We start from the raw sequence: 118,148 nt of genomic DNA on the forward strand, positions 1-118,148 counted from the left end.
AAGATTTACTGATCTCAGCAATTGCATGAAATCACTGTTAAAATAGGTCACCCCTACACTGATTTCCCACATATTTTAGAAATGCTAGGAGCAATACTGTCTGCAATCTCTCATTTTGGCTTTCAACTTCATATATCTCATGTTAGTTCTTTTATCTCTGCATCATTCCAGACATCATAACCTTCTTGTCTTCAGGTATCCTGCTTACATATGCCTACATTTCAGCACTTCATTTTGTGATGAAAACATCCATACCCACATAGACAAAGGTTTATGGAACTGAATGGAATTTTCAGCTGTAATTTAAATACTTTGCTCTGATGTAGAAAATAATTTTTGCTTGCTCATATGCCTAAAATAGAAACCATAGCAATCCATTTAGCTGAAAAAAATGCCTTCAAAAAGATTTTTGTAATGACATGGAAATATGGTCTTCAGAAATGGAATTGAATTGGTTCTTTGAAAAACAACTTTAGAACACAATATCCTTACATATTTATTGAACAAAGCATAAAGACCAAGAGTATATAGATATGTTTTGAAAAAAATGCAGTATTACATCATAGAATATGTTTAGAATCCAAAGGAGATGATAAAGACAGAACCTGGGTGATTTACTTAAAAAAAGAAAACATTACAATATGCAAGGCAAGAAAATAGAAATACTTTATTTGCCTAGTAAGTTGCAAATTGATAGATTTTGGTTTTGTTTGAGTTTTATTTAGTCAGCCATGGGCTTGAACTCATAGCCTGAATGCAGTCCCTGAGCTTTTACTGTTCAAGGCTAGTGCTCTACCAATTTAAGCCATAGCTCCACTTCCAGCTTATTGGTGGTTAATTGGGCATAAATGTCTCAAAGATTTTCCTCCCCAGGCTGGCTTTAAACCATGATCCTCAGATCTCAGCCTCTGAGATGTTAGGATTACAGGAATGAGCCACCAGTGCCTGGATTTTTGTTTGAGTTTTTTTAAAGAGTGAATATGGTTTTGGAGTAGAATGAATGAGGAAACATAAGACTAATATACAGAGATATGAATATAATTTTTGAAAAATGCCTGTATACAAATATATCTTAAAAAACAAGTATCTAAAAATGTACATATCATCCAATTTGGAAGAAATAGTTGTATTGTCAAAGTTTTCAGAATTCAAAAACTTTATAGACCATAATAATTACAATTTGCCTTGTGAAGGTTAAAAGATTTTTGTGACTTTAAGTATCACTATCACACAATACTATGGAACTTGTGAAATTTATGTAATCACTTAATCTCAATAAAAATTATAAAAAATAAAAATAAGTGTCTTAGAATATTAATTTTAAAGTATCAATTTGTTCATATAGTCCATATATGTCTCAAGCCTATAAGCTTTAAATACCTGTGGCTATTTTGCTTTATTCCTTAGGCTCAGTTGTGATTCGTTAGTTTAAGGTATTGAATTTTCATTCGGAAACTTCATCTAAAGAAATAAGCACTAAAAAAAGGAGAAATATAAAAGATGAGTATTTTCATAGATGTGTTTAAAATGTTAGCAATGTATAGATACAGAAGGAAGAGCTAAAACCCTTGAAAACAGTTACTTTGTGTTGAGAAGAATGTTCATAAAAGCATTAGAATATTAAATTATTTTATCTATTACTATTTTAAATACCAAATTTAAGCCAACTATGAGATACTAAAAGCAGGTTAGATGCTCTGAATGCTTGGGAGGCGCTTCTTGACTGGTTACCTTGAATCTGGGTAATTGGATAGAAGTGGGGTTGAAAATCGATTTTTTTTATTTGGGTCTTTCTTCTGGGGTTATTTTCCACAGGGGGAGCAATCCTCTGAAAGAAGTTATTAGTGTCTATAGTTGTTCAACCAAAAAGTAAGTAGAAATGTTTTTTGGACTTATAAGATTATCTCCAAAATTAAATAAACTCAGCCTCTAAGAAGGACTGGTGGGAGGAGGTAGAGGAAGGAGCTGTCACTTCCATTACCCATTTTAACTATGGCATATATTATTGGGAACACTTGAAAAAGCAAAACCTTTTTTGACTAAAATCCATTCTGAATCCCTTCCAAAGATGCAAATAACTAGTTCCACAGAAACAGGGCCATTTTCAGAACTGCTTCTCCCACATTACAGACACTAGTCCTTTTCATATCACTAAATGATCTGTAGGTACTGAATGCATCATTGAATCTTGGTCTGTACATCTACTAGACAGAATTACCCTTTGGGTTACTCTCCAACCATAGCAGCTCTCTCTGTTGGTTTCCAGTTGGTTTAGCCAATAGGTGGCCTTTACAGGAGATTGAACAATGGGAAGACTAACGTCCAGATCTCTCATCTACCATCTCTCACTCTATCTGGGTTGCACTTTTGCAGTGACTGTTTCTCATCACCTAGTTCACAATCTTTTCCCTACAGTCACAATTCTTGCCAAATTCCACTAGCTACTCTGTCTTCTTATTCCTTTAGAGCTAGGGGAGATGATAGCTTCCTGCTCTTATTAGTTCTGCCTTTCACCATTCAGGATGCTTTAACAAAGCATCATAGATACCAAAGGTCATAAACAACAGAGAATTTCCCTCATAGTTTTGGAGGCCCTAAGTCCAAGATCCACATGGTCAGGTAAAGGTGAGGGCCTCTTCTGGCATCATGATAAGAGGTAAGGGTCTCTTATAAAAACACCAATACTATTCTTTTATTAATTATGTTTTTATTATCCTTAACTAGTTATACAAGGGGCTTACTGTTCCTGATATTATTCTTGAGGCCTCTACTTTTATAATCACTTCCCAAAGTCCCCACCTCTTACCTTGAGGCTAGGATTTTAATATTGATGATGGGGGATGGGGAGGCAATCATCTGATCCATGTTGTCCTTCTTTGCCTCATCACCTTCTCTTAACCCACATCTCTGTAAGGGAATCAAAAGGAGTATTATTTTAATTTCCTTTGGCTCTTCTTGATTCCTGTTCTATTTCCTTCTCAAACCTTGACAGATGTAACATGTACCTAATGTTCTTGATCAAACTAATTCAATTAATCTTTACATACAAGGCACTGTGCAAGGTAATGTGGAATTATGAAGATTCAGTCTGAGACTTTAGTTGATCCATTCAGGAAGAAAAAAAATGAAAGAAATGCAAACAGTTACATATTCAAGACACAAATAAATTTTATTTATCATTCAGAAAGGTAAAATATTAAAATAGAAAGAATGATACAAGAGAAAAGGCACGTTTCAATTTTGTTCTTTTCCTTATACTATAACTGAAGTAGTTCTTTAAGAAAGAGTGACTGAGTGTGTAAATGTCTTCTTTTCCATTTGCCAAAACAGGGTCAAAATAATTACCTTAACAAACTTATTATTCAACACACAGTAAAGGTCTAGATCCTTTGGTATTAACAAACATATAAACTTTATATTGTAAAAAGCGGGCCAAACCTAGAGAAGGGAAGAAAATAAGTTTTCCTAATTCTGTTTCATTTTGTCTAATCTCCTTAGCTTTGCAACATAGCATTTTGTTTTTAGAGGAATGAAATTTGTACACCATGATTTTAAATTTTCTGTAACAGGCAGTATGGCACCAGTTAAGATCATATAGCCTTTGGATTCAGACCAACTGCTTGATGTCTAGCCTTGGTATTTTTGGGTCTCAGTCATTTAATCTTCAAAATGAGGACAATAGAATAGTGGATATTAGATAAATTGATATTAGCAAAGAGACCTTATATAAAATACTTGTGCTATAGGTATTTAACTGCTGTTTTATTTGGGTAGTTTATAAAGCCATAATAAAAATCCTTTCTCTGAATTAGTTTGACCTGGCACAAAAATTAACTTCCTTTGATGTGATGGATTCTATGTGGTCAGTAAAACGTCTTGAATTTCTGCCAAACCTCTCTGTCTTAATTTATGTGTCCCAAGATGGATCCTAATTGGATATAGCACAATGAAACATAGCAAAATTTAACCTTAACCAAAGAACACTTCAAATAATATTACAGCTGGTCCATCAAGAGCAACAAGAATGCTTCAGGGAAGAGGTTAGAGGAGTGGTTGTGAAGGTGAGCATGGGCCAGGGAAACATCTGCAGGCCTTGGAGGAGGCTGAAAGGAAAAGGACATGTCTATCCTCTTAGGGAGCCATTTTCAGTTACCAGATTGTACTCGTCCTTTGTTTATTCCCAGGGTACACTTTCTAAAAGCACTTAATCATCCCAAGGCCAGCACTAATAGGCAATGATGTCGTCTATTCTAGAAGAAAGAAAAAGAAAGAAAGAAAGAAAGAAAGAAAGAAAGAAAGAAAGAAAGAAAGAAAGAAAGAAAGAAAGAAAGAAAGAATCAAATAAAGGTTATATAACCATGCTACAAATTCAAATGCTTTATGTTCCATTTTGCCAGAATTTCATTAGAGACTGTGAGGTCACAATAGTGTGTGTGTGTGTGTGTGTGTGTGTGTGTGTGTGTGTGTGTGTGTGTGTGTGTGTGTGTGTGTATGTGTATGTCTGCTTTGAGTTGCCTTTCTTCCAGTTAATTTAGGAGGAAATAGAATTTGTCTCCTGCCTATGCCTAGCCCATTTCATTTCACAGTTGCTTTTCTCCTTTTAGCATCCTCAGGGACCATTATCCACTTTACAATAGCTGCTTCCAGAACACTTTGCCTACCTCCCCCTGGAAGGGATGTTGCTCCCCCTCTGGGTAGCTGCAAAGAGGTGAATGTGGGTGGGAATTTTTGCTGCTTTGACTCAATTGCTCCTGTACTCACTCCATGAAATTGTTCTGGCAAATGCAAGTTATGCCAAAGATGTTGAGCCAGTATTCACCTGTAATTCTAGCATTAGGACATTAAGGCAGAAGGATCAAAAGTTCAAGGCAATTCTGGGCTACATAGAAAGACCCTTCTTTAAACAAAGCAAAGCTAAACAAAATCAACCAAACAAACAAGAGTCTCTTATCTATAGGAGTAAAATGCAAAGGTCTACATCTTCGTTCTGGAGATTGCTTGGCAACATAGTAGAAAGAGAAAACCTTTTTTGTAAACAAACATGAAAAACCTGTGTGTGTAATTTTAAAATAAAAGAATCACAGAAGTCTGATTTAACCATATATGCGTAAAGATACCAAGAATTTGTCCAGACGAGCAGAATGGGGAAGCCTTTGAAGGCTTTCCTCCTAGGGCTCAAGGGGTATTAGCTCACTTTAATGAGCAAAATAGGAAGGCTACCCTTGATAGTGTCAACTTGTAGAATGCATGACAAATTTATTCATACCTTTCCATTTGATATAAAAATCTGTTCTTTTTTATTGTGAAAATACTATACAGAGGGGTTACAATTACATGGGCAAGATAATGAGTACATTTCTTATCAAGCATTGTTGCCTCCTCCTTTGTTTCCCCTTCCCATCCCTTCCCATCACCCCAACACTCCCTCCCCCCCGCCCCCCGCCAACTTGGGCCAAATATCCTATAATCAATCAGAAGACTTAAGAAAGTAGATAGATATAAAAACTCACCAACTTTTCCTGAAAACACAAGATTCCAACTACCAGAATTTACATAATAAGAAAAAAATCTCTGCTTTATCCGTTAAAAACAAATAAAATAACATGTAAACAAAAAAACCCAAGCATGTTTCTAGTACAAACCCCACTGTTCTCCCTTTGTCTAGTAGAGGCTCTCATTCTCTTTTATAGAACAGGTACTTCTCTACTCAGGAACTGTCTTCTGACACAATTATTAACTACCCTTCATATGTATGTATGTATGTATGTATGTATGTATGTATGTATGTATGTATGTGTATATGTATGTATATATATGTACTTATACATATATACACACATACACAGTACACATGTATATCCCTTTTGGTGGTTGTCTTTAACTTCTTATCCACACTCCCTTGATTCTTAAATTCATCAATACCTGTGACTTAATGCAACAGGAATCCATTGAACACATTCTCTTGTCTTTGTAGTACTCCCCGTTTTAATTCCTGTGGATAAAAATGATATCTAGAAGTTTAATTTTATTGTAATTTTTTATTTTTCTTTATGTCTGACCTTCAAAGAAACCCAAAAAGAAGCAAGAGCAGAACTTATAAAAGCCAAGCACAGTGGCTTGCTTGTTAGCAATCCCTAGCTTAGAAAAACAGATCAGGTATAATGGTGCATGTCTGTAATCTAAACTACTCAAGCGGTAGTAGTAAGATGATTCAAGCTGACACTGGTCCATCCTGGGCAAAAAGTGCAAGATTCAAAAATGACGAAAGTGCGTATGTCAATGTCTGGGATGTGTCTACTAGTGGGAAGGAAAGGGCCAGAAGAGAGGGTGAAAGAGGATAAATATAGGCAAAATAATTAATATATAGTGTGTGTGAAAATACAACAATGTAGCTTGTTGAGTCTGGTTTGAGAGGGGGAAGGGAGTGGAGGAAGTATCTACAGTAGATGAGTCTCATGGAGGAACATTGTATACGATTATAGACATGTCAAAAGGGAACCCCTTTGTATACTGGCAAACAACTAATTGATGCCAATAAAAGGCAGTGGTGGAAGTGTCAAAGCACCTGTCTAGCAAGTGCAATGTCCTGAGCTTAAACCTCAGCACTACGAAAGAAAAAAGAAAACATACACGTTTCTTCAGCTTCTTCTCCCATTGCCCATTCACTATGTGAACTACTGCACCTCCCCCCCCTCCCCGCAAGTCATAAAGCATAGGCTTCAACTTTTCCAGTGATGCTCATACTGGTACTTTGTTCCTGGAATCTATGCCTCCCTCTCACTTTGCAATAGCTTCAGTTTGCTTCTAGGCATAGCCTTCTGCAACCCAGGCTAATCTGTCATCTTGGCAGAAAGCAGCCAATATTTTTATTGGTCTTGATCTATAGCATTACCATAAGGACCAACATTATTAGAGCCATTTGTATAATCATTAGAATGTATCATAGTGTCCACTATCTTGTATGCTCATTAGCAATATGTATAATTATTTATTTCTAATTTAATAGAGAAAAAAGTGCATGTCACTGGTTGATTTGCATTTATTTGTTCGCTAATGAGGTTGAAATGTTTTCCCATGTTTATTGAGTAAATGCCTCTCTTCTCATGAGAATTGACTATTCATTGTATTTGCTCATTAGCTATTTTAGGCTTAGACGTATTCTCATTTTATTCAGCCTTTCATAATTTATTTTGATTTATGGTTTATTCATTTACTTTGATTGACATTGAAGTTTTTTTGCAAAGTGCATTATAAAAGGTCTTCATAGCATGATAACAGTGATAATAAAAGAGCCAGGGCGTACAGGGAGCTATACAGGGAGCTGCCTCCAATGCTTCTGTATGAAATAAAGTCTGACTCCTTCGTTTTTTACATGCAGATGTTATTATTCATGTGCATTCAAATCTGTTAGTATGTTATTATTTTGCCTATTGTCTTTTAAATGTATTATCTCAAAAATATTTTTTACAATCTTCAAGCTGTTATATTCCATTTTATTTTGATTGTTTAACTTTGTTAGTCAATTTTTTAATCCATCTGAAATGGATTTGGGAGCTGTGGGAACATGCAAAAATTACAAATTGACTTTCAAAACAGCCTTTCTTTTTCCTCCTTTATCCAAAAAAAATAATTATGAGAGTAGATGACCTAAGACCATGAATCCAACTATTTCAAGGAAGATAAATACTCTCTTGTCAAAAAAAAAAAAGATTGTTCAGCCTAAAGAGAATAATGACAGGAGGAAAAATCATATTGAGAGATTGTTTTGTTTTTGTTTTGCTCTTCTAATAGAGCCAGATTGTTGGGGGAAGAGGAGCAAAAGGAAATGGAAAGGGTTCCAGTATTTTAACTCTTTATCCTACTGCAAAATTGCCTCTGAATATAAGAGCTAGCTTGAATTGCTACCACTAGTGCAGCCTAGTCTGAACCACAAAGAGTTTTGGGATGAACTGAACCATGATTGTTATACTATGCTGAGTTGATGTTCCTTTTATTTCCTGAAAAAAAGTCATTACCTATGATTCACTTCATTTTCTTATTTTCTCTTTGAGTCAAATGTTAATGAATATTTCCTTATTATTTGCAGATCACTCTTTGCTCCATTCACCTTCCCGTGACCTGTCAATTATCCCAGATGTTTAACTCTGTCTTCTAAGCAGTCATTGTAAAACAAGGAAATAAAATCACATGGTTGCACTTTGCTAATTGTCTGGAAAAAATGATATGCAGATGGCAAAAAAAAAAAAAGTTTTTAGTACCCCTCCTGTGTGCTTTCTCCCTGTGGAAATAAGTTTCTTTGTTGCATTTATACAGTTTTTGCCATCGCCCTGGTGGAAGGTATTTATCAAACTGCTTCAGACTTCACACCTGGATAATTCAGTTGCACAAGCTCTCTTGCATGTAAGTTGTGAAATAACCTAAAATGAAGTCCATTTCCTTCTTTCTGCTTTAATGTTTCATTTGCAATAATGTGTTGCTCCTATCTGAGAATTAAATTACTCAGAATTTATGAGTATAAATGTTTGAGGATTATGGTTGAATTTCCTAATTGCAAAGGAGAAGATAGAAAAGGAACAAGAGGAAATAGTTAAAGCCTATCCACACAAATGGGCAACAGAAACCGCTAATATTTAATGTGATACTATCTGATATTTTCTTTAAATGTATTTTTTGTTTTGGTTTGTTTTCTTCTCTCTTTTCCTCTTTGCTCTCTCTCTTCCTTTCTCTCTTTTCTTTCTCTTTTCCTATTTCTCTTTCTCTTCCTTCCTTCCTTCCTTCCTTTCCTTCCTTCTTTCTTCCCTCCTTTCTCTTTCTTGTAGTACTATGATTGAACTCAGGACCTTGCACTTATTAGGCAGTTACTGGAGCACTTACTAAGCATTCCTCTAGTTCTTTTTTTGCACTATTTAGATAGAGTCTTGCTCCCTGCTGGGTATACTCTTAAAGTACAATCTTCCTATTTTTGTCACTTCCCACCATATCTGGGATGACAGGTGCATACTACCATACCCAGATTTATCTATTGGGATGGAGACTTGTGAATTTTTCTGCTTGGGCTGTCCTGGAATGCATCCTCCCAATTTCAGCTTCCCACCAGCCTGTATGACAGGTGCATGCTACTGCACCGAGTGGTGGCTGAGAAGGAGTCTTAAGAACCTTTCTGCCTGGCTGGATTCAATCTGTGATCCTCTCAATTTCAGCCTCTCAAGTAGTAAGGATTATAGGTATGAACCATATATGCCTGGTTTTGTTTCCATCTTCAATGTCTAACATGTAAGTAGTCCTTGCGAGTGAATGAATAAAATACAGCCATTCAAGTTGCGTAGGTACTCCAAAATTAAAGAACTGCTCAGAATGATTCCATTGTATTACCTAATTTTAGGAAAATAGCTTAAATCATTAAACAAATAGATACATGCCTCATTTAAAAATGCTATTTTACAACTTACAAAACTTAGTGGGGGATGCAATTGAGAAGAGCTCTGTAGTGCTCTGATTCATTTGGTCTTGCTGGTGAATATTCTTGTTAGTTACTACTCAGTATTAGTATATTTTCTTAAGTAGGTTTTATTTATTGATATGCCTATGAAATGCTAGGTTTCCAAGGTGATGCTCTTTTATGAGATTGCTATCTTACTCTTCACCCACTTCACTTTTTCCAACGGTGTAGATTCAATATGGGTGTCAAGCAAGTGATATAGGGAAAGGAGAAGAGGAAAGGCTAGGCCAGTTAGAAGGAGATTTGCATTAGTTATATAAATACATGATGTAATATGAAATATTTGTCTGGCTGTAGGGTGCTGAGAGAAATATTTTAAAAGAAAATGAACAAACACCAAAACAATAAGGAAGAACTTAACTTTACCCAAGACTATCTTCGTTTAATGTTCAACCAACATTTACTAAGCACCTGCTGGGTTCAAGCAATAGGTTTTATGGCAGCTGTGCAGCTTAAAAAGACACAGCCTTTTAAAATCTTCAACTAGTTTATACTGTAAAAGACACAAGATGAAGGAATGATGGTGGTGGCAGAATGTAGAATGAAATGAAGAGCTGGATGCATTCATTCATTCTCTATTATCTTGCCTCCTGTTTTCCCTTAAACTATTCTCTGCAGGTTCTTACTCCCACACTCCTCCAAAACTGGTTACCTTTGACTTATTTCTAATTCTCATGGTCAGTTCTCAGTGTTTATCTAACCCTAGTATAACATCTCACATTCTATCATTCTCCCTAAAATAGTCTCGTTCTCTAGCTTTGACAGCAGCACATGGGCTTGGTTTTCATTCTCTCTTTACTGGCTCATCTTTCCTCTTAGATTTCTTCCTGTGGGAGTGTTCCAGGACTTAATTGTTGATTATCTCACCTCCCACACTCACTTCTTGATGACCTCTTGTAGGCTTGTCACTAAAAAACCCCTTTTTGTTGATGACTTCCAAAGTCATATCTCCAACCTAGACTCTTTCCTGAGCTTAGATTCTTAACAACACTGCTTAAATATCTAATAAACATCTAAGATACATGTTCAAACCCAAATTCCTCATCTTCCTTCTGAAACCCTGCTTAACCCACAATTGCCCTTTCTCAGTTTACAGCAGCATTGCCCTTCCATTTTCTCAAGCCCCAAACTTTGGGCTCATGTGTGGTTCTTCTTTCTCTCATATCCTATAACTAATTTATTACAGGATCTTACAGGATTTGCTCTCCTTACTGGTTTCTATTTATTTATTTTTATTCATGACTTGTCTTTCCACTACTATTCTGATCCAAACAAGCTGAAGGATCAGGTTGGTTTAAGAACCTTTTTTTTTTTTTTGCATGTCCTGGGGCTTGAACTCAAGGCCTGGACTCTGTCCCTGAGCCTCTCTGTGCTCAAGACTAGTGCTGTACCACCTGAGCCACAGCATCATTTCCGGCTTTTTCTATTTATGTGATCCTATGGAATCAAACCCAGGGCTTTATGCATGCTAAGCAGACACTCTACCCCTGAGCAAGATTCCCAGCCCTAAAGGACCTTTCAACTGGTCTCCCTGCTTATGTTTTTACCCCTCCCTTGTACTCTATTATAAACCTACTAGAGTAATTTCTTAAGAACCTAAGTCAGAACAAGTCATTATTTTGTTCAAAACCCTCAAGTGATTTTCTTTTAAACTCAACATAAAAACTTAAGTCCTTACAACACTTACAAACTCTAGCCCAGACTATGTGTTCTCTGCTACTGGGCTCTACCTAGCTCACTCTGCTCTATGCACACAGCCTTTTCTTATCTCCCACCCTCGATACTGAGCATGTTCTTATCTCAGGGTCTTTACTCTGCCCATTCTCCCACCAAGAATACTCTTTCCACCAGATGACTGCATCACTGACTTCTTCAAGTCTCTGCTCAGATGCCACCATCACAACGGAACCCCATCTTGACAACCTGTTTCAATGCTGTGAATTGCTTACCCCATGCCCTATTTCATTTTTTGTTTTCCTTAGCGCTTACCGTTTCTAACCCACTGCATAGTTTACTTATATTTATTACCTGTGCGTCCCCTGTAGCATTTGCACTCCATAAGGACTGGATTGCTGTCTCTTTTCTACATGAATGTACCCCGGACACCAGAACATTGCCTGGCACACTGTAGGAGCTTAATAAAATATGTTGAATTGCCACTGAAGTCATTCAATACTTGGTAAACATATTATCATGAACTAGATAACAGTCTGCAAGCTACAGGCTAGATATTCAGAAGGGAATACATTAGACTTGTCCTCACATTCAAGAAGAGCAGCAGGAATCAGACGTGGAGCACACAACTGCAGTGTGATAGATCCTGGAACTCAGGAAGAGCCTGTTATTGGGAAATGCGTATCGAGATATGCACTGAAGCTATGGAATTAGAGACAGCGTTCAAGCTATGGAATTAGAGACAACGTTCTCAAGGAAGAGATTGAAATTCCAACATGAACAAAATGTGAGTAGGAGTGGGAAGGGCAAGTAGAAAGTTCAAGACCGAGGGAACAGATAGGAAAGCTTCATACCAGTGAAGCACGTATCAAAGGGAATAATTAAATTTGTGACTGGAAGAGGAAGGAAGATGGCAGGGATGGGCACACATGTGAGAGCAAATGGAATTAACTAGGTAAGGTGGTAGGTCTTGATAAGAGGGTGGCAATGGGCGTGTGCAGGCAGAGTGCCCAGCTTAAGCATAAAATTAATCAGCAGGAAAATGTGCTGCTTAGATGATTCAGTTTGCCTGGAGCGTGAGGACGAGTTCCTAACGGAGAACTGAGAAGAGGAAAGGTACATGGAGCTGAAAGGAAGTTAGAAAGTCAAGACAATTTTTCATGCAGAATTATAACATAATTAAAACTGCACTTTGGAAAGGTATCATTTCAGTGCAGGATGGCGTCCCCTGGCCTTGTTTCCATAACAGATGAAAGAAAGTAATCACCATTAAAATTCACAGGAGCCAAAATAAGCTCAAAGAATTCAATTCATCTATGTACTGTGAGAAATAAAACTGGCTTGGTAATTCCTAGGCTCATAGGACAGAATTCTCCCTTTTGAATCCTGCAGAGAGAACCCATCCTGGTAAGTTTGGCACAGTTTGGCTCCATGAACCCTTCCCTTGAGTTTTGCACCTTCAGAAGATGTGCAGAGCAAAGGTTTCCCACAGCCTTGACAAAGTCTGCTTTATAACTCAGGTGGTCTGACTGCTTTTCCTCATGAAGGGCTATGTGGCTTTCTTTAATGTGTGAGTCTGCCTTTCTTTTTTTTCTTAAGGTGAGATGGGTGTCTCTATAAGGAAGTAGATGAACTGTAGGGAAGCAAGCTTGGGAATGGCGAGACACCAGCTAGGAAGAATGCAGAATTCTACACTAGACTGTAATTAGGATGGTAACAGTGGGTTTGGAAAAGACAGAGAAGGAGCAGGGAAAGAAATGGTCAATGACTGGTATCTCATATAATAATTTCTCTTCAGATAAAAGTTAAAACTTTTACAGAGAGATAATGAACTCATTGGGAAGGGGAGAATGACAGCATCATGAGTTAGAAAATTGTACAAACTGACTTCTATGACACTGACTTACTGACAATCCAACATCAGGTTTTAAATTATCCTTTATGCATTCTTTTCTAATATAAGTTTGAATTTATTACCTTTTATTCTGTCACTGATTATATGCAATCTAACAAGTAGATTATTAGGCTACTGGTCAGCAAAAAAGGATGAGCTATCAATAGTGAGTTTCAAATGCTCCGGTAAACACCTGGGTGATGTGTAGATCACATAGGCACATACAGACATGCTACAGTCAAGATTATTTATGATCTGGTGGCATTAAATAAATTTGAGGCCTTGACTGTCCTTTGCATACGCTAGTAACGAGTTAAAAACAAATAAATAAAATAAATTGTTTAAGTAATGACTAAAATAGCTCACTGTTCTATGTCTCTTTTTCAGATAACGTGTATTTGGTATATAATGCTATTCCTAGAGATAAAGGCAACATGTTGCTTTCCAAAATCCCTTTTGGGCACTTTCCACTTTCCTTGGTGGGCAGTTGTATGGCATCATGACACCTATCTAAATAGCCACCCTACTGGTTTCCTAACAGAACACAAATTGCTTCATCTCAAAAGCTTCCTCTTATTTACTATATAGATTTAATGACAACTATCAAGATTACAAAATGGACTAAATTGAAGGTTTTCAGAAGTGAAATATCCAAAATGTTGGAAAACTGAACATTTGCCAAGAGTAAAGCACAATAGCTTGAAAGCAGGGTTTTTTTTTTTAAATTAAGGTATTCAAATGTGTTTACCACAATCACACAGCCTTCCCTAGAGAAATTTCTTGAAACCCAGTATTATCTAATGCAAATACCTGTTAGAACTGGGTTTCATTCAGTCTCACTGGAATCTGAGAGCAGAATACTGAAAGTCCTAGGTACTCTGGGATGTTTTTACTATCCCTATTCTCTGCATATGCATCAGTTAACTGTTTGTTTTTTCTGTTATTGGTTCAGGGGTTTAAACTCAGGGCCCATGCACTGTCCTGAGCTTTTTTGCTGAAGGCTAGTGCTCTACCACTTCTTTAACAGCTCCACTTCTAGCTTTTGGGTGGTTAATTGGAGATAACAGGCTCATGGACATTCTTGTCCCTTCTTGCTTCAAACCACAATCCTCAGCTTCCTGAGTGGCTACAATGACATGAGACACCAGCACTGGGCCTTCAGTTATCTTCTGCAACAGCCTTAAGGACCTCTCCATAATCATAGATGCTTATGAAAAATGTATCAGGTTACTGAGATAGCACTAATTGTTCAGATGTCTGTCCCGAAAATTTCTACATGTAGCAAAGTCTTAGTCTCCACTCTGGTGATGCTTGAAAGATAGGTCTAATGTTGGGTTTTCAGGTCACCAAAGGGCTTCCTACTAAAGGGATAGTGAGACTCTAGCCCCTTCCTCTTCCTCTCTTTGGCTTCCCAGCCATAATATGACCAGTTTTGCTTCACCACACAATTCTGCCATGCTGTGATGCTTCACCTCAGACACAGAAGTCATGGGACTGATCATAGACTGAAACCTCCAAAATGGCGAGCCAAAATAAACCTTTCTTCAGTTATTCGCTATAGTATTCAAAAACTGATTAGCACAAATGGTAACCCATTTTTTCTTACAGTGAATTATGACTAGAGTATGAAGTTGAGGTCACACTGGAATAAATAGCATGATCCATTCATTATTCCCTTTTTTCTAAAAGTTAACATAGCAGGTTTTGGCAGAATTTTTTTTCAGGGCTGTTTAACCATTAAGTCCCACCTTTAAAACTATTACCATAATCATGGTATGTTGCATTTAAATATTAAGATTGAGAATTGAAAGGTGGTTTCTAAGCAAAGTGTTAAAGATGAGTCCTGATTTCTTCACACTATTCATAATAAAATATGAGAAACCACTAAACCAAGGAAGCAGTTGTTAAGCAAGAAGGCATCAGAATTTGAAGACTTAGAAAACTCTCAGCCTTTCCACAATTTAAAAAAACGAAAGTGTTTTAGAAGAGCGTGAAGAGTGGTAGGTAGATGCTTGCTAAAGAGATTTACAGGCATGACTCAGAGATTAAGTCAACTACCTCAGAAATGCTTCCAGCATGGACTGAAGAGGACTGAAATGGGACAAAACAAAGGAAGGCTGTTACACCTGCAGGATTCTTTTTTTTTCTTTTTTTTTTAATTTAATTTTATTTTATTTGTGAACATACTGTACAGAGGGGTTACAATTACATGGGCAGGATAATGCGTACATTTCTTACCAAGCATTGCAGCCTCCTCCTTTGTTTACCCTTCACATCCCTTCCCAGCCTCCCCTCCCCCCCAATCCCAATCCTTCTCCTTCCCCGCCCTTCCCCCCCCCCCCCCCCCCCCCGCACCGACGTTGTAAAGCTCGTTTTGGACATGACAACTTGTACTTCTCATTGTTGCAACAGGTCCACCTGTATCCTTAAACAACTGGTTTTTCCCCATCTCCTCCACAAGTTATACTGACATCAAATATAGTGAAAGCAGGGGTTATACTGTAGGGGAGGGACATACAAAGCAACAAAGAGATAATCTTATAAATGCGTTAGAAACACATGCATGAAAGAAAAAAACATTAAAATACACATCTAAGGGTTCATTTTCCTGACATCACATTATCTGACCTTTTCCGCTTGACTCATACATACACTAGATATTACAAATAAGGGAAACCATGGGACCTATGTTTCTTTGGGCCTGGCTTACTTCACTTAATATAATTTTTTCCAAGTTTTTCCATTTCCTGACAAATGGGGCAATGTCATTCTTTCTGATGGAGGCATAGAATTCCATTGTGTATATATACCACATTTTCTTGATCCATTCATCTACTGAGGGGCATTGGGTTGGTTCCATATCTTAGCTATGGTAAATAATGCTGCAATAAACATAGTTGTGCTGGTAGCTTTAGTGTGGTCTTGTTTGTAAACATTTGGGTAAATGCCCAAAAGTGGGATTGCTGGGTCATAAGGGAGTTCTATGTGAAGTCTTTTGAGGAACCTCCATACTGCTTTCCAAAGTGGTTGAACAAGTTTACATTCCCACCAACAATGAAGTAAGGTTCCTTTCTGTACACATCCCCTCCAGCATCTGTTGTTGTTAGAGTTCTTGATTTTTGCCGTTCTAACTGGAGTGAGGTGATATCTCAATGTTGTTTTGATTTGCATTTCTTTTATGGCTAGGGATGTTGAACATTTCTTCATGTGTCTATTGGCCATCCTTCTTTCTTCTTCAGAGAAGTTTCTCTTTAAGTCTTTCGCCCACTTATTTATTGGGCAGTTGTTTCTTTGAAGATTTGTTGTTGGGGGGTTTTAGATATGAGACCCTTGTCCGTTGTATGGCTAGTAAAGATCTTCTCCCAATCCGTGAGCTTTCTATTGATCTTGCTAGCTATGTCATTTGCCCTGCAGAAGCTCTGCAACTTTATGCAATCCCATTTGTCCAACCTTTCTTTGATTTGTTGTGTTTCCGGGTCTCTATTCAGAAAATTTCGGCCTGAGCCAAGGAGACCTAGGGTTTCTCCTATTCCATCCTGTAATGTTTTCAGAGTGTCTGCTTTGAGTTCAAGGTCTTGATCCATTTGGAGTTGATTCTGGTGCAGGGTGATATATAAGGATCTAGCTTAAGTTTTCTACATGTAGTTAACCAATTTTGCCAGCACCATTTACTGAAGAGGTTGTCTTTCTTCCATTCTATTGTTTTAGCTCCCTTATCGAAGATTAGATGGCTATAGGTCTGTAGGTTCATTTCTGGGTTTACCTGCAGGATTCTTTAAGGTGAGCCAACAAGAGGTCTACTTGTGAGTATGTGCTATTCTTTAAGAATTACCACGGAAGTAGCTTACAGACCAGCCAGACCAACACTACCACCGTGAGCCTGGGGGCACAGGCTGTGGAGTTCTAGTCTGCTCTCCTGGTTTCAGTGGGCAGGACTGCCACCCAGAGTTCAGGAGTTTGTGCTGCCATAGTCTTAAGGTTTCTGAACCAAAAGAACCCGATGATGAAAATTCTAGTCTAGGGCAGGAGATGATCAAACAATCCAAACAGGAGCAAATTCTCCCTTCTTTTATCTTTTTGTTCTACTCTGGCCACAATGAATTGAATGGTGCCTGACCATATTGGGGCGGACTTTCTGCTTTACCCAGTCTCTAAATGCAAATGTTAATCTCATAATAAACACCCTCGCAGATGTATCAGAAATAATTTTTAACAAATATATGGTTACCTTGTAATTAAGTTGAGACATAAAAAATCTCATCCAGGTTGGAGATCCATCTCAGTAACAGAATATATATTCACATAGCACTATGAAGCCTTGGGCTTGATTCAACCATTAGCATCACACGCAGAATAAATTCTGTCCATTTCTGCTTGAGGCTTGGCATCAGTGAGAAACACATCCCAAATGTTTCACTTATTCTCTCAGGATCCAGTTTTCCCCCAGTTTCTCACCTTGTTCCCATCTTCCCTGCTGACTGCTTGCTCTGCAGCTCCAGGGACAAAATACTGCACTTGTCCTGAACTATTTAACCATCTCGCACAATTGCATAAGTTCATATCCCATTCACAAATTGGCATCTAGTGGTTTGGCTTTCTATTCAAACCCTGACTGATAGAGTGATTATTCTTAGGTACAGGAATGAGTAATTTATAGTCAACCTGGAGTATATTGGGAATTGCAAGAATGATTAGAGGTCATTACGTTTGGGGATTGAAAATTCATATTATTCATTCTGCCAAAGCAACTCTTTTACCTGAAGAGACACTGTCCTATTGGAGAGGACACACCTCAGAATTTTTCTCAATATGATGCTTTAGGTAGGTGGCTCAGTAGTAGAGCGCTTGCCTTGCATGCCTGAGGCCTTGGGTTCGATTTCCCAGCACCACATAAGCAAAAAAAAAAAGCTGGAAGTGGCGCTGTGGCTCAAGTGGTAGAGTACTAGCCTTGAGCTGAAGAGTTGAGGGACAGCGCCCAGGCACATACCTTCTGCAGGCTCTACCAGAAAATATCTTCTTTGTTTTTGCCAGTTTTAGTGGCTGTAGGTAGAGTATAATGTCTAAAATAAAGGCTCAATGTTATATGCTGCCTTGATATCAATTGGATGTGAAGTCAAAGAGCCTTTAATGGTCTGCCCGTAAGCTTCCCTCCTCCATTCTGCCCCTGCAGATAAGAGTTATAGACAGAATGCCATCCTTATGAATGAGGCAAATCACTACCTATTTGTCTTTGAGCTGCATGTTTCAGCTCTCTGCCCCCCTCTCAGAGTTATGCAAATAAGCTAATTGTATCCCCTGCAGAAACCACGGTGTACTCTGTTCTCCGTATGCCACTGCACAGCCTGCTCTTCACAACCTGTGGTCTTCATTTTGTTAACAAGTGCGGTCCTCATTCAGCCCTGCTAACCATGTGATCTCTTCTTCCTTAGGCTCTGGGAGTACATGACTAATCAGTTGCTCTTGAGCTCATCTGTCTATTGCTGGATGTCTCATGCTTGCCCCTGCCCTTCTAACTCTAGAGGAGGAATCCTCCCTTCTCCAAGGGAGTGAATGAGAAGCAATTAAAACACAATGCTCTTGACCTTTTCTGCTTGTCCTAGACATATACTAGTTATTGCAGATAAGGGAAACCATGGGACATATGTTTCTTTGGGCCTGGCTTACTTCACTTAATATGATTTTTTCTAAGTCTTTCCATTTCCTAACAAATGGGGCAGTGTCATTCTTTCTGATGGAAGCCTAGAATTCCATTATATATATATATGTATATGTAAATATATGTATATATGTAAATATATGTATATATGTATACATATATACATATGTGTATATATATACATATATGTATATATATATATATATATATATATATACACCACATTTTCTTGATCCATTTACTGAGGAGCATCTGGGTTGTTCCATATCTTAGCTATGGTGAATAATGCTGCAATAAACATAGTTGTGCTGGTAGCTTTAGTATGGTCTTGTTTGTGATCATTTGGGTAAATGCTCTAAAGTGGGACTGCTGGGTCATAGGGGAGCTCTATGTGGAGTCTTTTGAGGAACCTCCATACTACCTTCCAAAGTGGTTGAACAAGTTTACACTCCCACCAACAATGCAGTAGGGTTCCTTTCTGGCCACATCCCCTCCAGCATCTGTTGTTATTAGAGTTCTTGATTATAGCCATTCTAACTGGGGTGAGGTGGTATCTCAATGTTGTTTTGATTTGCACTTCTTTTATGGCTAGGGAGGTTGAGCATTTATTTCTTCATGTGTCTATTGGCCATTCTTATTTCCTCTTCAGAGAAGTCTCTCTTTAAGTCTTTAGCCCACTTATTAATCAAGTGGTTGTGTCTTTGATGGTGCTAAGCAAAATGAACCCCAAGATAGGTACACAAGAGGTTTTATTTTTCTTGCTGTTGTTTTTAATGTACTTATGTGATTTTTTTTGTTTCTTTTGTATATTCTTCCCCGGTGGTATAACCCCTGCTTTCACTGTATTTGATTCTTGTACCCTGCATTTGTATATGCATTTTTCTGAGGGGAAGGGAAATAACAAAATGCTGAAATAAGGATACAGGTTGACCCATTGTAACAATGAGATGTACAAGATACTATGTTGAAAACAAACTTTACAACTGGGGGAAGGCAGAGGGGAGGGAGGCATAGAGGAGGTGGGGAGGGAAGGGATGGTAGGGGACAAACAAAGGAGGGGATAACAATGCTCAATAGGAAGTGTACTCACTACCTTACTCATGTACAGTATCTGTACAGTATCTTTACAATAAAAATATTTTAAAACCACGATGCTTTGATTGATACCATGGTCATATTCTCTTCTCAATCTTTCTCTTTCCTGTCTCAAGTCTCTCTCTGCCTTTCTTGTGTAAAAGCACTGGATAGTTGGTTTAGGATCTCCCTGGAAAGTACAAGATAATCTTCTTATCTCAAGAACCTTGACTTAATTACATCTTATAAGATGATTTTTCAAAATACAGTGATTCTGTTTGGGTTCATACTTTCTCAGGAATTAAGAATTTGGGTGTCAGGCCGGGCGCCCGTGGCTTGCGCCTGTAATCCTAACTACTCAGGAGGCTGAGATCTGAGGATCACCGTTCAAAGCCAGCCTGGGCAAGGAAAGTCTGTGAGACTCTTATCTCCAATAAACCACTAGAAAACTGGAAGTGGCACTGTGGCTCAAGTGGTAGAGTGCTCGCCTTGAGCTGAAGAGCTGAGGGATAGCACCCAGGCCCAGAGTTCAAGCCCCACCACCGACCAAAAAAAAAAAAAAAAAAAAAAGAATTTGGGTACCACCATTCAACTCTAAACAAGGATCAAAGTAAAAAGTTACAACGTTCTTTCTTTTTATACTATGCTCTAGGTATTTAAAAAAATTCAATGAGAAATAAAAATGGATTTTTTGTAAAGCTATCTAAAGCTGAAATTAAAATTTGAGGATCTTCAAAGGGAAATTTAATTATGCAAGTCCATCATGAAAAAAGTTTCATCTAATATGTTGACTGTTTTTATTTTTTATTTATTATTATTTTTGGGGGGGGTCCAGTGGTGGGGCCTGAACTCTGGGCTTTGCTGACATTGAATTTAGCCTCCAAAACTATTCTGAAAGAATAACTTTCATTTAAACTAAGACACTTAGTTTTTAATTCATGTTACAGTTATTACAGGAAATGAATGCAACTATCTACCATTTTCTCCAAACCAAAAGAACAATCAGTACATTTATTTGGGAAACATGATTTTGTTTGCATCAAGGAAGTATGCTTAAGGTATTGTAGAATTAGATAAAGCCATAATTTCTTAAAGAGCAATGATAAGAAAATGTAGAAATTTCCCTATGCTTATTCTTAAAAGTATAAGATTATTTCTATTTTATTAACTATAATTAGTTTTTAACACCAAAATTCCTTAATGTGTAAAATATGCATTAAGGGCATTTCATGTGAAATCAAATGTTTTCTCTTTTTTGCTGTATATTCGTATTATTTTACTAAACTTTTACCTTTTGTCATTCTTGTTCCTCTGCTTTTCCTAATTAATCTTCCCAAGATTTTGTTAGTTCTCTATTATTGATGTTTTAATTTTCTTGGTAGAAAGAGACAAAAGACATTTCTAGAACTCATTTTGATCATATATTAACAATCGATTTTTATACTATATTTGTCAGCTTGAAAATGTAAGGTATATTAAATAGGTAGGTTTCATTAGGTAGCCGATGAGGAGAACACCATGAGAAATTTATTTACGGAACTGCTGCCCCCACCATGCATTGTGGAGAGGCATGGCTGGAAAAGGAAAATGGGGGAAGGAAGCAATCCACTCCTGGGCCAGGACTTATCTAGGCCAGGGACAGAAGAGGTGTGGCCAGGTGGGGGAAAGATGTGGCCACACTGGATTTGGATGTGACCTCAGAGTCTAAGACCCTCCTAAGGTCAGATGGAAGACTTGTGACCAGAGGTGGCCCAGGTTGTGACCTAGCAGGAGGGGAAGGTGACTGCTTCCAGGTCTGCCAGTTTCCTAGGTAACAGATACTAGGCGGAGACTTAGCCAAGAGGGAGGGAGGTGTCCTTGTGCAGACCTTACAGAAAATTTCATTATACATCAAAATTCCATAACTTATTATGTGCATACATGCATAATTTCTTCTTAAAATGTATTTTCTATAGTTATTAAAGTTTCAGTTTATTAAATTGGGAATTAAAATTGTACATGTGCCACCAAGAACACTCTTGTAGGAGTTTGTTTTTTGTGTTTTTGTTACTGTTAGATTTTATTTTGTTTTGCTTTGATTCTAAATTTCTTTGAGAATTATTTTTTAAAGTTATTCCATAGAAAATAGACCTTAAAGAGAAGATTATTTTAATTACCTCATAGGTCATATTTTTTTCTTATGCATTTTTTCTATCAATTACAAAAGAAGCTCTATTTTCAATGTTTAAAATATTCATATTATTTTTTATTGCTCACACAGATTCATTACTCTATTGTAACTTTTTGACTATTTTCTATTTGAAATGAAAAAAGGAAATTTAAGTTATGTAATTATTTAAATATTAAAATACAATTATTTTATGCACACATACAGACCCTCGTAGGTAGGATATTGTTTACTAGTTTTTCACAGTTTTTCAATAAATGCAGGAATCATTTTAACAGCTTTATTGACAAATAATGTGCATGCCAAGTAATTTACTGATTTAAAAAGGGTATTTCAAGGTGAGTGCAAAGTTTTATACCTGTAATCCTAGCCCACTGAGGAGACTGAGATTAGGAAGATCACCGTTAAAAACCAGCCCAAGAAATTAGTTCTCAAGATCCCATCTCAACAGAAAAAGCTGAGAAGGGCAGCTCATACCTACCATCTCAGCTATGTCAGGAAAACATAAATAGGATGATCACAACCCAGGTTGGTCCAGGTTGGCCGAAGCAAGAAGCAAGATCCAGTCTCGAAAATAACTGAAGCAGAAAAGACTAGAGGTATGGCTCAATTGGTCTAGCCTCTGTCCAGCTGTCAGGGAGACATTTGTCCCTAGATCACATGATATTCATTAGACAGACATTTGAGAGCTTGGCAAAGCCCGAGGCTCATACAGGGGTTAGTGGCAAACATGTAGACAAAACACAGGTAACCGTGACCTGGAGAAGTGGCAAAAGTGACAATGCGCACATTGAATCTAAATCTATAGTCTCTTCACACACATACACACATATACACACGTGTGCACACACATGCGCACACACACACAGACAGACAGGAAGGCATGAGCAAATTAGGATTTTTTTTCTAGAAAAACCGAATCCCTACAACAAAGGTTTCTGGAACCATATGACATCAACCATTTATTTTCCCGGTAAAATCTGACAAGTACGCATAACTCACAGAGCCTTGACATTTTACTATTAACAAAATTTGAATGTAACCATACTGTTAAGAAAAGTCTAATATGAAAGAGAGTGACAAAAATACACCCAGAGAGCTTAGGAGAAAATGGAAGAGGTTATAAGCAATCAGAAGCAACAGAACTTCAAAATGAATAACAGGCACAAGAAAGCATGGGTACATTAAATTACTTGCATTGGTCGAGGACAATTACAACCATTATGAATTATAATCATGCATTGTTACTTTTATAAGTAAAAGAGAGTAAGAGGATATAACCATATTGAAAGGAAAGGAAAGTGAAGGAATATTGGAAAAGCTAAATTGTCTACATCATAATAAAACCCATATAACATCTAAAATTGATAAATCAATATTTCACAAATAGAAGTACAGACATGTGCAGTATAATAACATTTTAATCAATGATAGATACAGCTGTAGAACCATAAAATTATGAGGAAGATGAAAAGTCTTTTCACCTAGCAATGTGGTAGCTTTTGTATTGTCACAGCACAATGCATTTCTCACATGCTCTGGTGTTGTTGGCACAAACCAAACCTACTATGCTGCCATTTGTACACAATCACAGCAATACCATTATGTACAGTGCTTGACAATGACTATCAATGGGTATGCTATTGATTTACATATTGACTATACTAAACTCTACCTTTTATCATTATTTTAGAATATACAACTAGTTATTAAAGACAAACATGTATTGTAAAACAGTATGCTGAATTGGACTGGTAAGTGTCTTATACATACTGTGTTTATTGTGTCTCTCGATTGCATCACTTTCTCTCATACTTGGTATAATTTCATGTAGTTTCTGCTCGCCATAGTCCCTAAGCACACAAACTCAACTGCTGATATTGCCAGTCAGGTATATAGGGGCCAGGCACGGATTGTGTCAAGGGATCAACCTGGAAACAAAATTAAAAGATAAGACTACAAAGGTGGAAGATTAGTTGCGGACATCACCCCTTAATCAGACATATCTCATCCCACCCTAACTACAGACTTGAAAAACAAGAAGAAATTGATGAGAACTATTAAAGATCTGCTTTGTTGGAGGAGTAGGACTAATGGGAATCTGTTAGATATGGAAAAATGTAATCACCTGAATTAAAGACCAGACGCTGAAGCATTTTAGTCTCAGTACCATTACTAGCATGTCCCAAACCTTGAAACCAAAGGCTGAGCTTGACTGTGGTACTGAATGCAAGCTTTGGGTGGTAAAAGCAGTTCAAGAACCATTACTGATTACACAATATGAAAGTCAGAAATTAGTCTGCAGGTGCTGACATGAAGGCAGCTGAAGAATTTTTGGAAACTCTTCATTAGAGATGAAACCCTACTATTCTGGAAATAGATGCCTGAATGGCATGAAAAGACCAATTCTATTTTTAGTTGTGCCGTTTTTGTTTTTTTTTTTTGAGGAATGTTTATACTTCCTTACCTTATGATCCAGCAATACTACTTTTGACCATGTATCCTAAAGATTGCAAGTCAGGATACAATGAAGTCACCTATACATTCATGTTCATCGCTGCATTCATCGCAACAGAAACAACCCAGAGGCCTTATAAACAATGAATGGATCAAGAATATGGGTGGGTTGTTTACGTATACTGTATGCATACACAATATATATAATACCTGTACACATATACTATACACAAACAATTGGATTTTATTCACCCATCAGGAAGAATAATATTATACAAAATTTTCAGACAAATGGATGAACTTGGATAAAAGTTATTTTGAGTGAAGTAAGTCAGGTTTGGAAAGAAAAAGGGTACATATTTTCTGTCATTATGTAGAAGTTAGATATAAAATATAAACATATACAAGAACATACACAGGGCCATGTGTATATGTGTGTGTGTGTGATCAAACTGACTATAATATGCAAACTGAGTATAGTATGGTATGTGCAGAGTTGAATTTGCATGGTGTAGCCTCTTTGAATAATTAAAAAACAATTCCACAAAATGTATAGCATGAAACTGAACCATATCTTGTCTGAAGGGAGTCTGAATAGGAGTTAAGGGCAGGGGCCAGACAAATGGACAGTAAAATTATTAGTGAATATAGTCACAATACTCAATGTACATAAGCGAAAATGCAACTAGGAAACTTGACGGGACAGCTAGGATTGGGATAGATTTGGGTGGAAAATAATGGAAAAAGTGACACTGACAAAGATGCACTATTAGAAGCCAGGCACTGGTGGCTCACACCTGTAATCCTAGCTACTCAGGAGGCTGAGATCTGAGGATTGCAGTTCGAATCCAGCCTTGAAACTCTTATCTCCACTAAGTTACCAAGAAAAAAAGCTAGAAATGGAGCTGTGGTTCAAGTGGTGGAGTGCTAGCTTTGAGCACAAAAGCTTAGGGACAATGCCAAGTCCCAGAGTTCTAGCCCCAGAACCAGCAAAAAAAAAAAGATTCATCGTTATGCATTAATTAGTATATTGAATTGAAACTCCTTTGTACAATTATTTGAACAAACTAAAAAATTTTTTAAAGAGTCCAAATCAACACCATGTTTCAAGGATTTTAATGACAGAATAAGAATCTTTCATGGGGACTGTGTTTCAGACTACAAATTGAAAGCATACAAATTGAGATCTAGCACAGTGAAAACCTAGGGCTTAAAGTATGAACAAGCACACACTGCAGTGGATGGGGGAGCAATACAGGTCATAGATTGTTCTCCCTTTTCAAGAAGAATATACCTTTCAAGATTTTGCTTATTGTTGATAAAGTCCCCCAAACATATTTTCCTTTCAGTAATGATCTTCATCACAATTTTGAAATGCTGTTTCTCAGTCCAAATACCACTTCTTTGAGGCTAATATTGAATCAAGAGCTTTTAAAGCCTCTTACTTTAGGAGTACCACTTCTCATGCTATTTGCTGCAAGTGAGAAGACATTGAAAAGGCTTGGGTGTCATCCTGGAAGAATTGTATCTACGACTGCATTCAAGACTTTACTTGGGATTAGGGTTGATGGTCACTAAGGAGTGTATGAATGGCATCTGGGAGAAGAGGAATCTCAGGAGAATCATACATGACTTCAAAGAATTTTCCAAGTTGTAAAATCAACAAGGCCATGTAAAATCAACATGTCAAATGACTTTAACCAGGGTGTAGAGGTGCGTGGAGGAGCTCCTCACTGAGGTAGTTCCATAGGAACTGACTGAAAAGATGCTGGAATTTCAACAGGAATGCACAGCTGCAGGAGAAGTAAGAAGAAGAAAAAAAGAAGCTGCCAGAAAAGAAAAACAATTCCCAAGAAAATTCATAGTGAAGCGTTTAGCAGATGCTTTCGTGGACCTCAACCAATTCCTTAAAACATTTGAAAACATGGCCCCTCACCTGGAAAGGATTTTACTACTAGCTAAGAAGGTGTGTGGTGCACTGTCTTCTTCCACACAACTCTATGATGAAGAAGAGAAGCAACGAAACAAACCACATGGACATATTTGTGAAGAACATCTTCTGGCAGATCCTTCAGGGGGAATGAAGAAGAAGGCATTCCTTCCACAGAAACATGGGCAGCTCTGCATTGCCTGTTACAAACGCGTAAGGGGACAAGATTACGATCCCAACCCAGTGTAGGCCTAGACTAATGTATGTGGTCATGTTTTTATTCTCAACAAACTAAAAGTTGAAACAACAATGTAATAAAAAAAACACAGAAAATGAGTCTGATTCTACAGAAGGAACAGGAGGGGAATGTGGGGGCAGTAATTTCTCGAGAAATTTCTGTTTCTACTATAAGAAGGTATAGTAGAAGCTATATAGAAATTATGTAGTATACTCTATGGTTTCTATTTACTATAGTATATAGTGATATATACTATATATAAAAATGTGTAGTCTAATACAAAGTATATCTCTATATATAGTTTCTATAGTAAAAAATGTATATAGTATAGTCTAGAAAAAAGCACATCAAGAGTAGCAATAAGAAACATTTTCTTCATTGCCAAGAGGAAAATTGATGGAAAAGGGAAAAAAATGAAAGATATCATGCAGGAGTCTTGATATCTGCACAAACTGTTGCCACCTTTGAAATAGTAGTAATGTAAAAATTAATTAGACAAAAGGGATCAGAATGGGGAAAAAGTGATAGATCAACCCTCATAGTATCAACATTGCTTAGCCTTTCTATTAGGGATGCTATTCCAACAATTTTAACTTAATTTTGATTAAGAGGTTGTAAGAATGAATCTAATGGTTCACATTTTTGCTTTACTTAGAATCTGTTACAGAGTCTACTGTTTAGTGGGATACTCTTAAGTGGTGTTGTATCTGCATAGTAGAGGTTATTAAGAGTATTTTCAGCTTGCTGTTTCTACTTTATCTAAGAAGGGTATCACTTTATGTGCAACTCTTAAAAGAAGTAGTTTGGAGTCGTGCTGAATTTAAATAAACATTGCTTATATTCAATTCTTATGCCAAGTAACTGTTTTATTTTAATCCTGCTTTAGAGAAGATAAAATTGTTCTACATCTCTTCTAATGTAGGACTGCAGTGAATAACAACTTTTTTCTTTTTTATTGTCAAGGTATACAGGGGTTAAAGTTATATAAGTAAGGTAATAATTTCTTGTCAAACTTGTTACCTCTTCCCTCAGTTTTCTCCTACTTTTCCTCCCTCACCCACCCATCCCCAAGTTGTATAAATCATTTCCAACGTATTGTCCTGTGTATATCGCAGTTGCATTGGTTCCCCCCACCCTTGTCCTGTCTCACATTCTGTTGTTCCCCATCCCTTCCCTAATTCAAATAAACATATATACAATACCAGCGTAACAAAATTAAATACAGTGACAACAGGGGCTATACCACAGGGGGAAGAACATATAAAAGAAACAAAAAATCTCACAGTACAATAAAAACAACAACAACAAAGAAAAACCTCTTGTGTCCATGTCTTGGAGTTCATTTCATTTAGCATCATCTTCTATGATCATATGTACATAGTTATTGAGCTATTCTGCTCCCCTGCTAAGATTATCCTATATGTATACTAATTATTGCAAATAAGGGAAACCATGGGATCTATGTTTCTTTGGGCCTGGCTTACTTCACTTAGTATGATTTTTCCCCCAAGTCTTTCCATTTCCTTACACATGGGTGATGTCATTCTTTCTGATGGAAGCATAGAACTCCTATCTATCTATCTATCTATCTATCTATCTATCTATCTATCTATCTATCTGTCTGTCTGTCTGTCTGTCTATCTATCTATCTATATCACATTTTCTTGATCCATTTATCTACTGAGGGGCATCTGGGTTGGTTCCATATCTTAGCTCTGGTGAATAATGCTGCAATAAGCATAGTTGTGCTGGTAGCTTTAGTACGGCCTTATTTGTGATCATTTGGGTAAATGCCCAGAAGTAGGATTGCTGGGTCATAGGGGAGCTCTATGTGTAGTCTTTTGAGGAACCTCCATACTGCTTTCCAGAGTGGTATATTCAATTTTTAAAAAAAAAGAAATATTTTCTCGGTCTTGTGCCTGGATGGTCTCCATGCTGTAGGGAAAGTTCAGATGCTAGCTTCTTTAGGTTCTGAGGAGTAGGTCATCTTACTGATCCATGTCATCCCACATCTTTTTTCCCTGCCTCCACTTCTCCTTCTTCTTTCCTCCTCCCTTTCTCCTCTTCTACCATATTTCTTCTGCTGCAACTTTGAGCTGTACTCATCTTAACATGAGCAGAAAGGTTTCTTTTTTTAAGGTATACCTCCTTAAATAAATAGGTAAATGAAATGGTCAAAATTTCTCTCTTGAAGCAAACAAAAATAATTTAAGCACATGAAGACCAAAAACACTTTTTTTACTTGCATGATAACTTGTGTTGATTTGAGTCTGAGTGCCAATGATTCCTAATGCTAAAAGAAAATTCCACATGCATGATTAAGGGAAGAAAAATGATCAAGAATATTTTCTTGCTGGCTGTGGTTAAGGAATACAGAGTTTAAGTATTCTACTGGTCAGAGACTAAATTTCCTGTTCTTATAAGCTTGGTTGCCATATGTTTGGACTTCATCAATGGATGTAGTATATTTTGCAGCTGATGACCTGTGAGGAGGATAAAAGTTTCAGATCTCTCTTCTTGACTTGATTTTTTTATTGTGAAAATACTGTGCAGAGGGGTTACAACTACATGGGCAAGATAATGAGTACATTTCTTACCAAGCATTGTAGCCTGCTCCCTTGTTTCCCCTTCCCATCCCTTGCACCCCCCCACCCAACCCTCCTCCCCCCCCCCACCAAAGTTGTAAAGTTCATTTTCGACATAACGACTTGTAAGATATATTCAAATGTTTTTTTCCTTTCTCTTCTTGACTTCTAAAACCTCTTTTGGGTATTAATGTTAATTAGTTAATGTCTTAATCCTTGTTCTACCTTGCAGAGAACAGACTTTCCCAACAGTTTTAAATGTCAGTTTTAAATTACACACTGCAATTCTTGAGAAACATCTCTCACTATTTTAATAGAGATATTTTATACTTTTTGAATAACAAACATGCTTTTCTTTTTTTTTCTTTTTTCTTTTTTTCTTTTTTGGCAAGTTGTGAGACTTGAATTCTGGGATCTGTCCTTGCTAAAGTCTAGTGCTCTATCACTTTGAGCCACAGCTCCACTTCCAGTTTTCTGGTGGTTAACTGGAAATAAGAGTCTCACATATTTTACTGACCAGACTGGCTTTGAACTGCGATCCTCAGATCTCAGCCTCCTGAGTAGCTAACAGTATGTGAGCCACAAGTGTCCAGCATGTTTTTGTTTGCATTTGACAAAATGAAATAGCCATTATATTAGGATGAGAGCAATTAGTAAAGAAATGGTAATATGAATTTAAAACATATCTTCTAATATTTAAAATAACTAATATTTTATAGTTTTTGCATGTATTTTAGCCTCTCTTTCTCCCTCTATCTCTCTTTCTCTCTGTCCCTCCCTTTTCCTCTCACCCTCCCACTTTCCTACCTGAGTTTTACAGAATCAGTCAAATTCTCTTCTTTCCTTCCCTCCTTACCCTGGTCCACAGTTTGGGTGTAGTCTCGTTACTCATTGTACTTAGTGCTTCCTGTACTGAGTGTGTACTTGCTTATACCAACAAGTCAGCTTGTAGTTGGTTGAGCAACTAGGTCTTTGCTGCGCTCTTTGTAGGCCCCATGCGCCTGGTAGATAGCTATAGAAAAAACTATGACAACTCCACTATCAAGGAGGTGGCTGTTGCTAAGCAACAGAAAAGCAGGCAGGATGCCTTGTTCTTGGGTCTTGGCAGTGTGCTAGGAATAAAGGCCTGCCAATCACTTCTTGTCCTCAGGAGACCATTTAATATGCAGGTGCAGGGTGAGCTTTGAATGCAGAGATCCAGGAAGTCCTAGCTTCAACTCTCCCCCAATACCTTGTCTGATAATGGGAGCCCTCTGCCTCAGTAACCATCTTGCCTTTCCATCCCTTCTTCTTTCCTTCTGACATACTTTTTTTTCCTAAACTTTGGCTTCTCAATGGTATCACTTGGTGTCCCTGCCTTACTCTTGAGATGTTCTTAGACTCTAGTCTTAACCTTAGCCTTGGACAGATAGTTCAGTATTGGCAGCTGTACCTTCCAGTTGTTGCCTTCTCTAGTTTCACCACCACTGTGTCCCCATATGTTTGGAGTGTCCTATATATTCCCTGGCCTGTGGTGGACAATGACCATTTCTTGGATCTTTCCTAAGTTCTAGTCCAGGGTTTTCCTTGGCTGACTTGAAGAGATCAATACTAGGACTTTGTCATCTCTTCTCCTTCCACCTGCCACCCTTTCCTCACATACACCACAGAATCCAGAATCCATAACTCTGATACATCCTGAGGAATGATGGAACTGTCTATTTTTTCCCGGATGTGATGTCTTTATCTAGATCCTTTGTTCAAATCATGCAGGCCTCGCTATTTCTTGTAACATATCCTAGAGCATAGGCCACATTATATGTGAATTATCAGAAGATTCTTTAATTTACAAAGGGATTTTATTCCTTCGAAAAAGTTCATTCCCTGATAGCCGTTGACTCTATAGGGACCTATTTTTCAGCATTCACACTGAAATTGTAGTTGGGTTCTTGTGTCCCCTACACAAAGCCCATCCCATCCAGACTCACAGACAGTACTTTATCTTAACTGGCTCTGTAAGACGATGGGATTTGAGTAGTCAATAGAAAACCCAGGTTCAAGACTGCGCTTCAGTGTTTGAAAAGAGAATTTCCTTCATTTCTAACAGGGACCAGTGGAATTAGGGGGCGCTGTTAATATGCAAAGAGTTAACTATAACTTAAAAGTACACTGATCTCTGTTTTTGCCACCTGGAGGGGATGATTGAAGTGTCCAGCTGGTTGGAAGTTAGAGCAGATGCCTACACTGTCAATGTGCTCAGTAGAAAAAGATTTAATTCATTAAATGAAATTTAAACTGACCTTTAAAAATGCTAAAGAAATAGTGAAGTAATATGATCTATGTTTGTCATAGGAAACTTGCTGTATCATATCTGGAACAGGAAAAATTTGAGACAATACCAAGATGATAAGGGAGAATCAAGAATGGAAAAACCTGCAGGAATTTCTGGCAAGAATTCTCTCTGGGGGACTTGTTCCTTATTCCTCACCTATATACATAAGCATACCATTACACCGTGAGGCTACTGGGGTAACTCAGTAAGTGTACCTGAACAACAAAAGGATCTTTCCTTCCTAGGTTATTTAATTGGAGGGTTGCAAGAATTGAAGCAGCCTTCTTATGCCTGAAAACAAAATGTAAAAACCTAAAACTGTATATCAGCATGTTACACCATTTGGCCATAGAACAGATAAAATTGACTTGAGACATTGACTCATTTGTTCATTGATTAGTTCAATGAAGGAGAAGAGAAAAGCAGAAAGGAATTAGCACTTCCAAGTGCATACTATTATGTGCCCAGCAGTATAGTGCCAAGAGGTTCCTCAGGAAAACAGACTACGTATGGTTCAAGACTGGATTATGTAGGCAGCAGGGTTGTGATGATAAATTTGGCATAATATGGAGTCAGAAACTAAAGGGCTAATTTGGCACTTGGGATTTCCCAAGAAAGTCCAGTCTTACCAATATAGTAGATTTTTCTTCCCTTACCAAATGCTGTGAAAGCATCAGAATAGAACTAGTAACTTGTTTTTTATATGCATATGAAAATTAGTCATCTTGATTTAGTATGAATCACAATGTGAATGGAAAACTGAAGGCAGCATTGAGAAGAGAATATTCTAAGGCAGAAAACTCAACAGTTTGTAAGATGAGCCAAGCTCTTCACATAATATTAAGTGCAACTGGGTGTTTAGTTGGTTAAACACTCATGGTTAAACTCCCTGGGTTTAATTGATGTGTTCTATCTTAGAAAATTGTTATTTTTTGTTATCATCAAAGAAACAGTATCACCCACATTATTCAAAATATCACATTATGCCGACAAGACCACAGAACAATAATATAATCAGGAATGAGCACTGTTCTATCTAACAAAAAAATAAAGCCAAACTGTAATTAACAAATGATGACTCAAGTGGACTATGATTTTTCTATGCTTGTGTGATTTGAGGGTACTACAAATGCAATCATTTTTACTTCTCTAAATTGATAGCTCTGTGCTTCCTAGAATTGTTCTCTAAATAAAAGTCCACAGCACTCGACTAAAGTGGCAAGATAACCCAAGAGAATCATTAAATCTGTTTTAGTGAGGCTTTTCCAGAGACAACAGAATATAGAATATAGATTACAGATGGATAGAGAGAGATAGAGATGATAAAGATAAAGAGAGAGATGAGAGATTAGCTAATATGATTATGGAATCTGTTGCCATCTAAAAGCTGAGGGCTCAGAGAAGCTGTTGGTGTATATATAGCCCATTCCACAGACCTGAGAAACAGAGAACTGATGGCATAAGTCTGAAAGTCTTAGAACCAGGAATGTTAATGTTCCAGAGGAGGAGAAGATGTCAAAGCTTTAAGCAGAAAACAAGTTCAATTTTCCTTCATTTCCATTGTTCTGTTTGGGTCTTCAGTAGATGATAAGTGATGTTCACCCATACTGATGAATATAATCTTCTTTACTCAGCCTATATGTTTAATGCTAATCTTTTATGGAAATACATTACAGAAACACCCATAAATACTGATTTACCAGTTACCCAGATATTTCTTTTGGGGGGGGGGTCTAGTCGTGGGCCTGAACTCTGGGCCTGGGCGCTATCCCTCAGCAATTCAGTTCAAGGCTAGCTTGAGCCACAGCGCCACTTCTGGCTTTTTTCTTTTTGCTTATGTGGTGCTGAAGAATCGAACCCAGGGTCTCATGCATGCAAGGCAAGTGCTCTACAACTGAGCCACCTTCCCAGCCCTTACCCAGATATTTCTTATGCTAGTGAAATAAACTGAATCACCACATATGTTTTATGTTTCTAGTATCAAAGCAAAAGTATGATATACATTATCCCCAATTTTTTTGTCATCTCAACTCATTTTCTAATGATACAATACAAAATAGGGAGGTTGAACTTTACCTTGCCCAAGGAAGGTGTGTAGACAATTTTGTTCAATAAAAATAGGCTAAAAGTAGAATTGTCTAGGCAAAAAATGACCATTTTATCAATACAGCACATGACCTCCATCCCCTCAGATCCTTCAGGTTGTCTGGGAAGCATTTCTTCCGGTCTCTTCCTGAAATAAACTCCACATTCTTAATTCTGGTTGCAAGCTCAAGTGCAGTTACTAACTTGGCATGCTCCATAGAGGTCCATCGCTGAAGGCTAAGTGAGGCCATTGTATTGTTATATTAGCAATGACAGCAATAGCTGTAGAGGTGTCATAGGTTTGTGCAGATTGCTCTGATAACCCCAATGTAAGCAGAGCACCAATTTGAAAGCCAATACCAATTTGCAGTCTTGGGGGCTCTACTACTTCAGAAGCAGTAGAGATCTCTAGGCTAATGTTGGCTCAGAGGATACATTTGTTTGCAAACTGTAGCTGCCTCCTGAATTCACCTATAAATAAATGTAGGCAACTGGATGGGTGGAAAGTAAAGTGCTGAAATAGGTAGAACTGAAGCATAAAAACACTTTTAATTACTATTTATACAACCCTATTTTATTCTTAGACTGGTGTAACACAGGAAAGCACAGGCTGAGTAATTTTCAAGCTTGAAAACACATTTAGTCACTATCAAGATAAGGAAGAAAAAATAGAAGTTTCCATTGCTCCTGAGCATTCATATATTGCCCATGAGCAAAACAGCTACTTTCTCTTCATATGTATGTGTGTAGAATTTTTGGAAGAATTCTCTAGAAAAAAATACAAAATTCTATGGTTTAATTACAAGATTTAGAAAATTTGACCATATATTCCTATATTTACCTATCTGATATGCATATATTTTTATTTAGAAAAATGAAATGGTTAAGCAGGTAATATATTGCCTAAGTTAAGCTAGGTTTTTGACACTATTATTATAACTAATGTGCATTTATTTTTATAATATTCAGATGAAGAAAAGAATCTTTTAATTGGTTTTTTAAAATATAGTCAATCTGAGCTGAGCACCAGTGAATCACACCTGTAATCCTAGCCATTCAGGAGGCTGGTTGGAAACTAGCCCAGGTAGGAAAGTCCCTGAGACTCCTATCTCCGATTAACCACCAAAAAGCTGGAAGTGGAGCTGTGGCTCAAGAGAAAAGAGCACTAGTCTTGAGCAAAGTAGCTCAGTACCCAGGCCCTTCCTCCCCTACTCCCCTCTCTTTCTCTCTCTCACACACAATTTGATGTGTAACACCAATTTACGTGGTAGGACATTCATTCTTGCTCAAGCATTAGAAGACCATTACCTCACCCTCTGACAGTACAAATGTCCTGGAGAGATAATGTAACTGAAAACAATTTACTAGTACCAAAACTATCTGGCAGGAATATTCTGCCACAGAATATTCCTGTGTATTTTTGTAGAAAATTAAAAACAATAATAATGCTGATTTAAAGTCATTCTGCTTAAAAAAAATATCACCACTGCTAGCAATTTTCGACAGCCAGTGATAAAATATTCTGCAGCTTAGTCATAGACAAGATCATTTGCTAAGTATGTTCATATCTTGGATAAAATTTGACACTCCTTTCTTCACCCAATTATGAATTCTAAAAATGGCTGCACTTTCATTTACTTTTTAAAATTATCTTTACCTAGTGTAAAAAGAGGTTTCAATTCAGCAGTCAGGTTTTGTATTCGGAGTATCTTGATCAGTGTCAGCCTTTTCATCCTTCTCTCCTATCTCTCTCAACCCCACCCAACCCCTCTATTTACCATGGCTGCACTTTTATCATGAAGCTTCTTCAGGAAAAAGTCTACTTTTGCATCAAGGACAAGGAACAAATGTTGAGAGTCTCTTGGTGACTACCAGCAAGTTCATCCTTTCAGAGGAGTAAAACTGTAAAGACTATTTTTTATTTTAAATAATAATAAGATAGATAATATACAATATATCATTTTAGAGACAAATTATACATGACAACTAAATACCATGCATAATTTAAAAGTATGAAGATGAATATCACCTTTCAAATCATTGGAGGAGCTCAGGAACAGAAAAGGGGTTATGGCATAGCAGTGGATTTTAGACAACATGGCAACTGGATGACATCAAATGGCCTTTCCTCCCATGGACACACTTTATTTTTTTCCAAGAATAATTTTTAACCCATTGACTTTGATTAAACTTTGATTAAAGAATACAGGAGACAGAACATACATTTCTATTTATGAATATTTCCATGAACATTGGAAAGATTTACCAGAAATTAATAAAAAAAAAAAAGAGTGAGACAATGAGGCATGGAGTGAAAGACAGGACAGATTAACTCAGAGATCATAGTAAGACCTTTCAATATATATAGTTACAGCTGGGAATCTGTGGTACCTTCCTGATGTCCTAGCTACTCAGGAAGTAGAGTCTAGGAAGATTGTAGTTTAAGGCCAGTCCAAACAGAAGTCTTCACAAAGCCTTATTTCAATGGAAAAAAAATATCTGAGCATGGCTGCACACCTGTCATCTACAACAGGAAGTATAAATAGAAGGATTGCTGTTCAGGCTGGTCCATTAAAAAAAAAGTCCCATCATACGTTCGATTTACATTTCATGTAACTTGTATCAGTCAGCACATGAAGTTTGAACAAGTATTGTTCAGAAGGGCAGAATAAATTCTGTGGCTTTTGGACACACTCTAGTAAGCATCCATTCTCACTTAACTCTATTCAGTACTCCTAAAGAAGTCAGTGCTGGTGGCAAAATAATGTCAATTCCATCAACATCCCATGAGCTTATCGGAAGCCACATCATGGATCCATGGACCCCAGTACAGAAGAGTTGGTGCAGTGAGCCTCATACACAAGCTTTAAGGTGGCAGAGAAACTGGTAAGAGGTAGTGTGGGTCTGTCCACATCAACTGCATCACAGATTGCTATGAGATAAAAGATAGGATCCTGAGATTTAACTGAGCACTGTTCCCGTCACATCTCCACTGAGGAAATTCTGGCAAGATGGGCATCTGCAGTGGACAGGGAGCACAGGAAACAGGACAAGAGATAAGCCCCAAAGATACTCGCTCTGGTTTCTGTAACTAGTCTGCACATCCAAAAGTTTCCACCACTTTCCAATAATAATATTTCATTGTGAATTCATCAATTGATGCATTCACTGATGAAGTCAGAGCCCTTTTGAACCAATCAGGTCCCCAAAGTCCCACCTCTGAACATTGTTTCATAAGGAACCAAGCATGAGCCTTTTAAGAACAATTCATTCATAAATAAATATAGAAGAATGTGTATTTGAGGTTCTATGGTTTTAGATTCATGTTTCCAACGAGTAAGTGACTGCTGTAACATGGAAAACATTAAGGAGAACTTACATCTATTCCACTTATGGGATGAACACAGGAATCAACAAGTAGCTAGCTCTAGTGAAGACTGGTATTGTGAAGAACGCAGCTCAGCTCAGTGCCAGAGTTGGTTAACACTTTCAGCAGCAAGAATTCACCAGCATCCCACATTATAGTTTGTCACTCTGTTTTCTGTGATTAATCCTCCTCTTACTGCTAATGAATCCTTTTTGGGTTTTCATTCTTTTTGGTCTTCTACATGTTTATATGTGTTGATGTCTAACAGCCTGTAAATCACACTTTCAGGTCGCCCAAGATTCCTGTTTCATTGGCCTATCAGATTCAACTCTACTACAAATGGCTTGATTCCATCAGTTTCAGGGAACTACGTGCTGAGAAAATCTTGTATCTGGGCTTTCAAAACTGAATAAGATTGGAGAGAAAGGAGAAATGCACAGAATTCCTTGAATAGGAAAGCAGGCATGAAATTATTTCTGGAGTAGATAGAAGATATGTTCACCAGAGCAGTAGACATCTTGGAGATAAATAAGAAAAAATAAACTATGCAAAGTACAGTGGCATTAGTTTTCTAAACTCTGCACTTAATGGTTTATTAAAGGTTAATTAACAAAGCACTTATGTAGTCTCTTTATGCTACCTATAGATAAATTGGCTTCTTTAGACACTTTATCTTCTTTCACCAAGTAGCTAGTTCTCTCTTCTTTCTAATCTCTGTCCACTTGTCCTATCATGGCAATCCAGTGCAAATCCTATTGGCTTAGAAGTTAGAAGTAAACGCAGTGTTCAGCTATGTGCCATACTATTTCCTATCATCCAACTAAGAAATGACACCAGCAGCTTTCAACCTTATCAGATTAAATCTCACCCTTTTCATACAAAAATTTGTATTTCTCCCCTTATTATCATGAAATAAAATTTATAGGTGCAGGTGCTGGAATGTAGCTTAGTGGTAGAGTGCTTGCCTAGCATGCATGAAGCCCTGGGTTCAATTCCTCACATATATAGAAAAATCTGGAAGTGGCTCTGTGGCTCAAGTGGTAGAGTGCTAGCCTTGAATACAGAGGCTCAGAGACAGTGCTCAGGCATTGAGTTCAAGCCCCAGGACTTGCAAAAAATAAACAAAATAAAATTTGTGGGTGCTAGAGGCATAACTCCTTGGTAGAAAGCCTGACTAGAAAGGTCAAGCCTTAGTATCTCTAAGAATTAAAATGAAATTTATGTCTAATAATGACATATCTACCTACCTATAATTGTTATAGGCTGAGCTATGTCCTGTCACCTCCCAGAAATTTATACATAGAAGTCCTAATCCTTCTACTTCAGATTGTAACTCTATTTGGAAATTAGCCTTTAAGGAGGTAAAATGAGGTCATTAGAGTGGACAGAAATGTAATGTAACAGATGTCTTTATAAAAAGACAGAATTTGCTGGGTGCTGGTGGCTCATGCCAGGGGAAAAACATCTACAAGTCAGGGAGCCAGAACCAGCCTGTCCCACACTTTTATCTCAGACCACTACCCTCCATAACTGTGACAAAATAACTTTGTGGTGCTCCAGCTCTCTGATCTATGGTGCTTTATTATAGCAGTCCTACAAATTAATATATTAGCTGAATGAAGTGACTTCATTGTAATATAAAAGAAGAAATTAGTAAACTATCATTCACAGTAAAATCTGTACCTCCATATGTAAATACTCAAGGATTATTATACGTGAGTTCTAAAGTTTGTAGTAATACTCTGCAAGCAACATTTGGAAACGACTGTGGTGGCTGTGAAGTGGCAGTGTGAATGCAGCCTGGCACAGAGTACAAAGCAAAGCAAACACAAACCTTGAGCAATATTACCTTTGGCAAGTGATTTTCTGAAAGACGGAATAACGCCTGGGGAAGTTCCAAGCAAAACAAATCATCTTCCGCCAGTAAACACATGGCAGTTGCGTTCCTGGAAAATTCAAGAGGTACCTTGAATTTTTTTCTTTTGTAACACAAGGATAGATTCTAGACATAGATAATTACAAGTAAGCTTTCCATTTAAGCAAATGTCTTGTAGGACATTTGAAAGTCACACAGTCCTTCATTTTTCTATACTTCTTGAAGGATGTGGAGATATCTAGTATCCTTAACCCACAGCTCTCACTTTTACAAGGATACCCTGTCATCTTAATACTTCAGAGTGTCCTTATTTCCAAAATACATGCCAAAAAGTAGAGCACCTCCTTTGCTGAGAATCATTGGGATACAAGAAGAGGCAAAAATAAAAGATGTAATTTGTGACTGTCTTTTGTTGTTGGACCACCTGTACCCTCTCCTCGTCTGAATTCCTGTCAGAAGAGGTAGAGAGCTCAAATCACAAAGTAGGCAAAGTCAAGGCCGCAGTAAGCAACTTCTGCACTGGTTCTAAGCCATGGCCTTTATACTACCCTTTAGCCTTGTGTGTCAAAAGTTCCCTTTTGACTTGAACTTCAGTGTGTTGTAGGTAGTCCATGCTTGGCAAAGTGTGGCAGCTATGGACCTGACTTCTTGTGTGTTCTTTTTAAATTTTTTATTGGTATACTCTAACAGAACAAGGGAGTTACATTGTGATAATTAGATAGGTGTGCATCGTATACTTTCGGTAAGTTACCCTCCTCTGTTATCTTCCCTCAACCTCTCTTGCACACCCTCTCTTCCAATAGTATTTAAAATTTCATTAAGTATTTTATTATAGTATTTGGATTTCATGAAGCTATCTTTGTGGTGGGGTTTCACCCGCTGTTTGTTTTTGTGTATTTGGAGATTGAATGGGCTGAATACTATTATGATTGTTACAGATCCTGGGAAGGTCCTGACCAGTCCCTCCACTCTTACATCTAGAAGGTTGGACATTCATTGTTAGAGAAATTCTTCCTGAAGCTGTGTCTTCTAACTAAAACTGAATTAAGCTCTCTATCTTTGTGATACTCAGCTCTGGTCCCATAGCGTTCTCTTTCAATCTTTCCTATGCTCATTAAGTACTCAAATAAGTACTCAAATTGTACTTTGCCTCATGTGCTACAGAAGACTTTTATATGAGCACAACAAATATTTCCCAGAAGCACATCCGCCTTTTATCTTAATATATATTTTTATTGTAAAGATACTGTACAGAGGGGTTGCAGCTACATGAGCAAGGCAATGAGCACATTTCTTATTGAGCGTTGTTACCCCCTCCTTTATTTTCCCCTACCGTCCCTTCCCTCCCCACTTCCCCAGTTACTCCCTCCTCTCCCCCACCACCACAAAGTTATAAAGTTCGTTTTCAACATACTGTCTTGTACATCTCATTATTACAATGGGTCATCCTATAGCCTTATGTCAGCATTTTGTTATTTCCCTTCCCTTCCCCAAATTAGAAAAAATGTATGGATGCAGGACACCAGAATCAAACACAATGACAACATGGGTTGTACCATGGGGGAAGAACATACAAAGAAACAAAAGAAACACATAGTACATTATAAGTACAATAAAAAGAACAGCAACAAAGATAAAACCTCTTGTGTTCCTATTCTTGGAGTTCATTTCACTTAGCATCATGTTATATAGTCATATGTACATAGCTTTTGACCTCTTCTGCTTGTCATAGACATATACTAGTTATTGCAGATAAGGGAAACCATGGGGCCTATGTTTCTTCGAGCCTGGCTTACTTCACTTAATATAATTTTCTCCAAGTCATTTCCTAACAAATGGGGCAATATCATTCTTTTTGATGGAGGCATAGAATTCCATTGTGTATATATACCACATTTTCTTGATCCATTCATCTACTGAGAGGCATCTGGGTTGGTTCCATTTCTTAGCTATGGTGAATTTAATGCTGTGATAAACATAGTCATGCTGGTACCTTTAGTATGGCCTTGTTTGTGATCATTTGGGTAAATGCCTAAAAGTGTGATTGCTGGCTCATAGGGGAGTAGTCTTTTGAGGAACCTCCATACTACTTTCCAAAGTGGTTGAACAAGATTACACTCCCACCAACAATGCAGTAGGTTCCCTTCTTGGCACATTCCCCCCCCAGCATCTGTTATTAGATTTCTTGATTATAGCCATTCTAACTGGGGTGAGGTGGTATCTCAATGTTGTTTTGATTTGCATTTCTTTTATGGCCAGAGAAGTTGAGCACTTCTTCATGGATTTATTGGCCATTCTTATTTCCTCTTCAGAGAAGTCTCTCTTTAAGTCTTTAGCCCACTTATTAATTGGGCAGTTGTTTCTTTGAGGATTTGTTGCTGGGGGATTTAAGTTTTTGAGTTCTAAGTATATTTTAGTTATGGGACCCTTGTCTGTTGTATGGCTAGTGAAGATCTTCTCCCAATCCGTGGACTTTCTATTGATCTTGCTAACTATGTCCTTTGCCATGCAGAAGCTCTGCAGTTTCATGCAATCCCATTTGTCCAACCTTTCTTTGATTTGTTGTGCTTATCCAAAAATTCATATGGAACAATAAAAGATCCCAAATACCCAAAACAATCAACAAAAAGAACAGTGCTGGAGGAATATCAATACCAAACTTCAAACTCTACTACAAAACCATAGTAATCAAAACAGCTTGGTACTGGTACAAGAACAGGCCTGAGGACCAATGGAATAGAACCGAGGACCCAGAAATGAACTCACATACCTATTGCCACCTAATCTTTGATAAGGGAGCTAAAAACATAGAATGGAAGAAAGACAGCCTCTTCAGTAAATGGTGCTGGCAAAATTGATTAAACACCTGTAGAAAATTAAGCTGGATCCCCAAATATCACCCTGCACCAGAATCAATTCCAAATGGATTAAAGACCTTCAAGTCAAAGCAGAAAACATCACAGGAATAGGAGAAACTCTAGGGCTCCTTGGCACAGGCCAAAATTTTCTTAATAAAGATGCCCTTTTTTAAATTTGCAAGTTTCTTTTCTTTTTGTACACAGGAAGAAAAGTCTACCTGTGCTGCCTACTTCTCCCCTTATTTGTTTCATTTCAATTGCTACCTCCCCTCCCCTTTGCCTGAAGATGTCCTGGGTGAGTAAGAACACTGTGCTTGCAAGAACAGTCATGCATCACTCCCTAAGGACCAGTTCTAAGAAATGCATTGTTAGGTGACTTTGTTGTTGTGTGAACATCATAGAGTACCTTACATAAACTATCACTATAATGTCACTGACTGATATAATCCTATGGGACTACTTGTGGATATCCAATCCAACATTGACTAAAACGTTATTTTCTGTTGCATATCTGCAGGAGACACCAACTTAGATGCAGTTTAACCAGAAAAGAAGAGTTTGCTCTTAGGTAATGGGTATCTCAAATGTAGGGAAGTAGTGGTCCTCAGGAAAGAACTTGGATAAGCATTACAAAACAATTTTATTCTATCAGCCCATCTTCTCCACTCCTCCCTGGTTCACTTTTCTCTTTCAAGTGGCTTTTTATACACCTGTGGAATTCCAGATCATGAAAGAGACCATTGCTGGCCTAACTTGGCAAAGTCCATGGCATCACGAGAACCAGATTTAGTCCCTTTCCAGAGATAACTAAAGTACAATACTATGATACCATGGGTTGTAGACAAGGATATTCAATAGTGTAAGATAGAATCCCCAGGCAGATGGAGATAAGTGACTTGAGCTTCATGAAGACTGGTTCACTGGGCAGAATTTCCAGGTTGCAATGTGAGGAGAGTGCCCCCAGTGGTCTCTATGAATACAGGAAATAGATCTGAGAATCCAGGAAAGCCACAGAAGCCAGAGGTAGTGGACATAGCACCAGACTAGAGTTCCTGTTCTAGTTTTAGGAGATCCCCAATACTGAGTACTGCTTGCTCAGTACTTGCCTGGGAGGAAGGTACTTGAAGCCAGAAAAAGAAACACTGAGAGGAAACAGAGTTCTTAAGGACTGAGAACAGTGTGTGTTTCCACCAGTCAGAACAGTGAGTTGTGTAATTTGTAAGTATTGAGGACAGTGCTCGGAACAACAGGGTCTTAGTTAAATAGGGAAATTTTTTTAGTTCTCAAGTCTACTGTAGTCCTATCTAACAAAGCTCTAAAGTGAGTCTGAATGAATCAAACTGTTTCTATAAGTGACTGTGTCCCAGACCAGAGCACAAGAGTATTTATAGGAATACAAAAATATCTAGCACACAAGATAAAGTCTGCTGTTCAATCAAACCTCTGGCCAAGAGAAGGAAGTGGAAAATGAGGGAAGGAGGCACATTGTTCTACCTACTTTGGAGAATCTACAAGCATTAAAGTCTCCCACTCTCTCGCCTCAAGCTTATTTTCTTCTTTTTGTAGGTATTGTTTGACTTATCACAGCAAGCGTTTGTGACTATAGTTATTTTTAAAGACTGGACAAACAGTTTAGGAAACTGCGAACACGTAGTTACTGCAGCACTTCAGAGCTGATCGAAGATCTCTTTGTCTATTTGTTCTGCCTCCTTTTCTGGAAGGTTCCAAACCTCTATCTGTTGCTTTTTCTTTTCTTTTCCATGCTGTTTGGATGAGCACAGAGGGTGGCGGTAGTATTCTTTCATAGTGGCTGATTTGTGTTGAAAATTTGTCTACTTCAAAACTAACACATTGTGTCACAAGAACTTCTTAAAAGGAAAAAAATAACGAACACCACACTATCAGTTCATCTGCCTTTATTCAACCCACTCCCCACTGCTGAAGTCCGTGGCCCGTGTTGTGTTGGTTAGTAAAGGCTGTGTGTGTGTGTGTGTGTGTTAGTAAAGGCTGTGTGTGTGTGTGTGTGTGTGTGTGTGTGTGTGTGTCCAAACCGACCTGCCCAGACCCTGGAGAAAGAGGATTGAGATTTTTGACTTCATCAGCCCAGATGTGAAAACAAGCCCTACACAGTTCCCTCCCCGGCCAGCCTTTCCTCGCTCGCTCCTGTTCAACCACCTAGACTACTGATGGAGTGAGGGGGAAGAGGTGAGGGTCAGCAGAGCGCAGATAATACAGTGGAAGGGAGCTGGAGACCAAGTGGAGACACGCAGGTGCCAGCTCCACCCTGGGGGGAGCCCCGCGGCCAGGCGGGAGCGCGGCGTGCGGGCACCGCCGGGGGACGGGGAGCGAGCCGCGGGGCGCGCGCGGAGGCTGAGCGCCCGGACCGCCAGATCCCGGATCGCAGAGGTGGAGGGGGGCGGGTGGTGGCGAGCGGGACGGAGGGACCCAGGGGCGCTGGTGGTTCGGAGCGGACACATCCAGGGTTGCCGGGGTGGGAGGGGAGCCCCCGCAGAGAGCCGCCCGCCATGGGCGAGAGCAGCCGGCTGTGCTCCGGCTACTTCAGCGTGAACCACAGCTTCGTGGAGCCCTTCCAGTGCCCCCGGCGCGGCGAGGGCGCGGCGCTGCTCTACTGCTGCGGCTTCGCCGACCTCAAGTACTGCTGCAGCGAGCCGGGCAGCTACTTCCCCTACAAGCACAGCTACATGTGGAGCCTCAGGTGGGCAGGGCAGCCCCGGGGCGGGGGAGGGCTGGCGACCGTGTCCGGCCCGAGGCGCGGAGGCCAACTGGAACTCTGCCTCCTGTCCCGGTCAGGTCCCTCCGCAGGGATGCGGGGCCTCCAAGGGCGAGGGAGGGCAGGGGAGAGCAACCGCACCTCGGCTCGGAACTCCAGGGGCAGCCCGAGCTCTGCCAGGCGCTGGAGGAGCGCGGGGCTCTGCGCCCAGGGCGCACCCCGGGCCCGTTCCACCGACCTGGCCCAGGCACGACGCCAGTTCTCTGGCTGGCCAACTAGCCGTGCGTGCAAATAAGTTCAAGTATAGATTTTAATGGTTCTTTTTGACTGGTCTTTGAACAGAAAGGGAGCTCCTGGGGGAATCATGCGAAGGCATTAATTAAAGACCAGAATATTCCGCTTCTTTTAGGAATTGGCATTATTCCTTAAAAATATCAAAAAGACGTGTGTGTGTGTGTGTGTGTGTGTGTGTGTGTGTGTGTGTGTAAAACTTGCTCTTTTCAGGCGATCCAACAGTCGCACTGCCCAACCAAACTGAAGAGACACCCACAGAAAGAACAGAGTTAGCTGCCCCATCACACCCTCTGCATAGCCTTCCCAGACACTCTCTGTCAACACCTGAGCCATCAGACCATTGCTGGAAAGTAGAGACTTTCTAAGAGGAAGTCTTTCTTGCTTCTTTTTCGGATGAGAATTTTTCACATCCATTGTATTTACGCAGACATTTTTATTATGAAGTGCCTTTCCCCACTTCTACTCAAGATATTGCCAGCTTTGAAGATAATTGCTATATTTCAAGTGGAGTTCTAACATTGTAGGGAAGAACTGCCACGCCCCCTTAAACTGTTTCTTACAAATTAGAGAGAGAAAGAGAGGGGGGAGAGGGAGAGAGAGAGAAAGAGAGAGAGAGAGAGAAAGTTGCTAGCAAGAGGTACATTTTTATTTCTGACCATTTCCTAGCATTATCCAGGGTTTGTTAGACATCAGGTTTTCATCAATGACCACATCTTATTTCTTGAAATAAGAGTATTTTCTTCTGTATTTCAGGCTTCAATAAACATCTCAATAAGAGTACCTACATTCTAAGTTCCATTATCAGACTTTTGCTGGAGTGGGAAATGCCAGAACACAGCTTATTCTTAGATTAAAGAACTCTGTTGCACCCACAGCATATTATCTGGCCTTTGGGGAAATATTACAATAATTCATCTCCGAGTCTTTGACAGTATTAATAATGGCAAAAGTGTTTCCAATGGAGACTGGTAATGCCTAAGCCAAATTCAATTGGAACCTGCGACTGAGAATCTCAGATCTCTAAATAGTTCCAAAGTGACAAGCAGCTAAGAATATAAAACCTTCCTAAGATTTATGAGGGCACAAAGGGGCAAACAGCCTGCTGGGGCACTTTCATTCAGAACTGACAAATGGCCAGTTAGCCAGGTTCCCAGGAAATAGAAAAATCACTTTAACTGAGAGCATTGCTTGGTAACATTAAACCTGGGGTTCTTGTGAGTTATTGAGCTCTGAGGACACAATGGGGAGATAAATTTATTAGGGCTTCATTTCCCTCCTATTCTTTCCTTGTCACTTGTAATTGAAAATACTCCAACTGTGAAAACTATGGCAGAAGTCACTTATATTGAGATTCTGCAGCTGCTAGAGAAAGTCAGTAGTAACCATGAAAAGGTAAGTGAAGTTGCTAAATACAAGCATGGTTGCAATAATAAGATGGCAGCTTCAGACCCTTTCTCAGGGCTGAAAAGCAACTCTTTCCAGTGTTTCCCATGTCTGCCCTACTCCCATTTCTTCTCTTCCCCCAAATCTCTACATTCTTAGGATTTCCTTTGACAGCTTTCTCTAAGATCTTGGAAAGATCATGCCTATTAGAGAAGGGTGAGCTTAAATAGATGCTCAATAACTTTGTTCAAATGGGTATTTTGGGAGACAACTACAGGTCTACTTCCACTAAGAGTCGATACCTAGAGTTTTGCATGTATAAAGCAGCGTTTCTGTGATGTGGAGTGCTGACACTGAAACATTGTCTAGATTATGGAGTCTTTTCCTTTTATAACAACATGAAAGGGTAAAAAAGGACATAGCATGCTTTGGTTCTGTTTTTTTTTTTTTCAGTTGCATGTCCTGGATTCTTAATTTGTACATTGAAAGTTCACAGTATGTGTATTGAATTTAATTAGGCTGACAATTTCACTTGTTAATTGAGTCACTTTTTTTTTATTTTGTAGATTTTTTTTAATAAGTGGGGTTCTGGTTTCAGGAATATATCCAGATATCTTAATCTGTTATCTGCTTTGTACACTAAATAATATTAACTGGATTACATTCTCACATTTCAGTGTGTATAGTGAAGCCATCTTAACCCTCCATGCCACGATCTACAGAAATAGCATGGGTCCACCTTGGCTGCCCTTAGTCGGTGCACGGTCAGACACAGACAGTCTATCCCCTTAAAGGAGAGTATACCAGCTCACATCAGCCTCAGATTAAAATATATAACCCTGGTCTGGTTCTGCCATACAAGCACCAGTTTTCACTTGTGTGCAGGGCCATATTAATAAACTAAACACAAAAACCTCTAGAAGTCTGCCTTCATCTTGTAGCTCAAGAAGCAATCTCTTATTTGTAAGGGCGCTTTCTCTCATCAAATCAAGCCTTTCATTTTTCAATACCATTCTCCTAACATACTTCCTAACATACTTGATCAAATTCCTCTTTCCCTCCTTTGATACAAGTCAAGTTAGTTAGGCCCTAAACCCTGGGAGAGAGAAAGAGCCTTAAAGGAAACCAGAAAGAGTAAAAAAAAAAAAAAAAGGAACATTACTTTTCAATGATTCAAATGTTCCAAATGATAACAGTTTGATCAATCATTAAGCAATTAGTATTTCCTTCCACTTATGAAATTTTTCTACAGGTTAAGAATGTGAGCATTTCTAATACTTGTGCACAACATAATGGGAAACAGTAGGAAAGTTAATTGAAATGTCTCAGTTTGCACAGCTTCAAATGTAATCTATATATTTAATTATATATATTTACACATACACACATACACACAAAAGATGCATATCTTTGCATTAGTAGGTGATGCTTATTTTTCAAGCTCCTTTTTCATTTAGTAGTACTAAATTCATGGATTTTCTATAAAAACTGTATTGCTTCTCAAATGATTAGCCTTATTGGTAAGTTCATGAAATTATTTACTACAAGTTAAGCACAGAGCAAATATAATGGTGTATGCACCTTAATTTTGGATAAAAGCACAAGAGTTTCTTTTCGATACTAGAAGCCTTAGATGTTATGTTCTTCTAGACAGAAAGATCTCAAACTGAACATGTACTTCATCTGTATTTCACAAATGTGGTTTTCCTTTAACCAAACCTTTTTTTGGTAAAGGTTGTGGTTTTGTAGATCAATAAATGGTATCTCATATATATGTCTCCAAAAGAAAAGTTTTACATTTCCAATAAATATTTGTTTCCCAACATTTTTGCAGCAAATGTTTTTCTATTAATCTATTATTAGTGAACTTGAATTTTTCTTTTTAAGGTACAGCAATGATGGAGGTTTACATAACAGGTATTTTTGAACCATCATTTGACCTTCTACCTTTATGATGAATTCATGTGGCATTTTCACTAATATTAACATATAAATTTAAAAGGGTCTTGAAAACTTTTAGAGAAAACATAGTAAGAATTTGATGGTAAGAAAAAATTTGCTGCAGATTTCAATTATTTATTAGCTATGTTAAAATATAATTTGGTTATGAATAGTTGAGAACAAGAATCAATCTGTAGCCCCTGCCTTTGGTTTTTGTGCAAACCAGTTTGCATGACATGATTTTTTTCTATGTTCCTCAGCATTGGTGCTCTGATCGGATTGGGAATTGCTGCCCTTGTTTTACTGGCCTTTGTCATCAGCGTCTGTGTTCTTTGTTATTTGTTTCTCTATACAAAGCCTCAAAAAATAGACACTGGACTTAAACTTCAACCCCTAGATGCTTCTTCTATTGGAGAAGGTAATCAACATCCTTTATGTCTAACCAGTTCACAGTACTCTATCAAAAGAATAATCTACACCTAGGCAACAGATTATAATGAATGCTTTAAAAAATAATTTATTATGTGTGTTTGTAAAAATTTTACATTGCATCAGGCCTTAATGATGATGCCTTACGGAAACTGTGGCCAAGAAAAACAGCTACGGTATGAAATGCTATTATGAAAAGTAAATCATTGGTTCAGCAAATCTACTTTAATATATCTATGTGCCTCTTGAAAATTTTAAATTTTGGTTTTTATTGGAGCCAAAAAGTCAAATAAATAGAGAAACAAAATCTCCAAAAATTCAAAATCAATCAGTCAGTGGTTAGTTCAGAATGTTTCTACCCATAGAATATGGAAGTGATAACTTTTTATGCATGGTATTTCAGTTATGAAGTGTATGACTCAAATGCTATTTATCATTACGGATTCATCAAAAATGCTTGCAGTGGATTCTTTTGACAATACTGGGCTTTGAACTCAAGACTTCAGATATGCAAGAATGGCATGAAACTATTGACTCACCACTCTATTCCAGCTTTCTGCTGGAGATAGTCTACAGAACTTTTCTATCCAGTCTGGCCTTGATCCACAATCCTTCAGGTCTGAGGGGGTGACCAGTGGTGCCTAACTAAAACATTGTTGAAGTTTTGTTAAAGTAAATTACCATTAGTATATTAAGAAGCATAAATTGGGTTGGGAAGGTGGCTTGTGGTAGGGTGCTTGCCTTGCATGCATGAGGCCTTGGATTTGATTCCTCAGCACCACATAAGCAGAAAAAAAACAGAAGTGGCACTGTGGCCCAAGTGCTGAAGAGCTGAGGGACAGTGCCCAGGCCCAGTGTTCAGGCCTCACGACCGACTAAATGAAATAAAATAATTTTTAAAAAAGAAAAAAAAGAAGCACAAATCATGAGCTTTATTTGGATATACATTTCTCTACACATATATTTCCATACATGTATATATCTATGTATAGAATATTCACTGTAGAATAAATGTATTTACGATTTATAGAATATATCAGTTTAGAATCTACACAGCCATATATATACACAAGTGCTAACTTATTCCAATTTATAAGGAAAGCAAAACTCTTTTTTTTCCTTTTTGAGACAAGATCATGCTTTGCAGTTCATATTAGCCTCCTGCCTCAGTCCCTTGAGTGTTGGGATTACAGACATACACCACCATACCTGACAGAAAATAAAAATCTTAAAAAAGAAAAAAATGGGTCACGGGATGTATTTAAGAGAATGCTGAAACCTGGTCCCTGGCGCCTGCATCAGTACATTATGCTGTGGCTGCATTAGCTCTGCAGGGGAAGGAGAGGAACTCCCTCCTCTCTCAGAGGGTGTCTTAGGCTACAGAGCCCAGGGCTAACATCCTTCCTGAGCTCTGATTGGAGAATGGATGGCCAAATGGAAAACCTGATAGCTGAATTTAGTCCAAATGACTTAGACCCAGTTTCTGTACAGGCAAAATAATGTGGTAGGTTGGCAATGACCAAATAATGAGATGATAAAGTCAATCGTCTAAATGCTTACATGATTTTAGGTCATAGTTCTTAAATTTTGCTATGTCTGAAAGCTCCAGCCCAAAGGACCACAAGGAAACCAAGCCACACACAGCAAAGCTTATTGTCAGCAAGCTAACAAGGCTGTGCTTTTGGGCTGGGTGCCACGCGTGTCTTTGTGCAAAGGGGGCATCTTTAGACTAGGAGCGGGGAGTACTCTGCAGTTGCAGGCAGGGCCAAAGATAACATGTAGCCAGGGCCTGGTTTACTGATTGCAACTTTTGCAGTTAGGTTTGGGTGGAAGGCATTCCACTGCTGCAACTGGAGGCTAATCGGACACAAATCTGTGGGAATTAATGATTGTGGCCAGGCCTGGTCTGGTCACCTGATTTCAGGGAAAGGGCTGTGGACCTACGATGGCAGGTGTTAAGTCAAAATGGAGGAGAACACCCTAACAATGTCTGTAAATCATTGAGAGATTTCGTTAAAAATACAGATTCCAAGCTGTCTTTTCAAGCAAATCAGTTCTTGATTCTGCTATTTGTCCCAGAACAACCTGAGTAAATATGTTAAAACCTATGATGTTGGGCCAAACACAGTGGCTCCTATCTGTATTCCCAGCGACTTGGGAGGCAGAAATTGGGAGGATCACAATTCAAGGCCAGTCAGGGCAAAATGTTATATATAAGGCCATGTCAATCAGTTAGCTGGCTGCGGTGTTACACACAAATATATCTACTGTCCCAGCTGTATGGGAGGATCACAGTCTAGGCTCCATTCCTAGGCAATGAGGGACCTACCTGGAAAATAAAACAAAATGAGGGATAGGGCTGGGTAGGTGGCCTAGTGGTCGAGTGCTTGCCTAGCATGCATGAAGCCCTGGCTTCGATTCCTCAGTACCACATACACAGAAAAAGCCGGAAGTGGTGTTGTGGCTCAAGTGATAAAGCAAAAAAAGCTTGAGACTCAGCTTGGGCTGAGTTCAAGCCCCAAAACTGGGAACAAAAAAAATAGGGATGGTAGCTGGGTGCCTGTGGTTCTTATGTCTGTAATCCTAGCTATTCAGGAGGCTGAGATTTGAGGATTACAGTTTAAAGCCAGCCACTGCAGGAAAGTCCGGAGATCCTTCTCTCCAATTAACCACCTGAAAACTGGGAGTGTGCTGTGGCGCAAGTGGTAGAGTGCTAGTCTTGAGCTGAAGAGCTGAGGGACAGCACCCAGGCCCAGAGTTCAAGCCCCATGACTGACAAAAAAAATGAGGGATGGTTTAAATGGTAGAGTGCCTGACACTGCCTAGCATGTGCAAAGTCCTGATTTTAAACCTCAGGACCAACAACTTCTCCCACTAACCTGAGGCCAGGTCACATCTCTTCTCTGATCAAAACCCTAATCTCTTTCCATTTCTCTCAACTGATACATTCTTGTGACTGTTCTCTATACCCTTTGTCACCTTTATACCATTTGTCACCTTTAGCCAAATCATTGTTCCTTGAAATTCTTGATTAACAAGTTTTGTATATGCTATCATCATTCTCTCAGATATCAGCCTGACTTGTACCTTTACTTTCTCCAAATCCTCCCTGAAGTCCCCTTCCTGTATTTGTTGTTGTTGTAGGTCATGGAGTTTGAACTCAAGGCCTAGGTGCTGTCCCTGAGATCTTTTGCTCAAGGCTAGTGCTCTATCACTTTGAGCCAAAGTGCCACTGTTGGGTTATGCATGGTTAATTGGAGATAGGGGCCTCATGGGAACTTTTCTGCCTGGGCTGACTTCAAACCTCAATCCTCAGATCTCAGCCTCCTAAGTAGCTAGGAATATAGGCATGAGCCATCAGTGCCCAGCTCCCTTTCTGCATTCTTAATTCTTCATCAACACCTCACACCCTCTTCCTGCTTAATTTTTCCTATGTATTTAACACGAATATCCTATGTATCTTATTTATGTGTTGTCTAAGTTTTCTCCACTCCAACTAGAAACTGCAAGGTATATTAAATATGTAGGTTTCATTAGGTATCTGATGAAGAGAACACTACACAGTATTCAGGCATGAAAAAAAAAGTATATTTACCAAATTGCTGTCCCTGCCATGCATAGTGGAGAGGCGTGGCCAAAAAGGGGAAACCCACCCCCAGGCCAGGACTTATCTAGACCAGGGACAGGAAGAGGTGTGGCCAGGTGGGGGAAAGGTGTGGCCACACTGGATCTGGATGTGATCTCAGAGTCTGTCCTATGGCCAGATGGGAGGCATAATCAGGGTGGCCCAGGATGTGACCTAGCAGGAGGGGGAGGTGACTGCTTCCAGGTGTGCCAGTTACCTGGGTGATGGAGGTAGTGAGGTATCTACACTGGGCCTGCATGGCCTTGGGGCAGACCTTACAGAAACTTTGTTCCAGGATAAGTAAGAACTTCTGTCTTGTATGTTCACCACTAGCTCCAGTGCCTCTAACACTTAGATACTTCCTGAATGAATAGATTGAAATAGCACTGTATCTCAATCTTAGGTGATCAAAGAAATGTATTCTGAGAAATATTGACAATGCTTTGCATTGCTATGTATTGAGTACTCCTACATAACACACAGTACTAAATACAAAGTGATTATTTTAGCTCAAGGATGGCTCCAACATTGTAGATTATGTTGGCTCTTAGCAGCATAATAATTGGTTTGTTGATTTACATCTTTGGGAGCTTTCTTATTGTCAATCAATTGAGGAAGCCTGTTAATGTACTTCTTATAAAGTTGGATGAGACTTTTCTTTCAATGAAATATGCCCATGCTACCCCCTCAATATACCTTTCCTGAGTACTTGCTATTGTCAAGGTAAGATCTAATATAACCAATGCCTTCCAGTTGCTTTCAAATAGGTGTTTTAGTCCCTTGGGTAAATTTTATTAAAATTAGACGAAGTGGATAGCCCCAAACAAATGAAGGTAACCCAAATGCCACTGGAATAGAAAATGGTTTCAATTTGAAGCAATCTTTTGAAGTGGTAATTAAACATTGCTGTACCCTTTGTTAAATATTTGTGTTCCATTGTGGTGATTTTGCCACTAGCAGGAGATGTTCAAGCTATTGCGAAAACAAGTCTGGTGTTTTATTGCATTTAAGATATGTCTAAATGTTAGAGACATAATAAAATACTTGCATAATAAGTTAAGCAAGTAAACAGTGCACCAGAGGAAAATTAGTTTTACCAACTAAAGCCCTTTTCTTTCAAGACTACCTATTTCCAAGACCCAAAGTTTAATGTGTAAATCATTCTAGATTAATTATTATAGAGATTGTTTTCCTTACAGGCAATTCAAATGGATTCAATAGAAACATGTTCTTGTTTATCTTATTAAAATTGACTTAAAGTACGGGATATTTTTTCTAAAAATGACAAAGTTTAGAGTCTGATCTTAGATTATTTGGCCAAGATTTTTCCATAGTGTATCTTCATTCTTTCATATTTGACTTCTATTGTATATAATTTAAGTCTCCAAAAAAAAAAAAGTAAAATCCCTCTCTGCTAGTCACTATCACCTTAATTGGATCTCTAGCATTTATTCTTCACAGATCACCTGTCACTAGGCAATTGATGGCTTTAAAATTTTATCTTATCACCATTTTCTTCTTTTTCAACCTTTGCATTTTAGGTGATGCACTCTTCAAATGCCAATGGTTAAGAGCACCATGACTTCTCTAGGACAATTCCTAGCTATGTGAAGAGCTTGCTGAGTACAGACAGTCCTGAGGGTAGGGCTCATCTCAAGGTTGGAGAAAAATTATTGGCAAATGGAAGACAAACCAAAGTGTTGAATGTCTCAGAGCCTTGCTTTGCAAGCTTTTCCATGGAGTGTTCTTAAAGTTCTAACAGAAAGGAGCCTGTTTCCACCAGAATTCTCAGAGCTAGAATAGGCAAGCTTGATTTAAACCTTAAGAATTTAAATAACTTCAAGTGTCCCTTGTTTTTACTATTATGGGAATTTTCACTTTGACTGAAGAACCCAGTGGCTTGTTTCACTCTAATAATGGCATCTCCTACCTCCTGTAACTGTAATTTGAGTTAAGTTTCTTCTCCAGAAGATACAGCTTCAAATGGCTTCAAATGTTCATTGGTAACTTGGTGTTGTGGAGGTGATGAGGGAGTATCACAAAGAGGGTCCTAAGAGGCAGATTTTAAAAAATAAATTTGGTGGTTTGAACTCAGAGCCTTGTACTTGCTAGGCTGGCACCCTACCAATGAGCCATGCCTTCAGTCCTTTCTTGCACTGGTTACTTTTGAGATGGAGGTCTTGCTTCCTGCTGAAGAATATCTCAGGAACACATCTATGGATTTAGGCCTCTCATTAATCTGGAAAAACTGTTGCACACCACCAGGCCCTACTTCTTCCATGGTGAGTCTCATGGACTTTTCTGACCTGGATGGATTCTTTCATCTTCCAGATTTCAGCCTCACACAGAGATAGGAGGGCAGATGCATGTCACCATGTCCAGCTATTTCTTATGAAGGTTCTTGAATATAGGTCTGAGCTAGCCTTGAACTTCAAGCATTTAAATCTCAGTTCCTATAGGTAGCTAGGATGACAGGAAATAAGCCACTGACACTCAAAAGATGCAGAATTTTTGATAAAAATTAGAAAAGCAGATATTAGTAGAGCTGCTTTACACAAATAAAGCAGTACAATTAACTAGAAATAACATCCTCAAGACTGTTTTTTTTTTTGTGAAAAAGCAGATGAAATAGGGTGAATAAATTAGAGTAAGGCACAGTTGTATAGAAAACAATGCAAACTATATACCGAATACTGAGACAGTAAATTGGAAGATCATGTAATCATTTATTCTCCCTGTGAACAAAATGGGACTTGGGCTGGCTTAGAATAGTCTTTCTTTTTAGAAGAACCCTCCACATTGTCTCCCACTTATTTTCCTAGACACAAAACCTATCTTTCAGTTCTTGCTCATTATAGGAAAACTAGAAAATATAGTAAAATAAATAATGTCCTTCATGAGCCCAGCACACACACATAGTAGATATTAATAGAGTGACAAGTATGCTTCACAGATTTTTTTTCTATTCATCTATTGATGCATGTATATTTTAAAAAATAGGGAAAATGGTCTTATAGGAATTTTGTCACTATATAATATTGCTCTTTTTTCCCCTCAAGAAATGAGTACATGTGCTACCACTTTAAGTCAATGTTTTTAGTTTGATGGAGTACCATAATCTTACAATTTTGGTACAATTTCATACTTCTGGATAGCAAGTAGATAGTTTTTCTCATACTTACTAATTGCTAGTGTTTTATTTCACTTAGCTCATCTTTGGCACTTCTCTGAGAGATGATTTCTTTTCTGAACTGTCTTTTTAACTACAAATAGGAGAGAAGGTCATTACCTAGAATGTATACTTTCCTCTTGCAGGAATCTTGTACATTTATCATATTCAAGAAGTATAACTGACAGAAATATTACTTAATTTATATGTCAGTATTCACCCGACCTCCTTAATAGTGAACTTTTTCTTACCTATTATCTAGTACAGAATTATATTGTTGTAAATAATTGTATTACTTTTGTTTATTTCTATTTTCTAATGAGTCAGTTGTCTAAACATTTATTGGATAATCCATCTTCCTCTTGACAATGAAAACTGTCTCATTCATAAATTAAAATTTTATATATACTACGGCCTGTTTTTAGAGTTTATGCTTATTAAACTTATCAATCTGTTTACTTTTACACTAGTAATATGCTTTAAAATTATTGTTGCTGCATTGTTTATCTTAGTATCAGATTAAGCAAGAGCCTCTCTCATTCCTTCCTTCATTCTTTAAAAAAATTTTTCTTGGTTATTCTTTTAATATTCAATTTTTTAAAAAAAATCAGATCAAAATGTCAAATTTTAAAAAATGTAATGATATTTTGAGATGTTTAATACTAAGTGTAGAGATAAATTTGGGAACTAACTTTCTGAATAGGCTTTACAGATTTCAGGAAAAAGTAAAACTGCTCAGAACGCTTAGTAATTAGGCTGGTACATTATTTAGCAATTCTTGGTTTCAGAAAGACTTTTAAAAATTTCATCTAAGAAAGTACCCGAGAAGGGCTGGGAAGGTGGCTCAGTGGTAGAGCGCTTGCCTTGCATGCCTGAGGCCCTGGGTTCGAATCCTCAGAACCACATAAGCAAAAAGAAAAAAGTCGAAAGTGGCGCTGTGGCTCAAGTGGTAGAGCGGTAGCCTTGAGCTGAAGAGCTGAGGGACAGCGCCCAGGTCCAGAGCCAGAGTTCAGGCCACATGACCGGACCCTCCAAAAAATTTTTTTTTCATCGATCTTTTAATCAAAGATGGGGAAATTTGGATTCAATGGCATAAAACGCCACCAATGTCTCCTAAAAGGAACTTCCAATGGAAAAATAACAAACCAGGAATTCCAGTGACTATTTTTGTTTCCAGAAGGTAGAAAATCAAATTGCTCAGCAGAGCTACTACTGTACTTAGTGTTTGTGAGTGCTAAATGCATTCCTGCAGGTAGAATATCAGGCAATCCCTACTGACTGATCCAGGAACGAATAAGCACTATAAAAGCCAATCTTCCACTGAGAAATATTTAAAGAATTGAGCGTCCACTAAATTCCTTTGTAGGTTAAATTAATAATCAATAATTAGACAAACTTAACAATGCAGGAAAGTGGGGGAAAAATGACAATTCTGGGGGAAAAAGAAGTGGGGCAGGAAAAAAATTCCTTCTCTTTCTCTTTTCCTTTCCCTTTGTACTGGGGATCTCAGGCCTCCTTAAATGTTCTACTACTTGAGCCACATTAGTGGTTAGCTTTTCAGATAGGTTATCACTCCAAGACCTGAACTAACACTGGGACTTGATCTTTCTATCTCTGCCTTTGAGCAGGGTAGGATTACATACCAAGCTAGGATAGGAAAATACATCTAAGTAGAACTGTTTCTATTCATACTTTCTTAATGATTTGTTAATCCCCCCACCCCCTTTTTTTCTGGTGCTGGTCTTGAGCTCAAACTCCATACTCTTGCTTGACTTTTTGCTCAGGACTTTCACTCTACCACTTGATCCACATCTCCTTCACTTCTGACCTGTTTACTGGTTAATTGGAGTCTCATAGATTTGTCTACCTGGGCTGGCTTTGAACGGTGATCCACTGATCTCAGCTTGTGAGTAGCTAGGATGAATCATAAATCACTAGTGCCCAGCTTCAAAGTGTGTTTATATGATATAATATATTTGCATATATACTTGAAGGAAACACAGGGCATTGAAGAGAGAAGTCAGTAGACCTTCAGATTTAGTCCTATGACCATCACATGAAATTCATACAGAAAACATTCTCTTACAAACTACAACAGCAACAACAAAAGCACTACTAGGGTATGTATTCAGACTGCTTGTTTCCCAAAGTGATCCAGGTAGATGAACATTTGGAAGCTGCTGAAGGACTTAGAATGGTTAGACCGAAGCGGAGATAAATAGCAGGAGAGCTCCATTATAGTTCTTCAAGAGAGCCAAGAAATAAGATGTTGGGATCTTCAGTATTCTTTTGATATTTTTAAATGGCAGACAAGAACAGCATTCACAGACTTCCAGGATCTCTGAGAAAGGAAAGGCTCTGATAGTAAATGTGAAGTTAAACAGTTATCAGAAAAAAATAGCCTTTGGCTTCACTGTGATAAGGACAGGTATAAAGGTTCTGTAAGAATGGGATTTAAATTTCAGCAAAAGCCAAAGTTTTAATTTAAATGCCAGAAAGGGAGGCATAGGATTAAAAGAAACCGGAGATGGACATCTAATGACCAGTCCTCAAAGGCAACAGATTGTGCCAATCCAGGAAAGAACTGTGAAGTTGCATCTTGGCAATTGCACTCTACTACAAAACTAAGAGGAATTAAATCAGAAAACTCTTTTATGTGTAACAAATCCCTGGGGAGGTTCAACAGTATTACAGATTTCTTATTTAAAATCAATCCCATGCTGTAATAACCTTGTGATGGAAAATAAGCAGCTGCTTCTATTCCTATTTAAGAAATTACTTTCTATTTTATCACAGGAAACGTAGGAAAAACCAGGTTGCTTAGAAGGTCTTTTCTTTATTTTAAAATTATCCCAAAGTGGTATTATCTGGACACCCATTATCACTATGTCTCAATGTATTGTAGTCATTTTTCCTACCTCCAGACTCTGAATTACTAGTGGAATGTTTTCTGGGAGTGCTTTTGAATTTTGACAAGTGGTGGGATAAGAGTGAACACTAGAAGTGTTTCTGTGTTTATTAACAGATCTTTCCTGTTCACATAGAGAATTGGTTTGGGTTTTATTTTTGAACTTTTATTTTATTATAAAGGTGACTGCAGAGGGGTTACAGTTACATAAGTAAGGTAATGAGCACATTTCTTGTTGAACAGTGTTACCCACTCCCTTGTTTTATCCCAGTTCTCCTCTCCCATTTTCCTTCCCCCTCCCACAAGTTGTAAAGTTCATTTCCAGTAGTGTATCTTGTGTAGCTCTGTGGCATTGATTCATCCTTTGTCCTTTGTCTCATCATTTTGTTATTTCCCTTCCCTTCCCCAAATCAGATAAACATATATACAAAATACAGGGTACCAAAATTAAAAACAGTGACAACAGGGGATAAACCAAAGGGGGGAAAAAGAAAAAAAGAAATAATACAGTACATTAAAAAAAACCTTCTTGTTTCCATTTCTTGGAGTTCATTTAGATTAGCATCATTCTATATAGTCTTAGCTATTGAGTTATTGTGATCCTCTGCTAGGACTATCCTAGACATTTACTAATTATTACAAATGAGGGAAACCATGGAGCCTTTGTTTCTTTGGGTCTGGCTTATTTCACTCAATACAGTTTTTCCCCCGAGTTTTTTCCATTTCCTTTTGAATGGGGCAATGCCATTCTTTATGATGGAAGTATAGAATTCCACTGTGTGTGTGTGTGTGTGTGTGTGTGTGTGTGTGTGTGTGTGTGTGTGTGTGTGTGTGTTTCATATTTTCTTAATCCATTCATCTCTTGAGGGGTGTCTGGGTTGGTTCCATATCTTCACTATGTTAGGGAAACTGCTTTGGCTTAGGAAGCCAGTCTAAGGAATTAGCATTGTCCTTAACACTACTGGAAGCATTCAGCTTGCAAGTAAATGAGTCAGGGATGAGAGGTGAGGGTCTTTAAAAGTGCTAGTGTAATACTGGAATGTCATTTTAAAAAGCTTTATACCTCAGAGGGCAGCAGACATGCTAGATAAATTCCTTCAATTGTTGCAACAGAAATAAATAACAGAAACTAAAGCTGTCAGAATGGAGATAATTTAAAGAGAACCCCAGCATAACTAAGTTAGGAAATAATATCCTGATATCCTGACTTCTTTGCCCAGTTTTTTATTGTCAAGATGATGCACAGAGGGTTACAGTTACATAAGTAAGGTAATGAGTACATTTCTTGTCAACCGTGTTACTCCTTCCCTCAATTTTCTACTTTCCCTCCTCCTCCACCAAGTAGTACAGATCATTTCCAACATAGTGCCTTGTGAATATTGCTGTTGCATTGGTTCCCTCTTGTCCTTTGTCTCACCATTCTGTTGTTCCCTTCCCTTCCCTAATTCAAATAAACGTATATACAATACCAGGGTACCAGAATTAACTACAGTGACAACAGGGGGAAGAACATACAGAAACAAAGAAATCACACAGTACATTAAAAATAACAAAAAAAACCCCTCTTGTATCCATTTCGCTTAGAATCATCTTATATGGTTATATGTATGTAGCTATTAAGCTATTCTGCTCATCTGATGATTATCCTAGATGTATACTAATTATTGCAGATAAGGGAAACCATGGGACCCGTGTTTCTTTGGGTCTGGCTTACTTCACTTAATATGATTTTTTCCAAGTCTTTCCATTTTTTACCCAGTTTTTTTTAAGTTGATACTGATACCTCTAGATTCAATTCCCAGTATTGACAACCAAGCAACCAAGCAATCAACTAACCAACCAACCAATCAATCGATCAATTAAAAAGAACTGGATATGATGAAGTAGCAACACTCAAAAATTTAATTCTAATTTTATAAATTTATATATCTTAAGAAATATGAAGGACTTGAACTAATCATCTTATAATTTTTAGGTTTTCTTAAATTGCAATAAAGTATTAAAAATTTAGATGTCTAAATAAGTGCTTACATAAGATACAAATGCCATAATAACTTATTAAATAGCCACCTATTTCTTTGTTATCAATTTGTCTTAACTGATGCACAAAAGGTTTTCTAGGGACATTAGACATGGTGGCTCACGCCTGTAATCCTAGCTATTCAGGAGGCTGAGATCTGAGGATCGTGGTTCAAAGCCAGCTTAGGCAGGAAAGGCCATGAGACTCTTATCTCCAATAAACAATACAAAAAACCGGAAGTAGTGCTGTGGCTCAAGTGGTACAGCACTAGTATTGAGCTGAAGAGCTGAGGGACAGTGCCCAGGCCTAGAGTTCAAGCGCCATGATTGACCAAAAAAATAAAAAAGATTTTCTAGGGACATAAACATTTTCTTTACAAATAAAATTAATATTCCATAACAAAAAATCACACATATAATATGTACTATAATTGTTTATTGTATCTCAATAGGTAACTAACAAAAATCCTTTCCTGATAAACGTCCTGAAGAATATATGTGAATTATACATTTCTCTTGTTCCATTTTATGCTATCAATTAGTATTATTAGATATCTTAAAAAAATCTAGTTTCTGCAAATTATAAATAAATTCTCCTATTTTGCTAATTTTAGACTCATTTAATGCAACATATAAATGAAATTGTGGCAATATGTTTATGTTTGAACACACCTAAATTGCTTACAAGGGTTGCTGCAAGTTAATAGGATTGGCTTTAATGCAGTTATTTCACTTTATGCAGAGGATGGGGGTAATTTTACTTCTACTAAAAGATTCTGAAAATGGTACATTCTTATAGTTTCTCATAGAAGCATGGAGAAAGGTATGCATGGAAATAAAATTTGCTTTTGTGACTAAACAACCTTGAAATGACTGAGCTATGAATCTCTACACAGTACTTTCAGGATGCCATATTTTCAACATTACTTCAAAACTTTAAGTACAAATTTCATAAAGCAACTGTTTTTTTTTCTGGTCATGGGGCCTTAACTCTGGGCCTGGGCACTGTCCCTCAGCTCTTCAGCTCAAGACTAGCGCTCTACCACTTGAGCCACAGTGTCACTTCCAGCATTTTCTGTTTATGTGGTGCTGAGGAATCGAACCCAGGGCCTCATGCATGCAAGGCAAGCACTCTACCACTGAGCCACCTTCCCAGCCTGTCAAAAGCAACTTTTATAACACAATTTTGAGTAATAATTTCCTGTTGTTTGTGTATTTGCAGACTACTTAAATACAAAAACAAGACCCTTCGTTTCACATGCAACATCAAATTCAACAAATGAAACATCCTATGAAGCTGATGATATAATTCAAGAAAAAACAACAGATACAACACAAATCAATACTGCATATTAGTGAAAAAGCCTGTATTTTAAAAGATTATTGGAGCTGCAGCAAGAATAAAGAATGCATTTCAAACTATAGTTTCAAATATTGCTTTTTCAATATTCATCACTCACAACATAAAACACAACTGCATTTTTGATTAATTCATAGAACAATATGGTTTTGATAGATTGTCATCTACATTCATTTACTTTTATTTGTTAAGGTGTTTCTGTATTGCAGGAAATTATGCTAGTTATTCAGAAGAAATTAATGAATTTACCAATTATGCAAACAACAAATGAGATTATCACACTACCAGCATTTTACAATTTTTAAAACAGGCAAATGTTTTAGTTCATTTGTTTTGTTTTTTTTTTTCAATAAGTAATGGCACTAGATAAGCAATTTCTCAGAGGAAATTGTCTTTTGAACTAGGGTGTCATGGTCTTAAGTCTCTTAGAAATCAACCTCTGTCAGACAAATGGAGAGAGGAAGGGTGTAGTCAATGTACATATGTGAAAATAGTATTAGGTAATTTGAAGGGATTAGTGGGATTGAGACAGATAGAGAATGAAGATGGTGCACTGATCAAGATGCACTGTATTCTTAAACTGACATGCTGAGTTGAAACACCTTCATAATACTACTTAAAAATCATTATTTTTAAAAAATGAAAAAGAAAAAAAGTCAGTCCCTACCACTTTGGATGATTTTCATGAAACACATTATCATTATAAAGTTAATATTCAATAACAAAAATATCACACTGCATAATCTATACAATGTTTTCTGTGTTTCAAGGGGCAACCTTAATAAAAATCCTTTACTGATAAACTTCCTGTAGAATCTGTTTGCAAGTTATAAAACTAGTTTCTTTAGTTCCATGGTATGTCATTTCTGCAAATTATATGTGCCTTAAAAAGAGTTTTTATCTATAAAGATAATTTCTATTGTAAGAACTTAGATCTGATTTTACAATGGATTTCAACAAAAGAAAAGGAAGAATTGTAAGTCAGCTTTGCTGCACAGGTTTCCTGTATTGTATAAGGCTTTGTTAGTCAGAGGACTGGTCTTTCAAAATGTGCCAAACAGTTTCTCTAGTCTAACATTAAAAAGGAATGCCCTACTGTTCTTGGATTCAAGTTTGAGGTTTTTCTTTAATAGGTTGTAAAAGTTTCTACCAAGAACCCTCTGGACCAGCATTATCGAATAGGATTTTTCAAGATGATAAAAATCTTCTTTTCGTATTTGCATTGTCTGATACAGTTGCCACTAAACTCATGTGGTTAGTGGGCCCTTAAAATGAGGCTAGTATCAGTGTAGGATTATATTTTTATTTCATTAATTAATATAAATAGCTATGTGTCTATATTGACAGAAGAGTCCTTGGGATAATTATTGTAATATCCTACTAGTAGGATATTCAAAAAAGGATAATTTTGCAAGATTAAATTGCTTAGAGTATACGTGGTTTGAAAGTTAATAATTTTCATTACAAAAATGACATTTCATGAGATGATAAAAGCAAAGGTCTTTACTTTTGTGAAAGTTCTGAGCTGTCATGAGTACTTTTGATCTTTTACACTGTTAAGTTCTCAGAAAATATGCTATGGTCTTCAGCAACTAAAAATAATTTTACTAAGTTGTTTGAAGTGAAACTTTAGGCTGAAAGATTAACACTGGATCTACTTTTGCAGCTCAAGGGAAGGGCGATGCCATAAATGACACAGAATTTAGAGCAACAACATGCTCATTGTCCTCAGCTCCTTCCAATTTGTGGGAGAGACAAAACAGGCTAGACATGGTTGGATGCATCATAGGTTGTGCTGCAGAAGAGGCATCCCAATTTTAGTTTGGTTACACTCTGTACTTTTAGAGAAGCTGAGAGAAGACCAGTGAGGTCAAGACTCTGGGCTTAACAATTGGAGTTGCTGTGCAGTAGTCCAAGAAATCTACTGTTCTTGGTCACCACGAAGTTTGAATCCAGGTCTAGGGATCAGCCAGAGACCTGGCTGTTCTTCCTGCTGAAGATGCTTCTCTCTTGGTTACTGGAGGAAGCAGCCCTGGGCACCCACCATGCACCAACTGTTTATCTTTATAGTTGTGATTCATAAACTGAGACAAAATACTAAAGCAAGCCTTATTGTTACAGCAGAGTATACATATTGAAAAATATATTCTGCTTTAAGTAATTTGTTTGGACCTAATAAATAGATAAATTTAAGCCGTAAAAATAAGCTAGCAAAATACACCAAAAAATGCACGTGTAATTATCGTTTAGAGGAAATGGGTCTGGTAAAGAACACAGTAGAGTTTTAGTAACTTTTAGACAATACGAATTACTGAAAATTCTTGATAAACACAATTAGCACTTAGAAGAGTGGTCCACAAAATGATACAAATAATAAAGCATAAAGTGAAATTATTTTCTATGAAACTTTTCTAATAATATAGCATTTTCATCTTTTTAAAACGGTAGATTAGGATTATAATATAGATGAAATCAAAAGCCAATAAAAGCCCAAGATCCTCATTAGGGAACACAAGAGCTCCTCTATACCCCTAGAACCTACAATGGAAACCATGATTCTTACATCCTGCTGCCTTATATATGAGAGTAGCAACACCAGATTGCTTACAGTTTGCACTCATTTTGTTAGGAAATGCCAAGCTCCCTCTTCTCTCTACTCCAGCTTCAACCACACTGCAATCCAAGCATTACTCTCTAAAACCTGTTTCTTTGAGCCCCTGTTCACGTCAGTTACTGAACTTGTTGTATGATGCCACTTTCCAGTGTTTCTTCTCCTACCTAGATTGTGAACTCCCTAGGGGAATGTCTTATAAATAACTATCCCTACCACTTACCTGTATTTACATTGCAGGTATTAGGTAAATGCTTGCTGAAGTGGACTCACTGGCATTTTTACCAACATTATTAACTCCTTCACCAATTTTGCAACTGAAGGTAACTAAGAATATAACTTAAGACAGAATAGTAAGTACAGACACATAGTTGTTTTTACTTTCTCATTTATTGATGCCTTGGCCACAATGAACTAAAGATGTAAATGGAGAATATTAAGTGTAAAGGACTGAGAATACCTCTGAGAATTCTTAGAAAACAGATAATACAGAGAAAAGAAGTAGGGAAATTGTGAGCAAGCCCATCAGCCTACAAATAGTATTTTCAAGTTGATCATTAGTTTGCTTATGGAAATCTAAATATATTCTGTCTCATGAAAAATGACATAAACTGGGTGTTAAAAAACTAAAGCAAATATCATTGTCCGCTTAAAGAAATCAATGGATTTAGCAACTTCTAAAAATAAAATTAAACTTTACTACTATAGAATACCAACTGTAACTTCTAAAATGAATACTATTTAGATTTTATAAAAATATCAATGACTACATACATTAGAGACTAGACATGATCTTGAGATAAGTACAATATTTTAAAGGTAAAGAAGGTCTAGGAAAATTCTATCACTTTGTTGAGGGTTATACAAGCAGTTAAAATGGCCAGGACATCTAGATTATTACCCTTAAATTTAGTTTTTCCTGTTACATACTGCCTAGGAAGAAATGTTAAAACTCTTCCTGTATTAGTGAGACTTGCATCCAATCCCACTTATATCATCTTACTTTAGTAAAAATAAATGGCTTATTCAGATGATATTTTTCATAAACCTTGCTGATATTACAGGAAATCTACCAGGGAATAATTCTATTATTTCTAGGAGAAAAATTACTGATCTATTAGAACTTTTCTGTACTATATTAGTTAAAAGGGCTTACTTTTATATAAGTATTTGGAATCACTGTATTACCATTCAGGAAAAAACATAATGAGACAATTTATAATCTTTACAATTACTAAAAGTAAAATTTATGAACTAATTTCATGAAATTTTCACTGTAACTACTATCACTAACCATCTGACAATATAAATCATCTCACAACCAGGGGGATAGAGGTCATCTCTTAAGACATGCTATAATCATTGTGGAAAAAGCTCTCCTTATTTATATTTACTTATTTATGTAAATCTTGAACAAAAGAACTGTTAGCAAAGGTTTAATCAAATATAATTGGTTTATGTTTCTCTCCTAGCAAATGATTAAACTCGAAACAGAAGAATTAATTTTTGAGGAGCCAAATCAGTAAATTAGGTGACTGGAAAGCAAGAAGCATGGCTGCAATGTGGGGACAGAATGTGGGTTCAGACTCCCAAGGATGTGTATATTAAGAGGAGTTGAGTGAGACTCCTCTGTCTTACTCAGGGCATGCCAGCAGGGTTCCAGGGGGAAGGAGAATCAGGAAACCTACAAGCCAGGCAGGCCAAGTGTACTTATCTGATTTCACCACCATGAATTTAACTGTAGCCATATTTGCAAGTTACCAATTTGGAAGTTTACAAGTGCACCATAGTGGGTACTTGTCATCGTTGGTGCTACGTCATGATAACAGGTTGACATTCAATGCTGCTACAGCACAATATGTATCAAACTTACTGGGCATCAAGGATACTAAGATGTTAAACTAATTAATACTATCACAATGAAATGAAAAAGGTAAACATCTATATCTGCTAACAAGTGTTTGGAAATGCACATTTATATAAAATTATTATATAAAGGCTTTCATGATACAGCTCCCTGGCTCTTAAATTTTGAAAAGGACAATAAAATTCTGAATTTTTTTTTGCCCTTGCTACTGAGATCTGTGACAGAAGTGAAAAAGAGGCAACACTTCAACTTGGTTATTTATGAAATCAGGAGTTCAGTATGAAACTTCCTTCAGAATTAAAAATCATTTCAGACCAAAGAAGTATATGTGCTAATAACATTTATAAAATATCTCCACACTATTTACTAACAAAGCCTCATAAAATTTACATACTAAATACAGTAAAAATAATTTCTAATAAAGATTTTCCTGTCTTCCTAAACAAAATTTCTTGAGGTATCACTGTAAGACGCCAATATGGCACATTTGTCACACAATTCATGAGTCCATTCTAAAAATCCTGACCCACATTGCTACTTTCTAACAGGATGAACTAGTCTCAGGAAGAAATGCTTCAATTGTTACAAAAAAACAAAGGAGGCAGGTACTAGAAACTTGGCATTGTATAAAACAATTAAACTTATTATAAATACCCTATCTTCCTGCAGATACCATTCATTTAAAAAGTATTACTCAAACCCAGTAAAGCTTTGTCTCCTATGATAGTTAAAAAAAAAATCCTAGCGATTTAAGAATTTCACTATCTTTCTACATTACATCACAGTACATAAAGCTCTTAAAAATTTCAATATCAAGAGTACATTATTACCTCATAGCTAGCTTCCTCACTGGAAGGCAGACACTTGATTCAGCAGCTTTTAACTGCTAGATTAGAGCAGGGAAGCCATTTCACAATCAGCTTACAAAAAATAAGACAACATGCAGAGACACAAATACTAAAAATGTGTTTTGTATGTACAAATATCTATGTCCTGAAGTATGGCTATTAAGTAACAAGACTGACATAAAGCCAGAGGGATGATGGTTCTACATATGAAAAATATACATACGGAAAAGCAGGGGATTTACTGCAAAGCATAATTATACAATACGTTCCAAGGAAGAGCAAATGAATTTTTAAATTTCACGACTTAGGTCACAGTTTCAGTTACTTTTTACTGAATTCAGAACGATTAGGGGCAGAAGAATGCTTTTCCTTTTTTCTCTTCTTTTTTTCCTTTTTGTGATGTTTCCCTTTTTTTGATTTGTTCTTTTTTTCTTTTTTCTTTTCCTTCTTCTGACATTTTTGTTTCTTTTGTTTTGAAGAGTCCTCTTCAGTGGAACTGGAATAAGACCTATGGGCAATAATATACACTGAAAATTTATAACTGATTAGGTAACTTTAAGTGGGATTTTAGCTGACATAACTTCTCTTGGAATAAAAAGGGGATATAAACATAAACTCAAAATGTGCTTTGTTTTCACTTCAGATGCTAAATGCAGAATTTTTGATGCTTGGTCACAGAAACTTGACAACACTACCACCTCTATTGTGTTCAACTGTGAATTTTCAATTCAGTAAAGATGAAATTCTTTTCCTATGATTTTCATTTTTTTTCATGCTGTAGTACCCTTCAAAATCTTAAAAGATAAACAAAGCACTATTCTTCAACCTCCATTATATACACGGTATATCTAACTTGTTAACATATTTTCTTACAAGAACCACAAACGATGCAATTATATGCACATATAAAAGGCTGCAATTGTGCTTCCATAGAAAAGCTGAAAATTAACAAAATAAAAGCACATTTCTAACTCATTTGATCTTTCACATTAACATAGGGCTTTCTTTACATGCAGAGTGATACAATGAACACTTGAATTGCAAAATAATTTCTGCTAGATGCAGAGAGGATTCTTTTAACTACTCCAGATATGAGTGAGGTTGGCTTTTTATCAGACTTTATTTTCTAATATCATTCTGACAAGAAATTGGAAAAAAATAGAATTCCTGCACTGCTAATAGAAAGAAATGAAAAAAAGAAAAAGTCATTTGTAGATTTATGTTAAGTGGTATTTAACATTCTAACTACACTCAAAACAAAAACATGTGACAAGTCAGAAACTGAGTTCACTTAAAATAACACAGGTGTCTTTAGCTAGCTTATTGACCTAAATTTCAGCAGGTAAACCCAGACTGAAAACAATCATATATGACCACAAGATTTCAAGTGATTCTGTGTCTAAGGAACTGTGTCCCAACTCAGAGCTATCCTTCATTTTACTCTTGTGCTCTCTGTCTGGTCTGTCTATCTACTTGGGACTTCAACCATTTGCAAAGCTTATCTTCTCATCTAGTCTTGTGGTTCTGCCTTAGCTCTATTTTTGTTAAGTTTGTCTCATTTCCTGTTTTAAATACCTTGTTCGACTTGACCCCTTGGATTCTGATTATAGCTTCTTCCTTGTTTTTAGATGATTATTAGTTGTCTATTTTTGGCTGGTTCATTCCTGGATTCTCATTTTTAAGGCAGAATTTTAAGCTCTGGTATTAAATGGCACTATCTCTACATGCATAGAAAAGTTAATTTAGTTTCAGGCCCTAAGTTCTGAGAGGCTTGAAATAGAGAGATCTGAATAAATGGTCTAATATAAAATGAAACTATCTGAAGATATTTGGAAGATAATAATCTCATTTGCTGTCAGCAATTCACCTTGCTGTGTTAGCACAAATTATCCAACAATAAACCAGTCAGAAACCCTGAGTTCTATGATTCTAGCAGTTATGTTAAAAACATTACTATTTAAATCCCAATAACAAAAAGTAAACCTTTTTACTTTATAAATTATCTATGATTAAAACATGCTATTAAATGCTTTATGAAAACTATAGTCATAATACCTGAATTATAGGACCTATAAATTTAGTGAGAACTAGGTCCAAACCAGATCTAAATATGACCAAGTGCTCTAAGCAATGTCAATATGTGTGTATTTATAATCATATGAACAAATGAAACTGTAGTTATTAATCAAAGAAGATATTGATTCTTACTACTCTTGATCAATTAGTCAGTTGTTTAAAAGTCAACAGTAAAATTCACAGGTAGCTGGTAAAGGTTCTGAAAAATCTGAAGGTATTTTTAGCTTGACGGATTCTATTAATAGTAGACATGTACTATTTAAGTTCCAGCTTCATCTATATGAGAACAAACTGTACATGAAGACTTTAGACATGTGTCCAATTAAAAAATTTAGTTACTGGTATAAAACTACAACTGTTGAATATTAATACATAAAAAATTTTATAATCATTTTGGACTAACATTGTAACTTTTATTTTTATAAATATGCTGTTAAAATACCTTTTCCTCTTTTTCTTCAATTTGATTTTCTCTTTGCTTTTCTCTTTTTTCTTTTCTTCTTCTTCATTTATTCCTGTGGAGGAAAAGGAAGTTGGAAAAATCAGGTCACCATGAATTTATACTGATTTGTTATGTGTGTAAATATGTTAATTTTAGTTGTTTGTTAGATAGAGAAGATGACAAAAATAGGAACATGTAGTAAAGCCGAACAAAAGAACCTTTAAAGATACATCTTTTTTTTATAGTGTAAGACAATGTGAATGGTCATATTTTTAATATACAAAGATTAGAGAAATGTGACTGACATAAGGGGGAAAAAGTCCCGACCAAAGATACAATGTATTATAAAGGAAAATTTTTCTGAAATTTGGGGAATATTTTTTTTTAACACCTTGTAGTTCTTAGTTATCCTTTCTTTCTGGGTCTGGAGTGGACCATATCTTTCTTGAATGCTATCAGTGACTGGCTTTCTAAATTGTGAAAAATAAAAGGCAAAAGGAATAAAGACAAGGTGGAATGAGGGAAGAAAGCATTACAAAAAAGAAAACAAAATATATCATTATTTAAGATGTAGCTTAGTGGTAGACTGACTGCCTTAAGAGTTCCTGGGTTCTATCCCCAGACAGTCTAGCTTGCTCATCCTAATGACATAGGCATGAAAACATCCTAAGCTGAGACATGAAATTGGAGAGAAGATGTTTTCCTGAAGCCAGAGGAGTGGACGCTTGCTGGCCAGGTTTCCTGAGGAGAGTAGGGGAGCTTTGTTCTAACCAGTCATTCCAGCTTCTCAGGAGATGTGTCCATCATGGGAACAACTCTTCTTTCTGGATGGAAAAACTGTGAACCTCAAGAAGCTTAAGGTAGTCAACGCAGAAAGTCATCCTTAGGTCTCTTCTCAGATGTGGAACAGAGGCCACCAGACCAGCAAGTGGTGCTTCTTCTGTGGTAGCTTCAGAAAGATCTATGGGTGATTACTCCACAGGTAAATACATTGAATGGCTGTTTGCTCCAAGTCATGTCCAGTTGAAACAAACAAACAAAAAAGAAAGGTACAAAAAAATCAGTTTGACATTCTTTCAGTGCTGCTCCCCGTCTGTATGCAAGGGGTGACATTGTGGTCGTAGTGGTATAGTTTGGGGGGGGGGGTTGCCACTGGACAACTTGAGTGCTGGATGGTATGGCTAGGATGGAAAACAGCACTGGGATGGGCTGTGCGGGGTAGAAGTGTACTCTTCTCGCTTGTCTGCCTTCCCTTTGAGCAGGTCCAGGAAACCAAAGGCCAAGGTAGCCTTTTAGAAAGGGGTTAGCTCCTTGCAGCATGTCTGTTTTTCCAGGGAGTTTCTTTGTTTTTCTTAAAGATCTTCTATATATCTGTCTGTTGGCCACTAGGTTTGATAGAAACAATTATATTCTCAGTATAAATGAGATTGTCTTGTTGATATAGGGGGAGTAGGCTCTTAATGTCATCCTCATCATCAGCCTATTTGTTATCATTTGAAATAGGACCTAATTGTGCTATTTTCCCCTAACCATGGGAGAAATTCTAGACCAGACTCAAAGAGAGACATCAAGTATTTGATTTCTTCTAGTTATTAGCTTGTGATGAGAGCATTCCATGCTATTCAGGACCAAATTAAACATTAAACACCGTTCATTCCACTTTCAGGCTGCTGTGAGCATTTTGCCTGCCATTCGACTGACTAAATGTTTATCTTCCTTGTCATCAGTGATGTCAGTACCTACCTCATAGCCTTCTGTGTTAAGTGCTACGGGTAAGACCAGATTCCTGGGCAGAACTGGGGAAACTGAAACATCAATAAGTAATGTCTAAAATATATTGGTCAAGGTAAATACATAGACAAATACACAATACTGTATTTGTTAATATAATAATGGTATATAAGTCACGTTTAACTTTAATACAGAAATTAAAATACAAAATTATTAAAATAATCATAAATTAGCTAATGAGCACACAATATAAAGAGGTAAATTGTGATATGAATAATAAAGTGTATATAACAGTAAAAGCATAGTTTTTTTATACATGAGTGTAGATGATTTATAAGAGTCCTAAGAAAAATATATACTATAGATACACAAAAGAAAAGGAATCAATATATCACTGCAGAAAAACTTCAAATAACAAATGAGGAGTGGAAGAAACAAAAGCAAACACCAGACAAAAATGGTGAATAAAATGGCAGAAGTCTTCTCCTAGCAAAATTTTAATCTTAAATGGACTAAATGTCCCAATCAAAGGCAGAGAATGAACAAATGGATGAAAAGACAAGAATCAATCATAAGCCACTCAAGAGGCTCATTTTATCTTTGAGGGTAATTGGCTAAAAACAAAGGGATGGAAAAACATACTGTATGCAAATGATAACCATATGAGAACACCAGTGATTATACTTACATCATACTTGAAGCCAAAAACTGTCACAAGAGAAAATGTCATAAAAACAATGACAAATGACTTATTCAATAGAACATGTAACAAGTATAATTATACACGCAGCAGTCCACATCAGAGCACCAGAATACATAAAGCGATTAGTAATAGAACTGAAGAAGAAAGAGGCAGCTGTATAATAGTAGGGGAATTCACTGTCCATTGTCCACAATAGGTATAGTCACACAGAAAATTAGTAAGATAACCAGGAACATACAAGCTTACTATGCACAAGTCCTTGAGTTTAATCTCTATCACAGATAAAACACACATGCATGAATGTGCACACACAACACATACACACAAACTGGGAACAAAAAGGAAAATCCAAATACCAACAAATTCAGTCAAAAAGACTGGCCTCATTAGGTGAAGGAAATAAAAGATTAGAGAAGAAAAGAAATGAAAAGTCGTTTTAAAAAAAGATTAAAGAACAGAACTCCTTATGTAATCCAGATTAGCCTGCAATTTGCACTCTTCTGGCTTCTCTCTCCTATACCTTACCTGAGTGTTTTCTAAAAGACTAACATAATCAATAAAGCTTTAGCTAAATAAAAAATAAATGAAAAGACCCAAATAAATAAACTGAAAAGAGATTTACAGTGGATGTCTATTAAAATACAAAGGATTCTTTCTTTCTTTTTTTGGTTGCAGGGCTTCAACTCTGGGCCTAGGCGCTGTTCCTGAGCTCTTCAGCTCAAGGTGAGTGCTTTACCTCTTGAGCCACAGCACCATTTCCGGTTTTCTGGTGTTTAATTAGAGAAAAGAATCTCACGGACTTTCCTGATGGCTTTGAACTGAGATCCTGAGATCTCAGACTCCTGAGTAGCTAGGATTACAGGTGTGAGCCACTGGCACGGGCTATAAAGGATTATTTCTATTCCAATAGCTCTTGACCTACCTAGAAAAAGAGGGATGAATTTCTAGAAACATAATTTGCTAAAATTGATTCATGAAGAAATGGAAAATATGAGCAAACTAGTAAAAAGAAAGAGATTGGGTCAGTAATCAAAACCCTCTCAATATAGAAAAGTATACAAACAGATGACTTCTCCAGTGAACTCTATCACATATTTAAGGCAGCACTAAAGCTGTTCTTCTCAAATACTTCCAAATAATTAAGTCAAGTGAAAATGTCAAAACTCATTTACAAGGCTACCATTACCCTAATTAAAATGCTAAATAAGGCACCACAAGAAAACAAAATTATAGGCCATTATGCATGATAAACATGTATGCATTAATCCCCAACAAAATGGTACCAAACAGAATACAACAGAATATTAAGATTGCATATAGCTATCAAGTGGGATTTATTTCTTCAATGCAAGGATAGTCACATTTATGTAAATCAATGAATATACTACACAACATGAACAGAATGAAGGATATATAAACCAAATAATCATCTCAACAGAATGAAGGATATATAAACCAAATAATCATCTCAACAGGCATAGAAAAAAGCATTTGACAATAAATGAACAAGTCAATTATAAAGGAATATATGTTGTTTTGATAAAGGGTATATATGACGAGCCCATAACTAGCACGATAATAATGATGGAAAGTTCAAAGCTTTTCTTTTAAGGTAAAGAACTTGTGGACATTAAAAATGACATGATACTTTCTATTCAGCATAGTACTGAAAGCCCATCAGAGCAATTAGGAAAGAAAAGGCATCTAAATTGGAAAGAAAGAAGAAAAATATCTCTTTGCACATGGCATAATCTTGTATGCAAAAAACTCTGAAAGTTTCAGAAAAAAAAACTGGTTTAAGTAAGTGAATTCAGTCAAGATGCAAGATACAAAATCAACATGTAAAAATAAGGTGTGTTTCTATACATAAATAACAAGGAGTTATCTATAAAAGGTATTCAAGAAAATAACCCCTCTTAAAATAGTATTAAAACAACAATGACAAATCACTCCCATGAACCAGTGGTTCATACCTATAACCCTACCTACTCAGGAGGTTGATTCAAGCTAGCCTATACTGAAAAGTTCTCAAGACTATTTCCTAAATAACCAGCAAAAATCCAGACTAGTGGCATGGCTCAAGTGGTAGGGTCCCAGCAAAGCAAGCAAGCTGAGCTGACTTAGGCTTTGAACTCAAATTTCAGTACTGGTTAAAAAAAAAGTAGAAGAGGCATAAAATACTTAAGAAATGATCTACAGTATCATAGATATTGTCTTCCTATTCTTTGTATTCTTTTCTACTTTCAATCCATGTATTTTTTATCTTGGTCTACTGCTTTCCTACCAATCCCCTTTTTTTCTCCTGTGCTAGTTCAGGGCTTGAACTTGGAGCCTTGTGCACTTGCTCAGCCTTTATGATCGTGGCACTCTTGATTGGCACTTTGGTTGGCACCCTTGCTACTTGAGGCATGGCTTACAGTCCAGTATTTTGCTGGACAATTGAACACAGACTTTTCTGCCAAGGCTGGCTTCAAACCAAGGCCCTCCAGTCCTCTGCCTCCTAAGCAGCTAGAATAACAAATGCGAGCAACTGGAACCTGGCTGATCTACACCTTTATATTAAAGCTTATTCCATATTTATTCCTGATACTACATACTCTTTGAGAAAAAGCTTTTTAAAGGTTATTTCGATACTGAAATTTTGAAAGCACTATTTTATTTTTATATCTGGTTACTTTTGTTGGAAAAACCATAGTAATTCACACATAATCTTCCTTCAAAAAATCCAAAGGCATTACCTATATCTTACTAATGTCTAATGCTGCTATAGTGAAGCATAAAGCAATTCTAATTCCTGACCTTTCATTGATGACCCCTGTTTAACTCCTAACTCTACAGCTTGAATTGTATTTTTTTCTTGTTTTCTATGAAATGAACTTTGAAAAATATGGACTTTGTATGGGTCTATATTTTATCACTGAACTGGTACTGTAGAAGTTTTTCAATCTAAAACCTTTTTCTTCCTAGGATTCATTTGAATGCAACATTTCCTAAACTGATACTCCATTCATCTTTTTTCCCCTCTTTCTTTTTGCTTCAGTTTTATCTTCCAACTCAATCAATTTAATCATGTCATTTTTAATGTCTACAAGTTCTTTTTTGTCCTTGAATGTCTTTTGTTTTCTTCTCCATGCACAGACTGAACGTTTCAAGTCGAGCTCTTTTGCTTGCTAGTTTATATACAGTCATGGACCACATTATGATGATGTAGCCAATGAAGGACTGAATTGTCCTACCATATAGCCTACGTGTGTAGTAGGCTCTACCACATAGGCTTTCCTGAGTACAAGTTATACAGTTCACAGTATGACAAAAATGCCCAAGATAGATTTTCAACATGTATCACTGCTATGTGACCTATGCCCAGGTTTCATATATGATTCTTCTCTTTAAAAAATGTAACTCTTGATTGCCCAAAATATTGACTGGAAGCACTAAGCAAGTGATGCTTAGAACACTAGACTTTAATGGTAAACTAGCAAGGCCAAAGGATTGTGCAAAGAATTATCACTAATCAATCTCCTTTTCTGTTTCTACAATTTTACTGCCATTGTTTCTGATCTTAATGTTTTATGCCTTTAACAACAACAAGAAATTATTATTTAGCTCTTGTTTACTGTCATTTTAGTGATATTGCAGTAGAGAGTTGTGTTAATCAGACTTTTTGGCAGTAAACAAGTACCTGAGAAACATTTTAGAAGGAGGATGGATTTATTGTGAATTATGGTTTTGGAAGTTTTAGTCCACTGGTGGCATTATTGTTTCTGGGCCATGGCAAGGCAAAATATCATGGAGACGGCAGTGATGGAACATTTTGTAGAGCAGACAGAACAGAAGAAGCCTAGGATGAGATATGGGTAGTCCTGAAGAATATTCTCCTAGTGATCCACTTTCTCAGATCAGGATCAGGCCCTACATTCCACAGCTCCTTATTACCTATTCGTATTTTGAATCTATCAATGGGTAAATCCATTGATGAAATCAGAGTCCTTATGATCCACTCACTTCTCCAAAGCCCCTAGTGAACACAGATAAACTGGGAATCAAACCTGCAACAGTTGAGCTTTTGGGGGAATCCTTTATAATCAAGGCATAACAGGAGCAAAAGTACGTGCATGAATTCAACCAACTGAATTATCATAAACAACATGATTTTCATTTGTTGTCTTTGAGACCCTTTCTTTCTTCTTTGTTTTCAACTTGTCCCAGTACCTGATATTTGATTTCTTCTTAATTGGAAGTAATATGGAAAATAAACATTTTTTTAAGTTCATTGTTTAATGTTTTCTGATCAACTAAAATAAAATGGAGCTTAACCATTAAAAGTCTCTCATCCCATACTTAAAGCTGTATTGAAATAGGTTTTATTTTACTTCTGTGTGAAACCTCCATATGGAATATATGGAATTATGTAGTTTACAAAATTATAGCACCAAATTTGATCCCATTGCAAGAATAAGCCATTTTATACACAAGATGTGGCATAAAATAGAAATGTTTCATGACTGATCTTTTTTTGTATATGTTTAAAATAATGTAGGAACGTCTGTTAAATTGACCAGTTGGTCTTGAAGTGGAAAGAAAGTGCTTGGTACTAGGCAAGATTGCTGGTTATTGTGACTTGACAATCTAATCTTTGGTCTAATATCAAAATCCAGATACAATGGGAGGCAGGAAAGAAACATGGTCTATGGAATCTGAAACAGTTGGCCTGCTGCTGAGCAGTGTTTGATCTTAGGCAAATTACTTAGTCTATTACAGCCTATTTCTCACCTGTGCAGAAACTTATACACGGAACAGAAAAGACATCTTAATGATAAATGCAATATAAAAATAAGATTAAAAAGTGGAACATTTAGAAATATGTTTAGCAAATGGAGTAAAAAAAATATTGCTCACTTTTCTCTTGTAATGCCTGCAATTTATTTAGTTCTTCATTCTCTTCATCACTGTCTTCACTGCTTGTGCTGCTGACATCGAGCACTATGTCCCGTTTGGGGTCTACTCGAAGAAAATTGCGGCATTCAAAGGTCAGATGACCAGCTGAATTTAAAAAAAAATAGAATGACATAACTATAGATTCACTTTGTATTTTTTTTGAATAGCAGAAAACAATTCATTTCAATAATTAAAAAAGTTTTAACTTTTAAAGAGTTGGTTACTTTTAATATATACATACATATATATATATATATATATATATATATATATATATATATATATATATATATATATATCCCCCCCCCAAACACAGTACTACAAGAGAATTTCTTCCTGAAACTTCTAATTCAATAAATATTTTGGGGAGTACTTATACATTTCAGGATATGAATTATATTTTCCCCTTCTAAAAATACATTACTATTATAATTTTAAAAAATCTAGAGAGCAATATAGGAGACTAACCTGATTAAAATATAATACATGCACATGTGAAATGTTATGGTGAATCCTGTAGTACACTCAATGCATAGTATTAAAAAATGAATAACAAAGCAAAATCAACTCTACCATGGGCAGGTATCAGTGGGAAGAGGCAAAGCAAAAGGGGAAGATGAATGAGGATAAATATGTTTGAAGTACTTTATATGCATGTATGAAAGTAGAACAATGAAAACTGTTGAAATTATTTTAAGAGGGAATGATATATATTCGAGTGTGATGGAGAGGGAGAGCTAATGGGCACATGGTATGCATGTATAGAAATATAAAGACACTACGTCTGTACAACTAATTCATGCTAATAAAAAAGCTTGGTAAGAAATAGAATACAACACCAACACGTACAGAAAATAATATAACCAATATGTATAACTTATCCACGTGGGTAGGACAGTCATAAGTACCTGAGGGAAGAACGGACAGGAACAAACATGAGTGTGCTGACAGCAGAACTGACATGCTGGCCAAGATCAGCAACTGAGAAGTCTCATGCCAGAGTCTTAGAAAGTAGTAACAGTGGGGCTTCAGCGTGAGCCTTAATGCCTGCAACCATGTGCTGCAACCCTGGCTGTCAAAGCCTACAACTACCCCCAAGGCATAGAATTTGTCTTTCTGTTAAAGGCCTGGAGCTCAGAGTCATCTACTGCTTCTGTAGCAAATACCTGCCAAGGGCTGAAGTAGCTGGAGGAGTTTCCATCTCAGTAGAGCAGAAGGACTCAGTCAGCTAGTCTGCAAAATCCTTCCAAATGCATCATTTATAAGTTTTACAAATGCTTTTTTTGTTTCCAAACATAGAATTTTCAGACCTTATTCTTATTGTTGATTTTAAAATTTATTACACTGTTATCTGAGAATACAATTAGTATGTATGCTCTTTGGTGACTGATAAGATTTCTTTTGTGGCTTGGTATATAGTGAATTTAGGGGAGAGCTGGTAAGCATTTCATAAGGATATACACTATTTGTTGAGAATGGTAATGTATATTTTGTTGTTTAAATACTTGACAGAAGTACTTAGAATATGTTATTGATTTATCTACTTTTCCTGATAATTCAGTTTTTGTTATACATATTGAGCCATTAGTAAACACATTTGAGATAATTAATTTTTCAACTTTTTACCTAATTGTTCTTGTCCAAGTATTAAAGTAAAAATTGTTCCACTCCCACTGCTCTAATTGTTATGAATCCTATGAAATTGTATCATATGATACTATCATTTCTTTGAGTAAAAGCTAAATATCAGTAGTATTCAATCTAATCTGGACAAGAGTGTGAAGACCTCTCAATTGAAAGAGACTAACTTCTTCAACAGATAATTGAGGGACATTGGTTCTCTACATACAGAAGAATGAAAGGTGGACACATGCAAAAGTTAACTCAAAATAGACTGAAGACCATGAAACATAGGGTCCCAAATCACCAAACTCTTAGACTTCGATACCTTCACAAACAAGATACTCTCTGAACCTTGTAGTTTAGGGGTGAAATGAACTTCAGCCTCTCCTACATCCTCCCATCTGTAGGACTGACTAGTGGTGGGGCTTCTTCAAAGTATCGAGAAGTCTATTGAGTCTTAGCATCAATTAGTTGTACAAGAGGGTTTAATTCTGACATGTCCAGATATGCATACGATGTAGTTTGATCACATTCACCCACTCCCCTCCTTTTGAAACCAATCTCAATAAATTTCATTGTTCAATTTTTAGACATGTACAGAAAGTATTCCAACCACATGAACTTTCCTTCACCACCTCTGTTCTCCTACTCCCTCCTGGTACTACTCTTCTTGACATTTTTTTTTTAAGTATATGACAATTGTTCTGTATGGTATTTCAAACACGTATATACTTTAATGTATCTTTAATGTACAGTAATCAAATTGAACACCTCACTTTGCCCAATCCTCCTAACCTTGAATTACTCAACAGTCAGTAAGTTTTGTTTTCCCATTTGCATTCCCAGATGAAATATATTTTGCTATTGGTTACTCCTTAACATTCTCTTCTATCCCTTCTTAGTCCCCCTAAACAGTTTTACAATAACAAATATGTTATACATAGAGAGATCAAATTATTAGTATAAACTCAGTGTTGGCCAGATAAATAAATAAATAAAAATAATAAGCCTGAGGTAGCATTGTGGCTCAAGTGGTAGAGCACAGCCTTGAGGAAAAAAAAAAAAAAAAAAAAAAAAAAAAAACCATGGACAGTGCCAGGCTGAATTGAAGCTAGAAGACTGGTATGCACAAACAAACTCATAAACAAATAGAGTTGGTTGAAAGGGACTCATTATAAATAAAAGAAAGTAGAATTTTTTTTTGTTTTTTGTTTTTTTAGAATTCACAAACTTTATAGACAATGTGTACTTACGGTAGCCACATTTTTTACAGCCAGCTCTGACATTATCCTTGTTGCAACCTGAAAAAAAAAATTGGATGAGTCTTCTGAGATGCATAAAGACTTTATCACATGAAATTAGAAATGTTTGTTTGTAAAACTTTCTTGAATAGAAAAAAATGATCTCTGATACATTATAGTAATACTACTAAATTATTCTGACTCTTAAAAGCAATTTATTCAGACTGAATTTATTCAAATCACTTGAGAGATACTTAAATTTGTTTTTATTTTTAAAATTTATTTTATTTTATTGTAAAGGTGATGTACAGAGGGGTTACAGTTACATAAATAAGGTAATGAGTACATTTCTTGTGGAACAGTGTTACCCCCTCAATAGTAGAGTCAAGAACATTTCAGGAATTCTACAACAGTAAGGAAAAATATTTGTTATTCAAATGTGAAAACTGTTAATTTACTATTCATAAATGAGAAATTAAAAATAATATATTTTTCCTTCTTTGTGTATGTGTTGTGTGCACACATGTGCACATGTGTGTGTGTATCTGTTTGTGTGTATGTGTGGTGCCTAGGATCAAACCATGGGCCTTTATTATATACTAAGTAAGCACTTTGCCAGTGAAATTACAGAACAGTGGCTGCAATGCTTAGATATTATAAGAAGCATTAACTTCAACCACAAATTTCAGCAAAACAAACTACTCATGTGCCTAATTTTGATAAATGTTTACAAATATTTGTAGTATATGAGGCAATACTGAAAGTTTAAGTACTAGAAATAAATTAAAACTGACTTTTAAATGGCAGTAATATATACAACATAAAATTTACCATCATAACCATTCATAGTGTTGCAATTCAATAGAATAAAAATATATTCACAGTGTTGCACAAGCATTCAACCATTTCCTATTTCTAAAAGATTTACCTCATTGCAAGCATTAACTGTACCCATTAAACAAGTTCTCTCTTCTCTTCTCTTTAGTCCCTGGCTATCTCTATTCTGTTTTTAAGAATTTTCCAAAAAAAAAAAGAATTTTCCATTTCTTGGAATTCATTTTGATAAACATAAATGATAAACATCATTTTTTATGATCATATGCACATAGCTAGTTATCAAAATGAACTCCAAGAAATGAAAACAAGAGGTTTTCTTTCTTTCTTTTTTTTGCATCTTTTCTCCTTTGTCACTATTTTTGTTTTCTGCACCTTTGGTTTTATATGTAAGTTTATCTGTTTGGGGGAGGGTAAAGTAGAGCACAGAAATGTTAACACAAAGCATAAACAAATGTAGCAGTGATACTCACTAGACACTATGTTGAAAATGAGATATATAACTTGTGGGAGTGGTCAGGAGGGAAAAACTGGGAGAAAATGAGGGAAGAGGTGACACTATTGAAAAAGAAATGTATTCATTACCTGACTTAAGCCCTTTGTACCTCACCTTTACTAAAACAATAAAAAATATAAAAAGAATTTCCCATATGCATGGAGAAATTACACTATCTTTAGTCTGATTTTACTTAGCAGAATGTTTTAAAGGATCATCTATATTGAGCAGTTATCTTATTAATATTATTTTATATGACTGAATAACACACAGTTAAAATTTATTTAAACCTCCAAGTGACCTCCAATAGTGAGTTCAATAAAGCTCAGTTCAGTCTTATTCCATTTCCTTGCTGACGGGCATCTAAGTTCTAAACCATTCAAGTGGAGATACTATCTCAGTGTAACATATATATTAAAATGGCTAAGTGTGAACAGAAAATAGTACTAATTTGTAAGAAAAAAATCCCTCCAAAATTATTTACTTAATATTATGAGGTTAATATAATGGTTATTTTTCCTAATTTACATTTTTCTCTCAAATATTGAATTGCTCTAGTAAAACCAGTTTTGCTAGAATGCTTGTTTTTAAAACGTAAATGTAAAAACATAACCAACATATTTGGGAACAATTTAGACATAAAAATCTGACTTTCCTCCATGAAAATCAGTGGGTTGATCTGAGCTGCCAGGAATATACAAGACGCAAGCACTGCACTCAGAAGACTTCAAGACCTCAGGTCATTTCAGGATCATGGGCAGCAGTGCTCATCCACAAGTGGTGATCGAACTTTCCATTGATTTCACATCATCTCTGTCCCACTCAGCTCACAGGCTGAGCACTTCTAAGAAGAACTTCATCAGTACCCTCCAGTCTTTTAAAGGTAAAGTGTCAAATTTGACATGGTATTTAATGCCTTTTTTAAAAAAAATCATTTAACATGTGCAAAACACCATGTCACTTTTTATTAAGTCCAAACTTTTTGAGCACTATGGCCCAATCCCTTTGTCTCCATAAACTGGACATTACTGCATAGTATAAGGATGCATATGCCACATTATAGAAAAACCATGACTGGAATAAAGCTGGATTCATACTATCTGAGGCTTTTTCATTATGAAATCAACCGCATATTGAAGAAAAAAAAAAAAAAGCTCAGAGAATTCGGGTCAATGTTGTGTGTTTCCATAGAAACCAAAGATGCAGAATAATGCTGCACAAACCTGTGCTAAATGCACAATTATAGTCCCTGCAACAGACTAAGAATGTTGTAACAGATAGACTTGAAACAATCTCATCTCAGCATGTATTAAATACATTTATGACACAAAAAAACCACTGATACGAATCATTCAAGTATATCATACTTTTAAAGGAAATAAAATATGAAACATCTTCAAGTCAGGCCATCTTTTTTTTTTCACAAAGTTGAAACTTTTATATAAAAATATATAACAAAACCCATTATTTATAATGTAACTGCCTATTAACTATTTCCTCACTAGCCGTTAGTTAAATTAAGATCACAGCATCAGTTGTCTTTAATTTCTGTGACCACCTGAATGCTTCTTTCTGCAATTTAATCTCAGGCAAATAACAGCCTCAATCTGAGAGAACTGGCACAGTGAAAGGGGTAGTTTATTCTGTTTTGAGGACCAGTGCTAGGGATAATGATGCCACTCTTATAGTTTCCTTGGCTTTGTCTATTTTGTGAGCATTATTTTCCAGGATTTTCTCCCTGTTTTTCCTTTTCTGATTAAGTCTGCCAGAACTCAAAATCCTTGGTCAAAATAAATCAGAAAATTGTACTATGAAACCCTTACTCAGCTAAGATACCTAATGGTGTCAATTCCTCTCCTTTATAGAAGTTTGTAACAGTTATTCATAGCCTCTCTCCAATCCAGGCTTCAAAGTTCTTTCAATTGTGACCTACAATCTAAATTTTGTCACAATAAGAAAAAAACCCTAAATGTAAACCTTATCAAAACCAAACTAAAAAGACACTTTAAATTTTGTGAAAAAAATATGTGCATCTCACAATACTAACATAGGTTAATTATTCCTACTGTGTAAAATCCAGCAAACCATTAATTTGTGGACAGAAAGTTCACAGAAAAGGAAGTAGAAGTGACTCTGAAACACTCAGCTTTATTTATAATAAGTGAAGTATCCATTAAAATTGTAGTAGGATTCCATTTTCACTTCTCATGATAGGAAAGATTGAAAAGGTTGAAGAGGGTGCTTGGGTAAGGATACTGCTGCCACTGCCAAGAGTGTAAATTATCACTGAACTATCTCCACAGAAAGCAAGCTGGTGTAATCTATCAGGACTATAAATTTACAGACTGCCTTCAACCAGCAATTCCACACCTGTGAATTAACCCTCTCAACTTACTTTTACAAATGCATACTGACTTACAAATGAAGTCATTCATGGCGACACAGTTTATAAGAGTGGAGATAATTAAAATTTAAATAGAAGTCTGACAAATTTTGGAATTAAGGAACAAAGATCATCTTAAATGAAATGTAATGATCTCAAAGACACATTATTTATGTATTATTTGTGTGTGCATGTGTGTGAGAGAAAGAGAGAAGGAAGGAAGGAAAGAAAGAAAGAAAGAAAGAAAGAAAGAAAGAAAGAAACAAACAAACAAACAAACAAACAAACAAACAAAGAAAGTGTACTGGGGCTTAAACTCGCAGCCAGTCTACTCTCCTTTAACTTCTTTGCTATACCCCTTGAATCACACCTCTACCTCTGGCTTTTTACTGGTTAATTGGAAATAGGAGTCTCACAGACTTGTGCTACAGCTAATTTTAAACTGTGATCCTCAGATCTCAGCCTACTAAGAGCTAGGATTACACATCGGGCATAGGCATCTAGCAACCAAAATATTTTAAAACAGGAGATGTCTTAATTGTACATATAAAATTAACCCTCAAAATCATCTGGCCTTCAAAAGAGGGATAAAAGTAAACAAAACGAAGAGTTGCTTTAACTATTGGCATGAGAAAGATAATATTTAAGTAAATGCATATAACTTTTATCCACTCGTCTCATATAATGATCTATGAAGAAAAGATGCTGTACAGGTACAGGTTTAAGATAACAGAGAAATTTAATTTGTGAACTAAAGAAAAATCAATACTGCTGACCAGATAAATCTGCTTACTTATTATTTACCTGTTATGGATACAATTCTGAATTGGGATTTGGAGTAGTCATAGAGATGAATAAAATCCCTCATTAAAGGAAGCTACACTATACTATGCTGTCTAGAATAATGCACTCATGGCTGTAAATATGAGAAAATATGCAGGTGTCATAAGGACACTGGTTCTGTTAATAAATATGAAGAAATGACAGACAAGACTTTAAGATGAAAGACAGGGAAATGTAGGCAAGTGTAATAAAAAGGGGTGACAACAACAACCAAAACCACAGATTTTCACAACATTAGAGAATATGCAAGAGTGGTGGAAGGAAAAAGATAGAAAAGGTGATTAGGCCATCTTCAGGAATATGCACTTTATTCTTTTTTTTGTGCTGGTCCTGGGGTTTGAACTTAGGGCCTAGGTGCTGTCTCTAAGCTATTTTGCTCATGGTTAGCACTCTACTACTTGAGCCACAGCTTCACTTTTAGCTTTTTGTTGGGTAATTGGAGATAAGTCATAGATTTTCCTGCTCAGGCTGTCTTTGAACCACGATCCTCAGATCTCAGCCTCTTGAATAGCTAGGATTTTAAGAGTGAGCCACTGTCACACAATCCTGCTTCATTCTTGAAGAGAGGGGGAACTGGCATTTTAATACTTTAGAAGCTGAAGAATTCTAAGCCATCGATCCCTTCATTATGGAAACAAGGAAACCAAGCCTCTGAAAAACTAAGTGGCTTAAAAAGAATTTTACAAAACTCACAGATATGGATTTAAAATAAAATCCTACAAATGATAGGATATATGGTTTTGAAAATTACTGTTACAACATAAACTGGATACGGGTGGCTCATGCCTGTAATTCTAGCTACTAAGGCAGCTGAGATCTGAGGATCACAGGTTGAAACTAGCTCAGACAAAAAAGTCCCTGTGAGCCTCTTCTCCAAAAAACTACCCAAAAAAGCTGGAAGTGGTTCTGTGGCTCAAAGCGCTAGCCTTAAACACAAAGAGGCTCAGGGATAGCTCTCAGGCCTTGATTTCAAGCCCGAGGACTGGCAAAAAACAAAACAAAACACTCCCCCCCCCAAAAAAAACCCTACAAAAACACAACATGAATTGGAGAATAAATTACCAATAGTATAGTTTATAAAGAAAAAACAATTATAGTATAATTTGGAATTCTATCTATTCTGAGATGCTACAGTGATGTTTTTAAGAATCTCACTCATTGTGGTAATCAGACAGAAATGTTCTGTTAGCCATTGGTGATTTCCTAACTTGGCTCTAAAGATTTCACAGAAAGATAAAAGACACCCCCCCAATTAAAACAAAATACAAACAAAAACTCACCACCAAAAATTAGAGCTTTGTGCCAACCACACCAGTAACATACATTGCCACTTATCCCAGGCCAAGTCTTCCTAGAGAATCACTCACAAGATTTCAACACCTGAGCTAATTTCAACAACTGTAAATGGGCAAAGCAAGTTTCACTGAGTCCTATGTTCAACTCCCATTTCTCTAATAACAACAAAGCTCCTGAGATTTCTCTAAGGGTCTATAATATGCTATTGTTATCTACATAATGATTTAAGCTTACCATACAATGCTAAGAAAAAACAGCTGAAGCACGTGAACATCCAACAGACTAGGTCAGTTTTCTTCTGTGGTATGTGGAAAGCAGCCTTATTATCTTACAGTCACACTTTGTAATAATCACTAGCAGAACTACCCCCAAGAAATGCCTAGCTGAATCCTTTATACCTAAAATAAAAGAACACAGCATAATACTTGTTCTCTTTGATGATCTCATCTAAAGCTTTCAAAGGAGCCCTATTTTCTTTAATACACTGTCTGGATCGATCATTCAAGAAATTACCTTAACATTTTCTATCTGTATTTCCTAAGGCACTTGCATTGTACTTGTATAGTGCCTGTCATGATTATTGTCTCAATTTTTGCTAAGTTAAAACAGTTTATCTATAGGCTTCAAAGTGTTATTTTGAATTGAAAGGTATATATCTGTAGCCTAGTTTCTGGGAATTTCAAAGAAAATTTTGAAGAAACTACTTTAGCCCTCCTTCTGCAATCTCCATTACTGAAGTTTTCAAGGTTGTATCCTTTTGCATGCCCATACTACACAGGTAGTCACAAAACTTTCTCAATAAAGGGTCAACTTGTGTGATGCTAAGATCAACACAAGTAATTTGGCCTATGAGAATACCTAGACAATCTATCCAGGCTTGTCTCTAGACTTGTCATAGATCTTCCCTTCATAATCTACACTCTATATCTGAGCAAAGTCATCTACTCTATAGCTTTAATCATTACATGTATAGCTGATACCTACATCATGGACTTTGACACTGATTTCTTTCCTAAGAGACAGATTGTATCTCAGACTATCAGATATTTCTATTCTTGTGTTATACTTAGTGTCATGCTCCAAAGTAAAGTCATCTTCCTTCTAAACTGTGCTTTGAGTTATCAGAAATTAGTCCTAACCCAACTAACAGTGAGACCTAGGTTAATTACATTTCCATTTTTCATCTTCATAGAATCAATCAATCATTTCTAGTGATCCTATCATCAAAAATACATCTCGAACCTATTTGCTTCTCTCAGATCAAAGCTAAGCTAGACACCATCATAGCTCACCAAAACTACTCCTAATTAATGAACTTTCCTCCAGACTACACTATAACCTGAATTATTTATCCAAAGTGTGCATCTGCATGAAAACCCTAAGTGGCTTCCTATTCTCCATGATATCTGTCATTTATTTAAGTTATACAATATTGAGGCAAGATGAATTCACACATATGGTATAGAGGAGCCCAAATGACTTGTCACTCATAGCTCAAAATAGGTAAGTTATTTGACTTTTCTGTCCCCCAGTTTCTTCATCTGTGAAATGGGAACATTAGTATGTTTTTCACAGCAAGGTTGAAAAAAGTGAAAGAAGATCATTGAAATCTTTGCTATACTATCTAAGGTCAGTTATTAGCTCTTTAATTACTCACTTTCCTACATTTGCAAGTGGAGTATTATCCATAGCAAACATATTCTCTTCTCACATACATCTTCTTCCTCTACCTCTGATTGCAATCTCCCCTATAAGTACTCATCTTTCCCACAATTCTTTTGGTCTCTTAAGTGCTGATGGTCCCTTCTATACCCTGTTAGATGTTTTACTATCTGCTCCCCAACACCTTGAATTTTCCTTGCTGGGACACTAGCTCCATGTCTCTCTCTTCACTGCTAAACTGGAAGTTTTGTGTGAAGAGCAATTATGTCTACCTAGGATGGTGCCTGGCACACAGAAAGAACTTAATAAAGAATGCACACTTCTCTCAGTTTCAGATGTGCTCCTCTTCAAACTGCACAAAATTCTTCCCTTAAAAACTGCCTGTAAAATTAAGATTCAGAAAAGCTGCCACGGATCAAAGAAACTGGTCAACCAATGCGGAGAGAGGCAGGTTTAAACAAAGCGTTTCTGAAACAATACTTTTCAGAATCTTTTCTACAGTAAAGGGCACTCTGCATCCCCACGCTGGGGTGTAAACAGTGTCCTGCAGATACACCGTGGGAAAGCCAATTTAAGAGGTGCCCAATCCCACCTGAATTTCCTAAGAAACTGAATCCCTAAAGAGGACATCTTTGGGAACTTAGTCCTCAGAGTTTGGATACAGAAACTGGGACTAGAAAGGACCTTACATAGAACTCAACAAAGCGCCTTCTTTGACAGATAGGAAAACTGAGCCCCAGAAGGGCAAAGCTGAAGTTCTGCGGCCACACAACAGGAAGAACTAGAAATGGAGGGAACCCAAGAACGCACTTTCCGTACGAACACAGGGCATTCGGCTCCCGGGGAGAACCACGTGTTTCCACTTCAGATTTTATTTTCAAGCCACAAAAAACTCAAGGCCAATGGTCCTGGTCCCTCGGCGCCCGGCTAGGCCTATAATCCACTGTCCGTCTACAGGAGACTTTCCCTGTAATCCTGCGCAGCTGACCCGGCTGGGGGCGGGAAGGAGAGTTTCTTTCTTTACTTTAGACTTGCAGCGTAAACCTTTAAAGGTAAACCAACAGAATCTGTCGATTTTTAAGGCCATGAATCTGTCCCTTCCCCACTGAGCCCTAGCCCACTTGACCCCACCCGCTTCCTTCTAAGCTGGAAAGCAGGGATCCCGCTGCTGGTCTTCACCTGGCACTGCCATGTCGCTGGTAACAGAAGTCACTGGATCCAGCAGATGTGGAAAAATGCGTTTTCTTCTCGCTGGCTGCGGAGGCACCACAGGGTCAAGGCAGTCTCTTTCACCCACACGGGGCCCGTGTCCACACCGCAGCAGGAAGGCCTAGGGCGCCTCCAGGGATAGCGGAACCAAGTCGTTGCGGATGCAGTTTCCGGGAGAGGCACATTTCATGACACACCTGGTCCGAACCATTATTGCCAATATCGGGGGGGGGGGAAAGAGGTGAGTGTGAACTGCGCATGCCTAAAGTGAAGTGAACACAACCCCGATGGTTTCAGACTCTTCTGTTTTAACGTTGTTACAAGTCACATTTAAACTGATGTCAATCTGGTGGGGGAACTGTCGCCTTTTCTCTGGAGGACATTGGAATCCCTCCCCCTCTCAGGATTAGCGGTGTTCTAGTCCATAAACAACATGGCGGCGTCCGTGAGGCGCTAGCTTCGGTCTGGCTCTAGTGCAAGCTTGTGACCCAGGGAAGCTTTCCCGGGCGGAGTGAACTTGAAGAATCCGGTACTGGTCGGCGGACAGCTCTAGTGACCGCTCGTCGGCGTGCGTTTCCAGAGAGCAGCATCTCTGAGCGTTGGCCAGGATGAGCAACATCTACATCCAGGAACCTCCCACGAATGGGAAGGTGAGACCCCCACCGGTTCCCAGTGACACCCTGACTGGGCGGCGTACGCCTGGGTTCCCCTCGGGTACCCTGAGGAGGAGGCCTAGGCCTGAGTTCCCCTGGGTGTGGCCAGGCTTCCCCCAGCGATGCCCTGACGCGGAGGGGTCGGGGATTGCCGGGGGCCTAGGGACAGGGTTACATCTAAAACCCGGAACTCACCAGCTTTTACTCTAATGGGTCCTGAAACCGAGATCCAGACATCTCCTGCCTTGTGCAATCCAAGTCACACAGGCGCCTTCTCTTGATTCTTTTTAAAAAGATGTATATATATTTTTTCTTACGTGATTTGGACAATATTCTCTGCGCAAGCGTTTTTTGAACGGCTGCTAGGCACCTCACACTACTAAGTGCTGGTGATGCAAAGATGGGTGGGTAAGATTGTTACCGACAGAAGAGCTTAACTCAGTTTGAGTAAAGAAAAACCTTACAGTGATGTGTCTCACAGTATGCCAGCCAGTATTGACGCTCGAACTCAGGGCCTGGTCTCTTCTCTTAGTTGTTTTTTTTTTTTTTTGTTGTTGTTGTTGTTCAAGGCTAGTACTCTACCAATAAGCCAGCCTTCCACTTCTGACTTTTTAGTGGTTAATAGGAGATAAGAGTCTCTTGGATTTTTCCGAGGCTGGCAGACTGGATCTCGGCCTCTTGAGTAGCTAGGATTAGAAGTATGAGCTATCTACGCCTGGTTTGATAGGTTTGCTTTAGGTTGGAAGATTATATTGCTATGAAAGGAGGACTGAGCAGTTGGGAATCCCAGGAAAACATCATGCAGATACTAGCTTTTGAGCTGGTTTTAAAATGAGAGAATAGTCAGAGAGCGTGGGGAATGTAACCATGTTCAAAGGAAAATAATTTCTAATAGAGATTTCATGGCCAGGGTATGTCACTACCCACCCAATGTGATTGTTTATAGTCTGAACTTAAACAGTCAACTGTGGGGTGTGTGAACTGAATTTTTTTAAACTAAATCTAATCTATATTACATTTGGTCTTTGATGAACCAGCATAATAGAAAAATTAGTGGAATAGAATATACAGAGTTAAGGAACTGGGAATGTTGCTCAGCAGTAGAGCACTTACCTACCTAACATTCACAAAGCCCAAGAACAGATTTCCAACATTGCAAAAATAAACAAACAAGCAACATATATTTGAATTAGGGATAATGTAAATTTGGAAGATAGTCTTTTTGCATTTCATGCTAAATTATATATACATTTTTATGTAAATTGAAATTGACATGTTAGTTTACATTACACAAACTGATAATGCAATAAGTACAATTTGAAAGCAAAAATAAAAGTTCTATAATTCCCAGCCCTTGCTCTAAATTGTGGGTGTTTTAGATAAAACTGTTCTTTAGATTCTTTCTTGTTGGAATCTTTTCCAGAGCACTACCCTCTACTCTTACATCACCCCACCTTATTTTACTATGAAAATAAATTTCGAAATGTTTCTTGAGGACATTATCCACACCAATTAATAAATACAGATGGAATAATTTAGATTGCCTATCCTGCCAGCCAAGTCATTCATACTTGTTCTTTCCTGTCGTTTTTACTTGTTAAAGTGTCAACCTTAGCAAACAGGCATTTATCTATTTTCTTATGAAATATTAGAACTCATTCATGTCCTTCATCCCAGCATTTCTGGCCCTGTTGGCCTTTTTAGTGTTTGCTGTAGTATCAATGTTATTTATTATTTCCTGTTTTTCCCCCTATAGAACACAAATACTATAAAAACAGAAACCAGCATCTAGACTTGTTCTTGACACATAGTTGAGTTCAAATAGTGCTGAAAAAAATGGATGGATGGGTGAATAGTAATTCTATGTTCTTTTAGTTTCTGAGAAGTATTAAGAACCGTTGAGTTTGAAATTATACTGAAATTATGCTGGCCAAAGGCAAGTTTAGTTATTTAACTCTAGAATATGAGTTGACATTTTCATGTAGATGAAAATCTTTAACAAGGATACATTTCTGATCAGGAGATCATGCCATATATATATATATATACACACACACATATATATACACATATATGTATAAATATATGCATACACACATATTACAAAGCCCATGTCAATTTCTATGTTAGGTTTCAGAAATGAAAAGTAATGGTTAATGGGGACAGAAATTCTTTCATTGGTGATGACATTTTGGAATTAGTGGTAGTGGTTGTAAAATTGTATGACTATTAAGGTCAAATGATATGAGGGTTATGTCTCAAAATATTATAAAATGATATAATGTATCAATAATACAATTAAAATTATTTTAAAATACAACTCTTTTAAAATGCAGTTCTTATGTTTCTGTATACATACTTTTAATAAATTTCTTATTTTATGCAACTTTGAAAATATACATACTAATGTCTACTATGTATTTAAATATACATATTTTGGTTGTTTTAGCTCCAAGTGCTCACTGCTCCTCAAGCCTCCATCCCTTCATTTTTTTCCCTCTCTTTTGCTTATAATGGGGCATATTTATGAAAAGCTTGGAGAACTTTGCTGTAAAATTACAAAGTAAACAACTGTTCTTAAATTCATTGAATAGGGAATAGGACATGATGAACGTCAGCTCTCATGGAACATCAGAAGATGGTACATAGTACTATTCAGATACTTTTTGAGGTAGAGGGAGTTATCCAGACTCTGTTTATATCCATTCCCAGGGGAATGAGAATAAGCTTGGGTTGTGTTGTCACCATCCAATGCAGGATATTACTTTTAGGTATATTTCATGTCAAGACTAGTTAGAAAGTCTTGCTCATTGTCAGACAGTATATGATTGCTTTTGATTTAGGCATTGTTCTCTGTATTAGTTGTAACTATGGCAGCCATGGAGATTTCTTTCGTTATACATGGCAGAGTCCTAGAACTTGATGGACTATTTTTCCAGTGTTGTATGAAAATATGGAGAACATTATAATGATATAGAAAAGGCACAGTCTTTGCAGTCATAGAGCATTTTTGGTTCAGGTTCATACACTCAGAGCCCTTGAATAAAGGACTTGAATAAACCTCTTTTTCTGTAAAATAGCATTAAAAATTTCTACCTGGCAGGTGAATATTAAATAGGATAAGAAATATAAAGAGTCTTTCACAGAAGTTGACACATTGCATGCTGCTTATTTTTTGAAGAGGAACTATAAAGCATTGAAAAAAATCAGACCTGTTTACGTTTCCAATTCTTTCTTTTTTTTTTGGTTGTGTTTTTTTTTTTTTTTATTGTGAAAATACCGTACAGAGGGGTTACAATTACATGGGCAAGATAATGAATACATTTCTTATCAAGCATTGTAGCCTCCTTCTTTGTTTCCCCTTCCCAACGTTTCCAATTCTTTTATAATTTTTATGCATGATTATAGGAGCCATTTAAAAATTTACCATTCTGTTAGTCACTGAAGAGTAGTTGTGGGAGAACTCCTTAGCCCCCCCCCCCCAAAAAAAAATCCCCAAAAGATAGAACATGCTTATCAGTATTCTGTAAATTTGTGGCAGAATTATCTGGGCTTCTGAAACAGAAATTGAAAGTCAGTTGTAGGAAAAACGGAGGAACAACTTACAACTACTTCTCTGAGTTTGGGTCATTCATAAAAGACAAGCTAGCTAGAATAGTTTTCTTTTCTTTTTGGGTGCCAAGGTTTGAACTCAGGGCCTCACACTTACTTGCTTGCTCATGGCTGTCACTCTACCACATGAACCTACAACTTCAGCCTGGCTTTCTGGTGATTATTTTGGAGAAGGAATCTCATGGACTTTTCTGCCCAGGCTGGCTTCAGACTACTGTCTTCCATATCTCACCTTTTTGAGCAGCTAAGATTTTAGGTGTGACCCACTGACTCTTGGCTTGAATATATTTTTAAGCCTCCTCCATTTCCCCAAACACATTTGTGGAACCTTAGTAAAGAAGTTGTCTTGGCTGAGAATGTGGCTTAGTGATAGAGTGCTTGTCTAGCAGGCTTGAAACTCTGGGTTCGATTCCTCAGTACCACATAAACAGTAAAGGCCAGACGTGGTGCTGTGGCTCAAGTGGTAGACTGCTAGCCTTGAATAGAAGCAGTTGAGGGACAATGCCCAGGCCCTGAGTTCAAACCCCAGGAATGGCAAAAAATAGTTGTCTAGATGGTTAAAAAGAATGACATATCAATGATAATTGACTTCCCATGAAAACTAGTCATATTTTGAAAATTATTCTGGAATAATTTTCCTAAATGACACCCTAAATGACAGTGGTGGCCACAGATTGTTGACATTAATCAACATTTTTTACACTGGAGGCAAAAAAGGGGAAATGATCCTGGAGAAATTGAGCTCCAACTATGCTGCGGTGTTCAAATTTACAAACCAACTATTCCTTTCATTCATTTGTAGTTGTTTGTAAGCCATTTATAAGCTGTTTCCTTCTATGCACTGAGAAGGAGTTCTAGTCAGCTAGAGTTATAGCTTAGAGCTAGAGTGCTAGCATGTATGAGATTAATCCTTGATTCAAAGAGAAAAAGTAAGACATAAAGGAAGGAATTCTAGTTGTTGTAAGATGGCTGCTTCCACCAATGCATTACCAGTTAGGAGCTGGTGGACAAGAGATCAAAGGATTCTATTTACTATTGATGGTGATTTTTAAAATTAAAGGTGTATTTTTATTGTAAAGATACTGTACAGAGGGGTTACAGTTACATGAGCAAGGTAATGAGTACATTTCCTATAGAGCATTGTCATCCCTTCCTTTGTTTGTCCCCCACTATCCCTTTCCTCCCTATCTCCCCAACTCCTCCCTCCCCCCCCCCCACCAAGTTGTAAAGTTTGTTTTCAACATAGTGTCTTGTACATCTCATTGTTACAATGGGTCAGCCTGTATCCGTATATCAGCATTTTGTTATTTCCCTTCCCCTCCCCAAATTAGAAAAATGTATATACAAGATGTGGGGCACTGGAATCAAATACAGTGACAACGGGTAATACCATGGGGGAAGAACATACAAAAGAAACAAAAAATCACATAGCATATTATAAGTATGTTGAAAACAACAGCAAGAAAGATAAAACCTCTTGTGTCCCTATCTTGGGGTTCATTTTGCTTAGCATCATCTTATATGGTCATATGTATATAGCTTTTGACCTCTTCTGCTTCTCATAGACATATACTAGTTATTGCAGATAAGGGAAACCATGGGACCTATGTTTCTTTGGGCATGCTTTACTTCACTTAGTATCATTTTTTCTAAGTCCTTGTATTTCCTAACAAATGGGAGGTGTCATCCTTTCTTATGGAGGCATAGAATTCCATTGTGTATATATACCACATTTTCTTGTGTATATATACCACATTTTCTTGATGTATTCATCTACTGAGGGGCATCTGGGTTGGTTCCATATCTTAGCTATGGTAAATAATGCTGCGATAAACATAGTTGTGCTGGTACCTTTAGTATGGCCTTGTTTGTGATTGTTTGGGTAAATGCCTAAAAGTATGATTGCTGGGCCGTAGGGGAGTAGTCTTTTGAGGAACCTCCATACTGCTTTCCAGAGTGGTTGAACAAGTTTACACTCCCACGAACAATGCAATAGGATTCCCTTTTGGCCACATCTCTCCCTCTCCCCCCCCCCCCAGCATCTGTTATTATATTTCTTGATTATAGCCATTCTAACTGGGGTGAGGTGGAATCTCAATGTTGTCTTGATTTGCATTTCTTTTATGGCTAGAGAGGTTGAACATTTCTTCATGTGTCTATTGGCCATTCTTATTTCCTCTTCAGAGAGTCTCTTTTTAAGTCTTTAGCCCACTTATTAATCGGGCTGTTATTCCTTTGAGGATTTGTTTTGGAAGATTTAATTTTTTGAGTTCTAAGTATATTTTAGATATGAAACCCTTGTCCATTGTATGGTTAGTAAAGATCCTCTCCCAATCTGTGGGCTTTCTATTGATCTTGCTTGCTATGTACTTTGCCTGCAGAAGCTCTGCAGTTTCATGCAATCCCATTTGTCCAACCTTTCTTTGATTTGTTGTGTTTCTGGGTCTTTATTAAGACCTGTGCCAAGGGGCCCTAGAGTTTCTTCTATTCCTTCCTGTAATGTTTTCATAGTGTCTGCTTTGACTTTGAGGTCTTTGATCCATTTGGAGTTGATTCTGGTGCAGGGTGATAGATACTGAAGAGGCTGTCTTTCTTCCATTCTATTTTTTTTTAACTCCCTTGTGGAAGATTAGGTGGCTGTAGGTCTGTGGGTACATTTCTGGGTCTTCAGTCCTATTCCATTGGTCCTCAGGTTTGTTCTTGTGCCAGTACCAAGGTGTTTTGATTACTATGACTTTATAGTAGAGTTTGAAATTTGATATTGATATTCCTCCAGCACTGTTCTTTCTATTAAGGATTGTTTTTGCTCTGGGTCTTTTATTGTTCTATATGAATTTTGGAGTGCTTCTTCTATTTCATTGAAGAATAAGGTTGGGATATTTATGGGTATCACATTGAATTTGTAGATAGCCTTTGGTAGTATTGCCGTTTTCATGATGTTAATCCTCCCAATCCAGGAGCCTGGGAGGTTTTTCCACTTCCTTAGTGCTGGTTTGATTTCCTTTTTCAGGTTTTTAAAGTTTTCATCATAGAGGTCTTTCACTTCTTTAGTTAACTCCTAGGTATTTTATTTTTTGTGGGGCTGAGCTATTACAAAAGGAGTTGCTTTCCTGATTTCAGCCACGCTCTTCTCATTATTGGCATACAGAAAAGCCATTGTTTTTTGAGGGTTAATTTTATACCCTGCTACTTTGCCAAAGTTTTGAATCAGCTCGAGTAACTTCGGAGTGGAGTTTATGGGCTTCTTTAAATACAAGATCATGTCATCAGAAATGAGGGAGAGTTTTACCTCATCTTTCCCTATTTGGATTGTGTCTTGTTCCTCTAGCTAGGCATTTTAATAATAAATTGAAGAGAAGTGGAGAGAGTGGACATCCTTGTTTCGCTCCTGAATTTAGAGTAAATGGCTTTAGCTTTTTGATTTTTTTAAGGCATAACATTTAAGAAGTCATCAACAATATTAGATTAAAAAATATTATTTTCTAAATTAGGAATAGCATGATTTTAAATACAAAGGTAGAGTAATTGCAAAATGAGTAATTATAAAACTGTCTAATGTGTACTAATTCAAGGATTTCATGTCTTTTAAAGTTATTTAGTTTCCTGAATAAATCTTATTGCAGTAATAGAAAAAGAAACTCTTTAGTAATCAAGTTTGCATTACTGGTTTTCAAATGAATGCTTTTTTTTCTCCTGTGATTAAAAAAATTAGCTACTAAGGAAGCTAAGATTTGAAGCATGACAGTTGGAGGCTAGCTGGAGTAGAAAAAGTTTGGGAGACTCTATCTGCAAAAATAACTAGCAAAAAACACTATTCTGGAGGTATGGGTCAAGTTGTAAATTGCCAGCTGAGCAAGTGTGAGCCCTGAAGTTTAATAACCTCCCTACCCCAGTATTTTTTTAAAGTATATACTAGCTTAGCGTGGTGGTCCATGCCTATAATCTTAGCTTTTCAGGAGGTCAAGATTGGGAAACATAGAATTGGAGACTAGCCCAGGCAAAAAGAAAGACCATATTGTGAAAATAATGAGCAAAAAGGACTTGTTTCAGAACTCAAGGGATAGTATCTACTCCAAACCTAATGTTCAAACCCCTATACTGCAAAAATTGAAGAAAGCATATACTATTTGTGTAGTATTTTTCTTAAATCTTGATCTTTTTCTGAAAATAGTATGAGTGATTTAAATGTGCCATGAATATCTGACAATTTGTTTGTTATAACAAAAAAAGCCTAGTAAAGATTATAGTATTTCTTCTAAAACTGAAAATGAAAGCTGCAAGTTGAGTTCAACTGATCCTCAAGCAAAATGAAAATTTAATATAGTGATATGTTCTTCCTACAGGTTTTACTGAAAACTACAGCTGGAGATATTGATATAGAGCTGTGGTCAAAAGAAGCTCCTAAAGCTTGCCGGAATTTCATTCAGCTTTGTTTGGAAGGTAAGTATAACTTGAGCAGTATTCTGTGGGAAAAAAATTTTGTTTACTTAAAGACAAATTGCATTGTATTTTTCACAACAGTGAAGACTCATGTTAGATAGCATTATGTGACATTAAGCTATGTGTGGGGAAATAGAAAGGATATCAGGTCTTTCCTAAATAAATCTATATCCTTTATAAACAGAGAAATTGATCTCTTTGGTCTCCTCTGCTAACTCCTCTGTTTTTCTCTCTTTCATTCTCTAAATATGAGAGTATTCCCAAGTTTGCCTCACATTCTCTCTTCTCTGTCTCTTTTCTTTTTTTTTTTTTTTTTCTGTTGGTCATAGGGCTTGAACTCAGGGCCTGGGCACTGTCCCAGAGCTTTTCTGCTTAATTCTAGTAATCTACCACTTTGAGCCACAACTCTGCTTCCAGTTCTCTGGTGGTTAGTTAGTTGGAGTTAACATCTCACGGACTTTCCTGCCCAGGTTGGCTCTGAACCATGATCCTCAGATTTCATCCCCTGGAGGAGTTAGGATTACAGGCTTGAGCTACCAGCAGCCATCTGCCTTTACTCTTTTGTTGTTTTCTTCCATCCAAATGACTCTCATTTTCAGAACTCTATTTCTTCCCTCTTAACACTAATTTATTTAATTGCTTAGTGGACTGGAAGCTTCCACTATCAGCTAAACCAAGGTATAACTAAATGTACCAATTTCTTCTCTCAGCAGTCTTGACTTTTACCTTGATGGCTACAATTGCCTTTTATCTAGTCTTTTGCTCTCCCCTTCTTTCTTTCCCCTCCATTTGTATATCTGATATTTAAATCTTCAGGCTTTCTACCTTTCCATCTGTGTTTTTCATTATACTAACCATGTGGTTGTGATAATTATCTTTATATTTGAACCCTTCCTTCCCACTCGTACTTCCATTCCTATTCTCATACTAGTTTTCCTTTTTTTGGTATATTTTTCTCTTATTTTACTTAATTCTACCTATTTTTAAATTATTGGTTCAAAATTCCAGTTTCTGCACTTCACTGTTGTTCTTATCACTATCTCTAGTTTTGTTTTGTTTTGTTTCTAAGATTTCTATCATATAAGGATATTTTTTTCACTTGAATGTTTTTTGTTTCTGAACAATTTCTTATGGAAGTAAGCATTTCAAATATTTTTATTTTATTACTTTTTTTTTTTTTTTGCCAGTCCTGGGGCTTAAACGCTGGGCCTAGGTGTTGTCGGTGAGCTTCTTTGACTCAAGGCTAGTGCTCTACCACTTGAGCCATAGTACCACTTCCAGCTTTTTCTGAGTAGTTTATTGGAGATAAGAGTCTCGTGGACTTTCTTGCCTTGGCTTGATTCAAGCTGAGAACCTTGGATCACAGCCTCCTGAGGAGCTAGGATTACAGGTGTGAGCCACTGGCCCCTCGCTCAAATATTTTTTGCAGTTTCTTCTTGACTTCTGGGATATATCATGTATTGTTTAAAATATTGATAGTGGTGGATAATCACTGTCCTCCAAAGTTATTCCTGATTTTAAATGTTATTCAGGGTACCAGAAAATAGCATTTTAGATCAGAAACAAGGTAGAAAAAAGAATCCACAATGTTCAGTGGTTGGTATATTTGACTCTCCAAATAATTAAACAAATAGTTATCTACCAAGGAATAAAAAAAAATGGGTGTGAGGGGTTGAAGGAGGGAGGAAACAAAGGAGAGGAGAGAGAGAAGAGGAAGGACATCTGCAATGATCATTATTAATAATTGCTATGGCAGGCAGGAAGGAAATAGATTCAGACAGGTAGTTTAGTTAGAGAGACCTCAAATAACTGTCAACAAAGCTAAGAAACAAAAGACAGAAAATTCAGACTTGTTTCTGGTAAGATGTTTTGATGAATCAGAAGCTCAAATTTTACAGGAGAGTGAAATTACAAAAACATTAGAAAGAATGAGTGGTAAAACTGCAACTTATGACCAGGTGAATGGAAGAAACAGAGGGTATCTATTTCTGAGTAAATAGAAAATGAGAGTCTTCTTTCGCTGGATGATGATGAAGCTCAATTATAACAGAAAGTTATTCTCTGATTTATAAGAGTACAAGGAAGAAGAAAAGAGAATGGAAAAATAATAAGAAAAATAAGCAGAGTAATTCTCTTAGTTAAACAGTCAGGAGATTGAGTTATTTTTTATTGGAAATGCTAGCGTGATGTCTGAATTGACTACAACACTCCTAACTATAATAAATAAATTAATAAATGATAAAATCAAGGTTTAAAACTGTAATTCAGAGAATCCCCTTTTAATTCTTTGACTGTGTGATTTAAATAAGTCATAGTGTACCGAGATCTTGTAACGCTCATATCAATATACCAACTACAACAAAAAGCAATTTCTAGAATATAGAAGCAAACGAATAAAAGCATGGGTAAGTAGAACATAGTCCCCTCAATTAAAATTGTGATCACAATTGAAAAGAAGTCCACAATCTATAAGTACAAAGTTGTAAAACTGTCAATTGAAAAAGTAGGGTAAAAAATTACTGTACAGGTGAGAATGGAAACTAATAAAACTAAAGGAAACCAATAGCTCCATTAATAGTTAACTATGATAATTCCATTTGTTCTATAAAGCATGAGGAGAGAATAAAATTAACTTATGCAGGTATTCATCTCTTCATCACCTTTATTTCAGCTTTGTCTCTTCATTGTCTGTCTTTTATCAGTTACATTAGATTCTATTTACTAAATAATAGTCATTAATTCCTTAAGAGTAGTGAACATAAATAACTAAATAACTAAATAAATAAGGCACAAGTTAAAAGACATTTCTTTTTTGGGGGGATGGAATTTGAATTTGAATGCAAGACCTCATGTTTTCTAGGCAGATACACTACTATTTAAGCCATACCTCTGACTCCTTTTGTTTTCATTTTTGAAATCAGGTCTGTTTTTGCCTCGGTGGGTCTAGAACACTATCCTCCTAGGAAAGTTTTAAAGAAAACTTTGAATTACAAAACTGACATAATGAAATACTTAATGGGAATAGGAAGAAAAAGAATAGGACGAAGTGATTTTAAAGTTTGAAACATGAGTAATAAAAACATCTTTCATGTTCCTTCCCTAACATCTAATATATCTGGTTCTTATAGGTCTGGCTTCCTAAATGTTGGAATGATAGTTTCTTTTTTGTTTTCTCCAACTTTCTCCTTTGAGTCTATTCAATATGCTGGCAGTTTGTTGTTTTGAGAAAACAAATCCAATGCTGAACTCAAAATACATATATATATATATATATATATATATATATATATATAAAATATACATACATACGTATTATATATAACATGTTTTATATATATATATATATATATTTATGTGTGCTCATACTGGGGCTTGAACTCAGTCTGTCATTCTCCCTTAGTTTATTCTCCCTAGTTTACTTGATCCACAGATCCATTTCTGCCCTTCTTTTTTGGTGGTTAATTAGAGATATAAGTCTCATAGACCCATTTTTTTGTTGGTGTTTTGTTTTGTTTTGTTTTTTGGTAGTTAATTAGAGGCAAAAATCTCACGGACTTTGCTGCTCAAGCAAAGTAGCTAGGGTTACAGATGTGAGCCAGCAATACTGAGTACAACTTTGCATTGTTTCTTCCCCTCAGTTGAGAACCAATGGTGTTTGTCTACCCTCTTAATTTTTATTTTGTAAACAGTAATCCAGAGTTTGAGAATCTTGGTTTATGTACAAAAATGTTCTATGAAGAGTATTTTATAAGAAGTAGGGAAGATATGGTTTTGGTATGAATATTCTAGAAAATAACTATTATGGCTTTAGTTTTACAGAATTATAGATATAGTTAATTTTAGAAACTTATATATTAAATTTTTATTTTTTTCAGCGTATTATGACAACACCATCTTTCATAGAGTTGTACCTGGTTTTATAGTCCAAGGAGGAGATCCTACCGGTACCGGGACTGGAGGAGAGTCTATTTATGGAGCTCCATTCAAGGTAAAACTGAGCTATTATTATTGCAAGTCAGCTTCGATTGCTTAATCAAAAGTGATTATGTCCCACAAGAAGAAAAACCATCTCACATAGTATACAAAATCAGCTGTATAAAATTATGCCAGTATAACAGCAGCCATTATGCTGTCAAGCATTCTTTCTGAGTTTCTTATTTCAACCTTTTATGCTAGATTGAATTCAGGTGGAGCTAAAAATGATTTTGAAAAAAATGTGACTCAGAAATGAAGGCCCACAGAGCTTATTTCCTGATGTCTGACTCTATCTAATCTCTGCAGGTTTATAATTGAGAAATTTTTTAGAATATTGCATACAATATTTTATTTTATAATGTTTTATTTACATCATCTGGAATCTGTAGTAGTTTACTTAGTGTAGTCTGACCAAGTACTTGAGAGGGTGGTTTTGACAACAGGATTTCTTTCTCATAGTTCTAGAGGCTGTGAAGTCTGCCAATGTGGCTTCTGTTGAGGTCTCTCTTGTAGCAGATGACTGCCTTATAGTCTTCATGTGGGGAAAAAGAGAGCCAGTTCTGGTGTCTCTTCCAGGAGATGAGCTCTGTTGAAGTAGAGCCCAACTCTCATGTCCTTATTTCATCTTTATTACTCTCAGCACTTCTTCACAAGCTTAGATTGAGTCACATTGGAGGATAGGTCTTCAATATAAAAAATTTGAAGGGCACAATTCAGTCCTTTATAGTAAAATTTATCACCAACTATATAAATGGTTCTCTGTGGCAGAAAATGCATACTATAATAGAAAATCACAAGGAGAACAGAAGGAAGAAGAGACATAAAGAAAGTAAGAAAAGAGATGTATTAGTCAAGTATAGGCTAATGGTTCTTTTTTTTTTTTTTTTTGGTCGGCCGTGGGGCTTGAACTCTGGGCCTGAGCGCTGTCCCTCAGCTCTTCAGCTCAAGGCAAGCGCTCTACCACTTGAGCTACAGCGCCACTTCCAGGCTAATGGTTCTTAACTGCCAGTAGGGATCTAAGAAAAAAAAAATTATAGACCTAAGAGATTAGGAGCAACAGTGGATCCAAGTACACTGAAGTTATGTTTGGTATTAATCTCATGGTACCATTATTGAGTGAATAAGCAAATCTTCTAAGAGGAGTTTTTGAAAACTACACACATACTCTAAGAGAAGGAGTTTCTGGATTTTCTTATATCTTTTACTGGGTCTTACTGTGATTCTTGAGAAAAATATTTTCACTGATTTAGTTTCCAAATGATAATGGCCTTAAAAATATGAAATGGTCATTAAAGAATCCTCAAATGTCACTGTTAAGTGTTTTAGATTGTACCAGAGCCATGTCTTATAATTTTAGACCTGTTAGGAAGCATTCCTGTATCCTATTATGAGATTTTTACTTTCTTATTTTCAGGTAACATAGTTTTCTTGTTAAGTTTTTCAATTAGGTCCTTTTAAATGTACTACACAGTTGTGATCCATTGAATTCAGATCTCTTAAAATTATTTATAAAGGGAAAATGGCTTCTTTTGCAAAAATAATGAATTACATAGAATGACTAGTATATATGATTCCATTGTCAGGTCTAGAGAGAAATTCTACTAAGCTATTAAGGAATCAGTTAAAGAGCCTATGAGGAGGAGAGAACTGCTGTCAACAGCCTATACTTGCTCCTTTGAAGACAGCCAATTGTAATTAATATCTCCTAACTAGTCCCAGTTAGGGGAGATTAAATTTAGGACTTAATAAATGCAGTACAATCAAATTAACTAATCATGGTGTATTTCTTGAATTAAAAGAAGAAAGTAATTGCTTCTATTACAGTGGGGTAGGGAATAGGATTAAGTGAAGATTTCATAATGCTTCAAAGACAGGTCTCTTAGAAAAATAATAGGACTTACAAATTTAGAGAACTTTGAAGGATGAGAATAAGGCAATGAATTTTTGTTGTTGTTGTTGTTGATTTTTGGTCGTGGGGCTTGAACTTTAGGCTTGGGTGCTGTCCCTGAGCTCTTCAGCTCAAAGCGAGTGCTCTACAACTTGAGCCACAGTGCTACTTCCAGTTATCTGGTGGTTAATTGGAGATAGGAGTCTTATGGAGTTTTCTGCCCAGTCTGGCTTTGAACCTCATCTCAGCTTCCTGAGTAGTAGGATTACAGGCGTGAGCCAACGACACCTGGCAAAGCAATGAGCTTTAAAAATCTATTCTCCTTTGTGTATCCTTCCTCTATTCATAAGTAAACAGAGTTCCATAGAACGGGCTATATATGTTTGTGGCTGAGTATATTTAGAAGATACCTGGAGGCTAGTGAATTTAGGTTTATATACAGAAAGAAATAGTAAATGTCATAAGAAAACTGATTTGATTTTACTTGAAAAGTAGGTAACCAAACCTGAGCACTTTTCATTAGAAATCATTTTTGTCAGTGCTGGTCTGATTGAATATGAAAGGTTTTATGATTGAGGTGTTCACTAAATCTTTATGCTTCAGGATGAATTTCACTCTCGGTTGCGTTTTAATCGGCGAGGTTTGGTTGCAATGGCAAATGCTGGTCCTCATGATAATGGCAGCCAGTTTTTCTTTACACTGGGTCGAGCAGATGAACTTAATAATAAGCACACCATCTTCGGAAAGGTTAGTGGCAAGTCATCCTGTCCTGTTCTTTTAAAATCTTAGTTGTTATGTTTCTGTGGTACATAGGATCAAGTTATTTAACAGCCGCCTTCCTGAAAATATTCCCAATATTTATCTATTATTTTTAATTAGGTTGGAATATTAACTGGAAAGGACTACCTGAATTCACTATTGCATGTTTCAAGTCGGTCATTTGTTATGACTGCAATGTGTGCTCCCTTTAAAATCAGACTAGTAATATTAGCAGCTTTCTCACTCAGCCAATATTGTTTTTAAGTTTTTTAGAAAGGCATTCAGGCAGTAACATTTTATAGTTTATATTTTCTTTTAGAAGTGAATTAATTGCCGGGCGCTGGTGGCTCACGCCTGTAATCCTAGCTACTCAGGAGGCTGAGATCTGAGGATCGCGGTTCAAAGCCAGCCCGGGCAGGAGAGTCCTTGAGACTCCTATCTCCAATAAACCACCAGAAAACCGGAAGTGGCGCTGTAGCTCAAGTGGTAGAGCGCTCGCCTTGAGCTGAAGAGCTGCGCCCAGGCCCAGAGTTCAAGCCCCACGACCGACCAAAAAAAAAAAAAAAAAAGAAGTGAATTAATTTAAATTTAAAGTGGAAGTTATATTAATGTTGAAAGTTTACTGGAAATACTACTTTGAATAGGACTATTTACTCCTGGTAACTTACAGTGTCATCTGACAAAATGTTCTTCTACAGAGTCTTCAACGATTTTCTTTAAAAAGCATTCTGAATGTTTCCTTCTTTCACACTTTTCTCATCTCATAAATATAAATATATTCCGGTATGTTTCAATATAAATACATTCCAGTACATTTTAATTCTTAGACATGTTAAACAATAGTAGCTTGTCAGCACCCTCTGCTGGTTCAGTAAGAATTGCTTTCGTATTTCCTAAGCAGAATGGGTTAGAGAAAACAAACAGTACAGTTGGGGAGTTGGTATTTTAAAATCTTAAGAAATGTTTAATTTAAGAGTGACACAAATAATTAAATTAACATTGTTGCTTAATTCTTAACATTTGTAAGGAAATATATATTGTTCTATTCTTTTGTGTCACTCCCAATACAGGTTTTGACTAAGTTATGCAGAAAATTGATTTTTTAAAATTTATCATTAGAGAGTAGTTAGAGACAACAAAGAGTATATAGGTTGTGAATTGGAAAACCACTGTTGTTGGGTCTGTAACTTTTTGAGACTCAGATGTCATGGCTATTTAAAGAGGATAATGATAGTTTGTTTAGTGTGTTTAGGTAGATTAAGTGAGATATTTGCAAAGTATCTATCACATTGTTACTATTTGCTTATTGTAAAATCTAATTTGCTGATGATATTTGCATAAAAGTTGTCATTTATTTTTATTTTAAGTATTAAGCCTGTAATAGAAAATTTCAAGAAACATTATTGAGTGATCGAACTTATCTTGTTTTCCCCTTAAAATGAAATTACTTCATTTTAATTATTTATTACATATATTCTGATGTAATAATGTGAAATTCCCTTTCAATTATTTACAAAAAGTGTTTACAAAAGTTCTCTATTAAAGGATAAATATAACAATTGCAATAATTTATATTTTTACTTGCAAGGTTACAGGGGACACAGTATACAACATGCTGCGGCTAACCGAAGTTGATGTTGATGAAGATGAAAGACCACGAAATCCACACAAAATCAGAAGTAGTGAGGTAGGAGCATGATTATTATGCAATAGAGGACTTATATTGTCATTTAAGAAGAACTAATCATTCATAAGTTGAAACTATTGGATGAAGGTTTATACTAAGTATACCATGATCCTGATTTATTTAAACACAGTATTTAAGTAAGAATGTTTTCGAATGAGGTAGGTAGCTGCACTGATTTTCTAGTAACAGCCTAACCAGAGATGGAGAGATTGAACATCTGTGGTTACAGATGAGGCTGAGCATGAACAACCGGGGACTAGTCAGTGACATAGGAGAAAGAGCACAAGGTTACTATACTTTGAGCGTTCTCTTCCTCTGACTCTTCCATGTCTTCATTTCATGAGATATCCTTTAGTTTGTACCTATGAAGTAAAAGAATGGGTAAAAGAATGTTTCTCTTATTTTTTAAAAATAATTTTTCTCTGATTCTTCAGCCATCTCTTTAGTGGTCCTAGTCAATGGCAAAAGTAACTTTCTTAGTAATTATGATTTCTCACTTTATTGATTTTGTTGACCAAGCAACTAAACAAATTTAACATACAAAACAAAACTTTAATTGGGGGGTTTTAAGTTCAAAGATGAAACTTTAGATGATAATCCAATGAATGTTAAGCTCCATTTATAATGGAATGTTATAGGAATTAGGTTTAGTTAGCCCAAAGAAATGATTTCATAGGTGACTTAAAAGTTACCTCATATAGAGGAAGCAAGTTTCTTAAGACTATCTTGGTTTTTCTTCCTGTATCTTATTTAAATTCTCTAATTATCTTTTTTGCTTTTGTAGAATAAGGATAAAATACACTACTTTTATTTAAGTAGCACATAGCTTATTAGGAAGATACAAATAGGTCATGTAAGTATAAGTATTCTGTATAGTTTATTTATCACTAGACTAGTAATGTATATATGAGGACAATTTTAGACTGTAATGTCAATACAATTAATGTTTGTTTTTAATTTTTTGTGGAATTTAAAACTAGAATAACATTTTCAAAATATTTCATTTTGTAGGTTTTGTTTAATCCTTTTGATGACATCATTCCAAGGGAAATTAAAAAGATCAAAAAGGAGAAACCAGAGGAGGAAGTCAAGAAATTGAAACCTAAAGGCACAAAGTAATCAAAGTAGAAATATTCATTTTAAACTTTAAAAGTGGCACTAAGTTACTTAGTTTGGTTTGGTAGATATTTACTAGTAAGTGAAAAGCCAATTTGAGTGGGGGAGTGTTCAGAATTTTGAGTGTGGGTTTTATTTTCAATAGAACATTTCTCATATTTAAGTATATTATATAACTTAAACCTAGCTAAAATTGTGCCATCCTAGATGCCATATAAAATTTGTGTAAGATATATATTTAATATAAGTGAGTTAGTGAAAAACTTTGTTTTTAAAAATTAATAGGTATTCATTATAAAGAATTTGGGAAGCTGGACGATCCTCAGATCTCAGCCTCCTGAGTAACTAGGATTACAGGCGTGAGCCACCGGCACCCAGCAATCTTATAAATATTTTTAAGTAAAGCTGTTTCATTTAGAACTCTGTATTATTTACTGAAGATAGCATTATAAAAGTAGACGTTTCTTTTTAAAATAAATTTTAATATTTTGTGACACTGTTCTTCACATTATTAATATCTCATTTTTACTAAAATAGGTAAGAATTGGATTTCAACTTGCTCTTTTACTGAATTACAGCAACACTTTTAGATAAATGTTAGGTTCAGACAATAAGTATAATCCTGACATACCCAATAAATAAAAAGCAAAGTTTACTAATCTTGCTGAGCTTCAGGTACCTGGTTATATGAAACAGAGCTTATAACAAGTTCAGCATCAAGTCGTTGAGAAGATTAAGTCAGAAAGGTTATGTGCAAACATCCTATAGTTTTTGCTATTGTTTTTTACTAGAAATTTTAGTTTGTTTTCTTTTTAGTATAGGTATTCAATATATAATAGTTTCTTTTTTTTTCATATCCTACAAAATAAATAAAGTTGCTTTTATAAACTAAGTGGTAAGCCAGATAGCTTAGTAAGCACTTGATGATCTGAGGGAAAGGCTTCTTTAACTGTTTCAGTTTTTATTATTATTATTTTTTTTTCCTGCTGGTCCTGGGTCTTAAACTCAGGGCCTGGATGCATTCTTTGTGCTTCTTTTGTTCAAGGCTAGAGCTCTACCACTTGAGACATAGCTCTGCTTCCTACTCTTTTATTCTTATGAAAGGTCATTGTTACTATATTCATTTATAATATTACACCTCTGTGATTTATCTTGACAGTAGCTCAAAAGTTGTGTGTCTGTGTATGTGTGTGTGTATTTTGTTTCCATGAATAGCAAATATATTAGGGATGACGTGGTAGTCATTTCTTGTAATACATTGTGAAAAAGCATTCTTATTGTCAGATCTTTATTTTTTCTAATATTTGAGAAAGCTTTAATTAATTTATGTATCCTATTTGAGGTTTTTTTTTTGTTTCTTGTTTTTTAATTTGAAGGATCAAAGGAGACTTTTCTCCCCATGAATTTAGTATTTTTTTTGGTTTGGACATTTTGTGTTCTTTATTAATTTTAAAATAAGATATATTTTAAAATAAGATACATTGTTCCATATTTGTGCTGTTTTATGCATCTGTATTACTTATTCAGAAATTTACATCTTGCCACTAGTTTTGGTAAATATCAAAAGCTTAATTATATCCATCTTGCTTGACTCAGTACATAACCATGCTCAGGATGGATTTTGGTCACTGGTTCAATATAATATATGAAGTATTGATGACCTGAGTAATATTGTAATATTATCTAAATAATACCATCATTAAATAGTCACAATGTTCCTCTTTTTAGTCTGTTCTCTTCCTTTGAAAATAGGATGTGTATGAGTTTTGTCTAACTTTTTCTTCCTAATTTTCTTTTATTTTTTTGTTTCTTTATTGTGTTTTTTCACTTTTACTAGAAATTTTAGTTTACTTTCATTTGGAGAAGAAGCTGAAGAAGAAGAGGAAGAAGTAAATCGAGTTAGTCAGGTAATTTCTAACTAGCTTGCCTTTCTTCTGAATTATAAAAGATTAGCATCTTACTTTTTCTTATTTTTATATCTTCTCCTGTTTTAGCTAGCACAGCAATTTTAGATACATATTAAGTATAAACTAAATTGCTCTGTGGTGTGTACAACATGAGTTGATTTGCTCTCTTAAAATTGTTTAATTTATTTTTTATACCAATTGAAACTGGGATTGAAGTTTTTTTTAATTGGTTTAATTCTAAAATTCAGATTTTAGTTCTATTTTTTAAATCTGGTTTGCTAGGTGACAGTTGTTTTTATCATTATTACAATATACGGTCACAGACCAAAACTCATACTCATTTTAATGTTATTTACATTTATTGTATTTGCTTCCTTAGTTCTCATCCCAGCCCTTTGAAATAGTTACTAGTGTTTTGACTTGTGAGTGAATTCAAGTTATAGATAAGCTATTAGTATAGTTACCACTGGGTTTGAACCAGTCTAACTAAAATCCATGATTTTGGATTGTATATTGCCTCCTGACCTTTTATTCTATCAGCCCTTCCCATGATTTTTCCTCAATTTATGTTTCATTACAAAACTCAATGCTGAAATGTCTATAGCTCCTTCCCATTGTTTGGAACAAATTCTGGTATTTGTTCTCCAGGGAAATCATCTATGAGGCTTTTTATTCACAAAGGCTCTGCTATGCCTTCTTTTCTTGAAAATTAGTGAGCACTGAAACCTAAAGGATTAGATTCAAAATCTTTATCATGACAGTTAAAACTTAGTAACCTAACTCTGCATACTTGCTTGACAGTCACATATTTCATAACAATATTAACAATAATAACATTGACTGAAAAGCACATTCTTGTCACCCTTGTTTTTACTTATTTTTACTAGTACCTCCGTCATTAGTGAGCATGGTTTGGAGAGGTTAATGTTGGGCATAGAGCAAACATTATGCTTACCTTACTTCCATTAAGTCTGAATTAAAATGGCATATATAAGAAGTAATTTGGCCTGGTGCCAATAGCTCACACCTGTAATGTTAGTACTCAGGAGGCTGAGATCTGAGGATCTGGGTTTGAAGCCAGCCAGAGCAGGAAGTAAATGAGACTCATATCTCTAATTAACTATAAACCAGAAGTAGCACTGTGGCTCAAAGTGGCAGAGCATTAGCCTTGATCGTAAAAGCTGAAGGACAGCGCCTAGGCCCTGAGTTCAAGCCCTATGACCGACCGACCCCCCTCCCCCAAATAAACAAATTTGGTCATAGTTTTCTTGCTCTTTATAGTATCCTTAAATAATTTATTTGATACTATTGATTCAATTACTTCCTGTCCATACATGAATTTTCTAAACTCTGAGAGATATGGCTGAATAATTTTCTGAATTCTTATCTCTCATTCTTAGTCTCTTTAAGAAATGTCTTTCTGCACTTAAATGTCAAAACTGAATTCATATTTTCATAGAAACCTTTCTCTCTCTCTCTCTCTCTCTCTCTCTCTCTCTCTCTATATATATATATATATATATATGTATCATCAATCATTCTGCTCACCTTGCTTTCTCAGAAGTCATCTTCTTTATACCTCTATGCATTAGTTAGCCTTTCCTATTTTGTAATTCAAATTTACACCTCTTCAAAATGAAAGATTTACTACATGTCATGATTATATGGGTTCAATCTGGGAATTACCAGGGTTCCCTTTCATTAATATCTAAAGATGTCAAGTTCTTCCAGGTGTCAGTGGCTCACATATGTGATCCTGGCTACTCAGGATGAAGAGATTGGGAGGATCATGGTTCTAGTGCAGCCCAGGCAAAAGGCTCTTGAGACTCAGTTTCAACTAATACCTATGCATGGTGGTATGCATCCTGCAATAGAAGGGAGCAAGAATAGGAGGATCATGGTCTAGATTGATATAAACAAGTAGTGGGACCCTATCTTAAAAATAACCAGAGCAAAAGGGCTGGATGCATGGCTCAAGTGGTGTACCTTCTCTCTAGCAAGTGTATAGCCTTGAGTTCAAGCTTCAGTCGTCTCCCTATCCCCCCCGAAAATCTGTCAAGTTCTCTAGGGCATTATGACACACACCTGAAATCCCAGCATTTGGGACACACAAACAGGAAGATTGCAAATTTGAGGCCACTTGGGCTATATAGCAAGACCTTGTCCTAAACACCAAAATGTCTAAATGTGAAGTTGCCTGCATACTATCGCATTGCTCATTCATTTTTCTTTTGTTCTGGATGAAGTATGCTCTCTTTCTTTGTCTGCTGTTGCTTATTTGTTTGTTTTGGCTGGGCTACAGTTTTAACTCAGAGCCTCAGGCTTACTAAGCCAACACGTTTTGCACTGGTTATTTCCAAGGTAGTGTCTTGCTTTGTGCCCTTGCTATCCTGGTCTGCATACCTCCTATTTGTGCTTCCCTTTGTCACTAGGATAGAAGATGTGTCCCATTGTGCCCAGCTACTGGTTGAGAAGTATAGTTAACTCTTATGCTGGGACTGGCCTCAAACCATAATCCCTTGATCTCTACCTCCCAAGTACTTAGGGTGACAGGCTGGAGACAACACTCTTGGCTTATCTACACTTTAGCTTTTTCTTTAACATTTGGCTTTAGTATTACCTCCTGATTACTTCTACTTCCACTCCCCACCCCCACCCCCCAGCAATCTTTAACCAAGCCTGGACTAGAAATTTCTTCCAGTCGTAATTTTCCTATGCTCTCAAGCACTATATCTGCAGTATTACTGTGATTTATTTTATTCATCTTCTAACTCTGCTCAATACTTAGTTTATGTAGTTGCTACAAAAGTCATGTTAAATAGAGGTTATTCTTTTACAGCTAGAGAAATCAGTACTCAGAGAGGTTAAATTGCTTGTTTAGAGTTGTAGGCCATGAATTTTGGACTTAAGAGTTTTTTTTTTAACTAGTTAAGTCTGTAACATGATTGTGGATGATGAAAAAGCTATTTCTCTCAAGACCAAGCCATCTAAGACACTGCAGAGAAATTTCATTGGTAATACATCATTCTGGGTTGAAGCTGCAGTTGCCTCCTCAGTAGGCTGAGCAGCTGTGGAGAGCAAGGATAGGAGAAATGAGCTGATTTATGCCTATTTGTGTAAAAATTAAGTTTCTATTCTACTGGAATCTTTGTTCACTTTCATCTTGAAATAAACTTCAGGAGAAATTTATTTCAATTTTTCTATTCCTAATAAATGCATTTAAATATTCAAAAATTATTTTTATTCTGCTGCTTTCTACTGTAAAAGTTAAAATAAAAACAACATGTTGAAATTATACTGAATATTGTAAACTTACCCTCCAAAGGCAATCTGTGTTTGGTCTAAGATTCAATGTGAAAAGATACTAGCAAGATAATACCAGGGACCTCTTTATTTTCTGTCTTCACCCTGAAAAACATTACCAAGGTTGCAAAGGCTAAATTTTCCTCTCTGCCAAGAAATTACAACTCACAGTTAATTATTAAATGAGTATTATTATCCTAATATTGTGCTATTTATTTCTCTCATCTGATTCTTTAATAGACGAGGGGGTTTAATGTGATATAGTTTCTCTCATACCCATATCTTTAGGCTTGCTTTCCTTATTTTCTGCAGCTGCCTACTAGACACCTTTCTATTTGAATATCTCACTACCTGGCCCTGGCCAGCATCACACCATTTATTCTCTGCTTTGTTTAGCTTTTGGGCTGCAATCTCCTCGAAGGTAAATTCTGTTCATCTTTGACTGAAGTGTCTTGGAGTAGAAATAGCTTGGAATTGGAATCATATAAACATATGACAACTTTACTTTCCACTAATGATGTGTGATTTTGTATAACTTCATCTTTCTGAACTTCAGTTGTTCTTTCTGTAACAGAATTGCATATTATGCACATTTCTTTTATTTATTTATTTATTTTTATTGTGAAAATACTGTACAGAGGGGTTACAAACACACGGCCAAGATAATGAGTACATTTCTTATCAAGCATTGTAGCCTCCTCCTTTGTTTTCCCTTCCCATCCCTTCCCATCCTCCTCCCAACCCCCCACCCAATCCTCCCCACTTCCCCCCCCCAAAGTTGTAAAGTTCGTTTTCGACATAACAACTTGTACATCTCATTGTTGCAATGGGTCCACCTGTATCCCTATTTAAACGATTTGTTTTTCCCCTTCCCCTCCACAAATTATACCGACATCAAATACAGTGAATGTGTATATGTATGTATACACACCATACATACCACCACTTAGGGTTATGAATTAAGGACATGGCTAGTTTTCATTTTAACACATTTCCGAATTTTGAAAATATCTTTGAATGTCAAATGTTTTAAAATAGAACAATATATGTTGTAATTGGCATATAGCTGTTTTGTCTACTTTTTGTCAAATAAGTAAGTTTGAGAAAAATGGAACAAAAAATATTGAAATTTACTGGCTTAATGGAAAGCAATTGCTGTTGAGTACATGAGATAGATTCTGGAAGAAAAATGTGAATACAAGTGTATTTTTGCTTATTTAATTTATATGCAAGTCTTCAAATTATGATCATGCCTCATACATTTTACAGTTGTTTTTGTGGTAAAATGTAATCTTGAAAAAGGAGGGCAAGTTGCTGTTTTTTAAATTTAGCTTTACTATTTTCAAATGCATGAAATAACTAGAGCCAAAGCCAGTAACTAAGTTTTTAAATTGCTAAAAACAACTTGTAGTTTCAGTGGTTGAATGAAATTAAATATTTCTATAGGGTTTAAAATAATTTTCATTAGTCAGTTGCTTATCAAGTTTCCTTTTTAGGTGCCTCTATAGTGCTAAGCTTTCTCCCAGAACCTTTCTGACTGATCACAAGTTAATAGCCAGTACAGTCTAAATTGCAGCTTTGCTTTATGTCAGAGTCCACTCTGGTTTATGGATTATCGAGGTGGGATTTCAGCCACTCCTTCACCCCATTCACATGGCTTAACTTTCCTTCATTACTTATTTCAGTATCTTTCTATTACCTGATAAAATCTCTTTAGAGCCATAGAATTTTATAGCATAGAGGGGTCCTAGTTCAACTTCCTTTCTTAATAAACGAGGAAGCAGACTGGTTAAGTGACTTTCCAGACTAACTTCATTTCTTTTTTGATAGGATTTTTTTTGATAGAAAGATGCCTTAATAATAGTATCTTGAGTTCAGAAAAGCACACTATTAGACTTTGTCATGATGTTCTCCTGGGCAGTGTGAAGAAATGTGAACTGGGAGTAATACAGTCAGACTTATAGCTAACTGAATGCTTCTGCCCAAAGAGTGCTTTGTTGCTAATCTGTGCCTGAGTTTTTGAACAATGAAGTTGAAATGTAATAGGAGTAAATGTAAATTTTTACTTCCATTCAATAAAGTCAACTGAGTATATATGACTTAATAAGTCCTAGATGAATTATTTAGTATAAACCCTTGTCTAGAATAAAGAGTTTAACATTTTCTTTATTGTTTAGGTCACAGTTGCAGCATTTACATATTTTGTTCCAGCAAACTCATTACAGCTGTCAGAAGGAAGGTAGTGAGAAGGATGGAGTTTAAGCTAAAAGCTAATTCACACAGGGAGTAGTTGAGGAGCAGAAAAACTTGGTGAAGTAAAAATTGACTCACAATAAGACTTCAAATACCTGAAGAAAATTGTATCTGTAAGATCCCTTTCCTCATACTACTTTCTTAATAGTTCCATTTTATTTTTATTTGTATCCTTTTATATAACATATAGAAATATTAAACATATTCCCTAATAAAAGCTTATAATCACACAGTGGTTTTCATGAGACAGATTACATCAAGTGGCAGGCCCATTATAAAAGTTTTTCAGTAGCTAGATTTTAAAAGAGCAGTCAAATTGTCCTTGTTCACAGCTATACAGGGAGTATGTCTCTTCCTATAAGACATGTTAACATTTTTACTTCAAACTCAGAGTTATAGAAGAGTTTTTTTCCCTCATCCAGGCAAAATTAAATTGATAGACAGTAGGTAAACCACTTTCTAGATTAATTAGAATGTTTTTCCTATTCTAGTTTATCCTATGAAATTAAACTTACCTTCAATGTTAGGAGACTGCTATGAGCATAGTATAGAGAGGACTGCCAGTCTGCTAGCACAGAGGCCGTCATAGTGTTAGTCTTATTTGTAAAGTATTTGGCACATCAAATTGTATTCAAATGTACTTACTTTTCTAGTTCTTCAATGATTTTTTGAATTCATATATATATAGACATCTATCTATCTATCTATCTAATCTATCTATCTATCTATCTATCTATCTATCTATCTATCTACCTACCTACCTACCTACCTACCTACCTATCTATCTATCTATCTAGTTTCCTATTACTGTTCTAACATTGATGCAAATTTAGTACTCTGAAACAAAACAAACAGTATTTTAGTATTCAGGGGATTAGAAGTCTGAAATAAGCTTTTTTGGGTTATGTGCAGGTATTGGCAGGGCTGCCTTTTTTCAAGAGGCTCTGGGGAAAATTAATTTCCTTTCCTTTTCTAACTTCTAGAAACTTTCTGTGTTGCTTGGCGTGGCCCCATCTTCTACCTTCAAAGCCATCAATAACTGATAAAGTCTTTTTCTCATTGTATCACGCTGACTCTGATTCTCTTTCTATGACTTCTAAGCACTCTGTGATTACATGAGATCTATTCTGATAATCCAAGATAAACAGCCCACCTTGAATTTTTTAATGTACCTTCAGAGTTCCTTTGTATTCACAAGTTCTTGGGCTTAGGACAAGGACATCATTGGGAGCCATAAATCTGTCTTTCTAGATTTAAAATAAGTTTATATATATATATATATATATATATATGTCTTAACAGAACTTATTTGTAGCTCATTTGTAGTTCCAGAAGATAGAACTATAGTTGATTGCATGGTTAGAAGTTATACACACCTTTTTTCTCTAGTTGGAGTATTTTTCTAATGCTAAAAGCATGCACACGTGTGTGCATCTGTGGGTATGTGTGTTAATAAGCTCCTTTTAGTACAGAAACATGGATTAACACGTTAGCACTGATATCATGAAGATCCTGCATTCAGTGGGAGACTATATTTAATTACACATATAAAAATCTCTATGTATGTGCATGCATGCGTCTGTGTGTATGTACATGTGCGTGTGCACGCACGAATGTGTCTGTGTGTGTGTGTGTGGTTTTAAGCATTACAAATTTATTATCTTGCAGTTTTGGAGGCCAAAAGTTCAAAATTGATTTGGTAGAAGTTGAGGAATGCTATTTTGTCTACCACAAAGCCATTGAGATTTGAGTGGTTTTGTTATATGACAATATCATGACAAAACCATAACATCTAAAACCAAATTACTCTGTGTTTATTTTGGTTTTGGCCTAGATGTTGATCCCTTTATTAAATAAGGCAAAGGAGAAGGGAAGTGGGAGGAGGAAAAGAAGAGAGATCTTATATATGTATAACAATTAGGCATATGATTGTGGGAACTCGACTCCAAAATATGTACAGTAGACTTGGGAATAATTAATGAGTCCAAAGTCTGTAGGGTGGAAAATCAGGCAGAAATTTGTATGTTACAATTTTAAAGCAGAATTGCCTTTTTGGGGAATCCTCATACTCGCCCTTAAGGTCTTCAGTTGCTTAGATAAGGCCTGTTCACATTTTGGAGGGTTGTCTCAAAGCTTAAACATTTAAATGTCTAAAGCATTTAAAAAATATTTTCTTATACATCTAGACAGATGTCGACTGAAAAATTAGGCCCCATGGCTTAGATAGGCTGTCACATAAAATTAGCTACTACACCAGACCTTCTAGCTTCCTGTTCCATGTTGTTCTTCTGTACCACTTTATCTCTGTCTTTCTATTTTCTTTCCTCCATTCCTCCCTTCTTCTGATATTCTATTTAGTTCTTGTTTTGCTGCAGCTTTATTCTGTATTATGAACTTCTGATAATAATGTAAATTTCCCCTATTTCCTTTGATGATCATTTTTAGATTTGTTTGCAGACAGTTTTGAATTTGTTTGGGACTCTTGGCACTGAATTCACTAAGTATATTTAGTGTGTTTTTCTGCCAGGTAAACTTTTTAGGCCTGAGCCCACTCAGAGAGATTAGGCATTTAAAGATAGTCAACTTATTTTTACATTCTTTGGGTTTGTCTTCTAAGTTTTTCAGTTTTTTAATTTGTTTTCTTTGCATGCAGACGGTTACTAAGTATAGCAGGAAAGAAACCTAAAGAACTTGTTGATCACATATTATCATGCTAATTCACTTTAAAAAGTTAATTAAAATTTGGAATAGTAATACTTATGTTAGTTCACAGTTTCCTCCTATTGTCAAGGGTTCTTTTAAATTACTGTGAAATACATTGGTTTTTTCCCCTTAAGCTGTTTAAAGTAAGTTTTGGGACATAAACCTAATCTCTTTCCTTTTGCCCTCTACAGCCCAGACTTGTCTTGAATTCAAGGTCCTCTTGCTATAGCCTCCCAAATATTGGAATTATAGGCATTTACTGTCACAGTTGGGAAGAACCTTTTTTTTTTTTTTAATTTTTAGGAGACAGTACTGAGTATTGATCTCAAGGCTTACATACTGTTCCTTATCTTTTTCACTTAAGGCTAGCACTCTACAGTGGTTTCATGAAGATAAGAGTCTCTTAAACTTTGTTACCTGGGCTGGCTTTAAACCTCTATCCTCACATCTCAGCCTCTTGAGCAGCTAGGATTACAGCAATGAGCCACTGGCATCTGCTAAGAACCTTGTTTCACCATTATTAATAATTTAAACTTCATGGAAATTTGCATATATTTGCATATGCAACATGATGGTTTAAAATATGTAAATAGATTAAGTGAGCTAATTAACATGCACATTACCGCTCATTTTTTGTGTATGATAAGAACAAAAAAACATTGTGATTTTTGACATACAAGACTTATTTAAAAATAACTACATGTTTATGATTGTGATTCCAGGAGGGAGCCAGGTAGAAAAAATGCATAATTAAATTTATAATTCCTGAAGATAACCTGAGGGCTGGAGAAAGGAATGTTAGGGAGACAAAGGCTTGAATAATAGATGTTCAGATTTTATTATAGTTTAGATCACTTTGTGCTCAGTTTTATACATATTCACTCCTTTTGTGTAAAATAGCCAAGAGTACCATTTCCATTTTGAAGATCAACATTCTGAAGAAGTCATTCTATATTTTTAAAAATAGTACAAGTTGTGGAATAAAACTTGTAAACTCAGGGAATATTAGATCTTAAAACTTTTACATGGTCCAACTACTACCTCTTTGTTATTTTGACACAGAGTCTGAAGATGTCACCCAGCTTGGTGTCAAACTTTAGAGCTCAGATGAACTTCCCACATCAGCATAAAGTACCTGTGACTACAGATATAGTTGGCCACGTCTGGCTACATTTTTCTTACCTTATGTTATTTTTATACACTGCCTTCTGATTTTGAACAGTTTTTATAGTTGGACACAGATGCAATCCAATAATTAGTTGACATTTTCTTTTTCATAACTCCTTAGTTTTAACAAAGACTGTGGAGTTAGTAGTATAGACTAAATTACAATTTAAAGTATATTTAGATGTACTGTTTGAGAAACACTTTTTGTTTTGTCTGGTAAAACTGGACTGTAACCATGTATTAATTGATTAGATCTTTAAAGCCCAGAGAACTCCATGATAATATAGAAAAATTTTGGCCTATTATTTTTGTCATGGAAGTATAATTTTGAAGGTATACACCTGTCAAATTT

The 118,148-nt window shown here is 36.5% G+C and overlaps 3 protein-coding genes across 3 annotated transcripts; 2 read left to right on the top strand and 1 right to left on the bottom strand.

The window, feature by feature from the left end:
• Positions 1–44,179: 44,179 nt before the first annotated feature.
• On the top strand, positions 44,180–61,594 carry LOC138804775 (protein shisa-like-2B). The gene is made up of 3 exons (XM_069989206.1): positions 44,180–44,387; positions 48,281–48,438; positions 61,393–61,594. The coding sequence occupies exons 1-3, from the start codon at positions 44,197–44,199 to the stop codon at positions 61,524–61,526; spliced, it is 483 nt and encodes a 160-aa protein (XP_069845307.1). The 5' UTR covers positions 44,180–44,196; the 3' UTR covers positions 61,527–61,594.
• A 2,918-nt stretch (positions 61,595–64,512) lies between these two features.
• LOC138804776 (protein SREK1IP1) lies at positions 64,513–88,487 on the bottom strand. The gene is made up of 5 exons (XM_069989208.1): positions 88,304–88,487; positions 79,623–79,670; positions 76,708–76,851; positions 69,375–69,447; positions 64,513–67,364 (listed from the first exon to the last, which is right to left on the bottom strand). The coding sequence occupies exons 1-5, from the start codon at positions 88,314–88,316 to the stop codon at positions 67,178–67,180; spliced, it is 465 nt and encodes a 154-aa protein (XP_069845309.1). The 5' UTR covers positions 88,317–88,487; the 3' UTR covers positions 64,513–67,177.
• A 292-nt stretch (positions 88,488–88,779) lies between these two features.
• Positions 88,780–108,370, top strand: LOC138804770 (spliceosome-associated protein CWC27 homolog; the record flags this gene model as incomplete). Its single annotated transcript, XM_069989196.1, has 7 exons — positions 88,780–88,983; positions 96,942–97,038; positions 100,914–101,026; positions 103,505–103,648; positions 105,249–105,347; positions 106,359–106,462; positions 108,301–108,370. Coding segments are annotated over exons 1-7 (669 nt in total), but the record flags the coding sequence as incomplete, so codon positions are not given.
• Positions 108,371–118,148: the final 9,778 nt, after the last annotated feature.

Source organism: Dipodomys merriami, unplaced genomic scaffold (genome assembly GCF_024711535.1).
Source record: "Dipodomys merriami isolate MVZ:Mamm:240054 unplaced genomic scaffold, mDipMer1.0.p SCAF_372, whole genome shotgun sequence".
In the NCBI taxonomy this organism is placed as follows: Eukaryota; Metazoa; Chordata; class Mammalia; order Rodentia; family Heteromyidae; genus Dipodomys; species Dipodomys merriami.

Bases quoted from the DNA above. Each gene is read 5' to 3' on its own strand.
- LOC138804775 (XM_069989206.1), top strand. From the start codon at position 44,197: ATGGGCGAGAGCAGCCGGCTGTGCTCCGGCTACTTCAGCGTGAACCAC. The intron at 44,388-48,280 runs GTGGGCAGGGCA...TATGTTCCTCAG, and splicing joins AGCTACATGTGGAGCCTCAG to CATTGGTGCTCTGATCGGAT. The intron at 48,439-61,392 runs GTAATCAACATC...GTGTATTTGCAG, and splicing joins TGCTTCTTCTATTGGAGAAG to ACTACTTAAATACAAAAACA.
- LOC138804776 (XM_069989208.1), bottom strand. The intron at 76,852-79,622 runs GTAAGTACACAT...TTTTAAATTCAG, and splicing joins CTGTAAAAAATGTGGCTACC to CTGGTCATCTGACCTTTGAA. The intron at 69,448-76,707 runs GTGAGCAATATT...TTTCCTCCACAG, and splicing joins GCAGGCATTACAAGAGAAAA to GAATAAATGAAGAAGAAGAA.